The 144179-nt window shown below is 41.1% G+C and overlaps 1 protein-coding gene and 1 non-coding gene across 2 annotated transcripts; one reads left to right on the top strand and one right to left on the bottom strand.

Annotated features, from left to right (window-relative positions):
- The first annotated feature begins 15578 nt into the window (after positions 1–15578).
- Positions 15579–15766, top strand: LOC132762208 (U2 spliceosomal RNA). Its single transcript, XR_009630125.2, has one exon. It is a non-coding gene; the product is annotated as a U2 spliceosomal RNA (small nuclear RNA).
- A 14348-nt stretch (positions 15767–30114) lies between these two features.
- FSHR (follicle stimulating hormone receptor) lies at positions 30115–139113 on the bottom strand. Its single transcript, XM_067463236.1, has 10 exons — positions 138939–139113; positions 96885–96956; positions 77783–77857; positions 76929–77000; positions 62192–62263; positions 61268–61345; positions 55445–55513; positions 52101–52175; positions 43452–43637; positions 30115–31541 (listed from the first exon to the last, which is right to left on the bottom strand). Exons 1-10 carry the CDS (start codon positions 139100–139102, stop codon positions 30374–30376), a joined length of 2031 nt encoding a protein of 676 aa, XP_067319337.1. The 5' UTR covers positions 139103–139113; the 3' UTR covers positions 30115–30373.
- Between the last annotated feature and the right edge of the window lie 5066 nt (positions 139114–144179).

The following is a 144179-nucleotide window of genomic DNA, read 5'->3' as shown; positions in this document are numbered from 1 at the left end:
CTGTGTGCCCTTTTTGTGTGGGATATAACACTAATAAATACAAAAATAAAGCACCTTCTTTGGCTGGGTTCACCACCATTTAAAACACCTGGGAAGCTGTCTGCTGCCAGAGAACAGTTTGTCTATCTAATTTTTGTCTATATCACGGGGGAAGATTATGGTTTTTCTTCCTGTCAGACCTTTCTTAGTCACCCAGAAGTCACTAGAAATATTGGATTCATCTTAGTCTTCTTTTGAGATCCCCCACAATGAAAGGTGCAATTTCTCAGGTCGCGCCAGGAGAATTCAAGTTTTTTGGAATCCCATTTGAGAGAGCACAGCATAGCTTTGGGGACGTATTGTTGTAACTGCTGTCACCCATGATATCCTAAAACGGAAGGAGAAAAGTGTCCTAGAGATCATGACTTCTGCTGGCTTCACGTGAGGGGCTTTGCGCTGCAAATGTTCTAGGGTAGAAAAGACTTTCTATGAGTGTATTCATGATGTTGATTGTTCGTGATACTTAGTAACTCTTGTAGACTTGTCTATTTTAGCATAACACTATGACAAAATGACCCTAATGCTTAACTAGTATCATGTTGCTAAAGCACTTTAGCACTTTGACCAACTCTTGAATAAAAATTAAAACGGATTCAGTGGTAATTTGTGGACATCAATTTCTGCAATATTGCATGAGACTGGATGTGCAAGATGATTAGTGGGAGGAGAGAAGAAAAGACACGGGAAAGAGCATGCTTCAAGGGAGGACTGGATGCAAACCTATAGATAGATCAGCACAATCAAAACAAAAAGCATTGGAAACTCAATATTTTGAGGCAATCTGTCTGGCTGCCTAATAGGTCTTTTGATCCTGCCTTTCTCCCAGCATGAAATCCAAAACAGTACACAACATAAAAAACCTTAAACTCTTTGTACAAAAGTTAAAACACAATTAAACTACATTTGATTAAAAAGAACAAGTTAAAATAACATTTCCATCCCAATAAAATGCAAATGCTATATCACCAACCACATTTAAAGCTCTTTCAGCCTCAATATACCAAAAAACCAAATGCTTCTTCAAAGAAAAGGTTATTACCTGCTGATGGGAAAGACCAGAGGGCAATGGAAAGGAAAGGGAGTTCCACAACTTGGGAGCAGCAATGGAAAAGGCTGTCTTTTGTGTCCTCACTAGATGTGCCTGAGATGATAGTGTGGCTGAGAGAAAGCCTTAACCCGTAGATCTTAGAACAGCGTTTCTCAACTTGGGGGACAGGACCCTTGGGTGGGTCGTGAGGAGGGTGTCAGAGGGATCACCGAAGACCATCAGAAAACATAGTATTTTCTGTGTGGGAAGTTTGGCCCACTTCTATCCTTGGTGGGGTTCAGAATGCTCTTTGATTGTAGGTGAATGATAAATTCCAGCAACTACAACTCCCAAATATCAAGGTCTATTTTCCTCAAACTCCACCAGTGTTCACATTTGGGCATATTGAGTATTCATGCCAAGTTTGGTCCAGATCTATCATTGTTTGACTCCACAGTTCTCTCTGTATGTAGGTTGACTACAACTCCAAAACTCAAGATCAATGCCCAGCAAACCCTTCCAATATTTCCTGTTGGTCATGGGAGTACTGTGTGCCAAGTTTGGTTCAATTTTGGGTGTATTGGGTATTTTTTGCCAAATTTCATCTAGTGAATGAAAATACATCTCGCATATCTGATATTTACATTACGATTCATAAAAGTAGCAAAATTATAGTTATGAAGTAGCATTTTTTTAATAGTTGGGGGTCATCACAACACGAGGCTCTGTATTAAGGGGATGTGGCATTAGGAAGGTTGAGAACAACTGTCTTAGAACATATAGAGAGATATGGTTTTCACATAGTCTGGAGCGAAGTCTTGCTTGATTATAAAGGTCATATCAAGTACTATGAATTCTGCTCGGACATGCATCAACAGCAGAAATTGATCAAATAGTAATAGAATTGTAACCGTTTTGACAAATGTTCTAGGGCAGGGGTCCTCAAACTTTTCAAACAGAGGGCTAGGTCACAGTCCCTCAAACTGTTGGAGGGCCGGATTATAATATAAAAAAATGAATGAATTCCTATGCACTCTGCACATATCTTATTTGTTGTGCAAAAAACATTTTAAACAGTACAATAATTAAAATGTAGAACAATTTCAATGGGAAGTGTGGTCCTGCTTTTGGCTGATGAGATAAGATTGTTGTTGTTGTGTGCTTTCAAGCCATTTCAGACTTAGGTTGACCCTGAGCGAGGGCCGGGAAAATGACCTCGGAGGGCCATATCTGGCCCCTGGGCCTTAGTTTGAGGACCCCTGTTCTAGGGTATCTTAGACTTGATGATTTGGGGCAGAATTGGCAACTTTAGGAGGTCCAAGGTGTCCTCTGAGAATTAAAATAGAACTGCATTGGAGGACTGAGAGTTTCCTAGAGAGGTGATGGGACTAGGGCCAAGTTTCCAGGTGCCCCAAACAGAGGTGTTCTCTGTCTTCTTATTCTTCTTAGACGATCCCTCGTTGGACGAGTAAGATGGTCTTCCATTATGCGTTTCCCTGTGGGTCTGTAGGTGGCTGTGGAGCCCTATTCTTGACCCGCATCTTCTCCCACAGTGAGGGCATTGGTTTCCAGGTTTCTCTGTAGGAATGTCTAGGTCCTCAAGCTTGAGTCTGTGATCAACATGTGTTGCATTGGAGGACCTAGATATTACAATAGATAACATTTTGATAAAATGTGGAAATTCTCAAATCCACAGAAATCAAATCTGCAAATGTAGAGAGCTGACGGTAGATGATAGATGAGATGAGATGAGATGAGATTAGATAGATAGATAGATAGATAGATAGATAGATAGATAGATACTTGGCTGACCCTTCATGTAGGGCCTCAGCATATGTCAAGCCTTGCTGCAATTACATTGGTCCTCCTCCCTCCAAATCATAGTTATTTCTTCTAGAGTAAGAAAAAGATCAATCTCTCTCATAAACTGCAGCTCATGAAAGCAGTACTATTTTAAAAACCTTATCCACTCCAGATTGATGAGCATTTTGAATGCAAGATCTTTTCCCTCACCAGTTCAGCTGGAAATAAGTTATGCACCTTAAACCAGCTAAACAGGTCCCAGTAGGAAAAGATGTCAGCTGAAAAGAAGAGATCATTTCTTGTTCCAGTGAGCACTTTACACCTAATCACAAAGATAATGCTTGGAGTATATGCATGCTTCTCTCCCTCTCCGTCTGTGTGTATATATGTGCTCACACAAAATTTCCCCTCCAACACAGCAGGTATGTAAAAAGACATTATCACTGAAGCAGGACAGAAGCTGCATGGGAAATATTTCGAGGAGCAATTTCCTCTCACAAGTTTTTAAACTTCTGCCATTTAAAAAAGAAAACTCTCACTGGAAGTCTGCCAAAAAAGTCTGTCTAGAGAACGAAGGAGCCAGTTTGAAATAAGGGTTTCATACTGAGAGGAATGTAGCTGGAAGCAGTTAAGTGTCATGCGCTTGTCTTTAGCTGCTTTCTAAAAACCCGCTTTGGGTTTGCCAAACATTTTTTTTGCCATGCAATTCTAAAAAAATAGCTCTCCAATTAGAGCTCTCACAGAGCTTGGTAAAGTTACTTTTTGAACTACATGGATTTGGACTTCGGAACGGAGACTTTATTTTCTAGAGTTGTTGTTGTTATTGTTGCTATTATTTTACTTAGGTGATCCTTCATAGCCCAAGGATGTTGGTTCTCCAAGTGTAGTGTCTTGGCAGTGGGTCCATAGGTAGCTGTGGAAATCTATACTTGATCCACGTGTTCTCCTGCAGTGAGGACATTGGTTTCCAGGTGGAAGGTGGTCCCGGTCAGGGTTGGCTTGACACGTCTTCCTCTTGGCACATTTCTCCCTTTCGCCCTCCATTTGTGTCAAGATGTGTCCGTACCAGCTAAACCAAAAAGCTGCTTCATTCACTCCATGCCAGTTTGGTTGGGAGTTGAGCTCTATCTTCTAATAAGAGCCATCTGGACTGGGGACGGAGGGGGGGGGGGGGCTGGGAAATGTTACATGTTTTGTGGGAATGGAATGTAGCCATTAGAAATAGATAGTAGGAGGAGTCATGGCTCTGCGAGTGCAGCATTTTTCCGAATGAAGCAGAGAGTGTTTGAAGACCGGGACATCCATAAGGATACGAAGGTGCTTGTTTATAAAGCTATTGTCCTCCCAACCCTGCTATACGGCTGCGAGATGTGGACAGTCTTCAGCCGTCACATGCAACTCCTGGAATGATTCCACCAGCGCTGCCTCCGAAAAATTCTTCAAATCTCTTGGGAAGACAAGCGGATAAATGTCAGCGTGCTGGAAGAAGCAAAGACCACCAGCATTGAAGCAATGGTCCTCCGCCATCAACTCCGCTGGTTCCGGCCATGTTGTCTGGATGCCCGACCACCGTCTCACAAAGCAGTTGCTCTATTCCGAACTCAAGAATGGAAAACATAATGTTGGAGGACAGGAAAAGAGATTTAAAGGCGGGCTCAAAGCCAACCTTAAAAACTCTGGCATAGACATGGAGAACTGGGAAGCCCTGGCCCTTGAGCACTCCAGTTGGAGGTCAGCTGTGACCAGCAGTGCTGCAGAATTTGAAGAGGCACGAATGCAGGGCGAAAGAGAGAAACGTGCCTCAAGGAAGGTGCAAGCAAACACCGACCGGGACCACCTTCCACCTGGAAACGGATGCCCTCACTTTGGGAGAAGATGCAGATCAAGAATAGGGCTCCACAGTCACCTACGGACCCATCACCAGGACACTACACTTGGAGGACCATCATCCTCGCACTACGAGGGATTGCCTAAGTAAAGTAGTAGGAGTCACTAGATGATGTACTACTAGTTTGGTGGGAAATAGTCAGAACTAGTTTTTGATTCTCCTTGGCAAGAAGGAATAATATAGCTGTTTCCTTTGTGAGCGTGCTTTTGTTCTAAAACCTGCCAATTTGTGCCTCTTCAAATTCAGCAGCACTGCTGGTCACAGCTGAACTCCAGTTAGAGCACTCAAGGGCCAGGGCTTCCCAGTTCTCGATGTCTATGCCACAGTTTTTAAGGTTGGCTTTAAGTCCATCTTTAAAACTCTTTTCCTGTCCACCAACATAACATTTCCCGTTCTTGAGTTGGGAGTATAGTAAACTGCTTTGGGGGACGGTGATTGGGCATTCGGACAATGTGGGCAGTCCAGTGAAGTTGATGGCGTAGGAGTATCGCTTCAGTGCTAGTGGTCTTTGCTTCGTCCAGCGCACTGACATTTTTCCACCTGTCTTCCCAAGAGATTTGCAGGATTTTACCGAGGCAACACTGGTGGAATTGTTCCAGGAGTTGTGTGTGATGTCTGTAGACTCAAAGCATCTTAACATAAAAGCCTCAGCATACAATTTTAAATATACACATATGCAAACATTCAAACAGGATTAAATATAAACAGTATTAAAAATTCCCACTTGGTACATAAGGAGGGAAGGAGATGTCACCCCAAGCGGCTTCACTGTACACATTTTCTAGAAAAAAACTCCTTGAAGTTCTGAAAAAAAGATGAATATGACCAACAGTTGTCAGTTGGAAAGTGATTGAGCAATTCGCTGGGCTCCCAATTTACCACACTATTCATTCATAGTACCTTTATTCAGTTAACAAATAGCTTTTGGTTTAACATCTAAATGCCACTGTTGGGTTAATAAAACTGTTCAGGTTTGACACGTTGCTTTAAGGGCTTTGCATATTCACTCCGGCTCACAACTCAAGCTGGGAAATTGCAGTTCTTAAGAGTCATATAATAGGCATGTCATTCAGGAAATATGAATGTGATATAGGATCCTAGAGTGTGGTGAACAGCAGCAGTGGTGCTATTTGGGAGCTATGGAAGGATGTGAAAATCTCTCTGGCTTGATTTTGCTAAACTTGTCTGAAGTTCACCTCCACTTTTCTCCCATCCTTGTCTCATATCTGGGTGCAAGGCTTTCTATTTACTTCCTATAGTAACATTTTTACAATTTTAAAAACACATTTTTGGGTAAACTGTGCATTTATGTGCACAAATTTTTGTTGTGCATCCTATAAATGACATAGGTTAGCATAAGTTATGCTAAAATGATCAAGGTTCTGGAGAACCAGCCCCATGAGGAGCGGCTTAAAGAGCTGAGCATGTTTAACCTGCAGAAGAGAAGGCTGAGAGGAGACATGATGAGTGCCATGTATAAATATGTGAGGGGAAGTCATAGGGAGGAGGAAGCAAGCTTGTTTTCTGTTTCCCTGGAGACTAGGATGTTGAACAATGGCTTCCAAGTACGGGAAAGGAGATTCCATTTGGACATTAGGAAGAACTTCCTAACTGTGAGAGCTGTTCAGCAGTGGAACTCTCTGCCCCAAAGTGTGGTGGAGGCTCCTTCTTTGGAGGCTTTTCAACTATTTAACTATTTTAATATATATGGATGTATTTATTATGTGGGTTTAGTACTGTGTTTGGCATTAAATTGTTGCTTGTTTGGAAGCCGTTCTGAGTCCCTCCTCAGAGGTTGAGAAGAACGGGGTATAAATGTTTTAAATAAATAAATAAATAAATAAGTATAAACAGAGGTTGAATGGCCATCTGTTGGAGTGCTTTGAATGTAATTTTCCTGCTTCTTGGCAGGGGGTTGGACTGGATGGCCCACAAGGTCTCTTTCAACTCTATGCTTCTACTTAGGTATAGGCATTTTTGGGACAATGCATAATGGTCATATACTGCTGAGAGTTGTGCACAGTGCATTGAAGTATGCAGAATGGTGTGGAAATATCATTGCCACATTTGTACATTATGGATTGCAGTTGCACAATGCATTGGCAGTTGTGTGTATTCTTGATTGATTTATTATTTTATTTTATTTCCCACATTTCTAACCTGCCCTTCTCAACCCCTGAGGAGGGACTCCGAGTGGCTTACACCGGCAACAATTCGATGCCACAAGATAATACAAATATTATCTTGTGGACTGAGAGCAGGGCCTCCCCGGACGATCTTAAACTGTGAGGCAGGATGTAGAGGGAGATGTGTTCTGACATTGAACCATTGAACCACATATGTTGTCATTATTTAATACAATGTGGCTTCCATTATCTGTGGGGGATATGTTCCATGATCCTCTGTAGCTAACCGAAACTATGGGTAATAGCAAAATGGTCTAGAGGCATTCTCTCCTGACGTTTCGCCTGCATCTATGGCATGCATCCTCAGAGGTATTATGTTTCCATTCCAGGAATCCAATACTAGGAATTGTAGTTTCAAGAAGCACTTAGAGCTGTTTCATAGAGAGCCCTAATTCACTTATCTAGATTCCAGTACTAGCCTAGTCTAGTATATGCAAGTCAGAATTCGAGATAAAAGAACAGTATTGACTGAATTTTGGGGAATAGTTTAATGATTTTACTGCAAGAGCTACAGAAATCTTCATCCATTCATTTGCATTCCTCTCTTCACTCTCCGTTGGCTTTGTCTGCCCTCACGCACTTCATGAGTTTGCAGATTTGATTAACTAAATCATGTCATAATATTGCTTGCTCAGTTGGCCCAGATTGCCCATGTGATCAACTCTGAAACAACTGGCCTTATGTTCAGTTAACATTGCTTGTTCCCATTTTCATTCTCTCATAGTCAAATCAGATTGGTGGTCACACAGTGTCGTGTGACACAATTCAGGTCCTTATGTGATTCCTGACTGTTTGAGATCACAAATGCAAGTAGTCCTGTAAAAAGAAGAAGAAGAAAACCAGATTAAGCATTCCTTATCCAAAATGTTTGGATAAGTGTCATATTTGGGATTCCCCTCAATTTTGGAATGCCTGAAAATGCGTCCTGAGATTTATGTATTTATTATTTAGTTACTGTATTTATATACTGCTTTTCTCACCCCGGGGGGGGGGGGGGGCTCAAAGTGGTTTGCAACATACTAATGGCAAAATTCAATGCCATGTAAAAATTCATAATATCTAAACAATAACATATAACTATGAGTAAAAATAAATTAAGACCATTAAACATAAGACATAAGGAACATTTAAACTTTAAAACATAGCATTAAAACACCCTAGTATAAACATTAAAATCACATGATCCAAAATCGTAAACAGTAGCTATTCCAAATTGTCAGTTGCACATATTGCCTAATTATTTCTTACAGTGCATTCATTTACTGGCCAAAGGCTTGGTCCCATGACCATGTCTTTGTTTTCTTTCTGAATGCTAAGAGGGAGGGCACTGATCTACTCTCAGTAGGGAGAGAGTTCCAGAGCCGAGGAGCCACCACTGAGAATGCCCTGTCTCATCCCTACTAACCACACTTGTGAAGGAGGTGGGATTGAGAGCAGGGTCTCTGCAGAAGATCTTAACCTCCATGATGGTTCACAGAGGGTGATATGTTCAGACAGGTAAGCTGGGCTGGAACCGTTTAGGGCAGTGGTTCTCAACCTGGGGTCCCCAGATGTTTTTGGCCTTCAACTGCCAGAAATCCCAACAGCTGGTAAACTGGCTGGGATTTCTAGGAGTTGTAGGCCAAAAACATCTGGGGACCCCAGGTTGAGAACCACTGGTTTAGGGCTTTATAGGCTAAAGCCAGTACTTTGAATTGTGCTGGGTGAGATAACTTGGAGATAGAGCCCCAATCTAAACACAAAATTCATTGATATTTCATATACCTCAGGATAATTTTATGCACAATAAATGTAATGATTTTATGTATGAAATGAAGTTGAGTCCACTGGGCCATCAGAAAGCAAAGGTGCAACTACCTCAGTCACCCATGTGAAATATTTCAGATTTTGGAATCCTGGATAAGTATGTTCAACATGTATCTAGAAGAAAAATACAAGTGGGGTTGCCATTGCAGCGGGAGCAATCGTGAAAAACAGAAACAGAAAACTGAATTTGAAAATGAATATACAAATATATTTTCACAATTAATCTCCCTCTCCCCATTTTTCCTTCCTCCTTGAAGGCAGCTCAGAAATCAAAGCAGAAGAATATCCAGGGCAGTGCAAGCTGGTATCTTGACTGTGAGAATAATATACTGCAAGGATCTCGGCCGTTTATCAGTGTCTGTTTCCCAAACATGGCATGCTCTGCCTCTGCTTTGTCTGTGGTTATGTCTTTTTATAAATAGGTTCGTAAGTGTTGAGGGCACAGCAGGAGATACAGCACAGCATGCCGTATGACTCAGTGGGGGTCCTTCTCCTTCTTCCTGGCTCCAATTTCCAATGGAGAGGGTTCGCTGTCATGGTGACAACTCCACTCATCATCTGAGTTGTTAATTCTCGTATTCTATCCCCCAAGAGAATATTAGCAAAGTATAACAATAACATATCTCCAGAGTGAGGGACTGGAAAGAACCTGCACCAGATAAGCTCATGCTTTGCCGCAAGCCATAGGTCTTCTGTCAGCAAAACAACTGGTGTTATTTTATGCCTGCTGGAGACTCATTGCAAGGGCAGAGTCTTCTGCACACCAGGAGGCCTTCTGAAAACAGCAGGGCATCCCCTTTTAAAAGAGGAGATACTGAGCGGAGACATGTTAGAGCTGCGTCTTGGGTGTTTTGTGGCTCTTTTACTCAAAGGAAAGGGAATCCTGAGAACTTTCCATAAAACATGATGTGAAGGAGAGACTAAGGAGCCTTTCAACACAACACAGTTATGGTACTGTGATTTCACTTTATGGCAAAATCTCATGGAATCCTGAGTTCTTAAAAAACTTGTTTTGTTCCTTCACCACATTAAGAAGTGGTTTGGTTCCCATATGCACGCCTTTTGACTTTTCTCAGTTCTTGTGGGTTTTTTCGGGCTATATGGCCATGTTCTAGAGGCATTTCTCCTGACGTTTCGCCTGCATCTATGGCAGGCTTCCTCAGAGGTCTGCTGGAGCTGGGAAAAAAGGGGGTTTATATATCTGTGGACTGACCAGGGTGAGACAAAAGGCTTTTGTAAGTTGGGCTAGGTGTGAATCTTTTCAACTGACCACCTTGATTAGCATACAATGGGCTGATTGTGCCTGGAGCAAACTCTTAATGAAAGGTGCTTAGAAGTCCCTGCCTGTTTTTCTCTCTGCTGTTTTAATTTTAGAATTTTTTAATACTGGTAGCCAGATTTTGTTCATTTTCATGGTTTCTTCCTTTCTGTTGAAATTGTCCACATGCTTGTGGATTTCAATGGCTTCTCTGTGTAGTCTGACATGGTGGTTGTGAGAGTGGTCCAGCATTTTTGTGTTCTCAAATAAAATGCTGTGTCCAGGTTGGTTCATCAGGTGCTCTGCTATGGCTGATTTCTCTGGTTGGAGTAGTCTGCAGTGCCTTTCATGTTCCTGGATTCTTGTTTGGGCGCTGCGTTTGGTGGTCCCTATGTAGACTTGTCCACAGCTGCATGGTATACGGTAGACTCCTGCAGAGGTGAGAGGATCCCTCTTGTCCTTTGCTGAACATAGCATTTGTTGGATTTTCTTGGTGGGTTTGTAGATTGTTTGTATGTTGTGTTTCCTCATCAGCTTTCCTATGCGATCAGTGGTTTCCTTGATGTATGGCAGGAACACTTTTCCTCTGGGTGGATCTTCATCTTTACTCTTGTGGCTTGTTCTTGGTCTTTCAGCTCTTCTGATGTCTGAGGTGGAATATCCATTGGCCTGTAGAGCCCAGTTGAGGTGGTTCAGTTCATCTTGGAGGAGATGGGGTTCACAGATTCTTTTTGCACGGTCTGCCAAGGCTTTAATGGTGCTTCTTTTTTGACTTGGGTGATGGTTGGAGTTTTTATGTAGATATCTATCTGTGTGTGTGGGTTTTCTGTAAACGGTGTGACCCAATTGTTGATCTGGTTTACGGATGACTAGGACATCTAGAAAAGGCAATCTTCCTTCCTTTTCTTTTTCCATAGTGAACTGGATGTTAGGGTGGATGCTGTTAAGATGTTCCAGGAACCTGTTGAGTTCTTCTTCTCCATGGCTCCAAATGGTGAAAGTGTCATCCACATATCTGAACCATATAGTGGGCTTTTTGGTTGCTGTTTCAAGAGCTTGTTTTTCAAATTGTTCCATGTAGAAGTTAGCTATGACTGGGCTGAGAGGGCTCCCCATAGCTACTCCATCTTTTGACTTTTGTCTTTCAAATTAAGCCCCCCCCCCCCTTCCTGGATCACACAGAATTCAGCATAAAGCCAACATTTCCAAGCTGCTTGTTTGCAATCAACCTTTATGTTCCACCCACAAAGAAAATATTTCCCAGTGAATCCGTGTATAGAAATACATTGTCTTGAAAAGCATTGTTCCTTTTTATCAAATTCAGCCCAAGAATCTGTGCTTGGCAGGTTCATTGCTGCCCTATTTAAGAAAAGCCAAAACAAATCATATACTGAAATGGATTGTAGAGCTTGGAAAGGAGACTGTATTTGGACTATATCATCCAGAGTCCATCCAGACAGGTCCAAAATGCAGGACCTGCCTTGGTTTTTACCAGAGGCATCCAAACTGATAAAAACAAATTAATTTGGAATAAACCAGGGTTTTCTTGGGTTGTTGTAGGTTTTTTAAAGCTGTATGGCCATGTTCTGGAGGCATTCTCTCCTGACGTTTCGTCTGCATCTATGGCAAGCATCCTCAGAGGTAGTGAGGTCTGTTGGAACTAGGAAAATGGGTTTATATATCTGTGGAAAGACCAGGGTGGGCCAAGGAACTTTTGTCTGCTGGGGCTAGGTGTGAATGTTTCCTTCATTTATTCTGAATTAATAAAATGCCTCATTAGACCTGGGACTTCTTGAAAGGCCCAGGTCTAATAAAGTGTTGGGCCTGTGGGGACTCACTATCGGGAATGCTTCTCTAGTCCTGGGGTGAGTTCCCACAGCCGTCCTGCACCTTTACAGCTCCTGGAACCCAAAGGTGCAGGAGAGTACCCGCCCCTCCCTGCAGCCCCCAATTTCCCCCTAAAACTTACTAAAAAAAAAAAAGATCCCTTGCTGTCATAAAGCCTCTCCTTGCATCCTTCTGGTACGAGAAAATGATGCCTGAGGAGATGGGGGTGAGGTGAGGTGAGGTGAGATTTTCCTCCTTACCCTTCCTATCTATTCAGTCATCATTTTCTTGCACCAGGAGGATGTGAGCTTGTTTGTAAAAACTGCAGTACAATAAGTTGTAAGACCTACATTCAATGTCTTGGTTTTTACAAGGGCAAAGTCTTGCATTGTATGGGACCTCTGCAAATCTGCCTCAAAGCACTTCAGATTGGAACACATTGCACCTTGCCTTGGACGATAGGCAGTGATATTTGGCCACAGTCAAGTTCTTAAGATAATTTGCTTCATGAAAAGGCCCAGCATAATGTATGGTCAGGACACTTGGGGAACAGGAAACATATAGGTGGAAATGCAGCTCACAGAAGGCAGTGCCCCACAGTCTTTGCTTGATAGATTTAATTGTAATGTCATAACCAAGATGAGACAGGAGAAAGGAAGAGAGGGCAATAGAAGAGGCTTTTTAGAGTTAAGCTTGAACTAGTTGCTACTGTAATCATCCTGGGCTAGATGGTAAATCAGAATCGAGCCCAGTCTGAAAACACTAACTTAAATCCAATATTTAAGGGCAGTGTGCATAATAATTTGTTCATGTTCCTTTCAAACAATAGTCTCTCTCCACCCCCCCCCCCCAAAAAGCCTGAGTCCTCTGTTTAAAAGTTTGATGACCCCCACCATAAAATCACCTGGTGGACCTAGAAAATGCCTAAAGAGGGCAAATTTTGTCAAACACAGGTAAATGCAACTGCAGGTATTGGTCCCATGGATATGGGTATTGCAGTCTATTGTCGAAGGCTTTCATGGCTGGAATCACTGGGTTGTTGTAGGTTTTTTGGGCTGTATGGCCATGTTCTAGAAGCATTCTCTCCTGATGTTTTGCCTGCATCTATGGCAGGCATCCTCAGAGGTTGTGAGGTCACATATCCTTGTATCATGTCGCTCCCTTTCTGCCTCCACTCTGGTATGTGTTTCACTTTCCTATTTCCCAGAGTACTATAGTCTGCTGTATTTTGTGGAGTGCTTGTTGTCACATTTCTTCAGTCACTCCCTACTTGCTCCCTTCACCACCTTTTCCCACTCACCAAGTCCTGACTCCGAAAAGAAGAGAACAGCACGATGGCGAGCCAGTTGGGAGCAAATTATTATTTTTGGCTTAGTGGCCCCCATCCATGCTAGTCCAATGTAGTTCCATCCGTACTCGATCTGCTTTCAACCCAATCCATCAACATGTCCCTATTTTTGTGTGCATGTTTCTAATCTTTGTTACAAATTTTGCTGCGGAGGAAGCAAAAAGAGCAACATTCCCTTTCAACAATGAATCGAAATAAGGACATGAGAAATACAATTTCCATTAGAAGAACATTCCCCCTTGTCCGGGGCGATTGCTTGTCCCTTACGACAGGTTGAAAGCGGAAAAGCATTAAGGAAGATATATCTGTCCCATTAAGGTTGGGCCTTTATTGTGCAATGTTTGTATCGCAACCCGTACTGGGAATTCCTCTGCATGCTGTTTATACAGTGTTGCCTAGCTGTGTGTTTCCCCCTTGCGAATGCGATAATAATAAAGAGTGCGCTCCTTGAATAATGCATGTTGTCAAAGTGCTCTCGGATACTTTAAAATTATCCACTTTTGGCAGATATGTAGCTGTTAAATTTTCATCAGAGGCTCTTTTTTTTATTGGCGTGTCTCATAAACCTGCCTATTACTCACAAATGAATGTTTCTTTGCTCTACTCTTGTCCAGAATGTATGTTTGTGCTTTTGGGGATAAATAAATAGCAGATGGGAGAATGATGAACAAACTGAAAATGAGACATACTGAAATGATACACCTGACGTACAGCTCATTTCTTCAATTCATAGTATGGCTCTTCTTGGTTTCCCTTCATCTTGAAATTTCTGCCCAAACTAGCTATTATACAAACAAACAGGCATTTGAAATATTGCAGGCAATTTAGACAGCATAGGGCCATGTTGGCTTAGGATAATGGGAGCTGGAGTCTAACACCTTTGGCGAGCACAAGATTGAGGCAGAGTATTTTAATAGGCAGAGAAGAGCAAATGATACTCATTTTTTAAAAAAAGATCTTAAGGTGGCATTTAATAAAGCCAATATAACTAATTTAAAAGGATGTAAACTAAGAGAGCAGTCTACCCACTTGTTTAAGGAACTCCATTGGTTTCTGTTCATGTTCCGGTCCCAATTCAAGGTGCAAAGGTGCAGGTTATCACCTACAAAGCCCTGAATGGTTTGGGACCCGCCTATCTTCGTGACCACATTTCTTTTTATAATCCTGCACGATCTCTTTGATCTTCGGGGGAGGCCCTCCTCTCGCTCCCACCTCAATCACAAGTGCGACTTGTGGGAATGAGGGAGAGAGCCTTCTCCGTTGTGGCCCCTTGGCTTTGGAACTCACACTACCTAGTGAGAGTAGGCAAGCCCCCACCCTGGCAGCCTTTAAGAAAAACCTAAAAACCTGGCTCTTCTGGCGTGCCTTTGATGAGTGAACACATATGCCCATATCATGTCTGTCCCAACTATAGTTCTGTCCTCATGACACTCTTTTCCTTGTCTTTAATGCAGGCTCAATCCCATTGTTCTCCCCTTTTGAGCTCCCCCACAGAGACATACTTCTCCATTTACTTATCTCACCCAGGGTTTTATCAATCTTGTTCTGTGCATTTGGCTCGCCCACCGTGCTTTTATTTTTTTTCTTTATCACGTTACATTGCATCTGTTTATTTCATTTTCTGTTATTTGATGTATTTTATTTTTGTGTTATTATTTGCTGTTTGTATTCTATTTTATAATTTTGTACTGTAATTCTGGGCTTGGCCTCATGTTAGCCACCCTGAGTCCCCTTTGGGGAGATGGTGGTGGGGTATAAATAAAGATTATTATTTTACTGGCACAAAAGCATGGTATGTCACAGAAAACAGGATCTATATGCTGGATTTTGAAAAAAAAAATCACAAGTCAAACACTTCCCAAGCGTCTAGGACTGTGTGATGTATTTTCGAATGATGTGCGCAGATCCAAGTAAGGTGGCCTTTTGCAGTTGACAGATCATGATTTTGTCAGCGTTTATTGTTTCCAAATGTAGACTGAGATCTTTTGGCATGGCACCCAGTGTGCCAATGATCACTGGGACTACCTGTACTGGTTTATGCCAGAGACTTTGCAGTTTGATTTTGCGGTCTTGATAGCTGCGTTTTTCCTGTTGTTTTTCCTCAATGCGACTGTCACCCAGTATGGCGACATCAATAATCCAGACTTTTTTCTTTTTCACAATTGTGATATCTGGTGTATTGTGTTCCAAAACTTTGTAAGTCTGGATTCGAAAGTCCCACAGTATTTTTACATGTTCATTTCCCACGACCTTTGCGGGTTTATGATCCCACCAATTCTTTACTGCTGGCAGGTGGTACTTGTGACATAAGTTCCAGTGAATTATCTGGGCCACAGAGTTATGCCTTTGTTTGTAGTCCATCTGTGAGATTTTCTTGCAACAGCTGAGGATATGATATCACTTCTCTGCCTTTTGGCTAAGATCAAGTATAGTATCTGTTCTTATCAGTTTAATATCTGATATATCCTCTATTTGAGGAATATATATTAAATGGATTTTTGGGCCTGGGAGATGGAATAGGAGCTTGCTCCATCCACTCCACGCATCGACCTGGTATTGCAGTGCCTAAAACAATTCATATAATAAGATTATTATTATTATTATTATTATTATTATTATTATTATTAGAGCGACAAGAAACCTTTATAGCAGCACTCGTAGCATTCTTTGCACATTTTTTCTTCTAGTCTGTTTTTATTTTGATGTGCGACTTCAAGTTACCTGCCAACCTATAGCTACCTCATGAATTTCATAGTTTTCTTAGGCAAAGAATACTCAAGGTTTAGCTGGTTTTTGTTGGAGCATGTAAGACATCGGTTAGTGTGTGTCAACTGTAAAATAAGATGCACAAAACTAATTGGTCAGGCTATGCCCGGGGAGCCGGCTGAGCCTGGGTCTTTTGGATACTGTTACATTTTTCAGGCTTGAGCTATGCAGCTGCTTGCAGAGAAGCAGAGAGAGATATTTTGGAGTGTGCTCGTATTTCATCAGCTGCTGGAAGGAGTTTCTCCACATGGGTAAAGAAAGACAATTTAAAATCTCTCAAAAAGACATTATGTGAGTCGATGCAACTGATCACATGCTTGTAAATATGTTGTTCTGATTTACAAAGAGTAAACTACTTTTTAAAAATAGAATCATAAAATCATTGAGTTGGAAAAGACCTTGTGGGCCATCCAGTCCAATCCCCTTGAATACTTGTTCTTTATTGATCACCTGCATGGCATATTTTGTTTCTCTGGCAAGATAGTGTGTGTGGACTGATCAAATGTGAACTACACATGGTTTATTTTACATTATGTCACAGTTTCTTCCTCTGAAATATAGTGTACATTGACAGGCTCCCATCCAGATGCTAACCAGGGTTGACTCTACTTAACTTCCAAGATCAGACATGACTTGGTATCTTTAGAGTAGGTTTGGAGCAGTGGTTTATTTTCAAAAGTATATTTTTTTCTTAGCTGGAATAAGTAGAAACAACACTTTTCCAAAATAGAAGCTAGAGATGTTTGCAATTTGAACAATGGTTTGCAGGCTGCATACAAATGACTCAGTAAGATGTGTATGATCATTGTGAGGGTGTGATATTTGTGTGTGTCCCCCATTCTTGCTTTAAAGGTTAGCCTATCTCCCATATTTCAAGAAGCCGGCAATCTGGGGGCTATATCATAGAAATCTTGTGTTTCTCCTTCTATTGCCTCCTTTGTCTCTTGGAAACAATTACAAGGCAGAGGAGATGCAATGATATTTAACACTTGTAATATATATTTGAAGCCCTAGTGCGAAAGAAAGGAAAAGGAAGGGTGGGGGAACCTTCCCTAATTCTTATATAACCTTCAGAATTCAGCACACGCCCCCTGTGACTGCTCGACATCAAAGCCAATGCAGAACTTCATGTCCTAAGAAAAACAACATTCTTTGGTGTGCTAATACATCATTAATGCCTTTTTCCTCTGCTAGTCCTCCGGCAGGACTTTTCTCTCCAAGAGCAGTAAAGAGGAGGTTGTGCTGGCTAGATCTGGAGAGCACATGATGGATGTGATTGTATTTGTTAGGCAAAGGTGGAATAGGCAGAAGTTTCCACTAGAGGAGTTCAGCTATGGGGAGGGGGCCAGATGAGGGCATTGCCTCTCCAAATAAAGAATTCTGCCCCCAGTGTAATTTTCCATCAGTCTCAAAATTTCTAGCATTGCACACACTGAAAATTATCCACACCCAGAAAGCTTATATTTGTTGTGTTCTTGGGAGATTTGCCTGCTCCCATTCTTTGGATGTTGAAAGTGTATTTCTAATTGCTCAGATGAATTTGAGGACTGGGGAAAAATTTCATACTGTGTGTGTGTGTGTGTGTGGGGTGGGGGTGAATTTTGTCACCCTCCTCACACCTATTTCTGTGTTCTTCCCTAGTCTGACTTCCCACTGCAGCACAAGGCATCTGGGCTATAACTTTGGGGAATTTGATCATGTAACTGTTGGATCATAAAGTTGGAAGAGACCAGAAAAGCATCCAGTTCAATCCCTTGCTATCTTGGAACACAAAATCAAAGCATTCCTGATGGATGGCATCCAGTCTTTGTTCATAAACCTTCAGAGAAGAAGAGCCCACTACACTCCGAGGAGCCAGCATATCCCACTGCCAAAGAGCTCTTGTTGCCATGAAGTTATTCCTAATGTGGATTCTCTTTTCCCACAAATTTAATCCATTGGTCTGTGCCTCATTCTCCAGAGCAGCAGAAAATGAGCTGAATATGACATCTTTTCATATATATTTAAACATGACTATTATGTCAGCCCTGTTGGAGCATGTAAAAATCAGTTGGTTTAGTGTCTTAACTGAAAAATGCAAAGCACGAAGCTGACTGGTTGGTCTATGCCCAGGATGCTAGCTGAGCCTGGGAGTTTTGGCAAAAGTTACATGTTTAGGTTTTCTGAGCAGGAGCTTGCTAAGACAAGTTAGTATAATTTCTGCTTCTCAGCTGCTGGAAGGAGATCTTTTACATGGACACCCAAGGACCATTTGAATCTCTCTCAAAGGACATTGTGTGAGTCAATGCAACTGTTCGCATGACCGTAGATACAAAAAGTAAAGACCTTATTCTTTACTGACCATCTGCGTCACATATTTTTTTCTCTAGCAAGACAGAGTGTGGATTGGTAAAGACATGAACTACACGTGATTTCCATTCCGCAACAACCTCTTAACCTTCTCTTCTCCAAGGTAAATGTATTCACTCCTGAACCCATTCCTCATAAGGCACGTTTTTCAGACCTTTAACCATGTTGGTCATCCTCATCTGGACACCTTCCAGCTTCTCAATATCTTTCCTGAACTGTGGTGCCCAGAACTGGACACACTATTCCGGGTGAGATCTATCCAAAGCAGAATAAAGTAGTATTATTATTTCTCTTGATCTATACATGGGCAAACTTTGGTCCTCCAGGTGTTCTTGACTCCAACTCCCACAATTCCTAACAGCCAGTTAGATGGCTGGGATTTCTGGGAGTTGAAGTCCAAAACACCTGGAGAATCAAAGTTTGCCCATGCATAATCTAGACAATATAGTCCCCTTGATGCAGCTTAGAAGTGCATTGGCTTTCAAAACTGTGGTCATATGTTCAGCTAGTGGTCATGGATTTGTGAAACCATCAATCTAACTTGTAGTTAGCATGCGATTGTCATGATAAGGCATTACATATTCATTTGCATCCTTGTACAATGCAAACACCCATGTTCAATGGAAATGTGCATCCACGCAGAACTTTATTGGTTCCACTTTAGTTCAGGCTAACCAATCTAGACCAGACATCCTCAAACTGTGGCCCTCCAGCTGTTTGGACTTCCAACTCCCAGAAGCCCTAACGGTTGTTCAATTGTCAAAAATTCTGGGACTTGAAGGCCCAAACAGCTGGAGGGCCACAGTTTGAGGATGCCTGATCTAGACCAAATGATTATAAATATCTGAGCCTGCACACTCCCAGACCTTGGAAAAGTAATTTTTGGGGAGTAGCATTTGCATAATCCTTCAGTCAACATGGCACTACTGCCTTCCAAAATGTTCTGATTAATCCTCTATCAATCCACTTTTGAGATGCTTTTAAATTGTCCTCAGCATACGCCAATTGCTACAAACCGAGTTCAGAGTATGGGACTGCTACACAATGTTCAGTTCTCTATGGAGTGGTGACACCTGTATAATGACAGAACCAGATTTTGGATGCCTTTTAAAAATGGGTTGAAGAAATTGCCTTTTCTTTTGCTTCCACTTCTAAGCACTTCATTGATATAAAAGAGAGAAGCAAAAGCACTTCATGTTTCACAGATGAAGCCTGGGACATGTGTGACCAAGGAACATCAGAGTCTGGTTAAGATTGCAAAATTGACCATAGAACTTAAAGTTCTGACAGAGTTGCATTGGAGGACCTAGAGATTCCCAGAAAGACCACATTAATCAAATTTGTGAATAATCAAATCTACAAAAATCAAATCTGCAAATGTGGAAAGCTGACTGTATTTTGCTTTTTCTTTCTCTCTTTGTATGTCTTTGAATGAGAAGCTATGAACAACTATTTGTGGCCCTTAATACATGGTGCCTATTGCAATCACCAGGGATTATCCTTTGTTTTGGTCCAGAATCCACAGGGCTTGAGATAATTTTGAACTGGCAACCCTATGTTTGAGGGATTTTTTCTCTTGTTCGAACCACCCAGCTAGCTTTGGGTATGAAGCCCCTTGACTTCATAAATGAGAGCCGTTCAGGAGTGGAACTCTCTGCCCCGGAGTGTGGTGGAGGCTCCTTCTTTGGAAGCTTTTAAACAGAAGCTGGATGGCCATCTGTCAGGGGTGATTTGAATGCAATATTCCTGCTTCTTGGCAGAGGGTTGGACTGGATGGCCCATGAGGTCTCTTCCAACTCTTTGATTCTATGATTCTATGAAATGTGAAGAGGGGTGCCATTCTTTGCTCACTCCACGCAGCAAAATGTCTTGGGATCGCATTGGGAAGTGGGGCCTCAATCAGGGCTCAATCCTTCTTCCATTGTATCTCTTTTGCAGTTATCCCTTCCTCCAAGCTTTTTTTCTTCTTCATGGGGGTAAGGAATATACAATCATCAAATGTTGGAGTTTTTACTATAGACAGGACAGTGGGCCATTCTAAATAATGCAAAATATTACCTGGAAACTGTTGCTTATGCAGGTTTTGTGGGGAAAGAGCAGCACTATATCAAAGGCTACCTTTTCCAGCTGTCAAAAATCCACTGGTATTTTATTGAGGTGCTCATGATTACCCTGAGCCAACTGCATATTTTATGACCGGCAGTGCATTTTTTCTCTTGCTGAATGTCCAGTTATTCACAATCAAAGCGAGCCTGACTCCCTTCTGATTAGTGCTGAGCAGCACGTTTCCCCTCCCCTACTCCTTTCCCAAGATTTCCCATAAAATATGCCAGAGAAACAGATAACCATAATGTTATTAGTTCCAAGAACACTGAGATATCTTCCAGGTCTTTGTTTGTAAGCTACAATGTTTTCTACACCTTCAATGCCAGACTCTGTCTAGATTTTTCCACTTTTAGTTATTTTGTTAGGCTGTTTGCAGAAAGCAGACCAATTTGTTCCAGAGGAGGAGAGTTGAGAGTTTTAGTAGTTGGACATGATGCAGGGACACTGGTGTCCAGCCAACAAACATGAGTTGTAGTTGGGCTAAAAAGTTTACTTGGTCCACTGAAACCTCTGATCAATTCACCATGGAGCGGGTTTCTCCTAAAAGACTGAATTACAAGGTTTTCCCAGATATTTATTTGGATTGCATCTTCCTGAATGTCCCAGGCACCAGCCTAAACTGACTGTTGGCTGATGAATTCTGGGAGTTGTGCTCCAAATAGTATTTCTCCCTCAACTATTAGGCTCGATTGGCAGAAGAAGTTTTCTCAACCTTACCCATCAGAACTCCTCTAGACCCTTGAAAATGTAGAGGTCAGATCAGGGGATCTGCTGAATGAGTGAGCTAAGGGTGGAAGCAGGGATAGAAGCATGAGGCCCTTCCATCCATAGAAGGCAGATGCTGTATCCAAGCTTCTGTATTTACTGTATTTTGAATACATCTAATACCAGCCACATGGTTTATTTTGAAGGTAATGCAGGGTACTTTGGATAGTAGATGTGCCATGGAATCAATGAACAATATTTTTATTTCCCACTTTGTGCTCCTTTTGTAGATGAACATGATATGACTGATTCTGCAGCTGTGTGTGGGAGAGAGAGCAGCCTGGCATTCCTTCTTTGAATGTCTATGAGCCAGTTCATACTGCTCAGAAAATTTCATCTGGGAAGGAGATTGTTTGTTCTAAGATTGTGTATACCTGCATAGCAAAGGGGTTGGACTGGAAGCCCTTGTGCTCTCTTCCAGCTCACATTCTTTAAGGTGGCCTTTTCAACCTAAGCTACAAGATGAGTTGAGCTTCCAATATCCCCATGCAAAAAATTACATTATAGGCAGTGTAGTACATGTAAAGAAAAAGCCCAAGACAATAAAACGAGCATTTCTGAAGGCGCCAATAACAAAATATCTCTTAGAGTCAACAGTGACAACTGCTATGGCATTCTCTGTAAATCCCGTCGACTGAGCCCTTTGTATCTACTGGGATTTAATTCTAGGACTCTTTTGATGCTTTCTTTATTGATTTCATGTCAAAAGCCTTGCATAAATAAGTACAAAACTGACAAAATAGAGGGAGCATAAGTGGCTAAATAATTTTTGACCAAAAATGAGCAATAGCAACCACATTGTCTGTAGATTTAAATAATTCTTCCTCTGTGCATGAGGCAGGGCATTGTGGGCAAGTATACAGATGCTGAGTTTTTTCTTCTGCTCCACATACACACAAGGTAGAGGATTCTTCTAGGTAGTGACATTTTGCCAGGTTATCTTTTGATCTGCCTATTCAACTTCTGAGTCTGTTCAGGAACTTCCAAGTTCTTGGTTTCCCCTGGAGGAAGACCCTTGTTGGGGGGCCATCCAATTGCGATTTCCTGCTTTAGCTGCCCAGAAGGATACTCTGAGGAATGGTGGTTCTCATGAACCTTTCCCTTGATTTGAGTCTACTGGGAGAAAGCTGATAACGATTCAGTGGATGGCTTTCACTTTTGATGTTAAAATCTGTGGATGCTCAAGTCAATCAATAGATCAATCAATCAATCAATCAATCAATCAGTCAGTCAATAGCAGGTGAAGATCACATTATTTTAATTATTCCTGATAGTGACAAGGAATCACTTCCCCAGTTCTTAAAGTTTAATGTTATTGAATTGCACTATGTAATAAAATTTGAAAAAAATATGTTCCTGGTTTGAATGTGTTATTTCTGTTTAATTGCGTGGTACTTACCTTGATAGTAGTTGTTATACTCCAAAAACTTCATTTTTTGGCCGCCACAAACTATGTTGAATTGGTTGAGACTCAATGAGATCTTCATTGAAAAACTATAGCAAAAGGGGCTGCAGATGTCCCACAAAAACAAAGTTTTTGCAGTTTAAGAAACTTCCTCCCATGTTTTAATTATAAAACTGATTAGGAAATGACATTTATAACCCAGGAACAAAAATTGTGTTACATAGTGTTATTTTTCAAAATGAATACTTCAAGATTTGGGTCTACCTTGATTTAAAACATGGGTGAAAGTTTGCTCTTATGACTGATAGTGTTAACCAACTCTTTTTTGTTTGTCGGGAGCATCTTGAGAAAGTGCAAGTTGCTTCTGGTGTGAGATAATTGGCTGTCTTCAAGGACGTTGCCTAGGGAACACCCAGATGTTTTGATGTTTTATCATCCTTGTGGGAGTTTTCTCTCATGTCCCTGCATGGGGAGCTGGAGCTGACAGAGGGAGCTCATCCATGCTGTCCCTGGATTCGAACCTCCAACCTGTCAGTCCTCAGTCCTGCCGGCACAATCCAATGGGCCACCTGATTTAAACTCTGATTTAAAGGGAGAACAGAAACAGAGGTGGAAAGCAACAGAGAGAAGGAGTGAAAGATAGAGAGCTGGAGAGAAAGTAAACAGAAAGAAGACTAAAAAAGCTGTAGTGCAATGTAGTTTCTAACCATGGGTATTTGAAAAAGCTGACCCTGAAAACGTCCTGATTTCAAATGAAATGTAAGACCTTCTACATCAAGTGCAATCACAACTCTGTGACGCAAATAGGCAAATCCAACGCTGCGTATGTATTCACTAAATAGTTTTCTCCACCAGACACTGTTATTGTGTTCTGTGGGCGTCAATGTTTCCTAGGCCAGTTCTTCCCAAAGGTCATTTTGACCTTAGCTCCAGAGGATGTACCAGATAAATGGAATGACAGATAAGTGATAACCGCTTATTGCAGTCTTCATCAAGAAACTCCCTCCTCAGCCATAGACCTGTCCTTGGAGGCTGTTTATTATTTCTCCGATATTAGTTTGGGCAAAAAGAGATCCGGGAAGTATGAGTGAAACCTAATTGAAAGGCAGTCTGCATTAATGTGCCAAGCTGTTACAGAGACAGCAAAGACAGCTGATGCCATTAGCCAACAACGTCCATGGCTTTCAAGCAGACGCATGGCAGCATTTTTACTTATCTGTGGGCAAAGGCTTTGCTTTCACTTTTCCAATTTTAGTGCCAGCATTCCACCCAGATCAAGATCATTTCTGAACTCTCCCCCAAAGTTCAGGTGATTTGAAGGAAAACAAATTGCTTTGTTGACCTAGCAAAGGATGAAGAGTACCACTTACAGCATATCTCAGTTTGTTTTAATGGAAAGGAATCAACCCCCAGTGGATACCAAAATGCCTCTATAGTAAAGGTTTTCACTTGACATTAAGTCCAGTCATGTCCAACTCTAGGGGTTGGTGCTCATCTCCATTTCTAAGCCGAAGAGCCGGCATTGTCCGTAGACACCTCCAAAGTCATGTGGCTGGAATGAGTGCATGGAGCGCCATTACTTTCCCACCGGAACAGTACCTACTGACTTTTTTTCTATACGGAAAAACCCAAAACATTGGTAGGAAAGTGACATTAATCAATACACCTTTAAATGCCTTTAAATCAATACACCTTTAAATGCCTTTAAAACCTAACTGGAAATTTTAATGCTTCAAAAATATAGTAACTTAATTCCCACTCATAACTTTGAAAAAATGTAAATTTTCACATTCTTGTTACTTAAAAAGTAACTCATTATATATAGCTTTATTACCTCCATGCTCTTGTTTGGAATGACAGGCCAATGGACCTTGGCGTCAATATTTTTTAAAGTTACAATGGTGTTGCTGGAAAAAAAGGTAAAGTTAAAGGTTACCCGTTGACATTAAGTCTAGTCATGTCAGACTCTGGGGAGTAGTGCTCATTTCCATTTCTAAGTTGAAGAGCCAGCGTTGTCCACAGACACCTCCAAGGTCATGTGGCTAGCATGACTACATTGAGCACAGTTACCTTCCCAATGAGATGGTACCTATTTATCTACTCACATTTGCTATTTTTTGAAATGTTACGTTGGCAGAAGTTGGGCCTAACAGTGGGAGCTCACCCTGCTCCCTGGATTTGAACCACCAACCTTTCGGTCAGCAAGTTCAGCAGTTCAGCGGTTTAACCTGCTGCACCACCAGGGAAATAGAGGGAATAAAAGCATAGCTTCTCAATGAAATGTTGGCTCCTCATGAAATTCTCTATTATTCCGTAAATCTTTAGCATTGCAGAAAAGTGACACACTGACAACTGTTCATAGCTAGAATGTTAAGAGATTATCATACGAGGCAGACAGAATGCAATTACACCATGATAGCAGTGTCTTTGGCTGGGATTCATCATATGATGTTGTTCCTCTTCTGCTGATCTTCTGGTAATGACCTCCTTTTGTAAAAGAAACACCAATCACCAAGAAAAACAACAGAAGAGGAATGATATGCCCCTGGAGTGTGGTGGAGGCTCCTTCTTTGGAAGCTTTTAAACAGAGGCTGGATGGCCATCTGTCAGGGGTGATTTGAATGCAATATTCCTGCTTCTTGGCAGGGGTTTGGACTGGATGGCCCATGAGGTCTCTTCCAACTCTTTGATTCTATGATGTGTACCACGTGATAAGTCCTGCTACTTTCCTACTGTAATTGCGATCCACTTACTTGGTGTGTTAAAGTCCTTATATTTCCTGTGTTCACATTATCTTGAACAGGTTTCCTATCCATTTTCTTTGAATGTCTACATTCTATTTCTTAAATGTCAAATGAAGTTTTAATTTATTGTAATGATAGGAATTAGGGGACTGAAAGGGGGAGGAATCTTTTTTTTTGGAGGGGGGGGGAGAATTAAATTTTTTTACTCCTATCCCAATATATCCTACTGCCTTTGGAGGCTTCTGAACCAAAACAGCCACTAACAGATATAGAATATTGAGCCGCCATAGAGATGATTTCCTTTTGTGTCAGGAGGGACTTGAGAAACTGCAAGTTGCATCTGGTTTGAGAAAATTGGCTGTCTGCAAGGATGCTGCCCAGATTTTTTTGTTTTACCATCCTTGTGGGAGGCTTCTCTCTGATCCCCACATGGGAAGCTGGAGCTGACAGAGGGAGCTCAACCCACTCTCCTTGGATTTGAACCTGTTGGATGGCCCACAAGGGTTTGGACCCATTGCACCACCATGGGTGCCATAGAGCCAGGCCCCTAGCCAGGATTTTGATTGGGGGGGTTTGATTCGGGGGAGGGGGGCTGAGTCTGAGTGAAAGAGGGTCTACCCTAGCAAACCTTTTGTATCGTTACCCCAATACCCCCATGCATATGCGATATATTGAGTATGATGATCAGATCATGATATGAATAAACATAACAGTTTAAATAATGCACCAGTAAGGCCTTCTCGTGGACCACCATGAGAATTTCGGGGGAAGGGGCTGAAGCCCCTCAAGCCCCCCCCCCCCCCCCCCCCAGCTACATGCCTGCATAGAGCTGATATATGTAGTGGATAAAACTGAATGGTGTTATTGAACTCAGTGAGGCTCCTTCCTTGGAAGCTTTTAAACAGAGGCTGGATGGCCATCTGTCTAGGGTGCTTTGAATGCAATTTTCCTGCTTCTTGGCAGCGGGTTGGACTGGATGGCCCATGAGGTCTCTTCCAACTCTATGATTCTATGAGGGACTAAATCCCAACCTTCCTCAGGCATGAGAATGAGAAACCAACAGTGTCAGAGCATTTGCACAGGACTGCAATATGAGCAGATGCCTTGTTGCCTGAACTTTTAAAAACTAGAATCATCAGATGGGCCATGTTTTCTTTATCCATCAGCCTGTGCCTTCTGGGCTTGCTATATGTGTTTCATTTTGCACACGTTGGGAAAAGCTCAACAAAAGGAAAAGTGTTGCTTGCTTCGTTCTTGGGTTGGACCGAGAAATCTCGCAGGGGTCACTGACTTTTTGACAGGTTGTCTGAAGAATGAGCAATTCTGCAATAATTCTTCACATCTTTAGGACTGCAGGGTAGTCAGAGCCCAGGAGTTCTTGTATGAGTTGTTTTTCCCTTCATCTCATATCTGCTGGTACAGCCCAGCTGAAAAGCCAGGCATTTGGGACTGACGGGCTCTGAAGGCCTGAATACTGACAGACTCTCTGCTAAAGCATTGGCATAGCAGCAAAGAGCTGGACTAGTTCACTACTGCTTTCCAGGGTCCAATGCTGGATGGCGATAATTGCAGACACTAGTGCCGGATTTACCATTGTGCTTAGTAGTGCTTCCTGCCAATTTTTTTATGATGGATTTTGCTTATGTGGTGCAATACTAAATTTGGAGACATTCTGTTTCGGAGTGATTCCAGACATAATGGTAGAGTTGAGAGTCTATGGGAGAATGCCACAAAGCAGGCAGTGTAGGTCTATCAGGCCTACCTCCTTTAGGACACAAGTAAGGGGCCTCATAACTTAACTAGCACAGGGCCTCATTTGTCCTAAATCTGGCACTGGGTGCATCTATCCTGTAGAGTGAATGCAGTTTGCCACCACTTTAACTGCCTGGCTCAATACAGGGGAATCACGGGAGCTGTAATTTTACAAGGTGTTTAGCTTTCCCTGATAAAGGACAAACCACAGCTCCTACGATTCTATAGCATTGAGCCATGGCAGTTAAACTTGTGTCAAACCACCTCCATTCTACAGTACAGATGCATCAATCTGAATTCTAAAGAAGCTATCCATAGTGCTGAATGTGTTTGGGACATTGGGTTTACTACCATGGATGGCTCCTTTAAAATGTAGCCTGCAACCTATAACAGATTCACTGCTCCATGGAACACCCTGCCAACACCACTGAAAAGAGCCTGTCCCTCCAATTTCTGGCTATGACATTTTCTGAAGCCAAAACACAGTCGGTATCTTCCCAAAAACAGTGCCAGTGGTGTGGACGTAAGTCAGACACGGGCGAACTTAGGCTCTCCAGGTGTTTTGGACTTTAACTCTCACAATTCCTAACAGCCTCAAGCCCTTTCCTTTTCCCCCTCAGCCGCTTAAGCGGCTGAGGGGGAAAAGGAAGGGGCTTGAGGCTGTTAGGAATGCTGGGAGTTGAAGTCCAAAATACCTGGAGGACCAAAAGTTTGCCCATGCCTGACGTAAGTGCTCAATTACTCCTTTTAATCCATTGTCGAAAGTAGGTGCCTCAAACTGTCCAATGACCTGTCATTTCTCCCCAAACAACCTTTCTTTGAAGATTCAGCTCATTCTCATTTAACTTTTGATATACCATCATTGCAACACAATAAGGGTCACTTATGAAAATAATAAAAATACTAAAAGACCCAGAAGAAAACAAGAGCCTTCTCAATCCCTTTGATAAAAATCACAGATTTAGTACAGCAAATTTGTAAATTCAAAACTGAAAACAAACCTTGGTTCCATATTTGGCCTGACATTACATAACTGCTTGAAAAGGTTTTCTTAATGAATTACTGAAGAGAAGAAAGCACATGAGAGGAGACATGATAGCCATGTATAAATATGTGACAGGAAGTTATAGGGAGGAGGGAGCAGGCTTGTTTTCTGTTGCCCTGGAAACTAGGATGCGAAGCAATGGCTTCTAACTACAGGAAAGGAGATTTCGTCTGAACATCAGGAAGAACTTCCTAACTGTGAGAACTATTCAACAGTGGAACTCTCTGCCCCGGAATGTGGTGGCCTTTATCCCTGTAGAAAAACCTCATCCACCCCTTTGGTTGTTCCAGAAGGAAAACATAAACTATCTGGCTGTCACCCAGTATAGGCAAACAGTACCTGAGACAGGATTTAAATTAGGAATATGTCACAAGGAGATAAGGGTCAGGCCATATGGCCTGTGCTCAGCTCCCTAACCACAGAACAGTCCTATCTACTGTTTTCAACTTTTGGAAAATAAATTTAATTAAATCCTCAAATTTGATGAAGATGATACAGTACTGATATATATTTTTAAACAACTGCGACCATACCTTGTGAAGTCTGACTTGACCATGGTGGTCCATGCCTCTAGACTGGACTACTGCAATGCTCTCTACGTGGGGCTACCCTTGAAGACAGATTGGCCCCATGTAAGCCGCCCTGAATCCCCATTAGGGAGATGGTGGCGGGGTATAAATAAAGATGATGATGATTATTATCATCTCCAGTCTATTTGCTAACTGACAAAAGGAGGAACATCTGAGACAAAATTTAGGCCTTGACTCTAACATCGTTACTTTTCTTCTCCTATATATTTTTAAACAACTTGCCTAATGAAGAAGCCAGGTTGCATGATATATTTTGAAAACCCACATGTTGACCTTGTAGAAAAATACAAAACATATAGAAAACAACACATGTTGACCTTTTGAAAACCCACGTGTTGACCTTGTAGAAAAATACAAAACATATAGAAAACAGCAAACCAACTAAAAAGTACAAAATATACATGATGTATTTTGTACTTTTTAGTTGGTTTGCTGTTTTCTATATGTTTTGTATTTTTCTACAAGGTCAACATGGCTACAACAGAATGTGTTAGCAGAAACAGATAATATTTCTGTTATTAAATTATCTTGGTCCAATACTGGTCATACTTCAGCAGTGGGAGACGCAGACCCCAGAGTAAGCACAACTACAGACGTGTCTCTTTAACATTGTTCAGCACAGAACAACATGAATATATGCTTATAGGCAGGCATTCTCTTTCCTTCTTTCTCAGCTTGTGCAGGGACAAAGTAAATGATACCAAGAACCCAAAACAGTTGGTGAGAGTCTAGAAGGCTTGATTAAGAGATACAAAAGTCTGAATTTGGGTTATGGAGTGGTGGTGATGGATTCTTGCTTCTGAGTTACACAGACTGATCTACAAAGGAAAACACACTTCTTTCCTTTCTTTTGGAAATGGCATATGGAAGAACAAGGAGAAGTCAGGACATATGATCCCTAAAGTGTAAGCAAGCATGTAAGATCAGACCAAGCTTCTGTCAAAGTCCAATATACTATTTCTATAGCAGTACAGTGAAAAATATGCTTATGAGAAGCACAGAACTTAGAAATTTTTCCACCTCATATTCCACAGCTGTTGGCACACAAAGGCATGGTATTTATAATATCCAAGACAATGTAATCATCAGTAGTCGTTAGTGATGGCCTTATCCTCAATGAGTATGAAATTGGTGCCTTGTGTACTGAGGGTCTGGATTGAAGTCCATTATTTCTCACATTTCCCACCAAGCCAGCTATGAAGAGAAACCTCAGTGCACTGGCAGAGCACACATTTTGCCCAAGGAAGTTTCTGGATTCAACCTTTGTCATCTCCATCATTTGTGAGTTTATTTTAAAAAAGGATCTCACATAACCAGACTATTGGTAAAGGATGCCTGGGATTTTGGAGAACTGCTGGCAATTGAAACTTGTGAGAAAGCTGGAAGAGTGGTCCAAGATCGCAGAAAGTAGCTTCACCTGCATTCACGAGAGAAGCCTGCAGTCACAAAGATGGAGACCAAGTAAAAACCGAAGTACAATACAGATTCTCTAGAATATGTAACACAAAGAGAGACATAATCAACCCAATTGGTTGAAGATTGTTGAGCTCTGAGTGTAGTGTGTTTAGAAGGGTAGCAATGAGATGAAATTGTGGAGAAATTTCTGTCATCATTGCCTGTGGCTCTCAAGGGAAGCAACTCCTTGTTATAAATCTATGGAGATTCTGCTTCAGTTTGCATGGTTCACAGGCACTAATGAATAAATGGTCCCATCGCTTGTTTTAGGAGCAGGTGTATAATGTCCATTTCTCAAATGAGATGTAGGAACGGAGGAGGAAGTTTCTGTTCTGTAGATTTGAGCATGCATTTCACAGCAGCCAAACTTGCTCAGCAAAATGAAGAAATCCCTGCGGAACGTCTTGGTGAAGATCGCATAGAGGAATGGGTTGGCACAGGAGTTGATGGGATAGAACAAAACAAGGAGGATCTTTGAGTTGGAGACTGTGATGAGAGGAACCTTGAGAGATGCCGATATGGCAAAAAAAGAGATGGGCGCCATGCAGAGGAAGTCTGTGAAGATCAGGATAGCCATACGTTTGGCAATCTTGGTGTCATTGTTGGATGAGAACACATTAGGGTTCCTCACAGTGAAGTAGATGCTGATGTAGCAGGTACAGATGACAATGAAAGCCAAGATGTTTAATACCAACAGAAACATGATGTATGCCTGAGCAAGGGGAGTTTCAATATCCATGGGCAGGCATATACTCACTTTCATGTAGCTGCTGACTTCAAATATGGGAAGGAGAGCTATGGTGAAGGCGAAAACCCATCCCACAAGCATAATGACCACTGCATGCCGGAAGCGGACTTTGCGGTCCAGTTCCATGGCATAGGTGATGGTGTGCCAACGCTCCAATGTGATGACAGTCAGAGTATATATAGACAGTTCACTGGCAAAGACGGTAAAGAAGCCGGCTGTATTGCAGCCAGCCCCTGTTTGCCAGTCTATGGCATAGTTGTAATACTGACTTCGGGACTGCACATCTTTGATCGCGATGAGCAATAAATAGATGCCCGTGCAGAGGTCCGCAAAGGCGAGATTGCACATGAGGAATCGAGGGACTGTGAGCTTATACTGGCTGCTGACTAAGATGATGAAAACAACGAGGTTGCCCATGATCGCCAGGATGTTGATGAACCAGATAAGGACTCGGAGAACATTGTAGCCCATGATGTCTTCGCATGGATTGAAGGCATCAGGCTCAGGGAAGCAAGTCACTTGAACCTCTTCTTTACACAGGGTTTGGTAGTAATCATCTTCATCCAACTCAAAATACAGCCCATCAGGATATTGTTTGATGGAGGATTTGTTGCATAGGGGGTGCAATATTGAACTAGAAAGGATAAGAAATAACATGGTTAGGAAAACATAATAAGAAAAAAGAAAGTTGGTTCTGCAACAAAAAGAAGGGAGGAGGAAGAAGGTGTTTGCATTATCAACTGATTATATCACTCCTTTTTAAGGCAAGGCTCTGCCTCTAAGCAGTTGGGCCCAAATCGAGATCCTGAAACCTAACCTTAGAACTCTAAAGGGCCTGTGCTTCGAATTCTTCAAAAAGTGCATATGCATATATCAACCTCTCTTTTCTTTAAAATGTAAAGAAAATGTAAAAGAGCAACAAAAAGGAGAGGGCTTTCTCAGTAGTGAAGTTCTGGAATGTCCTCTCCAAAGCAATAGCTCTTGCTTTAAACAGCTCCACTGGCTGCCGATAAGTTTCCAGTCCCAATTCAAGGTGCAGGTCATTACCTATAAAGCTCTAAATGGTTTGGGACCTGCGTATCTTCGTGACCACATCCTCTCTTAAGAACCTACATACTCTTCAAGATCCTCTGGAGAGGTTCTTCTCTTGCTTCCACATCCGTCCAACACGGTTGGTGGGGACGAGGGAAAGAGCCTTCTCAGTTGTGGCCCCCCAGCTCTGGAACTCTCTCCCCAGGGAGAGAAGGGGTAGCACCCTCCCTGCCCGCCTTCCACAAGGACTTAAAGACGGGTATGTTCTGCTGTGCTTTTGATGAGGCCAATACCTGGACAGCTGGTCCCAGTTAGGACCTAACAAACTTTACGATTGTTATATCCAAATCCTTAATGGTAAAATCATTCTTATTCTCATTGTTGCTATATGATATTTGCAGTTTGCTCATTAGCTGTATCCTTTAATGTTGTGGCACCAGTCTGCCCACCCACAACAAGACATTGAACTTTGCTATTGGTTTTTGGTTTGATGTTCATTTTATATACTGTTAAATGTTGTTGTTTTATTTTGTTATATTGTTTTTTGTTATCATTTTGTTGATATGCATTTTGATGTATTAGGTTTGAACTGTTCTGTTGGGTTTGGCCCCATGTAAGCCGCCCTGAATCTCTTTGGGGAGATGGAGGCAGGGCATAAAAATAAAATTATTATTATTATTATTATTATTATTGCAGATAATTCTAAATAGGTATGACTTCTCACAATACAGCTCTTTGGTTTTTGCTTGCTTTTGCTATCTTTACCTCCACTTGTTTGCTCTTTTTAAAGAGCTTTTGTAGTGTTTCTTGGCATGCTGGGGTTCTTTTAAAAAAACTTTAGAATAATTTTCTGAGGTGGTCCTAGAGCTAAAAGGGCAGATATTATCCTCTCTCATTTGTTATTTAAAAATTAATGTAGTGTTCTAGAATAAACATGGAGTTGCACTAATTATTTATTTATTTATTATTTATTTTTTGCATTTATTGACCGCCCCTCTCAGCCCGAGGGCGACTAATGAACGGATGCACCAAAACTCTAAATTGTGTTAGAGAGTTTTCGAAGGATATAAGTGCACCTGAAAATATGTAGAAGATCATGCTAAAATAAATCTGTTCACTCCAAATGTACTGCTTGAAACTCCCATTGCTCCCTTTCCTCTCGGTTAAAAGAAGGGCATGTAAACATATCAATTTATAGATCTGTTTCCTGGGATGCGAAGTTAACTAACTTCTGGAAAACAAGAGAGAACATATAATACCTGTACTGAAGGAAATGCAAAGTCTTCCAATTAAGTTACTGAGTGTAATTAATGGCTCTAATTTTGAGCATTGCCAAGAATGGTCTTCGAAGATGTTGTTGGACTACAACCCCCACTGTCCATGATCATTGGCCATGACTGCTGGAATTGATGGGAATGGGAGTACAACATTATTTGGAAGTTCATAGGTTTCCCATCTCTATTGTAAAGTGTTTGGGTCAATGATATTTTGAAAAATGTGTGCACCAATACATTTCTCTCCCCCCCCCCCCCACCCAGTTATGTATACTTCTCAACTAAGTTAGGCAAGTAATTGCGGACAATATGGCCTTCTCAGTGGTGACAGGTTTGTTTTGGTACTGTTTCCTTAAAAGAGAATATAGATTTTTAAGGTAAAGGTAAAGGTTTTCCCTTGACATGAAGTCTAGTTGAGTCCAACTTTGCGGGGTGGTGCTCATCTCCATTTTTAAACCAAAGAGCCAGCGTTGTCCGTAAATGCCTCCAAGGTCACGTGGCCAGCATGACTACATGGAGTGCCTTTTCCTTCCTGCCAAAGCAGTACCTATTGATCTACTCACATTTGTATGGTTTGGAACTGCTAGGTTGGCAGAAGCTGGGGCTAACAGTGGGAGCTCACCCTGTTCCTTGGATTCAAATTGCCAACCTTTCAGTCAGCAAGTTCAGCAGCTCAGCAGTTTAACTCGCTGCACCACCAGGGGCTCCTGTGGTTTATCAGTAAACTGGTTAACACATTTCAATTAAGTCAGTTGTTTTGGCTATGACATTTTTATGGGTAATATCTTTACATTTTCTCATTTTTACACATTGTGTTTTTCACATCATGGTACAGGATCCCTGTGGCCAGGCTACAAAATGGGCTATATCTAAAATTAAATAAACATAGAAAAAGCAATTGAGGGAGTCTCTAAAAATGCCAAGCTTGAAATCTCCCGAGATGAATGCCCACTGCTGCTACTTCAATATTTGCCGAATGTATTTCAATAAGTGACAACTCTTCAAAGGGGAAAAAAAGAAAACGAAATGATAGACGTTGGCGGGGAGTCAGAGCAACACGATTCTCTAAGATATGAATTTATCTTTACATCAGACAGGACAAAAAAAGGCTGGCCGGATATCCTAATGGGCTCTGTCAGTTTCAGAAAGTTAACAATCCCGACTGCAATGTGCAGGCAGTTAAGAAGAAGGACAAAAGATAAGCGATTGCCGACTCTATGACATATAAAGCAGAAACTATTCAGAAAGGCATCAACTAACAATACTTTTTGAAATATGTATTATTATGTAATAATATTTTTCCAACCTCTGAAATTTCTTACACATTGCATTTTAAGTCTTGTACTGCAATGGACTCGTGCCATCATGAGGTAGTGGTTTGAATGCTGGGCTACAACTCTGGGACTAGGGTTCAAAACCCTGCTTAGCCACGGAAATCCACTTAGTGACCTTTCACAAGTCACACGCTTTTAGCATCAGATGAAAGTGCTAGCAAAAAAACACTTCTGAACAAATCTTGCCAATAAAATCCCCTAAAAAGTCACTATAAATTGGTAATGGCTTGAAGGCACATAACATACTTGCCATTGTAGTGCAGTGATTTGAGTGGGATTCAGGAAGACCAGGTTTTGAACCCTGTTCAGCCATAGAATCTTACTATGTGATCTTGAGCTAGTAATTCTCTTGTTTTTAGAACAATGGTTCCTTATGTTGTAGTGACCCACAACCATAACATTATTTTCATTGCTACTTCAGAACTGTAATTTTGCTACTGTTATGAATCGTAATGTAAATATCTGATATGCAGGATGTATTTTCATTCACTGGATCAAATTTGGCACAAATACCCAATACGTCCAAATTTGAATCCTGTTGGAGTGAGGGCGGGGGTTGATTTAGTCATTTGGGAGTTGTAGTTGCTGGAATTTATAGTTAACTCACAATCAAAGAGCATTCTGAACTCCACCAACAATGAAATTGAACCATACTTGGCACACAGAACTCCCATGACCAACAGAAAATACTGGAAGGGTTTGGTGGGCAATTACTTTGAGTTTGGAAGTTGTAGTTCACCTACATCCAGAGAACACTGTGGATTCAAGCAATAGTAGATCTGGGCCAATCTTGGCACAAATATTCAATATACCCAAATGTGAACACTGGTGGGGAAAATAGACCTTAACATTTGGGAGTTGTAGTTGCTGAGATTTATAATTCACCTACAATCAAAGAGCATTTTGAACACCACCAATGATGGAATTGGACCAGACTTCCCACACAGAACCCCAATGAGCAACAGGAAATACTGTATTTTTTGATGATCTTTGGCGACCCCTCTGACACCCCCTCAGACTCCCCCCCAGGGGTCCCAACCCCCAGGTTGGGAAACACTGCTTTAGAGGAAGTCAACAACAAACCTCTACTGAATGAAGCTTGCCAAGAAATCTCTGTGCCAGGGCCACCATAAATAAGAATTGATTTAAAGGTACATGACAGCATCAAAGCTTACAGTTCAGAAAAGCTAATGGACAGGCATTTACAGCTGATTTTACTTGCATATGCTCAGAAATAGCTCCCACTTTGTTCAAGAAAGCCTTGCTTTAGGACAGCAGTCATAAGCTCTTCCCTTTGTGAATACAGAAACAGCTGTTTGGCCAAGCGAAGAATGAGAGAGAATGACTCCTCTAAATTGACTTCCCCATTTGTAGGTCAGGGGACATTTTGCAGATGTATGAGGCTGAGAGAGGGGTGTTCTTCTAGAAACTCTGGGAGAGTTTTGGTTAAGCTGGATCTAAACTGCTCAATATCCTAGGATCTGATCCTAGATTACCTGGCAGTGTAGACTCCCATAATCCAATTCAAAGCAGTTAATCTGGGATCAGATCCTGGGATATAGGTCAGCACAAATCTATCTTAGTGGCAAAGAAACATCCATTTTCCTCTTTTAGAGGAAAGGAGAAACAGATCTTTAAGGTCACTCTCTCCGTGACATATTCTGTTTCTAAAAGCTTTTTTTAGTCACTCCAGACCGGCTAACAGGATAAACATGAATTTACTATTGTTATTAAAGCAAAACAAAACAACAACCCACATGAGTTCAGCTCTACTTTTCCGAGAAAATGAGAAGAGGATTGCTCTGAAAGTTTCAGTGTTGACAAAGAATGCATTTGATGCTGCTGAACCATCTGGGCTGGCTCCTAGAGATGTCTGAACCAGCCACCATGACACATGCCTTGGTAATACCCCATTTGGATTACTGCAATGTGCTTTACCTGGGGCTGCTTTCGGAGAGTGGTCAGAACCTGCAATTGTCCTGAGGAACGGAAGCCATATTGTACTCTATGGCTGGTTATAGGGGGCATTTAATTCCATTTTTGCAACAGCTCCATTGGTTGCATTACCAGTCCATTTTTGGATACAATTCAAAGTGCTGATTATTGCTGATAGAGTCCTATGCCTTGGTTCCAAGATATCAGAAGGGCCACAGTTCTCTATATCAGTGGTTCTCAACCTGTGGGTCCCCAGATGTTTTGGCCTACAACTCCCAGAAATCCCAGCCGGTTTACCAGAATTTTTGGAAGTTGAAGGCCAAAACACCTGGGTACCCATAAGTTGAGAACCACTGCTCTCTATGATTTCACCCAAGCTCTATGATCTTTGTAGGGTCATTCTCAATGCCTTCCCAAGCATGTTTCATGGATATAAAGGAGAGGGCCTTTTTGGTGTCTGCTTCCAGCTTTTGGAAATCCCATCATGAGAAAACTAACTTTTTGTTAACTTAGTGCTTGTAAGTGAAATTGTCCTATTCCAACAGGTTTTTAGGCATTAATAATAATAATAATAATAATAATAATAATACTTTATTTATATTCTGCCCTATCTCCCCAAGGGAACTCAGGGTGGATCACAGTACACATACACGGCAAACATTTAATGCCGTTTTTGATAGACATTACAGAGACAGACAGAGCAGAAGGAGGTAAGTTGTGTTGACATCAACATCCAGCTTTTTGACTCCTTGGAAGTTGTGCTTGAATTCAGCCACAAGGGGGTGCTGTCGCTCCGTCCTCTATGACAAAGAGCCATCAGGACTTCCTTCTTCCTTTTTGTCACCCAGCATTTTCTTATTTTTTTTCTTTATGGTGTTGTAAAATGCCTCTCTCACTTGTTATAGCAGTACCTAATTTCTCTAATTACAGCACAAGCTGTTTTCAAACTGCTTAGGTCAACAGTAAGCTAGACTTGACAGTTGGCTGCTCACGCTTACCCGGGGCTTCGAACTGGCAACCTTTTGGTTGGTAGATCTCATCATTGCTGGTGATTTACCAGCTGTGCTAATCCCCCGGTGAGTTTTTAATGCAGGCATGGGCAAACTTTGGCTCTCCAGCTGTGTTGGACTTCAGCCTGGAGAGTCGAAATTTGCCCATGCCTATTTTAATGGCATATACTTTTGTTATTTTATATCCTTTTAATGCATTTTAATGGTTTTGATTCTGTTGATGTTTAATTGCTTTTAAAGTAACACTTATATTTTTTTATTGAAGCTTTTGTCTGTTTGTAGACTGTTGTGGTTTTAGCATTCTGTAAGTTGTCTTGAATCCCAGTATTGGGGGAAAAGGCAAGATATAAATGAATACAGCATGAATAATACGGATAATAACAACAACTGCAGCTCTCTAGTTGAATGCTTCAGAGCATGGACTAAACATGAATTTGGTTGCTAAGAGGATACACCAAAACCACAAGTCCTTTCTTTGGGAAAAGCAGTCAAGAAGGGAGTATTGAAAAAAAATACTTTTTTATACTGCTAAGGACATGTTTATTTCACAGCTTTTGCATAGGAGACAGTAGTTTAAAGAGCTTCCATGTAACTCTTTCTTCTGCCTGATTGTCTCTTTTCTGCACACTCTCATTTATTTCATCTTTGTTGCATTTGAAAGAGAATGTGGTTCATCATGAAATATTCAAGGTTAAAGTGGTCTCTAAATAAAGACAGAACGACTGCACTGGTTTACCGAGCTTTTAAGTAAGAAGCAATTGAGTGAGTATGTGTCTGCCTCCGATGCAGCTCCACAACAGTGAAAATATGATTCCTGAAATGGTATGTATATTAAGGGGACCCAAGGATGTGGATCTCAGGGTTATTTGCATTTAAAATTGATTGATTGATAGATTGATTAATTAATTAAATTTTCTTGTAGTAGCAAAGAACACCACACGGAGTCACCAGGTGACCTTGAGTGCCTGAAGGATTAACGGCAGACAACAAACTCCATAGGATCAGAAGATGAATTTTGGTCCAAATGTTTGCAAATTCACTCCTCTTTATCCAGAGACTCTGAATCTATGGATTCAACTATCCATGGCTTAATTTGTTTTTTTTAAAAATCCCAAAACCAAACCTTGCTTTTAGCATTTTATGAAAGAGACAATCTCTCTTATGGCATTATATGTAATGGAACTTGAACATCCACTGATTTTATTATCTACAGTGTGTGTATATGTATCCAGGAACCAATTTCCAGTGGATATCAAGACACCACTATAGCTTGTTTGAACTTATATTCTTTCTCGTTGCTGCCTTTTTCATTGGTGGAGGTTTCCTTTCTATGCAATGTAGCTGGATGATGAACTTTGCCTCTTTGAAACTCCAAGCATGCTGTGTATATATACATTGGCATATACAGATGCATTTGAAGGACAAGATGAAAATTTATGTACCCTGATATGTGAAGGGCGGGTACAATTTGTGTGTGCATTTGTGTAAAAAAGTGAAAAGGAAAGAGTAGAAAGTATAGCATATCACTCTGTATCGCTCTGAGATGAAAGAGGTGGTCAAACCCCCATTTAAACAGCTTCACTGGCTGCCAAGAAGTTTCCGGTCCCAATTCAAGGTGCAGCTTATCACCCATAAAGCTCTAAACAGTTTGGGACCTGCCTATGTTCGTGACTGCATCTTCCCTTATGAACATACACGATCTTCTGGGGAGGCTCTTCTCTTGCTTCCACCTCTGTCTCAGGCACGGTTGGTGGGGAAAAGAGAAAGGGCCTTCTTGGTGGTGCCCCCCCCCCCCAGCTCTGGGTATCCCTCCCTAGGGAGATTAGGCTAGCACCCTCCCTGTCGACTTTCCACAAAGACCTAAAGATGTGGGTGTTCCGCTGTGCGTTTGACTAGACAGGTCCCTGGATAACTGGCCCCAGCTAGGACCCAAAATCTTGTCCTTGCACTATGCTATTATTGTAGGAAGGCGCGTCAAGCCAACCCCGACCGGGACCGCCTTCCACCTGGAAACCAATGCCCTCACTGCGGAAGAAGATGCAGAGCAAGAATAGGGCTCCACAGCCACCTACGGACCCACAAGGAAACCCATGATGGAAGACCATCTTACTCGTCCAACGAGGGATCGCCTAAGTAAGTAAGTAAGTATTATTGTATCCAAAGCTATCATTTTACATTGCTCTTATCCTTACTGCTGCTATATGACCTATGCACTTTACTCACTAGCCCTATCGTATAAATTGTTGTTGCACCAGTCTGCCCATCCATGATGAGACTTGAATTATGCTATTGGTTGTTGGTTATGGTGCTTGTTTTATATATTGTTATAATGCTGCTGTTTCTATTTTGGTTTCTATTGATGTCATACATTTTAATGTGTTATGTTTTAACTATGTTGATTGGGCTTGGCTCCATGTAAGCTGCCTCGAGTCCCTTCGGGGAGATGGAGGAAGGGTACAAAGTGAAGTTGTTGTTGTTATTATTATTATTATTATTATTATTATTATTATTATGCTGACACAAAAACACAATATGACACAGCAAACAAGATATATATGCTAGATTTTACATCACAAAATCACAAGTCAAACACTTCCCAAGCATTTAGGACTGCATGGTGTATTTTCCAATGGTGCACTCAGATCCAAGTAAGGTGGCCTTTTGCAGTTGACAGATCATGATTTTGTCAATATTTATAGTTTTCAAATGCCAGCTGAGATCTTTTGGCATGGCATCCAGTGTGCGGATTACAACTGGGACCACCTGTACTGGTTTACGCCAGAGCCTTTGCAGTTCAATTTTGAGGTCCTGACAGTTATTATTTATTATTATTATTAATAATAATAATTTATTATTATTATTATTATTGTTATTGTTATTATTATTATTATAATTACTGAAATGAGCATCCTAGGATGCTTCCACACCATCTTCAGGACAGAGCCCCATGTTGGCCATTGCATGATGTTGTGTGGTTCAGGTGGAGCCTCCGTCTCCAACTGTGGGAGAAGCATCGTTGGATGCTTTGCCCAGAACATGGGAGGATGATGATTTGCCTATGTGATGGGGAAAGCCTCGCTGAGAGGGAGCTGTGCTCAGGGTGACAAATTCACCCTACTTTTGTTGTGAAGGCCAGGCAAAGTGAGACACTTCAACTGGTCTTTCTGATGAGGCCCTTAGGATTGTGAAACCTCAAGTGATGGAAAGTCCCTCTTGGTTGAAAAGAAATTCACTCTTGCCATGTTTTGTTCACCCTTATTTTACACACACAGCTTGCCAGGAACTGCATTGGTCAACCTCTTGTAGTCTGTTCCCTGCTGGGCACCGAATGCCTTTGAAACAATACTTTAAAAGCAGGAACATGTGCTCAGGTTACTCAAAACAGTTTAACGGTTAAGGATGCCCGAGGATGCACTCTGGGTTGACAAATCTGACATGCAGTGGTGAGCCATGGGGTTTCAAAGAAAATAAGGAAGCAGCATGATCCTGCCAGAGTGAAGACAGTCCATCTCTGCTGTGAAACATTCAGCGGTAAGGCCGCTTAAAGCATTATCAGCAACACCAGCCGCCAGAGCCAAAGGGTTAATTAAATCAATCAATGAGCAAACCTGAAAGACTACTTGAAACAAAAATGAAGCTAAATGAGGAGGACCCTTGACGCTGGAAGCCCTTGCATTATCCCATTGATGGCAAATCAAGTTGCAAGGAAGCCTGATTTAAGAGGCTGAGAAGACCCCATGATTAACACTGCGGAAACTCTCTACGGGGGTCGTGCTAATGAATCTTTTTGAAAATCAGGGACAGAAGTATACACAGTGGATGTTTCCATCTCTTTGGGCCCACTTCTCTCCTGTCCCAGAGCAGCCAAAATGCATAAGCCTATTTTATTTTCCCCACTTTATTGGAGTATTGGAAAGTTTCATGGAACTTCCCATTCTGTTCTTTGGGGAGTAGAGGATCAAAGACTTATAGATGCTGGTGATATCTTTACATTATTGCACAAAGGAAAATCAGCTGAATGATCAAAGCCAGTACAAGAAGGAAGGGTCTCATAACAGGCATAACCATAAAAATAAAAATAAACTTGTCTCAAAGTAATGTTATAAAGAGTATATAATATCAAAAATGAGGTTAATGCTCCTTTTGCTGCTTCTGCTTCAGATGAATTCTGACTTATGGTAATCTTATCATGGGTTTGTCTGGGGTTGAGAGTGTCAGTCAGAGGGTTTCCATTGTTAAGTGGGGAATGAAGCTTAAGCTCCATAGTCATAGTCCAGCATTCAAATCACTAACCCATACCTGCCAACATTTTACAAATGAAACGGGGATACGTATGACCAAAAGACATCAGAGTGTGGTCACAATGGCAAAAGCTATTCCTGAATAAACACAAACCAGATAGGAGAGTCTGCAGTGGCTCGGTTTTGCTAGATCCTATTGGGAAGGGCAAGCTTTCTCTCACTCTGCTGAGTGAACTGAATGCAAACTACTTTAGTCATTTGAACTCCCTTTTCAGCAAGTAATTTATACTAAAGACAAAAAGAGAAAGTGGGAGAAAGAGAGAAACTGGGACATTGTGAAAGGAATTGAAAAGGTGAAACTGACAGAGGATTGATTGGGACTGTTTCTGACAAATTGGGACAGTTGGAGACTATGGTGCAGATGCTTTTCAGCCTTTAGAATGGCAGATTGTGTAGAAAATCTTGGAAATTGTTTACTAATGGTGTCATGGGGATGTGATCATCTCAGAAGGCCAGATGTATCCCCTAAAATCTAAAGTTAGAGCTTATGTTTGTCTGCCCAAAACATGCTGGCAGACCTGTATTTTTCTTAATGGTATGAGGGACCTAAAGGTGCTTAAATACATTGTTTGACTACCTCATTCTCTTTTGACTGCTAAGCAAAAAAATTGGACATGAGCCATATTATCTACCACAGTCAAGGGCTTGTTTACACCACCAAAATAACCCAGGTGTGATTCACATTATTTAGCCCCAGAGTTACGTCAGATTCACCCTGTTAGTGAATGTGACATAGTGCAGGCATGGACAAACTTGGGTCCTCCAGATGTTAGAAATTGTGAGAATTGAAGTCCAAAACACCAGGAGAGCCAAAGTTTGCCTGTGCCTGACATAGTGCCACCCTATCTGTGTTGAAATTGTATTGCTGCTCATATGTCAAATTAGAATCAGCACCATTTTTATTTCTTCTCCTCCTTGGAAGTGATTTTCTTGCTGCTGTCTTCTGGGCCAAAGAGCTTCCCAGCAAAGTCCCACTGGGAACGTCACTTGCTTGGATGTCAGAACCTAGCCATGAGAACAACGATGAGCCTGATCAACCCTGGGCATCATGTTCTGAGTAAGCAATTTCCCAGTAGGGTTGTGCTGAGAAGCCAGTGGTCAGGAATCTGAGCAGATGAGCAGAAAGCAAATCAGGGACCCCCCCCCCCCCCCCAGATTCCCAACAGAAAAAACGGAGAAAGGAAGGCAATTCCGCTTGGGTCTGCTGGTTCCACTTCAAGGAAGTAGATTGCCATTGCCTCCTTCTCTCATCTCTGTCCCTTTTCTGCACAGAAATAAAAAGGATTTTTCATAGTAAACATCACACACCTCAGCAAGTAGCAGAAGACATGTAAACAAAAACAGTGGCACCCGCCATCCAGCGACCTGTCCTGTTCCTCTCCCCTGAAGCCACCTTGATCTAGACTGGACAATGTAGCAAAACACTGCACTAGACCAGATTTTCCTGGAAACTGTGGAGCATGAACTGAGTTTGCTGTATTGCAATAAAACCTTTAAAAGACTTTCATTGCTAAAGGGGTTGTATGTTGTGTTTCAGGAACAAGGCAGCTACAAGGTTAGTACGGTTTTTTTTTGCCCATGTAGACAGGCTCCTAGAGAGACTTTGACATTCACAAATAAATGGAAACTCAAAAAGCAGAGCAAATGATCTGACTCACTTTTGTTTGGTCCAGTTTGCAAAGGCACAGCAATGGCTCGGATAGGTGAGGTTGGCCTCAATCAAAGCACGAAACTTGTCCAAGGGAGGTAGCTTTTTTAGATTGTACGCAGATCTTGCTCTCAGTTTGCTAATGCTCTCTAGTCCAATGGTAGGGAGCCGACTGATCCTTGTCTCTGAAATATCCCTTTAAGAAAAAAAAAGCGATTGTTTCATATTGTTTCTAAACAATCCAATAAATGGCATATCAGGAATTAGTTTTCAAATTAATTTATAATTCATGTTTTCCAAACACTAGGATCAAAGGCAAGTTGCAGGAAGATTAACTGGAAAAAAAGTACAGATCAAAACTCTAAAATATTATATTAAAGCACAAGGAAACAAACCAGGAGGAATGGAAAATTCAATTTCTGTCTGAAGTTACATAATGTATCTTGATCAGTATTTCCTGGACAGTTCATAGAGCAGCAATGTATGGAAAAGCAATGTGTGAATCAACAATAATCCACTTTGCATGTTTTTGCAGGTCAAGCACTTGATTTTTTTTTCATACTGGTGAATTTGAGATAGAAATTTTTTTACACATTTTCCCTACAAGTTGCACAAATAGAAAGCCACTTGCATGCATTATTTATGCAAAATGTTCTGCTTCTTCTCCCTTCTTGGTTAATTTGCATCTCTTTCATGATCATCCACCACTTTCAAAAGTAACGCTAGGCCTGGAAGTCATATGTTTATCTCTTGTGCTAACATTGCTTTGGGTATTTTATGTCTTTTTCTCCTGTATTATTATCTTCAAGTTTTTGTAGTCCCCCCCCCCCCCATGTGTTGTTTTCCATACAGTATAAAACATTTTCTCTGTTAAATAGAGACATATTTCAAAGTAACACCAAGGATACAATCTTGTATGGCTCAGCATAGTTTATTAAGTCTGCCTGTGGGCATATGCTAAATTAAGCCATATACCACCACCCCTGATTTACTGAACGGTCTCTGAAATCCCCATCTCATGGAATTCCCTGTTTCATGGGTAGCAAGCAGAAGTGTTTGGCAATGTTCCCATTGACAGATGCCAAATGATCAAAGCAGTGCGGAGACCTTTGATGAACCTTAGAGTTGATGTAATCATTCTGTAATGGGCTAAAGGCACACTCCTGACTGATCCCTATAAAGCAAGGAAGGTTTTTCAGTATGTTGTGGAGGGAGCTTTGGGTCCCGCAAAGGGAGGAAGGGAATATCAACCCATGCAGTCTCCCCAAAAGGACACTGCATGTTGTTGTTGTTGTTGTTGTTGTTGTGTGCCTTCAAGTAGTTTTTCTGTGTCCCAGTGAAGACATCTGCCCTTGTGCTTTGCTACTCTGCCGCTGAATATGCATGCGCAGTGTGGAATACATCTCACCATGCTAAAACAGTGGATGTGGCTCTTAATGAGATATGCTGCATTATCACAGGATGTCTACACCCCACACCACTGTTTAGCCAGTATTGCACTAACTGACATCCATTGGGAAGTAACAGCCAAAATTAAAGGACCAGGGCAGTGACATCTCCAGCCCATCTTCTGTTCGGATATCAGCCAGCATGCCAATGCTTTAAATCAAGAAACAGTTTCCTAAGAGCCCTTCCACACATCCCTATATCCCAGAATATCAAGACAGAAAATCCCACAATATCTACTTTGAACTGGGTTATCTGAGTCCACACTCAGATTATGTGGGATTTCCTGCCTTGATGTTCTGGGATATAGGGCTGTGTGGAAGGGCCCCAAGATATACGCACAGGAACACCTCAGCAAGCAAGAGTTCAAAAGTGGCAGGTTAAAACTAAGAACCTCAATCAATGGCTGAAACTAGATGACAGAATCCCCCCTGGGCACACAGAAGGCTGGGTGACTTGGAAGGCGCTGAACAGACTGTGCTCTAGCACCACGTGGTGCAGAGCCAATCTTAAGAAATAGGACTACAAAGTGGAGTCCACGACAAGCGAGTGTGGGGAAGAGCAAATCACAGACCACCTACTACAATGCAACCTGAGCCCTGCCACATGCACAACGGAGGACCTGCTTACAGTGGCACCAGAGGCAATCCAAGTGGCCAGCTTCTGGTCAAATGACATTTAGGATAATGCCAAGTTTTTAACTTTTGTTTTTTTAAACTTTTGTTTGTGTTTTTAAATACATTATAACTGTACCCTCAATTAGCTTCTGACACAATAAATAAATAAGTAGTTCCCAACTTATGGTGACCCTAAGGCAAATCTATCCCAAGAATTTCTTGACAAGCTTTGTTTAGAGGAGGAACTGCCTTTACCTCCCAATGAGCCTGAGAATCACCCATTGAGTTTCTATGGTTGAACAGGAATTTGAACTCTGATCTCAATGCTCAAACCACTACACTATATCTGTCAACATGCTGGCTTATCTAGGGGAATCTTACAAATTCATGTATTCCTAACTGTCTGGCTTTGACATATACCATCACAACTTATTATTTTGTTTATTATAGCTGATGGAATTCACAATGGTCAAAATTTCATGCTAACCTTTAAAAGTCTGTAGCACCCCCAAATTCCATAGTTTCCTGGCCTGGTGGAGGGCTAGAGAAGCAGCAGACAAAGGTCTAGCTATTTCCTATATCAACAACATCATCTGCAGACAGCTGTCACTGTGTGTTCAGCTACAGGAAAAAATCTGAATGCTTTGTGGGTCTCTAATTCGCTTGTATGTTGTGCTTCTTCATCAGCTTTCCTATATGGTTAGTGGCTCCCTTGATGTACAGTATATCATATATCGTTGTCATTATATCATAATTTAAATGATAAAATAGTATTCACAAACCATCTTAGAGTGGGTTGTTGTAGGTTTTTTTCGGGCTGTATGGCCATGGTCTAGAGGCATTCTCTCCTGATGTTTCGCCTGCATCTATGGCAAGCATCCTCAGAGGTAGTGACCTCACCTCACTACCACTGAGGATGCTTGCCATAGATGCAGGCGAAATGTCAGGAGAGAATGCCTCTAGACCAGTGGTTCTCAACCTTCCGAATGTCGCGACCCCTTAATAGAGTTCCTCAGGTTGTGTTGACCCCCAACCATAACATTATTTTCATTGCTACTTCATAACTGTGATTTTGCGACTGTTCTGAATCGTAATGTCAGTATCTGATATGCAGGATGGATTATCATTCACTGGACAAAATTGGGCACAAATACCCAATACATCCAAATTTGGGAGTTGTAGTTGCTGGGATTTATAGTTCACCTACAATCAAAGCGCATTCGGTACTCCAACAATGATGGAATTGAACCAATCTTGGCACACATGACTCCCATGACCAAGAGAAAATACTGGAAAGGTTTGGTGGGCATTGACCTTGAGTTTTGGAGTTGTAGTTCACCTACATCCAGAGAGCACTGTGGACTCAAACAATGATGGATCTGGAACAAACTTGGCACAAATAATATACCCAAATGTGGAGTTTGTGGAAATAGACCTTGACATTTGGGAGTTGTAGTTGCTGGGATTTATAGTTCACCTATAATCAATGATTATTCTGAACCGTACCAACAATAGAATTGGGCCAAACTTCCCACACAGAATCCCCATGACCAACAGAAAATACTGTATTTTCCGATGGTCTTTGGTGACCCCTCTGACACCCCCTCACAACCCCCCCAGGGGTCCCAACCCCCAAGTTGAGAAACACTGCTCTAGACCATGGCCATACAGCCCGAGAAAACCTACCACAACCCAGCGATTCTGGCCATGAAAGCCTTTGACAGTACATCTTAGAGTGCATCTGCACAATAGAATTAATGCAGTTTGACACCAATTTAACTACCATGATTCAAGGCTATGGAATCCTGGTAGCTGTATTTTTTACAAGGTCTTTAGCTTTCTTTGCCAAAGAGTGCTGGTGCTGCTCACCAAACTATAGATCCAAGTACCATATAGCAGTTAAGACTGGGCCAAGACCTGCTGGTTATTTCAAGGCAGGTGCAAAGTTGAGCATGGTTCCTTAACCTTCAATAGTAAAAAGCCCCAGCAGGTGCAACTTTTTTCCTTTGTAAATGGAATAGATACTGCAAAATCTTGTGCTTGCCATAATTTCTATCTCAGCACATTCACCATTGTTTTTTTCCCCTTCCTGTCTCCCACAATATCCACCTAGAAAAGACAGTTTCCTATTTGAGTCCTTCCCAATGGAAGAACCCAGCTTATTTTGGTTCACAATCATGCCTGAAATTTCTGTCCTTGCCTGGTTCACTCTTTAGTAAATCAGACTGCTGGCCAAAGATCTACTGTGCTGACACATTTGTTTTGAGAAGAGTTATAATGTTTTTCAACATTTGATGCCACCATAGATCTATTGATGGTTCGGTGGCTTGCAAGCTATAAAGAACTGCAAGCTTTTAAGCGTGGCTTGTATAATGATAATGACTTCAAGACAGCTAAAGAGACCAGCTTTCCAAGAGAAAACCCATGCCAAACAGATAGGGTCTTGTCTGTGAGGAAACAGCAATGAGAACTGACAAAGACGAGATGGAGGTGTAAGCAATTTATCTGGATTTTGTATAAAGAAAAGAAAGGAATTTCTTGCAGTGTTAGCAACCAAGAATGACACTGAGTTTTTCTTTCTCTCCGTGAATGAATCACTATGGTTGAAAGGCAGAAATAAATGGATACAAATCAGTGTGCAGGGAGGAAAATGTCATGGAGAGAATTCTAGTGGACTGGCATTTGGTTCAGCATTTGCTTTCAGTTACCTCAGCAATTTCAAGGGGAGGAGAAACCAGAGAGAGTGAATGTTGACACAAAACTGATCAAATGTCGAAGGTTGAGTGGGCCAAAGGCTACAGATAAAAAAAAAACTGTAGAGATGACAAAAACTCCAGAGATGGTAACAAATTGAAAATTAGGAGAAAATGATTCTGAAAGAGACAATAAAAATACAATTGTAGACCACTTCAGCGGTGTGAAGGCAACAATTCCACCTGTGAATCAGAGTATAGCTGCTTTGAGAGGTTTGGTCAAGAATATATACTGAGTCACATCATGCCGTTACGTTCTTAGAATAGTAGAGATGGAAGAGGCCACAAGGACCATCCAGCTCAACCCCCTGCCATGCAAGAAATTCCAATCAAAGCACTCCAAAAGATGGCCATCCAACCCCTGTTTAAAAACTTCCAGAGAAGGAGACTTTTTTACCCTCCAAGGCAACAGCATATTTTAATGTCAAACAACTCTTAGCATCAAGAAGTTCTTCCTAATGTTTAGGTAGAATATCTTTTCCTGCAGTTTGAAACTGTTGGTCCATGTCCTAGTTTCTAGAGCAGCAGGAAACAAGCTTGTTTCTTGTTCAATATGGCATTCTCACAAATCCTTAAATATGGTTATCATGTCCCTTCTCAACCATTTATTCTCCCAATTAAAAACACGCATCTCCCTAAGCTGTTCTTCACAGAGCTTGGCTTTGAGACCTTTGATAATTTTGGTTGCTCTTCTTTGAATGTGTTCCAGCTTTAATTGTAGGATGCTCCTGTGCTAGTGGAATCGCATGCTCCTGCGACGCAAGAGATTGTGTTCAGGATAGCAATGCCGCTGGTAGGGTCTCCCATCTCAGACAGACTGAATGTACCAAACAATGTCTGGACAGTAGGCTTGTGCACAAATTTGGGTTGATAGATTCCCTTCGGCCAATCTGGGTGGTTTGGATGGCCATAATGGCAAGGGCTCAGCCACTATGTTTTTTTCAACTGAAACGTCCCATGTGGCTGCCGAGCGCAGTTTCTTCCCTTCTATTTGAGAGTATGCGGTGCATGTTTCCTTAACCCCATTACTCAAACCCAGATTCCCATAAAGGCAAGAAAGGAAAGGCTCCCAGGAAGAGTGCTTCCTTAACCTCGTTCCTCAAACCGAGGCTCCCTTGAAGGCAAGAAAGGAAAGATCCAAGGAAAGGTGCTTCCTTAACCTTAAGTACAGTACAATAAAACTGGGAAGACAAGATTTTATCAGACTGTTTTGGATGATGATTTTAATATGGTGAAATTAATCTGGTGAACTAGTTCTAATGTATATATTTTTAACCATTTTAATATATATGGATGCATTTATTATGTGTTTTATATCATGTTTGGCATTGAATTGTTGCCTGTTTGGAAATTGTTCGGAGTTCCTCCTCAGAGGTTGAGAAGGATGGGTTATAAATGCTCAAAATAAATAAATAACAAACCTTGTTCCTCAAACCCAGGCTCCCTTGAAGGCAAGAAAAGAAAGAGTCCCAGGAAGGGTGCTTCCTTAAAATTGTTCCTCAAATCCAGGCTCCCTTGAAGTCAAGAAAGGAAAGGGTCCCAGGAAGGGTGCCTCATTAACCTCATTCCCCAAACCCAGGCTCCCTTAAAAGGAATAATGGGAAGTCCTAGGAAGGGTGCATCCTTAACATTGTTCCTCAAACCTAGGCTCCCTTGAAGGCAAGAAAGGAAGGGGTCCCAGGAATAGAAAGAGGAGCCTTATAAGTTCCCCATTACCGCCAATTGGTTGGATCTTCTCAGATCTTTTGGTTGCCTAGCTGAAAACAGATATTTTCATTAGCTGATTTTCAGGAGGCTCCCAAAAATGGATCTGGGTGCCCAACGAAATTTGGATACCCCAAATGGGTCACTCTCCAGCTGAATTGTGTAAGCCTATGAGCAGCAGCAGCAGCAGTGTGGCAGTGACAAGAATAGTGGTTTGTTTCACCTTCACAAAAGAAGATACCTCTTGTTATTTTCTTTGGAAGGGCTCAAGGAGCAGGGTTTGTAAACCTCAATCAGAACCAACACAACAAGAATGTTGGGAGACAACAATATTAGGAGGACCATAGCTTTCCTATGCCTGTTTATGGAATGAAATGTTTTATTTTGATTTACCATCAAATTATTCAGATATTTTACCTTACAATTTGCTGTCAGATGTGGTATTGTTTGTCAAGATAGGTGCCGTATTACTTAGCTAATCCTGTTGACTTAGTTTTTATTTATCATGTTTAGTAGTGTTTATTGCATTCCATTTCTACATAGGAAAGGGGGATTCTCTGGCTGTCTTGGCATTCCTAATTTCCCACAAATCTTGTAGTTTGGCTCTGTTTTTGACAATGCTCATTCAGCCTTGTCTAGAATATCAAGCTTGCTTTATCCAAGATTTTCACATTTGGATGAGGCTGTTACTGAAACTTCTTTGTAGCCGGCAAGCAATAATAATATTTTTTTGGAAAGGGAGGTGGATGGGTGGCTGAACCAACCAACCATTATTTCCTGTAGTGAAAAGTTAACGCGACACCTCTGTAAGCAGGAGCCAAATACAATTACATTCTGATGGGTTATCAAATTGATTTCCTTGCAGTTCAGATTCATCCGATCGTTCAAATTCAAACACTGAGTTATTTTTATGAGAAAATATTTTGTCCTATTGCAGCGTTCTGTGGATGGTAAATTGCCTTTCTTTTATCCTAGCCAAGATCATGAAAGAGAGTTGTTCAAGTCATCTGTTACTGGAGTGTACACTCAAATGCACTTTTGCTTACAGGAATGATTGACCCACAATATACCATCTTTGCTTGTTAAAAGCAGAAATGCTTAAAACAATTCTTTTTTGCTTCCAGCTTTCTCTTTTCTTCTTCTTTCTGCCCAAGCAGAGTGAGTTTTATGTTAATTAAATATCACAAAAGGCTGTCTTAAGATAATATTCAGGTGATAATTAGTAATGCAAATATTCATAAACAATGATATAGTATCAACATTTGCACAGATTGTGCAGCAACACACCAAGTGACAGGGTTATCTACATAGGATGCATAACACAAGCGCACAATGTAGCTTGAAAAAGTGACCTGACAGAAACACAAAGCAGGGACTAAAGACTATTAATTTCATTCTTAAAGAAAGCAAGAAGTCATTTAGCAATTTTATTCCTGCTGTTAGAAGGTCTTTGAACAATGCATATTTTAAAATAAAACGATTCAGAGTTTCAGACATATGCTACCCAAATGTTGTACTTTGTTGTGTAAACCCCTCCAAAAAACACAGAATTTTCAGTACAAAAATATCTGTGCAGAAGTATTATTGTCTGCTTAGAAACCACTGTATTTGGGAACTTATTTTGACTATTTTAAATATATATATATTTCCCTTCTTATTACAGACTAGTCGGTTCATATATCTTTTCCCCATTTATGGTCAAGATTGGGAGCTCCAGAAAATAAAGATACTAAATTTATATCTGAGAGTGCCTTGGATCGCAAGAAAAGCAAACCAGTCCATATACTATGAAATAAAGCCCACGCGTTCACTGGAGAGAAGGATATCAGAGGCAAAGATGAAGTACTTTGGAAACATAATGAGAAGACAGGAAAGCTGGGAGAAGATAATGAAAAAGGAAGGAAAAAGGAAGAGGGGCCGACCAAGGGCAAGATGGATGGATGGTATCCTTGAAGAGATTGGCTTGACCTTGAAGGAGCTGGAGGTGACCACAGCCAACAGGAAGTTTGTGTGGGCTGGTCCATGAGGTCATGAAGAGTAGGAAGCGACTGAATGAATAAACAGCAACAAATTATATCTGTATCCTTGTCCGATCCAGGAGGGTAAGACAGCTATAAGTAGATGAGAATAATTACTTACAAAAAACTTGGTCCATTGGCTCCTTGGAAAACTTCATTTGGTAGCTTATCGAGGTGGTAATTACCACTCAGATTTCTGTAAGGGATAAAAATATAACTTGTAATCATTTTTGGGGTGGGGAGGATAACCAGCTGAGTTGTTTAAACAGCTATCATTTAATTGATCTGTGATTTGAAATGAATGTTAGCTATTGATTGTGGATCTTGGCTGAAAAATTCCCTCTCAAGGAAGGTACAGTTGTTCCCTCTCTCCTTTCTTTCCACTGGCAAGTAAAGATCTTTTTGTTCAGACAGGCCTTTGGCTTATCTCTCATGTGCCAGTTTGGTTTTTTAAATAGGATTGTGTTATGTTTTAATTATGTTTTATATGAGTTAAACTTGCAGTTTAAACCAAACTGTTGTTTAAGGTTTTTCTAAAATGAATACATTAAAAATGGTCAGAAATGATATTTGGAACATAAACTAAATGCACTGAACAATGTTAATAACTATTCAGCTTTGGAAGTCCTGGAGAAGTCCACAAGGCACACCTCCACTCTGCAACACTTATAATAATTTCTGGAGGCCTTTTGTGTGTAGAATATGTTTCTAAATTTAATTGTACTTGCATTGGGTTGTTGTAGGCTTTTTTGGGGCTATATGGCCATGTTCTAGAGGCATTCTCTCCTGATTAGATGTCACCTCTCAACAAAAGATTGCCCCAGGCACTGCCAGGCCATCAAATGCTAATCAAGGTGGTCAGTTGAAGCATTCACACCTAGCTCCAACAGACAAGAGTCCTTTGTCCCACCCTGGTCATTCCACAGATATATAAACCCTTTTTCCTAGTTCCAACAGACCTCACTATCTCTGAGGATGCTTGCCATAGATGCAAGCGAAACATCAGGAGAGAACGCCTCTAGAACATGGTCATATAGCCCCAAAAAACCTACAACAACCCAGTGATTCTGGCCATGAAGCCTTCGACAATACATTGTACTTGCATTGTTTTTATTTTTTGTGAGTCTCTTTAGAGCAGTGGTTCTCAAACTGTGTTCCTCCAGGTGTTTTGGACTTCAGCTCCGAGAAATCCCAGCCAGCTTACCAGCTTTTAGGAATTGTGGAAGCTGAAGTTCAAAACATCTGGAGGAGCACAATTTGAGAACCACTAGTTTAGAGAATTTTTTAAAGAAGTGATCAAAATAAAACAAGAATATTATATTTTTAACAGGAACCTTTGGTTTAAAGTCAAATATGATAGTTGAGGCTACTATGCCTCCAGCAAGGAAATTTAGACTGCAAATCACTTCCAATGCCACAATTGAAACTGTGGGCAATGAATATCTTAAAGTCTACCCAAATGAATTGCCTAAACACCCAAAAGCTACTAGATCCATCTGATTTTGGAATCTAAGTAGGTTCAGCTCAGGTTAATTTTTAGATAGGAGATCACTAACAAATATCAGGTATCACAGGCTATGTTTATTGAACAGAACTGACAAAATCACCTCTGAGTATTGCTTGCCTAAGAACCCTATAGAATCCATAGGGTCACCATAAGTTAGCAGGGGACTTGAAGGTGTATCCATCACACTTCTGAACAGCACAGCCTAATCCCTTTTGCAGCTCCACTCACTACATAATCCACCTTCATCTCTTCATGCAAACCATCCTTCAAACAAAAAGTTCAGGAAGGTCAATGAAGTCTGTGCTAACTATTGAACTACCCCATTTGTAAACACTGCACTCTGGAATAGGTTTGCCAAGTTTTTAAAATAGCAATAAGGGACATGTGAAGCACAACATGCAAGGGTAAGCTCCGTCTTGCAAAAAGAGGGCTTCTGTACTCTCCTGAGATCTCACATCCCTAACTTCTGGAAAATTCATGCATTTGATTAAAATCTTCTCTCCATGAATTTCTAGTTCCTGCTGTGCAACTCTATGGTCAGCTTCCACCAGAAATTGATCATGGCGTTGTGCTGGAAGAACTTGAGATTCCTCATGTAAAAAAAAATAATTCACAGTTTTGCCACATTGATGGGAGCCTTGTGCCCCAACCCCTGCAAAAGTGAAGGGTGTACTGCAGTCAATAGGTACATAACAAGAAGCACATTGTCCAAATCAGCTTCTTTCAAACTTGTTAGCTGAGGAATCCACACTCAATCACAAAGGGGAAGATGTTGTTATTGCCAATTAACCTTGTCTCTTGAAGAGGTAAGGTTTGCATACTCCAAGATATATGACTCCTGATAAAGCTTTTGTGTGCTGCTCTGAGTTTTCCCCAGGAACATTATGCTTAGATCAGAATTGACCAAAACTAGTTCCACTTTGGTGTGTGTGTTACTCAGTAGTTACCACTGTGTGCTGAAAGCTTGGGTAAAGAAAATAAGTAAAGCTATTAAGCTTCCAGGACAAATAGGTTGAGTCCCAGCATCAATGTATAATAACAGTAAATAAAAGGTAGCAAAGGGATTGTGGAGAAAAGAACCCATCATTCTTTCTCATATAGAAATCTAAATCAAGAAATAGTTTTCTTAGATCTACAGAGACACTCGCTGGAACACCTCAGCAAGCGAGAGTTCAAAAGTGGCAGGCTCAAACCCAGCACCTCAATCTGTGGATGATACCAGATGAGAGACTCCCACCTGGGCACACAGAAGACTGGGTGACTTGGAAGGCGCTGAACAGACTGTGCCCTGGCACCACAAGATGCAGAGCCAACCTTCAGAAATGGGGCTACATAGTGGAATCCTCGACATGCGAGTATAGAGAGGAGCAAATCACTGACCACCTGCTGCAGTGCAACCTGAGCCCTGCCACATGCACAATGGAGGACCTTCTTGCGGCAACACCAGAGGCACTCCAAGTGGCCAGATACTGGTCAAAGGACATTTAATCAGCTACCAAGTTTGCAAAATTTGTGTTTCTTGTTTTTTGTTTTTTATCTGTTTTGTTTGTTTTGTTCTGTTAGAAATGTAATACAATGTTTTGGTTGCAGATGACATGATAAATAAATCAACCATGATTATATTTGGCTATTTTATTAAGAGACACCTACAGAATTTGATAGCTCCAAGGGTCTATGGCAAATTAATGGATCAGGACCATATATTGCATGAAAAATAGCCACATTTCTCCCAACACGAACATAGGATTTGACTGGCATTAGAAGAACATACAAATTTTATTATTTATTATTTCCCGTATTTGTATCCCGTCACTTCTCAACCCCTGAAGGGGAACTCAATATTAAATACTGGAGTGAATGTCTTTGCTGCAGTAAATATTTCCCATGAAATACCCTCCACATTTTTAAGGAAAGTAGGAAGGAAGCAAGGGAGGGAGGGAGAGAGAATAAGTACGCACAGTTCAGACAAGATGGTTCCATTGAAGGCATGATTTTCAATCTCTCGAATTCCATTTTTATTCAGCCTTCTGCAATAAATAGACAAGAATGGCATAAAACATTCAAACATTATTTAATACAAATGCACCTGCCATTATGATATCAATTTAAGACAGTGCATTTTTCTATAGTACATCATGTTAGGAAATATTGCCTGTAGAAAGAGTTTGTCACATGCTCCATTTGGCAATAGGAGAAGTATCTGGGATGAAGCAATTCATTTTGTTTATACCCTACCTTTTGAGGAACTCAGTGTGACCTATTCAGAGATAGCAACTAGCCTGTGAGCTTTTTAAGTGAGCTTCTCAGCCAACTGGGAATTTGAATGAGGGTCTCAATGTAAACAGAATGAGAATGATGCAGTAATTTGAGTCTTTAGCTAGGACTCTGGGAGACCAAGGTTCAACTCCTTGCTCACCCATAGAAACCCACTAAGTAACCTACTAAATAGAATAATTAAATGCCAATAAGATCAGGGAGTCTGAATCTGTAATCTCAAAGGTTGCCGAGATCCTTCCTTCCCCTCTTCATTCCTCCTTTATTATCATTTGTTATATTCATCATAAGACCACCGCAGAACTAGTCACTTTCTCTGCTCTTATTGTGTCCTGGCAAGGCTCATTCACTTTTAACCCAAAGTGGCAGCCCTGAATGATGGGTTGACAATGAATCATTTAATTAAACTGTCAGAATGCCTCCACTAGTCTCTAATCCAGAGTGAAAGCTGCCCATTCAAGCGATAGGCTTATCTAAGGTCCAAGAGGGTGAGCTGAAGCTGACATGGAAATCAATTATGGTCATAGTTGGAGAGATTACCCTTTTGACTGTGAAAGGCACGTGCCCGTGGTGTCACATCTTCAATAGATGTCAGAGCTGATCATGGCTTACTAAGAAACCTTCCGTAATGCCTTTGGAGGTGACATACAGGAGAAAAAAGGCTGCACAGTCAGGATTTTAGACATGAGGCCTTGTTGGAAGGCCACTGGAGTGTGCCAAAGACAGAACCAATCAAGATGCGAAATCCCCCAAAGCCTAGCCTCCAGTCTTTGTGGAAAAATTCAAATGGGGAAGTAATGTAAAATCAACTACTTGAGATGAGACCAGAGTAATGTCATCACCAGTTTCCCATCAACCTGAAGAAGAAGAGACAAGCATGTCCTGGGGTCAATACCTTGGATGAAGGAATAAGGGTATTCAAATGCTATTAGTTTGTTTTTTAATTGATATAGTTACATCTTGCCTTATATCAAGGGATCTTAGATAACCCAATATAATGGCTGGAATTTGAAAGAAGATGGAATCAGGAACCAACATGGACAAGATGGAGAACTAAGTCCAAAGTAACAAAACTTATTTTAATAAAAATAAAAATAAAGACACCTGATTTGAATGCAGTATATGTGAAAAGGATCTAGGGGTCTTACTAGACCATAGTCCAGTCCCTCCCCTTACAAGTGTTCAAGGGAGGAGAATAAAATCTCAAGGTGGAGGACAAGAGATGAACCTCTGAGGATGCCTGCCATAGATGCAGGTGAAACTTAAGGAGAATGCTTCTAGAACATGGCCATATGGCCTGAAATACCTACAACAACCCAGTGATTCCAACCACGAAAGCCTTTGACAATACAAAAGAGGAATAGCTTTGGAGGAGCTGCAGCCCAATAGCAAACCAGGTCCTTCTTTGGGTCAACAGGTTGGGTTCCCTTTGTAGTAGGAAGAGAAGCTGGAATAGAGGCCTCCCAGATGGTGAAAAGGGCAGATGTTCCAGTGTTTTGCTCAAACCATCTCCCACGTTGGAGAAAAAGACTCCAATCAAGGTATTAGGAGGAGCACAACTATGGGATGCCTTCCTTTACTAGTGGCTAGGATTAGGGGACTGTCTGACTAGCCTGCCGTATATTAGAAGGCTACTTTCTCCAGCTAAGTTGCTGCATGCAACCCTTTTGTCAACTTGGCTCTTTCAATGCGCTTAAGGAATTTATGACTCTTGGGTTATTTATTTACTTGGTTACCACAATGCCCTAGAACTTTGTCTCTGATTTATTGCTTTTTGACTTGGAATAGTTTGACAAAAAAGATTTCCTGTTTCTATGGCTTCTGAATCTGGCATTTTGAATTCTTGATGAAGATTTAGAGGAGAACATTTTACTTGGAGAAGAGAAGACTGAGAGGTGACATGATAGTAATCTTCAAATATTTGAGTTGATGTCATGTAGAAGATGGAACAAGCTTGTTTTCTAGTGTTCCAGAGCCTAGAACATGAACCTATGGATTTAAATTACAGGAAAGTGGATTATATCTAAACATTAGGGAGATAAGAACTGTTCATCAGACTGTCTCAGGAAAAGTGGGCTCTTCTTCTTGGCAGTTCGCTAAAAAGTAATTAGAAACCCTGTTAAGTTCAATATCTTGAATAGCTCCTTTAAAGTTTGACTTAAAAACTGTGATGAAATTTCCATCCCATTGCAAAGATCATTAGTTGATATTGCAGTTTACATATCTCTTCTCATTTAATAATCTTGGGATTCATCTATGAAGGGTGTTAGCTTTACCACATAGGTCAGATATAACATAGTGATAAGAGTGCATGATCCTCTGGCAGGACAAGGCAGTTGGGGCAGATTGAAATGGTGAAAAGCTGCATCCATGGACATGTTCCCTGAGAATGGAACTAATTGGTCTACTATTTTTATTGTATTTTCTTTAAAAACAAGACAAACCCCTACTTTTTAAAATCAATTTAAATTGCAGGTTGAGTAACCTTTATCCAAAATGCTTGGAACCAGAAATGATTTGGATCTTTCATGATTTTGGAATATTTATTTATTATATTTCTATTGTGCCTTTCTCAAACCTGAAGGTGACTCAAGATGGCTTACATCCGGGTAACCATTCAATGCCTTAACAATATACACTTAAAAACATGTGAAATGCGAATAAATTCCTCCTGTCATTTCAGATTCTTGAGTCCATTTCCAGCCTTGGGTCTCCCTCCAGCTTTGCATCTTGTTTGTTCACACCTGAACTGTCTTACGAGGTTGGAAAGAGAATCTACAAAACTGAGGTTATAAGGGACCTGTCCAGGAGATATCTGGGTAGCAGATGAATAAACAACCAAGAAGGCTGCAATTGCCACCTTGTAGGAAGAAGCAGATGGTTGAAAGCAACACGTTTTGAATTTTTGAGCAATTTGGATTTCTGGATCAAATATGCTCAGCCTGTATATGCTTTACATTGTTTGACTATTGTTAGTAGTTTAATTCTGTTTTAATGTGGTTCTTTTGTGTGTTTTTAAAATGTACCTTGTACTCATTTTAATGTATTACCTACCTTGAGTTCCAATTTTGGGGAACAGCAAGTTATAAAGAAAGATGATGACGATGATGACAACAGTGACAGTGGGAACGTCTACCATGAACTAACAAAAGATAGACCTCAGCATGATAAGAACAATAGGGACCAAGCATTTGTGTGGCACATGTTTTTAGATATGGCTATTCTCCCTCACACACACACACACACACACACACACACACACACACAAAGGGGGAGAAGAATAAAAGGACAAGTAAGTTCACTAATAAATGTGGTCACACAAAATGAGAAGGCTTCTAAGCACACTGTATGACACTGCCTTGCAAAGTAGCCTGTAACAATATATTAGCATTATGCACAAGTGTATCGGATTATCAACCTCTCTCCCTGTTGTTTTCTCTGAGTAATGGGACGTCGGCAGCCAACTGGAAAGATGAAGCAGCCCTGCTGTCTTTTAGAGCAGCTCTTGAATGATGTGAGAATGTTTTGGCAAATGTAAGGAAAGACTATCCCGGGCATCATTAATTTTTAAATTTTCTGCATGTTGTGATGCTGGAGAAAGAGAATGGGAGGGAGAGCAGGAAAAGTTGCTGAAAGTAATCAGACAGAAGCTATTCGGTGTATTTGGAACCAAGGCGTGTTTTCATGTCCGTGAAACCTAATCAGCCTGAAAGTTGTTATGGATCAGGCTTCCACGAAAGAAAATATTTTTTTCCTGAAAACATAAATGCAGGATAAACAATGTAGCTTGTGGAGAAGGGGGGTTTCTAAATTTGAACCAACATTACCAGTGTGTTGTTGAAGGCTTTCATGGCCGGAATCACAGGGTTGCTGTGAGTTTTCTGGGCTATATGGCTATGTTCCAGAAGCATTCTCTCCTGAAGTTTTGCCACATCTATGGAAGGCATCCTCAGAGGTTGTGAGGTCAGTGTAAGCAATCAAAGGCTCCCACAACTTCTGAAGATATTTGCCATAGATGTGGGTAAAACATTAGGAGAGAATGCTTCTGGAATATGCACTCAGAAAACCTACAGCAACTCAAAGTTAGCAATGTTGAAAACAAATAATGACCACTCATGTCAGAATCATGTCAGAAGTGACTTGAGAAACTGCAGAAAGGTGTGAGATAATAATTAGCCATCTGCAGAGACACTGCCCAGGGGACGCCCAGGTGTGTTACTCCCGTGGGAGGCTTCTCTCATGTCCTTGCATGGGAAGCTGGAGCTGACAGATGGGAGCTCACCCCATCTTGTGGATTCAAACCACCGACCTTCAGGTCAGCAGTTCAGCTAGCACAAGGGTTTAACCCATTGCGCCACCACAGCTCTCGCATGAGTGGGTGAGATAGTGATACCTTGCCTTAGCTTTCCAATAGTTCAATGTATACAAACTTTGTTTTATGTATACAATTATTTAAAAGATTGTATAAAATTAGCTCCAGGCTATGTGCATAAGGTGTATGTGAAACATAACTGAATTTCGCATTGAGACTTGAGTTCCATAAGATATCTCCTTATGTACATAATTCAAAATGTTTCTGGTCCCTGTCATTTCAGATGATGGATACTCAACCTGTACCTGGTTTTGGCAAATGCTCCTCTTAGACACTTCATAAATACTACTACTTCTGCTACTAATTTTATTTCTTACTCACTTCTCCTCCTATATAATAATATCAGTGATATAAATTTATTTGAATTGTAGAGCAGCTCTAGTCTAGATTTAGCTGTCAGCTCCACCTTCGGTAGAATCATTGAATCAAAGGGAATTTTTCATTGGTTCAATGGGTTTACTTTGATTGCTGCAAAGGTCTGCAATTAATGACACAGCACTGCACCTTCATCCCATGCCCTTGTTCATTAGCTACCACTTACAGTATCCCATTCCTTTGTTCTTGTTTATAGTTGGCCATGTTTTACAACAGTTGTCACCATAGGTTATTGGGTGCTGTTTTGAGTCTAAATTATTGTTTTATACACTATTTGTTTTCTTTTGTATTGTACTGTTGTTTATTTTATGTGTTGTTTTAGGCACATTGTGGCATATGTAAGTCGCCCCGAGTTCCTTCAGAGAGATGGAGGTGGGGTACAAAAATAAAGTTTGTTGTTGTTGTTGTTGTTGTTGTTGTTGTTGTGTATTTGTTCAGTCACTTCTGACTCTTCGGGACCTCATGGACCAGCCCATGTCAGAGCTCCCTGTCAGCCGTCACCACCCCCAGCTCCTTCAAGGTCAAGCCAATCATTGTCTTAATAGAAGCTTTCTATTAATGAGAAGCTTTCCTGTCTTCTCATTATGTGGTCAAAGTACTTCATCTTTGCCTCTAATACCCTTCCCTCCAATGAGCAGTCGGGCTTTATTTCCTGAAGTATGGACTGGTTGGAGTTTGGCCTGCATTTAAAGTTACAACTAGACTATTGTGTATTTTCATGTACATACAGAAAACCCAAACATTATCAGATGCTACTTACATATCAACGCGATCAGAAGTTAGGCCCAGGAAAGAATTTCTTTCAATTTTCCGTACATTTATGTTGTCTTGGATATCTCTGAGATTTAAAATATATATATATTTCAAAATTTTCTTTTTGAAGTGCATTTTGGCATGCAAGATATTAAAACAATATCAAATTATAACACAGTACCAGTGTAATCAATCAAAGAAGTAGCCATACATGGCATTCAGAAATTGAAAAAAAAAAACCATGTTAGCTACTGGAGGCCAAGAAGAAACAATATTTCATCAACTTCATAAATCTATCAAAATTCAGATGTCTGCTTCTATAACCAGGAGACACCACAGAGAAACCTTCATTAACAGTGATTGATTTATGTTGAAAGTCCATAAAGTTTGGTTTTTGCTCTAATGCTTTCTGAGCTAATGGATCTGAGCAGTATTGAAATATTTATTTGAAAATTTGCTCAATCTTGTTCCTGATCATAAACTTTATTTGTTTCTAAGGAATTGTCCAAGCCCCAAATTCCAAAGATGTGCCTTCTTGTAAAATCATTTTGCTGACTTTAACTCAAGAGTACTTTACAACTTCAGAAGGAATTCTAAAAGCCCATTTCTTAAAATCAATTTGCCTTTTGCTTTTGAAGTTGAAATATTCTTCAGATTTCATGATTATTCCCACACTTCCAATTCTAAAACCCCATTGACGATACATTTATCATGCCAATGTTTAAAAGTACATTTTAGATTGGAGAATTTAGGGCGCTATTCTGTTCCCATCACAAAAACCCTACATTTTTTACGGTTCCAGCATGAATGAGTTTGGTTTTTAATATTTTTTTCCTCTTTCTCTTTTGCTTTCTCTTCCTCACAGACATCCCCTCCATAAAGAAAATGTGTTCACTCCCCATAATATCAGAAGAATCCAATAATAACTTACAGCACAACTTTCTGTAAAGAGTGTACCTGGTTAACAGCAGGCAAAAACCTGATGGCAGTGTTGGAGATCAGCCTTGAAAAAGAGAAAGGAAATAAATATAATGATGGTTTAGAGAAACACAAAGGAACATAAAATACCAGAACAGAAGGAGTCCGGAAATTTTGTAAGAATGCAGTATATTATCATTGTTGTTGTTGGCATCATGGATTAATCGCTGAACCTGGAACCCCAGGTCTCGGTGGTGGCCAGGGGAGCTTTTGCACAATTAAAACTTGTGTGCCAGTTTGTTTATTTACTGTATTTGTACCCTGCCTTTCTCTACCCTGAAGGGGACTGAAGGAGGCTTTATATATAGCAACTATTTGATAATTTGGACAACAAACAATTAGAATACAGTTGTGCCTGTACCCTGGGAAGTCAGACTTGGCCGCAGTAGTCCACGCTCTTGTTACATCCTGAATAAATTACTACAATATGCTCTATGTGGGGTTGCCTTTGAAGACTGTTTGGAAGCTTCAAGTAGTCCAATGGGTGGCAGCCAGATTTCTCACCGAAGCAACGTACAGGGAGCACACAATTCCCCTGTTACATCAGCTCCACTGGCTGCCGGTCTGCAACCGAGGACAATTCAAAGTGCTGACTTTAGCCTATAAAGCCCTAAATGATTCTGGTCCAGCTTACCTGTCCGAAAGTATCTCCCTTTATGATCTGGTACGATTGTTAAGATCTGGAGAGGCTCTGTTCTCTGTCCCATTTCCTTCATAGGTGCAGTTGGTGGGGACAAGAGACAGGGCCTTCTCAGTGGTGGCCCCTCGGCTGTGGAACTCCCCTTCTAGTGAAATGAGATTAGCCCTCTCCCTCCTGACCTTTAGGAAAAAAACTAAAAATGTGGATGTGGGACTAAGCTTTCAGATAGTAATCTTTCAGTCCAATAAGTGAATGTGGAATGGTGCAATGACAACTGGAACCGCCTCAGACTATGATATTGGTTTATGTGATTTTAATAATTTTAATGTTTGAGATGTTTTTAGCGGTTCGTTTTAATGTATATGTTTATTGGTTGGATGTATGTTTGTGTGGCATCAAATTGTGCCTTTATGTGGGCCGCTCTGAGTCCCCTCCAGGGTGAGAAGGGTGAGGTATAAATATGGTACCTAAATAAATAAATCATAATCAGAACTAAAAGAGGCATAAACTTAATACAACAAGAAGCACATGATACTTCATTGATACCCAGATTCATTACAGTAATTTAGTATAGAAATATTTCCATAAATCTGAAAACAGGAGGGTAATAATGGCTGCTATTATAGTTAGAAAAATTGATAAACAGAGGCCACATTACAAAGAATAAATTATGTGGTCAGTCCTTGTTTTTTCATGCCCATACATGATCAACTTCTCCATGACAGCCAGAAACCAATTTCTTTCACACTAGAAAGAGACAAGTTCATTGCATCTGAAACAAAATGAATTCTGAAATCAATTTGATGATAAAAAAAAATTGAACGCAAATTTCGGCATGACCTTGGGGAATTCTAATTTATCTTATCTGATTAGGATAATTAAACCTCTGCATCCCCGTTCTTGAGATAGAGGTGGGAAGAAGATAGTAGGCTATGTGTGTGTGCATATGCACTTGTATGTTTCTGACTCACCATCTAAAACTAATGTAGACCTCAGTGCCAAAATTGGGTGGGCAATCCTTCTTTAAAAAGTCAGACCCAATAGTTTTTTAGACTGTGTATCCTGTATCTTGATTAAAAATAGTTTTTCAGTATTGTTGCAGAAGGTCTGCTTACAGGAGTATGGAAGGAACAAACTACCATACATGATAAGGAGAATGGATATTTCTTTATAACCAATTATTTTTCCCTCCTCTAAAATATGTGGCTCAATAATCGGATTTGCAAAATAAACTTATGTTTATTTTCCAATGACCAATCATAAAAACAAAGCATGATAAATGCAAGATGTATAGAAGAGAAAAAACCATGGCATTAGAAGGAAATGGCTTTCATCATCTTCAAAAACATGCTATACATACTTGTCTAGTAGTTTGATTCTAATAATATTGCAATTCAAATGGTTAAACCAGTTTAGAACCAGAGGAAGAAATTGGCTATATAGCACTTACTTTGACGTTTGAATTGGTTTAATAATGATTGTGTGCAGCTATGTGCGCCTGGATAGGCATAACAAAATGAGAACTTGGTGGAAAAATCTTTGGACAATAATTGTTCAATCAGCATGAACTATGGCCAACGGTCCATTTTTTGAAGGACTGAGAAAAAGTGGGACTAATGAAAAGAAATATCAAAAAATATTGTGGTTACGCCTTTACACACACAAAAGAATGAGATCTGTCTTAAACATTTACATTAACTTATCTATGGATCATTCTGTGCCAATAAATGCCACCTCCCATTTCTCTGTGAGTTCCCATTACCAATCCTATTCACTAGGGATGTACCATGGATACAATTCCAAAGGACTTCTTTTGACAGGACATGGAAGAAGCATCAGGTATTCATGTTTAAATTATTACATCGAAGCAATCCATCAGCCATTCATGTGGGCATTGTGACTGACATTCGGATAAATGGAACAGCCATTTCTATTCCAAACAGAGCTCTCAAATAAGGCCTCTAAAATATAAGTATCAAAATGTTCTGCACAGTTTCAGTTTTGCCGTTCAGATTCTAATAAGGGTTCATTATCTGTCTCATTTTTGTAGCCTCTGAGCATTTGCTTTACAGCAAAAAGAGCCTGTGAAGGAGGGTTTTAAAATTGTCATGCCAGCAAGATATGAAAGTTGATGAGTTTCTGCAATTATTATGTCACAAAAGAAAGAGTGATAACACTCCCATTTCATTTGGGATGGTGGAATCTGGTTTATTGTACAGATTGTTGGAGGGCAGCCTTCTCCTGATACAGGAGGAGATGCCAGTTTCAGGTGGGAAAGCTTCTTGTATTTTCTAGAAAATATTTTTTAGCATATGGTCACAAGGAGCCCTCGGTGGCACAGTGGGTTAAAGTGCTGAGCTGCTGAACTTGCTGACCAAAAGGTCACAGATTCAAATCCAGGGAGTGGCATGAGCTCCCACTGTTAGCCCCAGCTTGTCAACTTAGCAGTTTGAAAACACACAAATATGAGTAGATCACTCTACTCTACTCCACTCTGGCGGAAAGGTAACAGCACTCCATGCAGTCGTGCTGGCCACATGACCTTGGAGAAGTCTAAGGACAATGCCGGCTCTTCAGCTTAGAAATGGAGATGAGCACCAACCCCCAGAGTCCCACATGACTGGACTTAATGTCTGGGGAAAATCTTTACCTATATGGTCACAAGGTACTCTGTTCTGCTTGCAGTGCCAAAGATTGGGGTAGTTCCCTCATATATCCGAAGAACTTTTGTGAAATCTGAGAGATAGTGTTGGGTCACTCAAGCAGAGCAATCAAATTAGTAAGGCAGAAGCTGAAAATGAACTGTCTTATTGCCACAGTCGCAGGATCCAGCACACAAAAATAAATAAAATGAGTATTCTTTGTAAAACATATAAAAGTAATTGTGCTTTTAACATGGTTTAGATCAGATGGTACTTGTGGAGTCTTCAAACTCTATGATTCTACACAGTTACATTCTGATATTGTTTTAGTTGCACATTCTTGCATGGCAGGGTATTTGACAAGGGAGAGGTGGGCAATAAAAAAATAAAAAAATAATTAATTGGCTTTTTCACTGGAATGCCAAGGCTTGACAAGATGGTTCCTGCAGTTCGTTCCAACTCTGATTGTGTTATTTTATTTGATATCGCAAATATTTAATTGTGTACATTGAGCCACTAGTTTTGTTTGACTTGGAATAATGAGCCTCAGTATTACAGTGAAAAAGCACAACCACACAACCTAAGAAATAATAATAATAATAATAATAATAATAATAATTACTTGCTTCTGCACAAGGCTTGTATTGACTTCCTTCTTAACATAAGGAATGTTGCAAACATTTCCTTAACTTGAAAGAACCATTGTCACAGTCTTTATCAGAGTTTACTTTTCAGCTCTTATTAATCACAGGTAGTTAGTCATTGCAGGCTTTAATATTATACTGGTGTCTCCAAAATTATTAGCTCCATCCATACGTTCACCTTCCATTCATTCCCACACACCATATTAAATTCACATTTCTCAAATCTGCAATAATATTTTCATGACAACCACCCCCAGATTAGGACCTTTGATGGCAAGCACCTCTATTTTGTCTGAATTCAGTTTCTATTTATTTTTCCTCATCCAGCTCACTACTTCCTCCGAAAGCTGTTTATGAAGGCAAGGAGAAATATATTTGCATGTTATCAGTATATTGATAGCACCCCACCCCATGCCTCTGGATGATCTCTCCCAGCAATTTCATGTAAAGATTAAAAAGCATTATATTCCTCTAACCCTTAAAACTAGAATGGGGGCTATTTTAGATGAGTTGCGTGCCTCATTATACTCTCTGTGGGTTTTACATTATGTTTGTGGACTTCTGAAAGACTGTGATACTAGAATTTCACAGCAGAACATGGAAAAGTTACTTTTTTTTAATGTCAGGAGCGACTTGAGAAACTGAAAGTTGCTTCTGGTGTGAGAGAATTGGCTGTCTGCAAGGACGTTGCACAGAGGATGCCTGGATGTTTTGCTGTTTTACAATCCTTGTGTACCTGCATAGGGAGCTGGAGCTGACAGAGGGAGCTCACCTGCACTCTCCCTGGATTCGAACCTCCAACCTGTCGGTCTTCAGTCCTGCTGACACAAGGGTTAAATCCACTGAGCCACTGGGGGCTCTTTTATGGACTAAAATTCTGGGAATTCCCTAGCCAAAGAGTCCAGTCGTTTGCTCTCAAAAAGAGGCAAAGCTATAAAGCCAACCAGAAAATGCTGCTGTTTACTTTCTCCCTCTAATGAGGCTTGTATCTGCTGAAAAGGGCAAACAAGTTACCAGATTGTCCTTTTGGCTGGCACTGAAGAGCTGCAATTAACAATTTTGTCTTCGGTTTGAAAAATCTTTGGATGCAAGCCGAGGGTGTACTTTCATTTTTTTAAAAAGAAACTCTAGCAAACTTAATCAGACTCTAATCATGTTTATTTATTTTTATAACTCAGCAAAGGATACACAAAGTAGTCACTGGCCAGCTTTGAATGCTTAATTAATCAACACAGAAGCTATATTAATTAGGCCTTTAAAGTTAAGTGAACGGTTTGAAAATTAACATGTGTAGCAATTCCTTCTCTGCTCCTGAGTTTAAACAGATGTTAACAGAAGAACAACCAGGCTCAAAGCCAGATCCTGTTTTCTCTGCAGTAAATCCATGAAATTCAATGGGATTAATTCTCAATGTAATATTTCTGCAGTAGGTATAAATACCACTAAATTCCATGGAAATAGTTTCAATTTCCTATGTAATATTGGCAGTGACAAAATACTGTAAAGGCAACAAAGGCACATACGTACACACACACACACAATAGGTCAGTGGTTCTCAACCTTCCTAATGCCACAATCCCTTAATACAGTTGTGGGGTCCCGCAAGCATAAAATTATTTTAATTGCTACTTCCTAACTGTAATTATGATACTGTTATGAATCATAATGTAAATATTTGATATGCAGGATGTATTTTCATTCACGGGACCAAATTTGGCACAAATACCCGATACACCCAAATTTGAATACTGGTGGGGTTGTGGGGGTGGGTTGATTTTGTCATTTGGAAGTTGTACTTGCTGGAATTTATAGTTAAATCTAGAGTCAAAGAGCATTCTGAACTCCACCAATGATGGAACTGAACCAAACTTGGCACACGAAATTCCCATGACCAACAGAAGATACTGGAAGGGTTTGGTGGTCACTCACCTTGAGTTTTGGAGTTGTAGTTCACCTACATTCAGAGAGGACTTTGGACTCAAACAATGATGGATCTGGACCAAACTTGGCACGAATACTCAATATGCCCAAATGTGAAGACTGGTGGAGGTTGGGGAAAATAGACTTTATATTTGGTAGTTGCTGGGATTGATAGTTTACCTACATTCAAAGTGCATTCTGAACTCCACCAATAATAGAATTGGGCCAAACTTCCCACACAGAACCCCCACGACCAACAGAAACTACTGTGTTTTCTGATGGTCTTTGGTGATCCCTCTGACACCCTCTCATGACCCCCCAGGCATCCCAACCCCCAGGTTGAGAAATGCTGCAATAAGCACATCTACATGGGCCAGTTATCACAGAGTCAGTCCAGAGTGGCACACTCTGCCTATCTCTGTCCTGCTGCAATGGCAGGATGGAGTTCATACCATCCAGTGATTTGCTGAGAGCGGGGAAAGAAGATGGCCATGGTGAACAGCAGGGATTGTTCTGAATCAGAACTACCCAGAGTATTCCCCAACTATCCCTAATATGGGGCAAAACCATTTTAAGTGGCTGTTCCCCACATTGGGTCAAGATGGATTCCTTTGTCACTCTGGGGTATAATGCCCACACAGATGTGCCCTCAGTCTATAGTGAGAAAGGCTGGAGCAGGCCTGCTCTGTAGTGCTTCAGGTGTTTTGGGCTTCAGCTCCCAGAAGTCCTAGCCAGCTTGTCCAATGGCCTGGAATTCTGGGAACTGAAGCCCAAAACACCTGGAAATCCACATGCTGCCGAGACCTGGGCTAGATGCCTATTAGTTATACCATTAGGCAAAACACCTAGGTTCTCCAATTTTGTGGATGCATGTGTGCATTTGGCAGCTGGTTGGACATAACAATAAATGAAACAAAAGCTTTTTGCACTGGTTTAGAGTCACTCTGTTCTAATTTCACATTCTGGTAGCTAATTGGCATCCAAGATATGCTCCAGAGTGAGCCCCGATAACTTGGTTTCAATTAAACCTGAAACAGTACTGCTGTAGAGTTGCAATCTGAACTGTTCTTTCTGAATCTTCAGACTGATTCATGGATATGCAGACATCCTATAATAATGGCCCCAATGATTGTAGCTCACACTTGTGCTGATTAAATACCATGGACAGAATTTTCATTTCATGTCATCATAAACCTGGGAAAAATATTTTTTTGGACCACATCTCCCAGGAATCTCTAACCAGCATGCCGAAAAGCAAGAGAAGTCTTGTCTACACTAATAAGAAAATCTGTACTCCAAATCCAATGTTGGCAGTTGCCACAATGCACTGTGACCTCTGGTAAGTTTCTAGATTTTTGGTTCCTTAACATGACTTTGCTCCACACTAGGTAAAGTTTGGGGATACTTATCACTCATTAGGCTTGGATCATGTCCATTTTGGCCAGATCCATTGTCTACATGCATACCACCATCACTAATGGCAGTATGCATGTGGACAATGGACATGGAGAAGAGAACGGGATAACTCTGTGTTGCTGACACTGTTACTAACCAGCCATGGAGCTTCCTGAGAGCCCTTGGTGATTGGGGTCATGTCTGCAGAGGCCAAAATAGGTCAACAAGAAGGAGGAGGTTGCTTTACCCCTTCCATTCTAATAGCACGGGCACACTGTTATGACCTTAGCAGTTGGTTAGAGCTTACCACCACCTCCACTGCTGCCCTACACTATTTTATATGCAGATATGTGTACTTTATTCCAAAATACCCCCTTCCCTCATATATGGAACACTTCTAGCCTCGGGCATTTTAGATAATGAATACTCAGCCTGTATTAGGAACAGATGTTCAGGGTATGGACCCAAGACCTTCAGGTCACTTGATAGATCAGGGAGGTCATGCCATATGGCATGCTAACTTTAGCTGAATCAAAGAGCCATAGAGCTGGAAGAGACCTTGAAGGCCATCTAGTTAGATCCCTGCCATACAGCAACACACAATCAAAGCACTCTTGCCTGACACCCATCCAGCCTCTGTTTAAAAACCTCTAGTCCCAACTATACTTCAAGGTAGTATATTCCACTGTTGAACAGCTTTTAAATAGAAATTAAAATATGAAAAATCCCATTTGTGGTATTGCAACTTACAGGAAGTGAGAATTGCTATAAAGAATAGAAAAAGGTGGCTTTTTTTTTTTGTCGTGTCAGGAGTGACTTGAGAAACTACAAGTCGCTTCTGGTGTGAGAGAATTGGCCATCTGCAAGGACGTTGCCCAGGGGACTCCCGGATGATTTGATGATTTTATCATCCTTGTGGGAGGCTTCTCTCATGTCCCCGCATGAGGAGCTGGAGCTGATAGAGGGAGCTCATCCACTTCTCTCTGGATTCGAACCTGCGACCTGTTGGTCTTCAGTCCTGCTGGCACAGGGGTTTAACCCACTATGCCACCGGGGCTCCATAAAAGGTAGCTGCAAGTGTAGTTTATAGAAGAAATAGGGAAAATCCACCTGATTTACAATTATTAGAACTCATCTAATAGCGGAGGCTATAGCAGCTTATTATTGAAAAACGTAGTGGATACGCTTTCCTCTCTACTTGTACAGTGGGAAGAGGTCAGATGTGAAGGTAAAGTGCATGATAACAATGTGGCTATCTGGAAACAGAACAATAAAAAAAAACTAGATTGTCAAATTTACACTTGGTTTTGCATGCTTAAGTACTTTGTCTTTATTCATGAATTTTAAAAAGCCACTCAAGTTTTCTCAGCGGAGTGTGCCATTCTGTGATGAAATGCACAGGTTTCTTTCTCTAGTAATTTAATCCCATCAGCTGATCAGCGTGAAATAAAATGGGGGCCAGAGCTGGCCTGGCTCAACATTTGTAAATACATTACCATGCCAAAATGAAAAATAACATGAAACCACACAGCAGAATTGGCACCAGGTGTAGATCCCAGCGTATGGGACTTTAGATGATGAATGGATGCTTGGCCTTTGAATTTATCACAGCTCCCAAAAACTCAGACTGAGCCTTCAAGGCCATTCCAATGCTTGTGTTTGCAGAAAAAAATATATAACACAGGTGAAGGATGTTCCTTTGTAGAGCTTGGAAAACATCCTTTGTTGGGCTGTAGCACCTACAATCCTCCAGCCATGGTTCACTAAGTTAGTAATGGAAAAGACTTTTTAAAAGCCTTCTTTGGTTTCTTATCAGGTGAAAGCCTGCTTTAGAAATTGAACTTTGAGGGATATTTATCATATTTATTGTATCAGAAGCAAACCAAGGGTACAGTTGGAATGTATTTAAAAAACACAAAGTTTTTTTTAACTTGGCATTATACTAAATGCCCTTTGCCCAGTAGCTGGCCACTTGGAGTGCCTCTGGTGTTGCTATAAGAAGGTCCTCCATGGTGCATGTGGCAGGGCTCAGGCTGCATTGTAATAGGTGGTATGAGGGGATGCCAATCATTGGGGATGACAACTTTGGGGATGCCAATAATTAATTGATGTATTATTAAACTTCTGGAATGATTGTTTAGCTATCTTATTTATTGATTCATATTACCAGCCAATGTCTTCTATTTTGTTTTAACTATAGGTATAAATATATTAATGTTGATTTGATGGCATTGAATGTTTGCCAATATTATGTTTTATGTTTGGAAGCTGTCCCGAGACCCTTTGAGGACAGAGGCTGGATTAAAAATAAATTATTATCATTATTACTACTATTACATGAAAGTCTCACTTATCTAACCTTTGCTTATCCAATGTTTTGTATTATCCAACGCAGTCTGTAACTTGCCAGGATCCACAGCTGTTTCAATACATTGCTATGTTTTAGTGCTAAATTTGTAAATACAGTAATTACTACATAACGTTACCATGTATTGAACTGCTTTTTCTGTTGATTTGTTGTAAAACATGATGTTTTGGTGCTTAATTTGTAAAATTGTAACATAATTTGATGTTTAATAGGCTTTTCCTGAATCCCTCCTTATTATCCATTTTTTTTTGCTTATCCAACGGTCTGCCAATCTGTCAGCTCACGACAGCTGGGCTCAATGATGACACGAGACTTCCATCGTAATCAAACAAAGAACTTTACTATCAGATACTCAGACACAGAAAAGCCGGGATTGCCTGGTCGCAGCAGGCAATCCCTTATATACACTCCCACCAGTTCGAAACGTGAACTCCCGCCAAACCCAAAACCCCGCGCAAAAGCTTCCCGCCACCAGACAACTGCTTCCCTCCAAGGCCACCAGCTGCAGAATCCTTATCGGGGTGAAACGTCAGGAGTCTAGTTTTCGGCGCCAAAGTCTGGGCTCCGGAAACTGGATCCTGACACCAATCCATTTATGTTGGATAAGTGAGACTCTAATGTATTATTATCTGATTTATTTTGAACCCTTCTACTAAAACTGGGATTCACAGTAGTCCACAGGAAAAGAAACTAAAATAAAGATGCAAAATGTTTTCTTAGAGCTCATCCTGTCTGGTCAAACATATAGTTGGTCATGGTAATTTTCACTTTTGTTTCCAAGATCCAGACAACACATTGATAATTCCAGGATGTTTCAGGCTCCCCCTCTAAATCTTTCTCCAAGTCTTTTTGTTCCTACCATCAAGGGTAGGCTTTTTGAAAGTAGTACTTTCTAGTCTGCCAGGCTTCTTCTTTATTCTCCCTTTAACCATTTTCTGCATGTCTTAAGTTAGTTCTGCAGTGCTTTTGTGCGTGAGCCAAGGTGATAGGAAAAGAAGATATAGGAAAAATGGTTTCTGCTACTCTAGAGATTAGGACATGGATTTCTGATTTCAAAACCCCATTTCAGCCAAAAATGTGCATATTTGCATGGCTGTATATCCCTGCAGTCAAGGAAAACTCATGATTTCACTCAAATACCCTGGTGTGGACTGTTCCGGTGCATGTATGCATTTTAAAATCCTGAAACAGCTGATCTGGGCTGTAAACAAATGGAATCATGGACAAACAATTGCCTAAATGAGAGCACAGATGGAAAACAGTTACAATGAGAACTCTCTGCAACCATTCCTTTGTTCTGATCTTTACGAAATTAAACAGAGCTTGAATATACAATAGAGTGAGAAGAGATGATAAGAAAGCTGCCTGTGTGTTCATTTAGATGTCTGCATGAGCACATATGAGGTCCAACACATCTCAGATAATCAATACAAAAAAAGTAAACTTCCACCGGATGTCCCCCGTCCATCCTGTGGATTTTTAAAATCCATTATAAACAAAGGTGTCAGGACAGATCTAGGGAAGTAATGCTACCCCTCTATTCTGCTTTGGTTAGACCACACCTGGAATATTGTGTCCAATTCTGGGCACCACAATTCAAGAGAGATATTGACAAGCTGGAATGTGTCCAGAGGAGAGCGACTAAAATGATAAAGGGTCTGGAGAAGAAGCCCTATGAGGAGCGGCTTAAGGAGCTGGGCATGTTTAGCCTGAAGAAGAGAAGGCTGAGAGGGGATATGATAGCCATGTACAAATATGTAAGAGGAAGCCACAGGGAGGAGGGAGCAAGCTTGTTTTCTGCTTCCCTGGAGACTAGGACGCGGAACAATGGCTTCAAACTACAAGAAAGGAGATTCCATCTGAACATGAGGAAGAACTTCCTGACTGTGAGAGCCATTCAGCAGTGGAACTTTCTGCCCCGGAGTGTGGTGGAGGCTCCTTCTTTGGAAGCTTTTAAACAGAGGCTGGATGGCCCATGAGGTCTCTTCCAACTCTTTGATTCTATGATTCTATGACAGCAAGGGACCATTTACCTAAACTAACAGGTCTGTGTTTGAATTTGCTGTCAGGTACCATGATTTTTTGTTCCACTTATTTGTCCCACATTTTTGACACTGCCTGGAAGTTCCCTTAAATGAATCAATCCATCTGCAATGTGGTCTTCTTCTTTACTTACTGCCTTCCTCTTTTCATAGCGCAGCTATCTTTTCCAATGAGGTATGCTATAACAAGTCCGATTGGAGTTGACTGTAAGTATTCTTTTTAAAAAAGAAACGTAACAGTAATAGTGACTAAGCTTTTGTTCTCCACCATGCCGCTAATTATTACTTTTTAAATGTAACATTCACAAATTCTGGAAAGGCTTTCAAAGGCCCCACTTCTGATTTAAAAGAGTCCACTGGATTGTATAAATTTTCTTTCTTTAATCACAACTGAAGAGATATTATCAGTGAGATTTAGGTCAGATGCTAACAGCAGCTTGACTATTTTTGGATAATACTTTATTCAAATGATGGGTTTAATTATCCATGAATTATGATGAAAGCCCCATGGGAACTGATCTGGCAAGCATGTCATGAGACCTGCAGCCCTTGTGAAGAATACTTTTCATATGGATGTGGAACTGAGTATTCTCATGAAAAAGTATCTCACCCCCATCCCAAACTACATATAAATTGAAGCCACAGTCAATGGCTTCACATTATCAAGTTGGTATGTTTTGATATTAGTGGGATGAGATATTAGTTCCTTCGAATATTTAGGTATTTATTTTTTGAAGAAATGTTTCCATTGCCTCCCAGCCCACATTAACACATTTGTTGTTATTTATTCATTCAGTTGCTTCATAGACCAGCCCATGCCAGAGATCCCTGTCGGCTGTCGCCACGCACAGGTCCTTCAAGGTGAAGCCAGTCACTTCAAGGATACCATCTATCCATTTTGCCCTTGGTTGGCCCCTCTTCCTTTTTCCTTCCATTTCCCCCAGTATCATTGTCTTCTCCAAGCTTTCCTATCTTCTAATTATGTGATCAAAGTACTTCATCTTTGCCTCTAATATCTTTCCCTCATGTGAACAGTCAGGCATTATTTCCTGGAGTATGGACTGGTTTGATCTTCTCGTGGTCCACGGCACTCTCAGAATTTTCCTCCAACACCACAGTTCAAAAGCCTAGTGAAAAGATTCTCTGCAATTATCCTTTTTCCTTTTCCCCCAAGTCCAGAATCAAAGATAGTATAATATTCAAACCAAATACTATATATCCACAGGGTGATTCAATCTAATATCATGTAGCACTAGAATTGCACCTAAGTGGACTCTACTGAATTACTTATGTGACTTCTGGAGTCCATGGATTGCACTGGGTCCTATTAAGGTTCAGCCTTTCACAGGAAAGGATGAACATTTATATAAGCCTTAAATCCTAGTTTGTTTTTGCTTACTTAAATTAGATGCTCTGTTACTGAGTGCTTTCTTGCAATAGCATAATTCTGCAACAGACCTTAGATTTTGGGCAGCAGAGAAGGAGGACATCTGCTGAAAAATGAGGCTGAGTGGATTTTATAATTACAATTTTTGGCCCCCGAGGACCTGAAGGAGGATCTCAATCTCTTGTAAAAATCTTTCAGCATGTTCTGATGCTTCCTTTCGCTTTAATCCTGATATATCTCAGTGCCCTTGAATGTTATCTATTTTTAATACCATCTGCTTTCAAGATAAAAATCTTCAGCCTTGCTCTCATGCCTCTCTTGTCCAGCAACTGGTTTGAGAGTTTCTGGTCCATAATTTCTGAACTTTGATTCTAAGTAGATATTTACAGGCCACAGACAATGGACAAATGTAATTAGGATTTTATGCAATGTGATATTGTTGTTGCCCTTTTGTAATTTTATATATATCCCCCCAAAGAAGGCGTTGAGAGTACACACAGACGAAAACACCTTAGGCTTTTTGATAAATAAAACAACCATCTTTTGAGAATCGTGAGATGTTTCTCTAGTGTACTTGACTGTCTCAATAAAACTTTTTTTTTACTCTCACAGTGTTGAATATCTTGTGTACATCAAGTTGTAACAATGCCCATTTTGCCCAGTTAAATTTAAAGTTGTAGCACAAAAACTGTGAAAAAAACAAAAGGGGGATTTTAAATACTTTACCAAGTGTTGAAAGCACTCAGCCAAATGACCTATTCCGAAATGGTGAAATTGTTTATTTCACTTCTGCCCTGTTCATTCATTCTTCATGAAGGTGTTCATGAAGAATGTTGTAAACATTGGGAAATAATTATTAAAATAAGCAATCCAGAGAAATAACACAACTCTTCTCATTTTTTTAAAAAATAAATGCATTTTTGCCTAGCACAAAGACAGTATCTAGGATGGGCAGACGTCAATGGAGCTTTCCAAGGTACTGAAACCTATGCTCCCTATAGGTTCAGCATTTTGGATAGCTTGTTTACACTTCAAACTCACTTCCACTCCTAGCAAATTCCCCATTCCCTTAGTATGGAAGGTTCTAGTCTCTTCTGGGCAGTACATAATCTTCGAGGAATTCAACAGAGGACATTTCAAAGGCTAAACAAGAATCTCAATAACCGCTAAAACAAAACAGAATGTTTCTTAAATAGTAGGTCATTGCTGTAGCAGACAGAAGGATATAGCCATACTTGTTCACTTAATAAATAAATAAAATCAGAGCTAGTGTCAGTTAAAATAGAGACAGGATACTTTTAATATCATAACATATGGCATGTATGGGGAAGGGGTTGACATTATGTCATACTTTACAAATGAGGTGTTAGGCAAGATGTAAGCAAGGAACCCGTGACCTTCATGCAACCAAATTCAAGAGAACAAGCAGTTACTGATGGATTAGCTACAGATCTTTTTGAAAGTCATTTTTTCAGCAATAAAAGATTACTTCATGAGCTCTAGAAACAAGAATAATCTCAGTAAATTTGGAGCTATGTTGAAAAAATGCATTTTACGTAGGAAATGAATTATACAGTTGTGTAAATAATATATACACACAGCATGAAATTAACATTTCAATTGAAATAGTTATACTTCTCCAAATTACTTACAGGTATCTAAGACCAGGAAGATTCTGGAAGGCATATCTATCAATATACACAAGATTGTTGGCTTTCTCAATTCTTCTGTGGGAAAAGGAAGAAGAAATATTCATTTGGAATTGGAATCATAAGGATTAGGAGCTTATTTGCCTATTAGTATGCTATCAGGTTATGTGAATGAGGCAATAAATAGTCTCTGTGATAATGCGTGTGCATACTATTGGAGTTCCCCTTCCACTTAAGAAGAGCTAACCATTCACATATGCAAGGAATAATTTAACCCGTCTCATCACATCTTTTTTTTTTATAAATGATCTTTATTCACATTTTCAGTATAAAAGCATTGAAAGTACAGGAGGTTGGGGGGGGGGGTGGGAGGGGGGAGGGGGGTGAGAAAAGAGGGGTGGATAGGGCAGGAAGGGGCGGGTAGATGAGGCTTCGGGGATGGGGTGAGGGGGGGGGAAGGGGTACAGCGTATATATATATGTGTCTATATATGTATACACATTTTTAAAAGTCTCATCACATCTTGACCACTCCTGCAAATAATTTCCATTGAACCCCAACATATATTGTACAAGTTCTATGGAAGGTACTGATCTAAAAAAAGACCATGCCCAAATGGGACAAAATATAAAGCCATGCTATGCAAAGATAGGGCTACAACTGCTCTTCAAATATCGGTCTGTCTTCTTGTGAGAAAACTAAACAATGGCTAAAGGTCAAGACAGAAGGAAACAAACACTATTCCAAGATCCATTTTGAAAGGCTCATCCCAGTAAATCTCCATGCAATGTTGAAGTTTGATTTGTCCTGGTTTTATTATACCCCTACTTTCCAATTCCATTTATTTATTTACTCACATTTCATAGAGTTTGGGAAGGTGGGAGAATGAGTCCGATTCTATAGTTTCCAAGGCATCATTCTGAGAGATTTCTCTGTTAAGAAAATGGAAACATGGGTCAACATAGCTGACGAATCCATGAAAGCACATGGAGTACAAATATAAATGAAAGGCAAAGGAAACCGGTAGAATTGGGCGAACTGCAAAGATCTACTGGAAGGGAACGCACACCATTGGGGAAAACACACTGGTAGGAGATTATGGGAGAGGGCCTTCTCTACTGTGGCAGACCCTCTCTTTAGAGACCCTTTTGGAGCTAACACTGGCGTTATTCCAGCTCCAAGTTAAAGTAGAGCTGTTCACTAAAGTTTTGGGGTCTGGCTGATTTCCATTTACGGTTACACATGTGTTTCAGTCTAGTTTAACTGATTTTAAATTGTCTTCTTTCAACCTATCAAAATGGTTTAATATGTGTCGGTCTGCTTAATTTATTTTTTACAGTTTTACATTTTTAATTTGATTTTACTGTATGTCACCCTGAAATGTTTTTAGACCTAGCTCAGGCTAAATATAAATAATCCTATTGATAGTCCCAGCTAAGAAGATTCATTCACTCAAGTGCAGATATACAGAATCTTATTGTTTATTATTACTCTAACAATGGGATTCATACCCAAACTGTTTAAAAATAAAATTATACTTGTGAAAGCTAGTTGAATAGATGAGAGATGGGAGAGACTTCATCAGCTTTGGCTCTAATGAAGGGATGGTTACCTTGTGTTTCTTCAGGTGATTTTGGACTTCAGCCCCTACCATCTCTTAAGAATTCTTCAGCATTGGTTAAATTGGGGTGGGACTCCCAGTCTAACACTTGGAAAGGTACAAGCAGCCTACCCTAGGACGCTTCTTGGCAGGGGGTTGGACTGGATGGCCCATGAGGTCTCTTCCAACTCTTTGATTCTATGATTCAACCCTTGTTCTAATGCTGGAGGTAGACATACAACAGCACATGAATGTAAAATGCACTAAACCAGTTCAGACCATGAAGGGAATGGAATAGGAGAAACACATTTTTGAGTGCTCACCTGTGTGGCATATTGGTTTGCTGTTTGACTATTTATGTATAGTATTTATATTTCACCATTCTCACCCCAAAGGGGACTCAGGGTGGATTACAGAACACACATACAGCAAACATTCAATGCCAATTATACGCTGACAAGACAAACAACAAATAGAGGTACATATATGTAGGTTTTCCCCATTTTTCAGCATTTTTGGAGGCTATGCTTGGTTCTGGCCACGGGGGTGGGGGGTGGTGGTGGTGGGGGGTGGGTGGGGTGGTGGTGCTGTTGCTCCATCTCCTTGTCAAAAAGCTTTCTTTGTTCATACACTTTTCCTCCTTTTTCTGATTGAAATGCCATGCCTAAAACACCTCCCCTCTTTAATGTGGTTCCTATTTATCTACTCACATTGCTATTTTCGATCTGCTAGGTGGGTGGTGAGCAGGGCTGGAGATCAGGAGCTCACCCTGAACCAGCTTTGAACTGTCAACCTTGTCAGGAGAAAATGCCTTTAGACCATGGCCATATAGCCCGAAAAAACCTACTACAACCCTGTCAACCTTTCGATTGGCAAGATTTACTGCAGCTGCAGCTGGTGATTCACCTTCTGTGCTAAAGACTATGATTTTGAAGACCAGGGTTTTAATTCCCACTTGGCCACAGAGACCTACTGGCTGAATTTGGGCAACTTACACTCTCTTAGCCACAGAAGAAGGCAATCTTGGAATCGTCCTAAGTCAGAAATGATTTGAAAGCACACAGTAACAGAGCCCTCAGGGATATGAATTGCTATACTTGCATGGGAATTATGAGAACTCAGATTTAATGTGTTAAAATTAATTTGTTACCCTGTTCATTAATATTTTGCAATGCCAAATCTAACATTAGTAAATTTAATTATTAAATGCCAGCAATGTTAATTTTTTTGATGTAATGATGAGTGCTTCATGTTATTTTAATTTATCATTTTTGGGGTGAGTTTAATATCTTTTAAAATTTTGAATGTGTTAAAAATGAACAGCTTTATTAACAGTTAGTGTAACAAATTAATTTTATAATTTCTCCCAATATTTTAACATTAGCAAATGATTGTTAAATATGATTTAACATTAATACAATTGCATTCATGCTAACAATTCCAAGCTGTGAGACTAATGACAGCATATGCCATGTGCAGAATATCTTAATAACACACTTCTGTTAAGTACATGGCCCTTAAGTGCTGAATTTTTCCCTTAGCACAACACAATGGCCAGACTCCTCTTAGTATCATGATTGTACCCTCTCAATTGCTGTGCAGCACAGATATTCAGTTTATGGCTGCACTAGCAATGTTCTGCAAGCGTAACTCTTCCACATGTATTTGTGCATTCTTGAATGGTACAAGAGTATTTACCAGTGTCTTCAAGATTTTATATAATTCACTAGGATTTCTCCATTGGGAGAAATGCATTGAAACAGTGTGAGAAACAGTGATGGAAATCATGTCAGAGGAGGCAAAAAAGGGAAGGCAATTCTCTCTTAGGGGAAAGGAGCTTGTTTATCTTCCTGAAAGCACCATATCCCATTCCTGAGTCCGGATATTCCAGCAGAGGTGCTGCTTCCATGAGCACTGTGCATGTAACTCCAAATTCTTGCTTTATAGGACTTTCTAGTGAGCTAATACACTCTACTGGGCTAAATGCATATTCCAGCACACATTGAAGGCATGTGTACAACCCCCTTTTTATCCCACTTCCTTCCAGAATTTCAAGTCTGTGTAGATGGGGGCTAGGATTTCAGAATATTTCCCATTGAACCACAGGCTTGTAAGGAGGTATAATGAAAAATGTGGAGTAAATTACATAATTGCACAATGACAGTATTAAATAAAAAGATGGTCTAGTCCAACCAATATGTAATTACTTAAATGTAGATTTATACCCAACAAGCACAATGTAGGAACTTAGTCATTCTTATCTTATCCCTTCTCTTTTGGAAGGGTTCCAGAAAACATTCATTAGTTGTTTCCCCTGAGAGAAGGACAAAACCTCTTGAGCTCCATAGCCCAAAAACAGAAGAAGAATTTTATGTGTTCGATTGCCCTACTACTAGGCCAAAGCATGTGCTAGACTTTGCCTTTGATTGAACACACAAAACCATTTCCCAAAAGACATCCAAACAGAAAATAACAGCTGATAAGGTTTGTTTCTAGCAAGGTCTGTGAGGGAGCAAGAAATGGGAAATGCCTGTTAAAGTGGTGGAAGACACTCGACAAACTCAGGACTTCTCATCTTCCCTGCTTATTCCCCTGCCATCGAGTATCAGGCAAAATGTTGCGGCATTTCTCTCCCCTCCAAATTTCTGGTTATATAATCACAGAATGAGGTTCCTCTGCTTCAGCCCAGCATAGCAGTTAAAATAATTTTAAACCACCAGGACTATGAAGACCAGTTATTTAGTCAAATAGATAATTAACAAGAACTTTTTACCCAGTGTTTCAAGCAATCCAAAAAGAGATTATTTGAAATATTTTGCCCTCTTAGTCTCTTGCAAATTAAAAAGAAGGGAAGGGAGGTGGAGGGGAAAAAAAGAACATGGCGGCACATTTAAGACTAACTGGTTTTAATTTCAGCAGGAGCTTCCTTGGATATAAACCTTCAGATGCAATACAGACTGGTATTTAAAGCCTCAGGTTATGGAGCAAATTGAAAAAGTTTTGGAGTAGGGTGGGGGTGGGGTGGGGATTTTACTTGATGAAATCCAGAAATATGCAACTCTGTTGCTCTCCCGAAATGGTTGAGAGGGATGGTATTTGAGATCTTTGCCATGGTCAGTTTGTGCTGACGTATAAAAGCAATAAATCTAGTTACCAAAAGTTTATCTGGGTTCAAAACTGTAATAAGAGCAGTAGTGAACATGTATTGTCGAAGGCTTTCATGGCCGGAATCACTGGGTTGTTGTAGGTTTTTTCAGGCTATATGGCCATGTTCTGGAGGCAATTTTTCTCCTGACGTTTCGCCTGCATCTATGGCAAGCATCCTCATTTTTCCTACTTCCAACAGACCTCACTACTTCTGAGGATGCTTGCCATAGATGTGGGCGAAATGTCAGGAGAAAAATTGCCTCCAGAACATGGCCATATAGCCCGAAAAAACCTACAACAACCCAGTAGTGAACATTCTTGTATTAATATAGATCAGGCATGGGCAAACCTTTTTGCCTTGGGGTCACATTGTGGGCCCGATCAAGAGGGCTGGGCTAGGAGGGAGAGCACCAGGGATGCGCTGGGTGAGATGGGCCTGGGAGGAACAGGGCCTGTGAGAGGGTGGACCTCGGAGGGGGCAGGGCAGGACCTGGGTCATCCTCAGGTTGTCCTCCTGGCTTAAGGATAGGGCTGCTCGACCCATCCTTATGCTGGGAGGACAATTAGACATGCAGCAACTGCTCCTTGATCCTCCCCCCCCCCCGATCTTTGGGCTCTCATCTCAGCAGTATGCTGGGAGGAGGGCAAGACAGGTGACACCTGAGAAAACTCTAGAGGGCTCTCAGTCACTGTGTTCTTTCCTTGGGCCATCCTCTCAGCATAAGGACAGGGCCGCTCACATTGTCTTTAAACCAGGAGAAGAACAAGACATGAGGTGGCTGAGAGTGCTCCCAGCTGCTGTATGCCTTCCTCCCCATCCTTTCTGCATAAGGACATGGATAGGGAAAATGAGGAGGGCCTGAGGTAGGTGCCCATGGGGCCGCATTCGGCCCCTGGGCCTTAGTTGGCCCATGCCTGATATAGATGTAGTGTGCCATGACGTTATTATAGAATCATAGAGTTGGAAGAGCAATCCAGTCCAACCCCCTGCCAAGAAGCAGGGAAATCGCATTCAAAGCACCCCCAACAGATGGCCATCCATCCTCTGTTTAAAAGCTTCCAAAGAAGGAGCCTCCATCACACTCCGAGGCAGAGAGTTCCACTGCTGTACAGCTCTCACAGTTAGGAAATTCTTCCTAATGTTCAGATGGAATCTCCTTTCTTGTAGTTTGAAGCCATTGTTCTGCGTCCTAGTCTCCAGAGCAGCAGAAAACAAGCTTGCCCCCTCCTCCTTATGACTTCCTCTCACATATTTGTACATAGCCCTCATCATGTCTCCTCTCAGTCTTCTCTTCTTCAAGCTAAACATGCCCAGCTCTTTAAGCCGTTCTCCAGACCCTTGATCATTTTAGTTGCCCTCCTCTGGACACATTCCAGCTTGTCTACATCTCTCTTCAATTGTGGTGCCCAGAATTGGACACAATATTCCTGGTGTGGTCTAACCAAGGCAGAATAGAGGGGTAGCATGACTTCCCTGGATCTATGCTCCTGTTGATGCAGGCCAAAATCCCATTGGGTTTTTCTGCCGCCGTATCACATTGTTGGCTCATGTTTAACTTGTTGTCCATGAGGACCCCAAGATCTTTTTCACATGTACTCAAGCCACGCATCCCCCATTCTGTATCTTTGCATTTTCATTTTTGCCTTTGTTCATTATGGATTGGAATTTGGGAATATCTGTTTCTCTTTATAGTTTTCATTTGTAAATTCCTTGTCCATGATGGTGAACTTTTAAAGGTTGCTTAATAGCCTGTCTCAGTGGGCTCAGCAAAACATTCCATAGGACAGAATTCCAGAAAATTTCACCACCAAAATAATAATAATAATGATATGATTGCCTGTCAGTCTGATATATTTGAAAGGGGAGTTCAGTCAGGTTTTATGTGCATTATCTATTGGTTCATTGGCTTGATTTCAGAGTTTGCCCAGAACACGGGCTTGTAAGTGATTCTGCTTCTATGTATATTTAATGAACGTAGGTCTGTCATATGTGGGTATACAAATGGGCTTTCAAAATATGCTGGTAAACATTTTTCTTGGTGAAGGATACACAGGAGAAGGGACACACTTTAATTAAGCTTATAAACAACTCAGAGGATGAGAGAAAATGCAGAAAAAGAAAGAGAAGAGAAAGAAAAAGTAACACAACTCCCTCATATATAAATTATCCACTCACACCAAGATATACCATTAAGTGGAAACTCTATTGCTAATTCCACTACATTACACATGATGATGATGCTGGGAACAGCAGGTGCTTTATAGCGACACAGTATATTTCAAGGTTTTTATAAATAATCCTCCCCTTCAAACACTAAATTAAACAAATGTGTGGGTTTTTTTTAAAAAAAAGAATAAAAACAAAAAAACACAACCCATTCTCTTATGGGGGAAATATGCATCTTCTTTTAACATTATGAGCTGCCTCGGCTGCAGTTCACCCAAGCCGAACAAGTAGATGCAGCTCCTACCTCCCCAAATTCAACCCACCATTCTCAAAAGGACTATTTCCATTTCAAAATGCAGCAGGTTTCAAGTAATTACTATCTTTATTGTGTAATTTATCTAACAAAAGAAAGGGAGTGGAGCTGGGGGTGGGATAGGATCCTGTTTTGATGAGCCTTGCATTTCAACAGAGAAGCATGAAGGAATCAGAAAAAAATATCTGCATAATTTGTGGACAGAGAAATCATGGGGCAAGAGACCTTTTAAATCACAGGCTGGGAAAAATGTGGTTCTTTGAACATTTAGGGCAAAGGCTTTAAAATGCAGTCCCAGAAGCACCTCAAAGCCCACAGACCCTAAACATTTCTAAAGTATGTTTTGCACCCATCTTCAGGCAGTTCCCCCCTCAAAAACCAGCCTGAAGTATCTGAAAAAAAGAAGAATAAAAGAATTGCCCTAAATTGGCCAACGTGATAGCCAGATGTTACTTCACTTCACAAAGTTCAGGGGATATATTGTTGTCATGAGTTCGAAGCCAGCCCGGGCTGGAGTGGGTGTCCAGCCATTGTGTAGCCCATTGTCGACCTTTGCAACCCGAAAGACAGTTGCATCTGTCAAGTAGGAAAATAAGGCACCACCTTGTGTGGGAGGCTAAATTTAACTAATTTATGAGGCCATAAAGAAAGAAGACTCCGGGGAATGTGGAATGCGGAAGAACTTCATCGGTGTCGTTGATGGACGATGAAAAGCAGCAGCTCCCCTGGCGGCCAGAAAAAAAGTTAAATAGCCTTTGTCTGTTAAATGTTGTTTGTCAAACTGGCATTGAATGTTTGCCATATATGTGTTTACTGTAATCCGCCCTGAGTCCCCTGCGGGGTGAGAAGGGCGGAATATAAGAACTGTAAATAAATAAAATAAATAAATAAATTGTTGTCATTGTTGTCGTTATTATTATTATTTGATACACAGCAAGATTAGTTCACAGCAAACACGATCACTATGCTGGCTGTTGTATTGGATCACACGTTGGACACTTCCCAAGTGTCTAGGACTATGTGATGTATCGGCAAATAATGCGTGCAGATCCCAGTAGGGTGCCCTTGTAATGGTAATTTTGTCAGCACCGATTGTGTTTAAGTGCAGGCCAAGGTCTTTAGGCACTGCACCCAATGTGCCAATTGGCACATTCAAGATTATGAAGAGGGAAGAAAAACATGATATTTCTCTTTCTATTAAAAATCTCTTTTGGATTTTGAAATACTTTTTTGCTTTTAAAGTTTTATATAGTTTAGAAAAAATAATAAAAAGGGAGAAATATTTTGCCATTGTGTACCACCTTCCTGTGGTAAGCCAGAATTAATTTGAATGAATTATCTCTTAATATTGAAAGCCTCCACAGAACACCAGCACTTCTCCATAAACAGTTTAAAAAATACCTCGTATTGTCTCTTTTCGTGCATGACCCAAGAATTACCATAGCAACTTGTCTCCCAATTAGCCTTCCTTTGCTCACAATCTATATAATTAGACAAGGTCAGCCTCAGAATGAATACTATGGATTGTGTTAAAGGGCGCCAGCAAATCAAGACGAGTAAGAAAAATAAGTGGGCAATTGGATCATTTCCATTCTGGGAAGGAAAAAGCTTTTTGAAAAAGAAGATGCACAAAATAAGATCATAACAACAAAATAGTAGCATGCAGATAACTATATGCATGCAAAAAGATTCCTGAACATTTAAATGAGGGGAAAGTATTGTAATTCCATCACTACATCCAATTGTGCATTTACACAGGTGGTTCTTAACCTGTGGGCCATGGATCACCAATGGGCCATGAGGTCAAAAATCTGGTCCACAAACCTCCTTCCTCTTTATTTATTTTATTTATTTTATTTCCGCTCCTTTCATGCCACCTGCCACTCCTTCCCTGTTGCTGACCACGGCATATGTTATGTATCAGAAACTAGAGCTGATGTGGTCTATCCAATCCAATTTTCTGAATCAGCACCCCAAACAGAATCTAAAGTTGACCAAAATTGATTCATAGGCCTTTTGGAACTAATGTTGGGGAGCGGTCCCTGGTCGAGTGGTCCCTGGTCAAAAAAAGGCTGGGAACCACTGATCTACACTGTAGAATGAATACAGTTTGAGGCCACTTGAATTGCCATGTCTCAATGCTATGGAATCATGAGAGTTGTAGTTTCACAAGATCTTTAGCTTTCTCTGCTAAAGAGTGGTAATGGCTCTCCAATCTCCAAATTCCAGGAATCCATAGTATTAAGCCATGGCAAGCAGGTGGTCTCAAACTGCATTAATTCTACAGTGTAGATACACTCCAAGTGCAAATAAGTATTGTTGACGTCAATGACATTTATTTATAGTCAAGCCATTTCCCAGCTTTCAGTGATTTGAGTGTGGCAATTGTACAGCTAAAAATCAAGCTCTATCTAAACAGTCAATAGGCTGCAATTTGGGATCTATTTGGATATAAAGTAGTCTTGTTTCTTTCCCTCAAATTAATGATGGGCATAGGCAACCACTGCAGGTTATGTAGCTGTGCTAGCATCCTTAGGGACCTTGGAAGTCAGAGATTCCACTGCATCACTTCCATGATTTCACCATGTTTGGAGCTTTCTCAGGAAAGGCCTTTTCCCAAAGTGACTTCAGATCACTTTTGATTCAATACCTTTTCTAAATATAAAAGAGTACAGGAGTCTCTGAAACATGACAACATTTATCTGCCCCTCCACTAAGGAAACTTGAGTGCATTTGCAGGCAACCTACCCCCTTATTTTCCAAAATAATTGAGCCATGTAGCCAGAGTAAACATCCTAGAGAACAACATGTAGCTTATAGCCTGCATTTTTTACTATCTTATCTAAGCCCCTTTCCACACAGCTGTATAAAATCCACATTGAACTGGATTATATGATAGTATGGATTATCTTCCTTGATATTCTGGGTTATATGGCCATGCGGAAGGGCCTCAAGAGTACAACTGTACTGTAGAATTCATGCAATTTGACCCCATTTTAACTGCCATGGCTCACTGCTATTGGATCATGCACCTGCACTGTTTAGCAGATCAAGCTAAAGACCTCTGGGGTGTGTGTGGATGGGCCCCCAGGAACATTCACGTTTTTTTAACACAAATGTTCCCACGACAAATGCCTGTCTGGAAGTGCCCTGAGTCCATGCTGCCATATAAGCCAGTTCAATTTGGATTTTATACAGCGGCGTGGAAGTGGTCAGAGAAAGCTAAAGGCCTTGTAGAACTACAACTCCCATAATTCCATAGCATTGAACCATCATAGTTAAAGTGGTGACAAGCTGCAGTAATTCTACAATGTAAATTCAGTCGTAATGAAACAATGGGATCTGAAGCATGAGGCACATCTACACTGCCTAGCTTGCCCAGCAGTGCCAAACTGTGTTTGGTGGTTGGGCCATGGAGATATCTCTTAGATGGCTGAGTTCTTATTGGGCTATCGTACAGAACCAATCTGGCATCCAGAATGCCAGATCAGGCCCACATTTCCGGTACATGCAGAAAGGCCCATTGCCTACTTAGCATTTGGCCACTGATTCCATGGGTCTTCATAGCTGTTGTATTTACACCTCTGGCTTTGAAACATTGGCCACCCTAGCTAAGTTCACAGCCTCCAGTTTTGCACAGCTGTCCTCTTGTTCTATTTGTTTTAAAGGTTTTGTAACAAATAAAACAGCTGTGGGTTACTGGCAGGGATAACAAAAATGACCACCCCATTTTTCTTAGATCTTACAGAAACTGTAAGAGGTATATCACTGTCAAGGTCTCTCCCACTGATAAGCCTTGGAGATAAAACAGCAAATTGCCAGGTGTTCCTAACTGGAAGAAGCAAAACAAGCTAGTTCAAAAGTGTTGTTGAGCCATGGTTGATCCCTTCTGCTTGCACATGGAGCCAGAACGATGTACTCTATATTTATCTGGGCAAACTTTGCTCTGTTCTTCCACTGCCATTTTTGAGGGCAAGATGGGGGCAAGATGGAGAGTATTTGGGCTAAGAAGGAGAATTCTTGGCATGGATTCATACCCCTCAAATTTCCTAGATAGCAGGTGGGTCTATATATATATATCTCCATAATCAAAATAAAATGTGCACAGTATGTATGCCATCAAAAGCCCGGTTAGTGAGCACCATTCCTGGTTAGTGAGCACCATGAACATGTAGTCCAGCCCCTGCCAATGTCCTCCCCAAACACCATACTGCCCACCATCCAAGGAATGCTTTCATTCAGGGCAATCTCATCCTAGATTTTACATGTTTTCTCCACCACAGACATCCCATTGTTTCTTAGTATCTCCATTGGTGTGGAATTTGCATGATCACACTCACTGCCGCTCCCTTAACCTTTTTTTACTTTTTTCGCCTCTGCACATCAAAGAGAGTAGAGCTAATCAGCTGGAGGAGTTTGGAGGGTTGGCTCCACATGATGGAAGTTATAGTTCATCCTGTGTCAAGTCAGAGCACTGTGACCCCCCACTGACAATGGACGTGGACCACATTTGGCACACAGAACTCCCATGACCTAAGAAAAATACTGGAGAGATTTGGAGGGAATTCACCTTGATTTATAACCGTTGTAGGTACTAGGATTTATACTTCACCTGCAATCAAAGAGCAGTCTTGATCCCAGCAAGAATGGCCCTTGACCTCACTTAGCACACAGAAACCCCATGACCAAGAAAAAATACAGAAGGGCTTTGGGGAAAATTCACCTTGATTTATAAGAATTATAGTTCACCTACAATCAGAGAGCACTGTGAACACAAACAACGGTGGATCTGCACCAACTTTGGTATACATACCCAATATGTCAAAATTTAATATTGGTGTGTTTTGGGGTGGCGGATTGGCCTTGACTGTTGTTAGTTGTAGGAACTGGGATTTATAGTTCACCTGCAATCAAAGAGCACTCTGGACCTCACCAATGAGGGACCTGGACCTAACTTGGCACACAGAACCCACATGACCAACTGAATGTACTGGTGGGATTTGACAGGACCGACCCACCATGGTGAGAGTTGTAATTCATCCTGCAGTCAGAAACCACACTGAACCCCACCAATGATGTATCTAGCGCAAACTTGCCCAAGATGACAAACTTTAAGTACTGATGGAGTTTCTTGGGGTTAACCTAGCATGATGTGAGTTGTAGTACACCCACAACCTTATGCATTTTGTAAAATAAAAATGACTTCTAATAACTCAGGCAATGCTGGGTACCCAAGCTAGCAAATAAATAAATAAATAAATAAATAAATAAATAAATAAGCAAACATCATAAATCATTTTTGCAATGTTCTGCCAATTTGTGAAAAAGATGCATCGCTGACTGGGCCAAAGTTCTGCTGCATTCTTAGTGATACTAAAAGCCTACTGCTGATGAAAATGCACCTGAAGAACTCTGGTTTGATTGGCACATCCTAGAAAGGTTGGAGTGCTTTTTCTGGCATGGTCTAAAAGCATATATAGATGTCTATCTGCAGTCAAATAATGATCTTTTCTCAGGACCACCAATGACAATTTGCTGCCTATAGTAGAGTAGGAAATTGGCCTTACACCCCACCCTCACTATCAAGGCCTCAAATCTCAAGCAAGTTAGTTTTGTAAGAATATCCATATCTTCCAGCATTTTTGGGATGGACAACTCCAGTTTCATTCGGTCTTCTCACTTTTTCAGTTTTTTTAATTGTTTAAATTTCTTTATTTTTATCCTGCTTTTATCCCATGGGTGGGATTCAAAACAGCGAATAATGGTTAAAACAACAGAAATTACATGACAAAACAAACAAACAAATCCTCCCAAACAAACAAATAACACATTACATAAACCATATAAGACATGCTTAATAAATACAAATCCAAGATAGCCTTACCCATAGCTACCTGGTCATTCCCTATTATGGGTTATCAGGAAAGGCCTGCTTCCATAGAAAGGTTTTGGCCTGTGCCTGAAAGACCAGTTGAGATTGGTCAATCACATCTCTTTGAGGAGGGAGTTCCAGAGGCGTGGGACCACCACCCAGAAGGCCCTCCTTCTCGTTCCCACCAACCATACTTGTGACAGTGATGGGACTGAGAGAAGGACCTCTCCTGATGATTTCAGGGCTGGTGTGGGCTGGTAGGAGGAGATCCAGTCCCTCAAGAAGGTTGGCCCGAACCATTTAGCACTTTATAGGCTAAAGCCAGCACCTTGAATTGTTGTTCTGGTTTCTCTATCCCATTTCTCCCTTTGCTCTCAATTTACTTCAATTGCTGAAAACTGAGTTCAATGTGCACAATTATTTGCATTCATTTAATTCCTCAGAGGGGAGAGGAGGGGCAGGATCTCACCTTTCTCTATAGGCTCAGGCAAAAGCAACTGTTTCAGACTCTCCTAGCTTTTGCTTTCTTCCTCATTAATAAATATTGTCATTTTAACCAGACTCTGATATTGCTTAACCACATGTATCTGGGCTTTCACACTCTCCAACATTTCACTGATGAAAAATCCAAATCTCCCACCTAGTATTCCCATTGTCAGAAAGGATCTTTCCAGGCTCGGAAAATGACTCTTTAAATGAGTTTAAAAGGTTGAGGATGAGGTTAAGGGTGAGTATAAAACAATCCCATCTCTTACTGTTTGCATATAGTTTCTTGGTATAAACAGGTAAAGTTAACAGATAGACTGAGATATTTCTGCTGTTGGGTTTGTTATGCAGTGAATGGATGAGAGAACCAATTATTTTTATATGTTTTTTTCTATTCAAATTAGTCTATAGTTCTATTCAAATTATGGACCTTTGGTGGCCATCCAGATACTGGTGACATAATTTCTGGCCTTCATACCAACACTTATAGTTTTTTCTTGGTTCAAAAATATTTGTTAGATGGAGGGGAAAAACATGAAAAGGTCATTTTCTACTGCTTGAGAGAAAATGCTTATATCAGGTCATGAAAATTCAGCAGTGTGCTCGTTGGCCTCAGGATAAGAGAAGGAATTCTGCATAATCTCTAGTAATGTAAATTAAGAGTGTACCACACAAATTGTTGCTCCTTCAGAGCATGCCCTTGAGAATTTGAGACTACAGTACCTACAGGAGCTTCGCTCTGCATTTCAATATTGGGGTCATGTCGATGGTATTCAAGAAGAGGAAGTGTATTAATTCCAGTCTAGTTAAAAGATACATGTAGCCCAGCTGCAAGGCATAGAGAGTGCACTTAGTTGTCTATACCCTCTCTCCCATTTACTAGTTGTGATTATTTGTGGTTACTTTTTAATCCTGCTTCTCCTACTTTTTAAAAAAGCCACAGTTTTATGGAAGATAACAGACATTATTACAAATAAATTCAACATTAATATCACTGAAAACATCAGATTCCTCAATAATCACTAGATGAAAAGAGTATGTCTTCACACCCTAAAAACACCAAAAAGGAAGATTAATCTGAAGTGAGTGTATTCCTTGGGATGGGAAGAATAGCTGAAAATATTCTTTAAAACGGTTAAAATATTTTGGGAAAATCTGGACAAAAGTGTCCTGGTAGATTACTGTTTTGACTGCTTAAGTTTTATTCCACACAAAAATATGCACACGATTTTTGCAAAGAAATTGAATTTTCTGTGCAGAACATATTTCAGCACACAATGCAATTTCCTGCACAAAACTGTATTTTCTCTGCAGAATGTTACATTTCTGTGCTGGAAATGCTATACTTAGTGGGAAGCTTCTTTTCTGTGTGGAAAGTTGTCATTTCATACAAAAAACCCTACATACATTTTATTTCTACAGGGCCTCAACCAGAAGCTAAACAACAACAACAGCAAACCCCACACAGGATAACACACAGCATAAAATCCCTCCTTGCCTCCCCGTTTCCTGGTGCATCAGTTCCTCATGCCAGGAGGATGAAAGGAGGACGTTAATGGTGGCCAGGTAAGTTTTGTTATTGGGATGACATGCAGCCACCCCAAAGCTCCCCAAACAAGACTTAAAAGTAAAAAAAACCCCTTACCTGGCTACCACTAAGGTCCTCCTTTCAGCTTTGTTGTTATTGGGATGGCATGTAACCACCCTCTCTGGGAAAGCTGGGGTTTTGGGTGGTTTGTGGAGACTAAAACCCATGCTGAAACAGATTTTACCCCTGTGTGGAATTGCGCTGAGAAGCTACCTGATATACATGTTTAAATATTTGAAAGGATGAGACATTGAGGAAGGGATCAAGCTTGTTTTCTGCAGCTTTGGAGATCAGAACACAAAGCAATGGATTCAAATTGCAGGAAAAAAATGATTCAACCTAAACACTAGGAAGAACTTCCTGATGGTAAGAGCTGTTTGACAGTGGGAAAAGCTGCTGCCTTGGAGTGTGGTGGAGACCCCGTCTCTGGAGGTTTTTAAACAGAGGCTGGATGGCCATCTGTCAGGGGTGATTTGATAATTGTGTCTTTTTGCATGGCAAAATGGTGTTAGGCTAAATGGTCCTTGGGCTCTCCTCTAATCATGGAATCATAGAATCAAAGAGTTGGAAGAGACCTCATGGGCCATCCAGTCCAACCCCCTGCCAAGAAGCAGGAATATTGCATTCAAAGCACCCCTGACAGATGGCCATCCAACCTCTGTTTAAAAGCTTCCAAAGAAGGAGCCTCCACCACACTCTGGGGCAGAGAGTTCCACTGCTGAACGGCTCTCACACTCTCATGTTCAGGTGGAATCTCCTCTCTTGTAGTTTGAAGCAATTGTTCCGCGTCCTAGTCTCCAAGGAAGCAGAAACCAAGCTTGCTCCCTCCTCCCTGTGGCTTCCTCTCACATATTTATACATGGCTATCATATCTCCTCTCCGTCTTCTCTTCTTCAGGCTAAACATGCCCAGCTCCTTAAGCCGCTCCTCATAGGGCTTGTTCTCCAGACTCTTAATCATTTTAGTCGCCCTCCTCTGGACACATTCCAGCTTGTCAATATCTCTCTTGAATTGTGGTGCCCAGAATTGGACACAATATTCCAGGTGTGGTCTAACCAAAGTGGAATAGAGGTGTAGCATGACTTCCCTAGATCTATAATGATTCTATGACTTCAACTTTTGGGTGGGAGGACACCAATAGATAGCAGGTTCTGCAGCCTCTATTTCAACAAAAACATGTTAAAGGTATTGCTGCATTTTCCTCCCCCTCCTTTTCCTTCTTCACACCTGCAACTGTTTATATAGATTTTCCTTGCCTTGCAGCCTTTCAGACCACATAATTATAGCACTGTTGTTCAATTTTAACTGCTATGGGTCTATCGTGTAGAATTCTAGAAGGAGCAGTTTAGGAAGGGACATTTACCTCCCATGTGCAGTGTAGAATTATCACAGTTTAGCACCACTTTAACAGCCATACCTCTATCCTATGGAATTTTGAGAGATTTAGTTTCTTGTAGCACCAGAACTGTTTGACAGAGAAGGTTAAATATCTTTTTAAAAAACTCTACAGATCTCAGAATGCCATCTCATTGAGCCATGACAGTTAATGTGGGGTTAAATTGCTTAATTCTGCAGGGTAGATACAACCTTAGACTTCTCAACTTAGGAGCTCTTGTGTCCCACTAAAGTACAAAACCTAAATTTCCTAGGATGTTGGTACATAAATACATTGGTATATACATGGAGTACAGCACTGCAGATAGTATGAAAGGGCCCCAGAAGCCATTTGTCCCCCTCGCCTAAAGTCTGGGAAACGAGGCAATTATCTGGGGAGCAAGACTATGTGATGAAAGTGGCAAATACCAATAAACAAAAGACAACGAACCAAGCAAAACCCTAAACAGGGGAAGTAACTTTCATCTAAGAACTAAGCCCTGCGCAGTGGCATCTCTGTAGGGAGAAGATTTCCAGCACAGCGGCAATGAAAATGGAAGGGCGAGTGATGAATATGCAAATGAGACCAATCAGCATCAATGGCATCTGCAGAGGAGAAGTAGCAATGAAATGTGAAATAGCTCACAAATCAAAAATATCACCCATAAAACATTCATCGGGAAGTATTCATGGTAATGTAGGGACACAAACTATCTAATCAAGTGATATATTTGCATATAAAACAGGGGACCCCTTGGGTGCGCTTCGTGCTTCTGCCCCGTAAGATCATGAACACAAAGACATGGGCGCAAAATGAGATTAAACTCGACGGTAGGCTATTTAAAGGGAATGGCTATTAATAATATGATGCCTCCATGTGGTAAAAGACATTTTGCCTAGAGTATACAAATTAGATACTTCAATACACATAACAGAACACTTGCATTAGCCCGTAGCTGAAATGCTTTTTTTTTCTTAAAAAAAAAAGTCCCACAATGGATGCATTTGCAGCAGAGGTTGAGTGAATTAAAAAATTCATGTCTATGAGATGCAAGGATAGCTTCAAATAGGCTCTCAAGAACCCAGCTGCGGCGCTATCCACAAAAGAAGAGCCGGAGAGAAAACACCATTGTGCTGAATTCTGCAAGGGAGAATGAAGGTTTTTTTCCCCCACTGAGAGAAATGTTTTTTACATTGGAAAAACATAAAAGACAGTTCTACTGCAGGATCGAACATCAAATTATGAGGGAATGGAGAAACTTGCATACTGTAAGGTCAGGTCTCCTGAGCAGAGCTGGGGAATTTTGCTGCCGCAGGCAAAGAAGTGTATTATTTATTTATTTGTGCCATTTGTTTACTGTCTCTCAATACACCGGGGCCCCTGAAGTGATGAATCGCCAGTAATCACATGTAAAAAAATATTATATATTGCTAAAAGTAATTGCAAACAAACTAGGCTCCTTCTTTGGAAGCTTTTAAGCAGAGGCTGGATGGCCATCTGTCAAGGGTGATTTGAATGCAATATTCCTGCTTCTTGGCAGGGGGCTGGACTGGATGGCCCATGAGGTCTCTTCCAACTCTTTGATTCTATGATTCTATGATTCTATGATTCTAAAGCCCCTCTTTAAAAATAATTCTAAATCCACTGAAAGCAAATTAAAGACCTCTAAGAACAACCTGAATGAACACCCTTGTTTTTAAGAACCAAGGACCAAGGGTGCACCTACACTGTGGAATTAATGCAGTGTTGACACTATTTTACCTGTCATGGTTCAATGCTGTGGAAACATGGGAATTGTAGTTTTTTTTAAGCCTACAAACTCTACTTTGCCAAATAATGCTGGTGCTTCACCAAACTACACATCCCAGAATTCCATAGCATTGAGTCATGGCAGTTAAAATAGTGTCAAACTGCATTCATTCTATAGTGTAGACACACCCAAAGTGAAATAGCAGTATTTCCCTGCTCTTGGGAAAACTCTGAAGGGATGGCATTAGCCTGGGAAGGAGATCCATAGCTACTATTCTGTTAGATGAGCTGTTAGGCCTATGGGATAGTCCTAAATATGAACATCCACCCAGTGAAGTCCATGTGCAAAAGATACACACAGACACATACACAAAGAATGTAAGTAAAATCTGTTGGTCTGCTAAAAACTTTGTCTCCTGGCAATATGGATAAGTCCTTTTGCTGAGTTATGCTATATACTTGTATATAAATTGACCTCCACTCGTGTGTATGGATTTTGATCTGATTTGTGGATAGATTGATGATCATTCCGCAATGAGGAGAAAGCGCCTACACCACCTCATGAGTCCAACTGAATTTGGCTGCTGCCTCTGTCATTTTCCTGCTTGAGAAAGACCAGAAGTGGTAGAGAGTAGAAGAGATTGGTGGTTCTTTTGGGTTGTCCTGTGTTGAACTAACCTCTCGTCTTTGCCACTATACTCAGAGAAGGCATGGAATCAGAGAGTTGGAAAAGCCCCTAAAGGCCATGCAATCCAACCCCCTTTTGCCTTCTACCCCTTGAAATTCACTCCTGGAAGAGTTATCATGAGGAAAAGGTATCTCCACTGAAGCTTTCTCACCAATCCTAGCTTCCACAACAAACCATATTTGTCAAAATCAAATAATCACAGAGACAGAAAATGAGGTGAAATCTTCTGAACAGGGGCACAGACAGCAAAACAAACATCAAAGGGGTGTTAACTCTTCCCTATGTGATCCAAAGCTAATATATAGCTGGAGTTACACTTACCAATTTACCTATTTCAACTTACAAACAAATTCACACTCAAGAACAAACCTACAAAACCTATCTTGCTCATAACTTGGGGACTGCCTATGCAAAATTGCTTTTGCAGGCACTCTAAAAACAGTGTGAGTGGGCAAGTGTAGAGCAACACAATTGGTCCCGCCTGTATCCAGACCTGAATGAAGAAAAATATTGTGTCTTCCCTTCCATTCTCAACTACTTTGTTAAAAGGGTGGAGTGTGATCTGATGCTGGGGAACCATATGGGATGTTGGCTTTTTACGGGCCCTTATATAAGTGGGGTCTGCTCTTCCCTTCCTGTCATCATGGCTCTTTGAGGAAAGACGCAGTGGGTGCTGGATGTGTGACTAGCTTCCTTTCTTCATCCCTTATTCACTACATATATGCCAATACAGACATTCCAAAAGCTGAATTAAAAATGGTCCCAAGCATTTTGGATAAGGAAGATTCATCCTGTATCATTTTTGTTTTCCTGTTACAAAGTCTGTGGTTAGATGAAGAACCTACTCCCAAGGGTCAGATGGGGAGATAACATCATTAAAAGCAGAATGAGAGAATAACTGTGGACCAAGACAAATGCCTTATAAAACATTGCATAAAATAAGATGTATTGAGTGAATAGAGATGGTTACATACATTTTTTCGACTTCGTCAAATCCTGAGAAGGCTCCTCTGGGGACGTTTCTTATTTTGGTGAGGAAAAATATCCTGAAAGCACAACACAATGCATATTTTATGTATTAAAGCATATAGTATAATAAATAATTAGTTTGGTTCACTTTGGACTGAAAGACAATGTAATTACGTGCCAAGAGGAGCGGGGGAAGAAATGCTCTGCTCAAAATAAATTCATTGTATTTGGATGACATTCTGTGAGTTTGGAAGAAGTCTGTTTCAGTTGGAGGTTTTATTCTGAATCTGATAGCTGGAATTTTGAAGAAGGTGAATATATAAAAAATCTTTTGGAAAGAGACATTCCAAAATAAATGAGATGGGGATCACATGGTCCCAATGGCACTTTACTATAGAGAAGGAGTGGGAAACACCAAGTCTTAGTGCTAAATCTCACAGTGTTTACATCCAGTCCTACCTAGTTTTACAGGAGACCATGCAACCTGTTCTGACATCATCATTTGGTCATTCCCCAGTCTTGCTGAAGGAGGTGGTTTCTTCTCATTCTGAAAGGTTGAGTTCCTTTGTCCAAGGCTTGCTCACTAGCTATAATATGAGGTTTGGTTCTAGGGCCACCCATGGATTGCACAATCCAAGGATTTTTGCTCAAGTTCCATTAAATACAACGGTATACTAAAATTGCATTCCTGATATAAAATGGTGAACAACTCACATCAGTATCGGAGAGAGCCTTGAGGATCTGTCAATTAATGGGAGGCTATAGTAGGATATTCTACATATCAGTGAAGTGTTCGATGTGCAACAAATCAAAGTTTAGTTTTGATCCCACTCCACAAACATTTTATAACCATGATTGATTCAATCCATGGAAGCAAAACTCACAAATATGGATGGTCCGGTTTCTTTTTGACTTCATCCTTTTAACCTTTGGAAGTTTGGTTCCAGAGATTTAAATTGGACTCACAATCAGAAATATGTTTGCCTTCCTTTTGACAGAATAAGGTTAAGAAAATCTGTAGCGGGAGCCACATATTATCTAGAAGACTTTTGTGCAGCCAGAAGGCCCCCAAGTCCTTCTGAACAGTGGATTTTGAAATATTGGTAATTAAAAAAGATTTACTACTTCAGAGAACTATGAGAGATGTTGTTGACTCAACTATACATCTCCAAAGCCCAAAATACACTATGATCCTAATTTCTGAAGATCTAGTATATGCAGTTTCATTAATTCACATGCCCACTTATTCATTAAGGGCCTCCTGTACAGGCCATACCTGTTTCTCTCTATTTCTTGTCATTTGCCCCATTGAAAATAATAGGGTTTGCTTTTACAGGCTTTTTTTTTTTTTGGTGTCAGGAGCAACTTGAGAAACTGCGAGTTGCTTCTGGTGTGAGAGAATTGGCCGTCTGCAAGGACGTTGCCCAGGGGACGCCTGTATGATTTGATGTTTTTATCATCCTTGTGGGAGGCTTATCTCATGTCCCCGCATGAGGAGCTGGAGCTGATAGAGGGAGCTCATCCGCCTCTCCCCGGATTCGAACCTGCGACCTGTCGGTCTTCAGTCCTACCAGCACAGGGGCTTAACCCACTGCGCCACCGGAGGCTCCCTTTTACAGGCTGAGAGCCCTGAAATCTAAAATGTTTTTAAAATCCAAAATTATCTACACGAGTGACTGAAATAGTAACACCTTTGCTTTCCGATGGTTTATTTATTTATCGTGTCAGGAGCGAACCAAAACAGTTGCATTGCATTAAAACAAACAAACAAATAAATAAACAAAACACAAAGTTTGCAGACTTAGTATTCTATTAAATGTCCTTTGACCAGTAGCTGGCCACTTGGAGTGCCTCTGGTGTTGCTGCAAGAAAGTCCTCCATTGTGCAGGTGGCAGGGCCAGGTTGCATTGCAGCAGGTGGTCTGTGGTTTGCTCCTTTCCGCACTTGCATGTTGTGGATTCCACTTTGTAGCCCCATTTCTTAAGGTTGGCTCTGCATCTCGTGTTGCCAGACCGCAGTCTGTTAAGCGCCTTCCAAGTCGCCCAGTTTTCTGTGTGTCCGATGGTCCAGTGTACACATTGTTTCATGCACAAAATTATTACTGCTATTGCATGGAATTACCTTCAGGCTATATAGACAAAGTATGAATTGAATTTCATGTTTAGACCGGGTCCCATTTCCAAGATATCTCATGATGTATGTTTTTTCAAAACTGATATCCAATGTAAGTTGGTCTGAAAGATTTTGTATACAGGATACTCCACCTGTATCTATGGTTTCATGTACCACGGGAAGTTCTGAAATGTGTCCTCCAGGAATATGGGGGTTGTATGATAGCGAAAAAACATATCACTGTAAAATGTGAATTTTTATGAGAATGGTGGTGGTGTGTCCCTTTATGATTTGCCATCTGCTATAAATCTAACTAAAGTATGGTTTAGGTTTTTGTTTGAAGGCAGCTACCATGACCTTAAGGAGGTTCAGAAGGGCATTGAATAGCAATCCATCACACAGTTTGAATTAAAAACAACACAGGGTTCATTTTGACAACTGGAAAGAGCCATTTGATTGGGCCCTTAGGGAGGACGGACTCTCAATTCTTTTACTCTCAGAACTGAGATTTTTTTCCTCAAACTGCTCATAATACAAAGATTATATCACCATCTAACTACTTTTCACAGCCTGCTTCCCCTCAGGAGTGACAGCTAATTGTTTCTTGAATTACTGCAGTTCTTGCCTCAGCGGTCTGGCCTGATAGATGGATCTTCGGTATCACAGATTTCTTTTCTAATAGCAATTGTGAATCAACTTCTCCCTCAATTTTGTTTTTAAAAATCCTTTTCTCCATCCTCTTTCTAGTCCATCCATTTCACATTTAAATGTATGTGAGGTGACTGTCTGAGGGTTTTGATTTATCTAATGCATAACATTGTGGATCAGGTTGACAATCTAATCCTAAGCTGTAGCCACACTGGTAAGAGTTTGATACCACATTAATTGTTATGGCTCAATGCTATGAAATTCTTGGGTTTTGGATAAGAGATTCTCAACTTGCATTGGAATCTTTATTCCTGTTAAGAGTAGTTCTTTTTGAAGAAACGAAATGCAAAATAAATAAATAAACGATCCAGCGGTTAAGGGACGTCTTGTATTTTGATGCCTACAGTTTGCAGGACCAAACTAGCCATCATATATGATGCTGCATCTGTCAGAAGCAAATTGTAGAAGTAGTAAATTTCATTGCTCTGCCTATTAGGGAAGGGACTGCTATTCTTCTGAAAAACCTGCAAGCCAGTCAGGTTCCAAATGTATGGCTGTAAGAATACATAGAGCAAGGCACTGAGAGCCTGTACAGGCACAGGGAATTTTCTTGGATACCCTGATCATAAAGCTTGTGTCTGAAGAAATACTCAGCTCCATGGAAGACATGACCAACCTTGTTCTATATAGGTTTTGGGGTCCATCAAGCCAATAGACCAGTGGTTCTTAACCTGTGGGGCGCAGACCACCAGTGGGTTGGGAAGATGAAAATCTGGTCCCCGAGCTCCTTCCTCTTTATTTTATTTTATTTTGGCTCCTTTCACACTGCCTGCCACTCCTTTCCGCTCATTGACCATGGCATATGTTCTGTATCAGAAACTAGAGCTGATGTGGTTTATCCAATGCAATTTTCTGAATCAGCACCCCAAACCAAATCTAAAGTTGACCAAAAACCAATTCGTAACCCTCTTGGTACTAATGTTGGAGAGTGGTCCCTGGTCAAAAAAAACAAAAAGGTTGGGAACCATTGCAATGGACCTTCAGACTCTATTTCATTATCAGAGGTTGGGCAGCAATAGTGGTGAAAATGAAGGGAGTGCCAAGCTGTCAACAATGGGGTGAAAGTGGAAACAATTTGTGTGGTGGTGGCGGCGGAGGCAGCAGCTGTATTTCTCCACTCTCAGGGAACATGAAAGCTTGGGGCTGCCATTGGCAATTTGTATACCAGCAAATCATAAGTCTCAAGATGGAGGGTCACAGTACATTGACAAAATATAATTCCAAGTGAAATATGTTCTCTTCATGTTCAATGTCCCATAGCATCAACATTGCCAGGAGTCTGTCTTCTCAGAAATTGAATTATCACATAGTGAACATGTTGTCATGTTGAAACATTACCATCTGATCTGAATTCCATGGTGTTCAATTTCACTCTTTAGTTAATAATTCTACGTAGATCCAATGTTATGTAACACTCACATGAAAGAGAGCATAGACCAAAGGGCGTGGGATATTTCTAAGGAGCAGTAGGAGGATGTTGTGTCCACCCCCCCCTTTTTTTTGCTGCTCTCACCTAATGTTTTCCTCCTGCAACATGACAAATTCTTGCCTACCATGTCAACCAAGAAAAAGCAGTAGCTTTGATAATGGTATGGAAACAAGGATTGCAAGAGGGAAAATCCAAAGGTCAGATTTAGGCATAGTGGTAGCTTGTTGCTCCCATGTTAGTAAAGTATAGGTAAAGGTAAATGTTTTCCCCTGACATTAAGTCCACTTGTGTCCAACTCTGGGGGTTGGTGCTCATCTCCATTTCCAAGCCAAAGAGCTGGCATTGTCTGTAGACACCTCCAAGGTAATGTGGCTGGCATGACTGCATGGAGCTTCGTTACCTTCACACTGGAGCAGTATCTATTGATCTACTCATATTTGCATGTTTACGAACTGTTAGGTTGGCAGAAGCTGGGGCTAACAGCGGGAGCTCATGCTGCTCCCAGATTTGAACCTGCGACCTTTTGGTCAGCAAGTTCATCAGCTCAGCACTTTAACCAGTAAAGTATAGGATTGCTCTATTACTGGATTGGCCAGATTTTATCTGGGTTCTAGGGAAACCACCCAGATAAAATGGTAATCTGGTATATGTGGTGAAGTACAAAAAACTGAACTATGGTTTGAGCTATGAGGCTTGGCAAAGGAGGAAAAAGAGAAATGGACAAATGAAGGATTGGACTGGCACAAGCAGTGGAATATAAGAAATAAGGGAAAGGTGCCTTGCAAGGGCACGAGATTCAGTGAGAAAGAGGGGGAGCAAGAAAGTCAAGAGAAGGAATGGCTGTACTAGTAAAAGCTGTGGTGTGCAAGAAACAAGGGAGAGGTGTCCTTGCGAGGTCATGAGACTTGCTGGGGGAGCTAGCAAGAAAGAAAGATGAGAGTGTCTTGTGAGTGAAAGAAACAAGACAGGGATGCTTTATGAGGGCATGAAGCTGAGAAAGGGAGGGAGTACGAGAGATGGGAGAGGGAATGGCCAGAATGGGGTAAAAGGCACACTACAAGAAGCAGGAGAACTAGTCTGCATGGGCATTTAGTAAGGCAAGTGCAAGTAAAGTGGTAGGAGAGATGGGAGAGGGAGTGGTGATAGTAGTGGGAGAAGTGGACTGAAATGAAGACATATACTTTGAAGCTGGAAGAGAAGGAATAGGAAATATAGGAGCAGAAGGAAGCTGCATATACAGCAGATTTCAAGATTAAAGGGAGGACAGCATACAAGTCCATGAGATGGAAAGGAGCATGTGGGAAAGGAGAGCAAGTGGTACAAGACACAAATGAGGGATATACTGTGTGGGTTAAATGCAAGGTGTGAGAGGGAGTAGGGGGGAAAGGGTAATGAGAGGAGAGAAAGAACATATGGGAGGTAAGTGGCAGTGAGTTGATGCAAAGAGCAGTGCAAGACAGGAGGGCATGGCAGAGCCCAGTGAGGGGAAATAACTGGTGCCAGCAAGTTAGGAGCAAGGGATTGTTGGAGGTTGTAAATGTAAATAAACAGATGCTTTACCACTGCTTCTGAACCAAAATATACCCTGCAGTATAATAATGTGTCACTCAAATTTGTATAACAAGTAACAGTAACTTTACTTCAGTTCAAAAGGCCAAACAGAGCAGCAATACATACAACAGTCTCTCTGAAATCTTATAGAGAACAGAGGGAATAAACAGTCCTTTTAAACAGTCTTTAAAATGTGCTTCATGCTTTAGAAATGATCAGGCTTCAGAGACTTGGCAAGCATTTCCTTCCTGGCTGTTTCCAGTCAGCGCTCTCTTCACTCTCTGAGGTGAAAATGGCAGTTAAAAACATTTCTCCCAACAGCAAGCTAGAGACAGCAGCCAATCAGAACTCTGGCTCCTGGCATGCTCAGCCAATCAGCTGCCAACACATGCCCCTCCAGTCAACCCATCACATCATGGTGCTTTTTTACAAATCCCCACAGGGAGGCATTGCAGAAACAAGCGCAGTTCGATTCATTGTCCTTGTGTTCTGCACCCTGAGGTGACCACGCCATGCATCTCCTCTTGTTCTTTGCATTGTGCAGCTGCTCTCCTACCTTTTTCATCCTTTTCTTATTAACCTATAATGATTACAGTTTTATTGACTGGCAAAAAATATAGAACATCTGTGATGTCTGTCTTTCCCCTTTTGTTCTGGCAACACTTATCTAGGATTATTACATGATAAATTAATCTTGAGTCTAACTGTTCTCACTCACCAAATTCAATCTGAGGATTTACAGACTGAAAAATAGCATTGCCTCAGTTAAAATATATGCTGATACATACTCATGGCTCTTTTCCTTTATTAATCTCCAGCCCTTTCAAAGCAGCATTTTTATGCAGTCTTCTGAATGAATATCAGATCTTCTTGGTACTTTTTGTTATGTGACTTTGGTTAAAGAGTTGACAGGGGATGACAGCTGATGACTTTCTCAGGACCACCCATTTGGCTTTCATGGCTAACTGAGATGCTAAGCTCTTGTTTTCTGACTCGTAGTCCAATACTCATGCCACTCCACTATGCTACTGGATGGCCATATAGTCATTGTCAAATAAGGGAGGGGAAAGAAGAAAGAAGAATTCTAATGCTGATGATAGCCATGTATAAATATGTGAGCGGAAGCCACAGGGAGGAGGGAGCAAGCTTGTTTTCTGATTCCTTGGAGACTAGGACGCGGAACAATGGCTTCAAACTTCAGGAGAAGAGATTCCATCTGAACATGAGGAAGAATTTCCTGACTGTGAGAGCCGTTCAGCAGTGGAACTCTCTGCCCTGGAGTGTGGTGCAGGCTCCTTCTTTGGAAGCTTTTAAACAGAGGCTGGATGGCCATCTGTCAGGGGTGATTTGAATGCAATATTCCTGCTTCTTGGCAGGGGGTTGGACTGGATGGCCCATGAGGTCTCTTCCAACTCTTTGATTCTATGATTCTATGCTGGTTCAACAGCTGGGCATGGGCTGGTTACCACCCTCTCTGTGCTCGATTTCCCCCCGGAGAAGACCAAAAAGCACCTACCACCTTTTTTATCCTCATTATTCACACAAATATACATATGTTCTGGTATGCTGGGATGTGCTAATTCAGATATAATGATATTAAAGTATTTGTACACATGTATCATCTTTAAAAAGTATTAAAATTCAAGCCAGAAAAGAATGACTTCCTGGTGGGAAGGATCAACTCCCACCAATTAATTCAGACCCATCAATGATTCCTCCTACTAACATAGTGAAGTGATTCCACCTGGAATGACAGCCCCCCCCCCCAATTTTCTATAAAACTATGGCATAAAAGTCAAGATTTTTTTGACCACAATGAAAGCCAGAAGAACCACATTACAAGTGAGGGTGCTTCCAGACAGCACTCAATCCATGCCAAAGTGGGTTTTAAAAACCTGCTTTGGCATGGATTTGAGTCCTTCCCCCAGAAACATGGACTTTTTCTGCAATGACTGGGATGGCATGGAACTACACCCCTCCCCCCACACACAAAGAAGCCCTTAAAATGTAAAACAATTTACCTGGCTGCCATTAAGGGACTTAAGGAGCCTTCCTGGCATATAGTAATGACACACCAGACGGGAGGGGGGGAGGCAAGGACGAAAATCACTCACCCCCCCCCCACCTTTTGACATGACATTTCTATGTGCCAGAAGGACTCCAGCAGTACCTTAATGATGGTTGGATAATGTGCAAGATGACAATGAGGACTCATCACTGGGTAGTCCCAGGACTACCAATGGGTGAATCCCCACATGCCCAATACCCATTAGACCCAGATCAAATGAGGTATCTAATTACTTTGGTTCAAAGCAGGGTTTACCTCCTTTGTCCTGAATTAATTTACTTTTACTGGAGGTGTCGTTTGGGTGGCTCCAGTAAAAGTACGACAGGCCCCGCATTTTTGGGCCTGTTTGGAAGAGCCCTGAATTGTCAAGAATGTTGTGTACCAGGATTGCAGTACGATAATGTTTGATTTTTTAAATTCCATATAGACAAACTGCTAGTTGCTGAGAAGTTCAAATAAATCCCTAAAAAGGAGTTTGTTTTCACAGTGGTGACTTGAAAAGAGGAATTAAAAATATCAAACTTATTTTGGAGAATGGGTTCTGTAATTTGGATAGCTCTTTAAAGTTGATGACTAAAGTTCAAAAGTAATGTCATTTCAGCATTCCACTGACATGGGAATCATCACCCTCCATTTAAGCATAGAATTTGGGATTTTTCATGTTGCTGTTGTTGTTCATTCGTTCAGTCGTCTCCGACTCTTCGTGACCTCATGGACCAGTCCACGCCAGAGCTCCCTGTCGGCCGTCACCACCCCCAGCTCCTTCAAGGTCAGTCCAGTCACTTCAAGGATGCCATCCATCCATCTTGCCCTTTTTCCTTCCACTTTCCCCAGCATAATTGTCTTCTCTAGGCTTTCCTGTCTCCTCATGATGTGGCCAAAGTACTTCAACTTTGCCTCTAGTATCCTTCCCTCCAGTGAGCAGTCGGGCTTTATTTCCTGGAGGATGGACTGGTTGGATCTTCTCGCAGTCCAAGGCACTCTCAGAACTTTCCTCCAGGTCATGTACAGGTCAATAAAAGTCCTAAATAAAATATGAGTGGTGCTGCCTCTGAGGAACAGAGAATGGGTGCAACTTTATCCTATCTTGAAGAGTCAGAAGTGCAGACATGCCAGGTTTATCATGAATAGCTATGCTATTTAACAATGTTCCAAAGAGTAGAGTTCACTAAGATCTTAAAATCTCTACTAGATAATTTGTAGAGGTTGTAGAGGTTTCCCCCACAAAACATGGGGAATTACTTCAAGCAAACTGTGGAGTTCTCATAGTTTACATCATGAAAGACTCTTAAAATACCCAGTAGACTTCTTGTTAAAAAGCTGAGCCAATTAGAAAAAGCTTTAACTGTGTTCTGTACTGATTTTTGGCACCAACTAACGCTTAAATTAGGTGCCCAAGGGAAGTCGATGTGGACTGAGGTGGAATGAGAGAACAGCTGGAGTAAAGTATTTTGCATTGATTTAATGCATTAAAACAACTGAGCAAGACCAAACTCCTTGTTTTGAAAGTGTTTACAGCATTTTAACTGTTGCATCCAAATACCTGAATATTCAGTCCACTGCATCCTCCTATCTTTATGCTTCTACGTTTCCCTATGACTCCAGGTTCCTGGTGGGGTGGTTTATATCACCATGATTCCTCAATTACTTTTCAAATGAAACCAAGGCTCACCACAGGTTGCACCAGCCTCAAAAATGCAAAAAATAAAAAAAAATGCTTAACAGCTGAAACAAGAAGCAATTAGCCACCCACTTCTAGTTTTGCAGCTTGCAGTGACCGGAGAAAGGACTGATAACAAAATTACTACTTCTCAAGGCTTGCAGGATTGAAAAATTATCTTTTTGGTTCTATTTTTAGCTGGGGGATCTTCAAGGATCCTGGGCACATGAAGAAGCCTTTGGAATACTAAAGGGAACTGGGAAGCTGCATCTTAACCTCTTCCTCCCTATTTAAAACCAAAAATAATTTGAGCCAATGTGTTCAAAACTCAGCATCTGGGTAGAACATAAGATTTGTTTTTCAGGTTCAGAAGATACCAAAGACAGTCTGTTTGGTCATTTAGTTTTGGTACAAAATCAATGAATGGGTTGTTGTAGGTTTCTCAGGCTGTATGGCCATGCTCTAGAAGCATTGTTTCTTGATGTTTCGCCTGCATCTGTGTCAAGCATCCTCAGAGGTTGTGAGCATCCTCACAACCTCTGAGGATGTTTGCCACAAATGCAGGCAAGAGGTCAGGAAATAATGCTTCTAGAACATGGCCATATAGCCTGAAAAACCTACAACAACCCAGTGATTTAGACCATGAAAGTCTTCGACAATACAATAAATGAATGGTTTTGTGTATCAGGTTTGTATCACTCAGTAGCCCATGAGTCTTCCCATGCTTATTAAAGTGTGAAAAATACAACACATTCACATTCTCTCACATTTAAATGGTTTAAATCTCATATTCTTTTCATCCATTGAAGACGTGCACAGTCTGATATATTCAAAAAAGAACTAAAATGTCATTCTCTACATGTAGAAAAGCTGAATTCAATAGACCAGTGCTTCTCAACCTGTGGTCCCCTAGATGTTTTGGCCTTCAACTCCCATCTGGTAAACTGGTTGGGATTTCTGGGAGTTGTAGGTCAAAACATCTGGGGACCCACTGGTTGGGAACCACTGCAATAGACACTGCTATGGTTCTCAACCTGTGGGTCCCTGGGTGTTTTGGCCTACAATTCCCAGAAATCCCAGCCAGTTTACCAGCTGTCAGGATTTCTGGGAGTTGAAGGCCAAAACATCTGGGGACCCACAGGTTGAGAACCACTGTTAAACGTGAAGAACCTCCAGAAGAAAAAAGCTGGTAACCTAAATTAGCACTGATATGGGGCAAGTCTACACAGACATGAAAACTGAGGGCAAGTCACTTTCATGGTTATATTCATAACATTTCTGTACTTCTGATGAATATTGTGGTCTATACACAAAATGACATTGTCACACCTTAGTCAAAATTGGGGGATTCCCAGGTTTTTTTAAAAAAACAACAATAACTTCAGAGTATCTCAGAGGTTTGGAGAAGTATAGACAACTGGATTGGGTCCGACTTGGTGCAGTCAGCTGTCCAGACAGGACACTACCACTATCTTCTTTTCCTTGTGCCCTTTTGTGACTTTCACAGTCTTCGTTTTGATTATTTTCAGCTTTGAAATGCTGTAGCTTCCCAAAGTTGGGCTGCCATGTGAACATTTACATGGTAGCACCATCCTCAGGAGGTGAGTGACAAAGCTATTTGGGAGGCATGGATGCTGTGAGTCTCTGTTCTACTCAGCATACCTCTCCCTTTTCTGGGAAAAAACAGAGATTTGTGGCATGCAGGTAAGAGAAGAAGCTGGATCCATGCCACTTCAAGTACCCCACAGATCTGGCTCCTCTTCCTGTGTTCTATGAATGTCTGTACCTCCCTGAAATTGGTGTGGAATGGGAACACATAGCACACAAGAAGAGGAAGATGAATTAGATCAGTTGGGGCTGATTCACCTACATCTTTCTGGTCCTTTCTGTATCTTCCTGCCCTTGCCTGGGAGAAGGAGAGACCCACACCACACAGGAAAGGAACAAGGAGACAGGGAAGGTTAAAAGGTCTTATAAAAAGACTACTCCCACAATTCTATAACATTAAACCATGGAGATTAAAGTAGTGTCAAACTGTATTAATTTTGTATTGTTGAAGGCTTTCATGGCCGGAATCACTGGGTTGTTGTAGGTTTTTCCGGGCTATATGGCCGTGTTCTAGAGCAATGGTTCTCAACCTGTGGGTCCCCAGATGTTTTAGCCTACAACTCCCAGAAATCCTAAGAGCTGGTAAACTGTCTGGAATTTCTGAGAGTTGTAGGCCAAAACACCTGGGAACCCATAGGTTGAGAACTACTATTCTAGAGGCATTCTCTCCTGACATTTCACCTGCATCTATGGCAAGCATCCTCAGAGGTTGTGAGGTATTGATTTTGCAGTATAGAAAGTTAATTTCATTGTTACAGAGTATATATAGCCTCATGGTTCAGTTGCATTTTGAACTGTTGTCCTGTATAAAAGTACTAAAAAATGAATTAGTTATTTAGTACTAAAAATAATTTAGTTATTTTTTTAAACAACAAAATTCATTGAAATTTATAATGAGTAATATCTTGAGATTGTGATTGTAATTAATTCCTTTTTCAAAGTAAATGTCTACACACTGCATGATTTGTACACCTGAGAGTAGGGCCATTAGTGGTATTAGAAAGGCAAGTTGAGTCCATGATTCATAATGCCAAATTCAGTTTATGCTTTTGCAAAACACTTTTCCGAAAACATTCGTCTCAGCCATTTGAAAGTTCCATATCGTTAATCAGAAAGCAAACACTGTCAAGTTATTCGCTTTTGCTCATCCTAGAAATGCAAAGTCATGATATTTAGTCTGATTGTATCACATCTTCTAAGCATTATAACTTATGTAAAATACCACAATAAAACATTTTCTTTTAAAAAATTAAAGCCCCAGCGAGATACTGCAACCATAATCCTAAGTCACTAGTCTCAGTTCTGAAGCAAAAGCTATGAAAGGATTTTGAAGAACATTTTGCTTTCATCTTGGAAGTAATAGTGTGATGTTATCACTTTCTAAACCTCAGAAGCAATGTGTATTTTGTCAGAAGGAGAGGAGTTTAATTTTCTAATGCTGACTTCCCCAACTTGCAGTTTTCCAAGATAGGCAGGCTTACATCCCTCAGCATTTCTGTGCTGGCTGTGCGTGATGGGAAGGAACTGCAAATCTAAGTGAATTTTGTACTGGGGAAAAAGACTTCTGGCACACTGGAAAAGCCTGGGCTGACATTGGTCAGCATCCAGCTAGCTGGAGTTTCCCCATTGATCTAACCCTAACTCCTCCCCTGTGGAGTAAGGGAAAAACTTGCTGTATCTTATCAGAAATAAGAATTTTTAAGAAAACATGATTCTCCAGTCTGGGATCAGAGAAGAAGAGATTTCTTGTCCCATTGTTAGCTGGGGCTTGCAGGCATTGGCTGAATCCCAGTCTAGGATTTATATGTCTTCTGTAAACTCTAGTATAGAGTTATAAGTGTAGTCAGCCCGCTCCACACTTATAGGTTGGACTTCATAGAATCATAGAATCAAAGAGTTGGAAGAGACCTCATGGGCCATCCAGTCCAACCCCATTCTGCCAAGAAGCAGGAATATTGCATTCAAATCACCCCTGACAGATGGCCATTCAGCCTCTGTTTAAAAGCTTCCAAAGAAGGAAATTTCCACAGATATATAAACCCCTTTTTTCCCAGCTCCAGCAGACTTCACCTCTGAGGATGCTTGCCATAGATGCAGGCGAAACGTCAGGAGAAATGCCTCTAGAACATGGCCATATAGCCCGAAAAAACCCATAAGAACTGAACAATCCTACTGTTTCCTTGCTGATATTCTGAAGGACTTATTGGTTGTAGTACTTCATCCTTCTGCTTTTTGTGCAGAGGAAATAAGAGGAGCAGGACCTTGTTTCTAGGGGAAATTCCAAGTTGAAAAATTACACCTGTAGTTTCAGATGGAAATTCAGGTACATGGAGCTTGTAGAGGGGTCAGGATGGGAAAATCAAGCCCATGAGCCCATTCCAGCTCCCCACTTTTGTCATAAAAATATAAGATTCTTGGGAGGGGACTTTCTCTTGGACTCATCAGGATCTCAGAAAAAAGAGAACCTTCTTGGTGGCACCTTCCAGTTGCACTGTTTCCTCTCTTGTGAGTCTATGTTGTCCCCCTCTCTATTCTCTTTTGACCTGCAAGTCAATACCCTTTTCTCATTGTTTTGTGCCTTCATGCTCTTTGTGACTTATTCCTCATTGATAATTTTTGCCAACTTAACATCACACTGATGTTACTTGACTACATGCATCCTGATCTTGATCTGTGAAATATTGGAGGGCACAGAAAACACATTTACAGCAATAGTATTGATCAAGAGGCCACTAGGGGCTGATGCATTCCACTTCTATGTGTGCAACATCTGAACACAACCCTGCACATTTCCTGCATTTGCTTGACATATACCAAATCTGCTTTCATAGACATTTCACTCATCACCTTGATAGGCAAGCTGGCCACATGTAGTAATTGAAAAAAAAAAAAGAGAGAGAGGGAAATAGGAGCCTAAGACTGTAGTTAGGCACAAAACATTTCATGCCCTTCAGCATTGTGAATTGTCCATCAAAACAAGTTGCTCTCAGTCTCAACACTGATACTTTTAAAAGAAAAAAAGGAGAAAAAGTTGCAGAGACAAAGAATCCACTGTCTTTTTTATCTCTCCCTGCACAAAACCATTCCACTTGAGCTATCCTGTGTTCAAGGCCACAAATGCAGGCAATTAAAATAAAAGCGGCAGATTGTTTTTCAAGCACCACCAATCTAGATTTAACTCATGCAATGCAGAGAGTTTTCAAAAATGTATTTTTCCTTGAGGAAAAAAAAAAGGTTAGTGGAAGAATGTAAGGGTTTTGCACATAGATGCTTTAAAGAATTGTCAGTGCTACTACAGGTTAACTATGGAATGTGTCCAGGGGAGGGTGACTAAAATGATTAAGGGTCTGGAGAACAAGTCCTATGAGGAGAGGCTTAAAAAGCTGGGCATGTTTAGCCTGAAGAAGAGAAGGCTGAGAGGAGACATGATGAGAGCCATGGATAGATATGTGAGGGGAAGTCATAGGGAGGAGGGAGCAAGCTTGTTTTCTACTGCCCTGGAGACTAGGAGGCGAAACAATAGCTTCAAACTACAGGAAAGAACATTCAACCTGAACATGAGGAAGAACAAGTGAGAGCTGAGGAGCAGTGGAACTCTCTGCCCTGGAGTATGGTGGAGGCTCCTTCTTTGGAGGCTTTTAAGCAAAGGCTGGATGGCCATCTGTCGGGGGTGCTTTGAATGTGATTTTCTTGCTTCTTGGCAGGGGGTTGAACTGGATGGCTCACGAGGTCTCTTCCAAGTCTATTATTTTATGATTCTATCCCTTCCAAAATCTGAAATGCTCAAGGAATATGAAATTTTCCACATGGGTGGCTACAATAATTTAAACCTTTGGTTTCTTTACACAAACTATATTTCACACACCCCATTACTAACAATATTGTATAAAATTATCTCCAATATCACTCATGATGTATGTATATTCAAATACAGTTGAATAATCTGTCCTTGTTTATCTCGTGTTTATCTCGCCTGAGTTTTTAAATCTGTTTCTACCCAATTTTCTTTTATCCATTACATGTAGCTCGCCCATGTTACCGTGATTGTGTTTATTGTGTTTATTGTAATTTAATATTGCTATAGAGCCCCCGGTGGTGCAGTGGGTTAAAGCACTGAGCTGCTGAGCTTGTTGATCGAAAGGTCGCAGGTTCGATCCCGGGGAGCGGCGTGAGCTTCCGCTGTCAGCCCTAGCTTCTGCCAACATGCGGGAAGGTAACAGCGCTCCATGCAGTCATGCTGGCCACATGACCTTGGAGGTGTCTACGGACAACGCTGGCTCTTCGGCTTAGAAATGGAGATGAGCACCACACCCCAGAGTCAGACATGACTGGACTTAACGTCAGGGGACTACCTTTACCTTTACCTATGTTGTTTTTTTGTTTTATGTAATTGTGTTATTATTGTTTATTATCTGCATTTTCGGTTTTGTTTTATTTCATGTAATTGTTGTTTTGGGCTTGGCCTCATGTAAGCCGCACCGAGTCCCCATCGGGGAGATGGAGCGGGGTACAAATAAAGTTTATTATTTTTATTATTATGATTGGTAGATGATGCATAAATGTAATTTCTGGTTGCTTGAGAGTTACTGTTAAAAATAGACCTAGGTCTATAGTGGAAGATGCAATTCATCAAGTAGCCTTGACCCATTTAGGGCTTTAAAAGTAATGATCAGCATTTTGCATTTATTTGATGACAGTGAAAGCAATAGTGCCATAACTGTGTTGTGTGATGTAATGATGTCCGTGGACATCATTACATCACCGGTGATCCCTGCTTTAAAAGATGCATCATGTTTGCTATAGGAGCAGAGCCAGACATTCGTGGGTTCAGTCTGATGAATGGTGTAAACGCCATAAAATATGCAACAGTGAACCTTGCTTAACTTTTCTGATGTTCAGAGCATCCGAAGCTAGAACATTTTCCTTGACCATTGACCTCTAGCAGATATATCTGCTGGCATTATGATACAACATTCTTATCTGGAGAGGGTATGTTCCTGGATTTGGTGTGGAGATACATAAAATTGCAGATAATGGCAAACCTTATTAAAATGAATGATGTTGTTTATTCGCTCAGTCGTTTACGATTCTTTGTGACCTCATGGATCAGCCTATGCCAGAGCTCCCTTCAGCCGTGGCCACCCTTCGCTCCTTCAAGATCAAGCCACTCACTTCAAGGATAGCATCCATCCATCTTGCACTTGGTTGGTCCCTCTTCTTTTTTCCTTCCATTTTCCCTAGTATCACTATCTTCTCCAAGCTTTCTCATTGAATGATGATCATCATGAATGATGCCTGCCCCCCAAATACCATACAGATGTGCTGTGCTTGAAGACTTAGAAAATGCCTAGAGAAGGCACATTCTGTCGGATGGGAACAGATGAAGCAGCAGATATGGGTCCTGTGGATCCAAATCACATGGATACCATACAGCTCTTTGTGATAATTGGGATAAAAAAAAAACTTCAATGCTGAGAAAAAAAGGTTTCTGAAAATCTTTCCACTTTTCTCGTTGTATTTCAAGGGGGTGTTTTGAAGTTCTTTTGCAAGCAGCCACACTATTCCCTTCAATCCTAATGGGTTTAGGGAAAATATTATTTTCCATTCTTCTTGAAGGTAGCAAGGCTTCCTTCAGAACCTTTCATTTTTTCTCAAATTTGTGGTAGAAATAGATGATAGTGTAAAATCTCTTGATCCTTTCTCATGTTGATGCTCCTTGATCCTTTTCTGTTGCCCTGAGAACATGATGGAAAGATTTGTGTATTTTTTCCACTTTATTAAAGACCCAGAAGAGCCAATTAGCTATTCTGGATATTGCAGAAAAGCAGAAAGAAATGGATAGTGTTTTGTGGATGGAACAGTTCCAGCTGTTCAGCTTCACTTGGACAAGGCAACACTGGAGACTTCAGGAGACTTTTCATCTAATATTTGAGTTGAGTTTTCTTAAATCAAAATGGATAAAAGAAAGGAAGGAGAAATCAAGCAAGAAAAAAATTGAGCACAGGAAAGACAGCTCTACCAATCTTTTGTTCCTAACACATTTTAAGATGTGTCATCTTATTAAAAAAATCTTGCTTCTTTCCAGCTTATTCAAAGCAGACTCTTGAGTGTATCTATACTTTAGAATTAATGAAATGTGCCTCCGCATTAACTGCTGTGGTTAAATGCTATGAAATCCTGGGATTTCTAGTTTGGTGAGGCACCAACACACTTTGGCAGAGAAAGTTAGACCTTGTAAAACTAAAACTCCTGTGATTCCATTGCACTGAGCCAGGGCAGTTAAAATTGGTGTCAAAATGCTTGATTCTACAGTGCCTATTATTATTATTATTATTATTATTATTATTATTTAAGGAAGGCCACCTTACTTGGATCTGTGCATCATTTGAAAATACATCACACAGTCCTAAATACTTGGGAAGTGTTCAACTTGTGATTTTGTAATACGAATTCCAGCATATATATCTTGTTTGCTGTGTCATGCTGTGTTTTGTGTCAATAATAATAATAATAATAATAATAATAATAATAATAATAATAACCTTACTTGGATCTGTGCACATCATTTGAAAATACATCACACAGTCCTAGATGCTTGGGAAGTGTTCGACTGGTAATTTATGATACGAAATCGAGCATATAGATCTCGTTTGCTTTGACATACTGTGGTTTTGTATCAGTAAAATAATAATAATAATAATAATAATAATAATAATAATAATATAGCCTGCCCTTTCTCCCTGAAGGGACTCAGGGTATTTTTTTAAAACAGCTCCATTGGCTGCCAATAAGATTCTGGTCCCAGTTCAAGGTGGAGGTTATTACCTATAAAGCCCTAAACAGTTCGAGTCAAGCCTATTTTCATGATCATATCTTCCCCTATGAACCCGTTCAGGCCCTAAGATCTTCTGGGGAGGCCCTTCTCTTGCTCCCACCTCTGTCACAAGCATGGTTAGTGAGGATGAGGGAGAGGGCCTTTTTGGTGGTGGCCCTCCAGCTCTGGAACCCTCTCCCCAGGGAGAGTAGATTAGTGCCCACCCTGTGCATTTTCCATAAAGGCCTAAAAATGTGGATGTTCCAATGTGCTTTTGACTAATCAGTCCACTAGGTAACTTTGGCTCCTTCAGCCATAACATAATATCTGGTTCCTGCACTTTACCATTGTCCCAATCCTATAGTTGTATTGCACTAATTAACTGGGCCCTTCTAACCCATACTTATCATCTTGCTCCTGCACTTTTTCATCAGCCCTGTCCTTGCAACTGTTTTGCACAAGCCCGTGCCTCGTCCCTTAGTTTAGTATGTGACCACAGGAGGATACATAGGCTATTGGTTGTTGCGATTCTTATGTTTTTAAGATTTTTTTATTTGTAATGTCCAGGATGTGTGTAAGATATGCTAAACCTCCTCCTTTCCATAAGCTAGGTTACACAGATGGGTCTTTAAAAGCTTTTTTTTTCAAGGAGAAGATGTCATTTTTAGCTCTTTAGGGAGGGATTTCCAGAGTAGGGGAGCAGCCACTGAGAAGTCTCTCATTCCTACCAGCTGCGCATGAGATGGGGGTGGGACTGAGAACAGGACCTCCTCTGTGGACCGCAGTGCTTGTGTTGGTTTGTATGCAGAGATGTGGTTTTTCAAATAGTCTGGGCTCGAACTGCTTAGGGCTTTATAGGTAGTAACCAGCACTTTGTGTTTAGCCTGGAAGCAGATTGGCAGCCAGTGGAGCTGCCAAAACAAGGGAGTTGTCCTCTCACGATACAGCGCTCCCGTTAGTAATCTGGACTCCGATCTCTGAACTAGCTGCAGTTTCTGAACTATCTTCAAAGCCAGCCCCATGTAGAGAGCATTGCAGTAGTCCAGATGGGAAGTAACCAAGGCATGTAGTACCATGACCAGATCCAGCATCTCAAGGTATGGGCGTAGCTGGAGCACAATTTTTAGTTGTGCACTCTCTGAGCCTTCTTTGAGTGACTAAGCAGTTTGGGGGGTTTGCTAGAAAACCATAGAAGGAATTGTACTAGTTGCTTCAGGTCTGAATACAATGTGTTGGTGATAATATTTGAACCTTAAATGGCTTGGGACCACAACTTTTCATGATCACTCCAGCAGTGGTGGAGAGAATGGTGGAAATTGGGCATCTTTCAGGTTTTCCCAACTTCTTCAAATCTCTCTGTTTTGGTCCACTGTTGCAATGAGGATAGTTGGGGAACTTGGGAATTCTTTCAGGTCTTTCCAACCCCTCTTAGGCTTTATCTACACTGCCATATAATAAAGTTCAATGTAGTTTAACTGTATTGTAAAACTGCCTTCTATAGCAGCATAGATGGGGCCTTAATCTCCCCACTTTGGTGGAGAGGCATCAAAGAGCCTCCATGTTCTTTTTCTTCCTGTCTACAATCTGTATCTTTTGGAGAAATTGTTAAAAAACAGCCAAGCAAAACTCTCAGCCTTCTGTGTTCATGGATTAAATAGGTACAATGATTCCCAGTATTGAAAAGAAATATTCTATTTGCTTGCGATGCACCTAAGAAAAAAATATTGGGGAGAATAGAGTCAGTGACTGTAATTCAGCACCACAAGCACAATTGAATGCTTAGAGATACAAAGACTTCAGAGATCAAGGCACCTCATGTTCTCTCCTTATATATGAGCAAATCTGCCAATTCACCTTCGTCTGCATTCACCTACATGCACATCTCATGGTTACATTCATCAAAGTTATGAACAATTTTGGGAATCGGGTTCTCATCCATAGGAGGAAACTCTGACATTTACTGTGTTATCATTGTGCAGTGTCCTCGGGCAATGTTTTGGACCCACAGGAATCATTTTGTGCCATATTTCATGAATGATTTTCTCAGGGTAATGAGGGATTCTTTTTTTCCATCATGATTAAGAAATTACTGACCAACAAGCACAGAATGTCCTTATCAATGTTGTGACTGACGTACAGATAAGGAGACAAGGTAATGTAAGGAATGGCCTTCATTTCCCCTCAAGAAATCTTCTTTATCTTTCTGCTTCCCAAAGTATTTTCTCCATCATCCTCATTTTACTCTTAGTTTCTTTTTTTTATTTCCCGTCCTCAGGGCGCCTCTCCCACTCTTAGTTTCAAGTACATAACATTGAACCCTTGACTAACAATTAAAAATTTCTGACTCAGAATTAGTTTCTGCCCAATCCATCTGTTTGGCAATATCTTTCATAATATTATGTTGAACATATCTGGACCATATCTCCCAGAATCTACCTCCAATATTTCCAGTTGGGCAGAGAGATCATCCCTGTTGCAGAATTATAGCAGTTTGTTACCACTAACTTCCATGGCCATTCTCTCCCCTCTGTTATTTAACATCTATATGCAACCACTTGCTCAGCTGGTTCGAGGTTTTGGCCTTGAGTGTTATCAGTACACCGATGACACTCAGCTGGTGCTGAAGATGGAAGGCCGACCAGACTCTGTACCTGATTGTTTCCATCAGTGCCTCAAGGCCGTTACTGGATGGCTGCATGCCAGCAGGTTGAGGGTGAATCCAGCAAAGACGGAGATCCTATGGCTGGGTGGACCGGGCAGTGGGGACATCCATCTGCCCACCCTGGATGGCGAGGCGTTATGCCCGTCATCATTGGTAAAGAGTCTGGGAGTCCTTTTGGACCCTCTGCTGACGATGGAAGCCCAGGTCTCCGCCGTTAGCAGAACTGCCTTCTTTCATCTGCGGCAGGCTAGATGGCTGGCCCCCTACCTGTCCAGGGATGACTTAGCTACGGTGATCCAGGCTACGGTCATCTCAAGACTGGACTACTGTAACGCCCTCTACATTGGCCTTCCTCTGTCGGTGATCCGGAATCTCAAGTTGGTACAAAACGCAGCTGCTCGGCTTCTTGCGGGAATTCCGATGAGATGCCACATAACCCCAATCTTACTACAGCTGCATTGGTTACCAATTGAGCACCGGATCACTTTCAAAGTGATGGTACTCACCTTTAAGGCCTTGCATGGTCTGGGGCCTGAGGGACCGCCTCACCGCCTACCAACCCCAGAGATCCCTCCGTTCTGAGGACCAAGATCTATTGGAAGTCCCCAGTGTCAAGACCTTGCGTCTAAAAGCAACCAGACGCAGAGCCTTCACAGCAGTGGCACCATCACTCTGGAATATACTACCACCTGAAGTCCGTGCCTTGCGGGACTTACCAGCTTTCCGCAGGGCATGTAAGACATACCTGTTTCGACAGGCTTTTAATGTTTGATAGTGTTGTTTTTAAATTGTTTTAAATTGCTTTTAAATTTTGTTAGATTTTAGCTAGTCTTGTAAGCCGCTCCGAGCCCCAGGGGAGTGGCGGCATATAAGTTCAAATAATAAAATAAATAAATAAATAAATGGTTGCGCCCTATAGAATCCTTTGATTTGTAAAGTGTTTCAGCACCAGAGCTCTCTGCCAGAGAAGGATAAATAGCTCACAAAAACTACAAATTCCAGAATTCCATTGTATTGACCCAGGGCTGTTAATGTAGTGTCAGTGTTGCAATTCTGCAGTGTGGATACAGCAAGAAAGGGTTCTGAGTAATCATCCTTCCAATTTTTCAGCTTTTTTTTTAAACATCCCATTTTTTTTTCTTCTCCTCCCACTTTTTCCATTTGTCTCCAAACTGAATTCAAGCACAAGCATAATTTTCAGGCAATTAATTCAATATGAAGAGAGAGCAGAAATAGAAAGGGAAATATTGCTTTTTCCAGTAGGATAAAGCCAAACAAACTGCTTCAGCCTATTCTACCTTGTGTTTCCAACAAAGCATGGAAATGATTTTCTTTTCAGTCAGGAAGAGGTGATTTTCCTGGCAATGAGAGCTGCTCTGTAAGGATTATTGGACATAAAGAATTTTGCAGGATGAAAGGATGGAAAGGAAGGATGGAAGGAGAAGGAGGGAGAGAAGGAGGAAAGGAGGAAAGGAGGAAGGAAAGAGAGAAGGAAGGAAAGCCAAATGGAAGGAAGGATGAAATGGTGGAAGGGAACGATGGAAGGAAGGAAAGAAAGAAGGAAGGAAGGATAAAAGGGTGGAAAGGAATGGAGGTAGGGAGAAAGAGGGAGGGAGGGAATGAAGGGATGGAGGAAAGAGAGAAGGAAGAAAAGACAAAAGGGAAGGAAGGAAGGAGAAAGAGGGAAAGAAGGATGAAGGGTTGGAAGGGAAGGATGGAAGGAAGGGAAGGAAGATGGAAGGAAAAAGAGAAGGAAGAAAGAGAGGAAGAGAAGGATGGATGGAAGGAAGGAAGGAAGTGAAGGAGGAAGGAAAGTGAAGGAAGGAAGGACAAAGGGGTGGAAGAGAATTGAGGGAGAAAGGGGGAGAGAAGTAGGGAAGGAAGGAAGGAAGGAAAGAAAAGGAGGTAAAGAAAAGGTAAGATAGGATGGAAGGAAGGAAAGAAGGAGAAAGAGGGAAGGAGGGAGGGAAGAAAGGATGAAAAGGGTGGGAGGAAGGATGGAGGGAGAAACAGGAAGGTAAGGAAGTAAGACAGGGAGGGAAAGATAAAGGAAAGAAAAGGAAGGAAGGATAAGACGGAGGAAGAGAGGAGGGCCTGAGAAAAGAGCCCAAAAGACTGCATCCGGCCCTCGGGCCTGTGTTTGCCCATACCTGCTTTATCAGAAGAAAATATAGGGAATTATGGCAACCAGTAGACGTTGTCCAAAAAGGTTCTGTAGTAGTAGTAGTAGTAGTAGTAATAGTAGTAGTAGCAGCAACAGCAGTTTTAATACGTTTGGCATCAGAAGTAAAATGTAATGAAACCAAGGGGGCTTCTACACTGTAGAATTAATTCAGTTCAGCACCACTTTAAATGCATGGTGCAATGCTATAGAATCATGGAAGTTGTAGTTTTAAAAAGCCCCCTTTGCCAAACAGTGCTGATTCCTCACCCAACTACAAGCCCCACAGTTCCATAGTATTAAACCATGGCAGTTAAAGTGATGTCAAACTGCATGAATTCTATAATATTGGTGCATTCCTACATGATCTTTCTGATACATATTTCTTAACAATCAGCAATGGTGGTCCAAAAACACACATTTTAAATAGAATAATAGAATCATAGAACCGGAAGACAGCTTGTGGGCCATCTAGTCCAACCCGCTGCCAAGAAGCAGGAAAATTGCATTCAAAGCACCCTGAGAGATGGCCATCCAGCATCTACTTGAAATCCTCCAAAGAAGGAGCCTCTTCCACACTCCAGGGCAGAGAGTTCCACTGCTGCACACCTCTTACAGTTAACAAGTTCTTCCTAATGTTCAGGTGGCATCTCTTTTTCTGTAATTTGAAGCTATTGTTCAGCACCTTAGTCTCCAGGGCTAGGATTCACCCACCTCTTTATGACTTCCCCTCACACCTTAATACATGTCCCTCATCATGTCTCCTCTCAGCCTTCTCTTCTTCAGGCTAAACATGCCCAGCTCTCTAAGCCGCTCCTCATAGGGCTTGTTCTCCAGACCCTTGATTATTTTAGTAACTCTCTTCTGGACACATTCCAATAGGATAAAATAAGGATGAGAATTGGCAAACAATGACATGCACATTCAGTGAATCTGAATTCTGATATTTTAGTGCTTTTATATGCCCTGAGATACTTTTGTGGCGGAACAATGGGATACACATCAGTAACAAGCAAGCAAGCAAGCAAACTAACATTAACTTAAACTGAAACAACATAATATACATTTCTAAACCTGATAATAACCTGATAGAATTTGTAAATCTGTTCTTGCATTGAAAACAGCTGTCTATGGACAATGGATAATTCTCTGCTCAGCAAGACCCTAACCTTTAGACATTTTTCCATTTAGAAGGACTTGAGTGATATTCTGTAAATCACAAAGCAAGACCGCCAGCATTATCAATGTTGTCCTGGTGTCTCCTGTAGTAATACCTATCTTGGGATGCAAAGAAAATGCTTAATGTTTTTTGTCCTTGAAAAGGAGTATCTCAATATACTGGGACACTCTGCTGCAAAGATGGTTAACATTTAAAAGATTTTCCATAGTTTGGGAGTTTGTAAGGAAAAAAATATTACTGTCAAGCCATTCGGTGTCACTCTGCAGTCAACTTCTGGTGCGAGTTGACTATAAAGTAGTGCTGGAGTACCTAGGGATTTCTAGGTTGGGTCTACACCTGATATAATCCAATTTCAGAAAGCAGATTAGCTGCTTTGAACTGGATTATATGAGTCTACACTGCTATATAATACAGTTCAATGCAGTTAATCTGCATTCAGAAACTAGATTATATGGCAGTGTGAATGGAGCTCTCTCAGGTTTTGAAAAAGTGTTTTTTTAAAATGTGCTTTTCCACATCTGATACACATAACCTCAGCAAATACTGAAGATTGACTATGTGTGAAGATTTACTTCTCCTTCTATTGATAGACCAGCTGCATACTTTTGGGACTGATCCCTGTGGAAAGGGGAACTTGTTAGATTTGCGTCCAACCTATCTTCTAGACAGCATTTCCATCTATGAACCAGCACAGGCTTTAAGATCTACCGGAGATGCCCTCCTCTCGTTCCAACCTCCATCTCAAGTGTGGTTGGTGGGACCAAGAGTGAGAACCTTCTCGGTGGTGGCCCTTTGGCTTTGGAATGCCCTCTTGAGGGAGATCAGGCTAGCCCCCACCCTCCAAACCTTCTCCTCACAATTAACCAACAAGCCTTCGAACTTGTTTAGGCTCCCTAATAGCATATATGAGGACCTTTAGATTATTTATTAGCACCTTATACTTCTGAGATCAAATACTGTTGTTTTATTTACAGCAATTGCGATATTTTATTGTTTTTACCAGAGGGTACTGTGAATTTATGATGTTGTGTTGATTGTTTATAGTCTACTCATATGTTCTGTTTTGCACTTGTATTTTGCATGTCACACCTTGAGTGTTTTGTGAGCCTCCCCAAGCCTTTCTGGGAGATGGTGGCAAGATAGAAATAAAAGACTATTATTATTATTTTACTGACACAAAAACACAGTATGACACAGCCAACAAGATATTTATGCTGTATTTTGTATCCCAAAATCACAAGTCAAACACTTCCCAAGCATTTAGGATTAACAAAGTTTTAGAACACAATACACCAGACATTATGATTGTGATTGTTGAAAAGAAAAATATTATTATTATTATTTGAAACATAACAAGATGAGTCCACAGTAGACAAGATCACTGGAAGACAAATCAACCTTTCTTACCCCACTCTAACCCCTCCTCACCAACATTTTCTAGCTACCATCCACCCTTTGGCATATGACACAATCGGCAGCTGTTTCAGTGCCTACTTGTCACACTGGCACTGATCCTGAGCATGTTTAAGCCTGAAGCCTCAAGAATGGAATAAAACAGTGGTGGTGGGCATGGTTTTATGAAATTGCACCCCCCCCCCCCCCAAACAGCCAGGATAATTCCCAAATGGTTTGAGTTGGATCCCTGTATAACCCCAGCCTCTTCTCTTCGTTCAAGGTTTTGTTAGTTGTCTTCGCTCCACATCTTTCCATCTCCCATCCTCCAGTGATATGCTGCCAAATCACAGCCTTGGGTTTTGCAAAGAGATTTGGCTGCTTGATGTCCTTCCTGGCTGAAGGAACGCAGGAACAGCTTATCACTGAGAAGAAGGAACGAGGCCAATGTGTGGTTAGCTGCACCTGCAAAGATTTTTTTTCCTGAAAGACCTTTTGTTTATCCATTGGAGAGACCAGCTCCCTTTCTTCTATGGGAGAAAGCTTTCTTAGGGTGCATCTACACTCTACCATTAATGCAGTTCGACACGATTTTAACGGCCAGGGCTGAATATTATGGAATCCCAAGAGTTATCAATTGTTGAGGCACCAGCACTCTTTGGCAGAGAAAGCTAAAGATTTTGTAAAATTACAAACCCTATGATTCTGTAACAAACTAGGAGAAAGCCTTCTTAGGGTGCATCTGCACTCTACAATTAATGCAGTTTGACACCACTTTAATTGCCAGGGTGGAATATTATGGATTATTGGTCAGGCACCAGCACTCTTTGGCAGAGAAGGCCAAAGACTTTGCTACAGAATCATGGGGTTTGTATTTTTACGAACTCTTTAGCCTTCTCTGCCAAAGAGTGCTGGTGCCTCACCAAATGATAACTCTTGAGATTCCATAATATTGAGCCCTGGCAATTAGAATCATAGACTCATAGAGTTGGAAGAGACCTCATGGGCCATCTAGTCCAACCCCCTGCCAAGAAGCAGGAATATTGCATTCAAATCACCCCTGACAGATGGCCATCCAGCCTCTGTTTAAAAGCATCCAAAGAAGGAGCCTCCACCACACTCCGGGGCAGAGAGTTCCACTGCTGAATGGCTCCCACAGTCAGGAAGTTCTTCCTCATGTTCAGATGGAATCTCCTCTCTTATCGTTTGAAGCCATTGTTCCGCGTCCTAGTCTCCAAGGAAGCAGAAAACAAGCTTGCTTCCTCCTCCCTGTGGCTTCCTCTCACATATTTATACATGGCTATCATATCTCCTCTCAGCCTTCTCTTCTTCAGGCTAAACATGCCCAGCTCCTTAAGCTGCTCCTCATAGGGCTTGTTCTCCAGACCCTTGATCATTTTAGTCACCCTCCTCTGGACACATTCCAGCTTGTCAATATCTCTCTTGAATTGTGGTGCCTAGAATTGGACACAATATTCCAGGTGTGGTCTAACCAAAGCGGAATAGAGGGGTAGCATTACTTCCCTAGATCTAGACACTATGCTCCTATCGATGCAGGCCAAAATCCCATTGGCTTTTTTTGCTGCCACATCACATTATTGGCTCATGTTTAACTTGTTGTCCACAAGGACTCCAAGATCTTTTTCACACGTACTGCTCTCGAGCCAGGCATTGTCCCTCATTCTGTATCTTTGCATGTCGTTTTTTCTGCCTAAGTAGAGTATCTTGCATTTCTCACTGTTGAACTTCATTTTGTTAGTTTTGGCCCAACTCTCTAATCTGTCAATTAAAGTGGTGTCGAACTGCATTAATTGTAATGTGTAGTAGCACCCTAAGAAGACTTTCTCCCAGTTTGCTACAGAATCATGGGGTTTGTATTTTTGCAAACTGGATTAATTCTGCAACGTGAATTCACCCATAGTATATGTATCACACTTATTTGGACCCATGAAACCACCTTCTGCTGATTCATACCTAGTTGTCCTGATATTATCTACTTCAGGAGTTGGGTGGTATTGAAAGTGACCAGCATAGTCGTCTGTCCTTCAGTGGCATTCCTACCAGCATGTCACAGATAAAAACTGGGGCAAATTCCTAAAAAGGATACATCTCTAGAAATGTTCTCAATCCTCCAGTGTAGGTCGTGCATTTGCTGTTTAAGATTTGCTGTTAATGGTTCCATGGCAAGTTCTAGATCTGGGTGGGTGGGTGGGGTCATACAGTTTCGTTCTTTTTAAAATTTCCAGAGAAAGATGGGATGATAATGACAATGACAACAGCAACAAAACCAACAACTATTATCATTACAACCTACTTCCCTCCTAAAAAAAAATACCCTGGCAACACTCTTCACAATCAATAAGCCTGGACTGCATTCAGGCTTATTGATCCTATGAGACCCTATGCAGAATGTGGAAAAGTTACTTTTGGTACCACAAATCCCTGGGTGACCATTGTCATGCTTTCTGTGAATTGTTTTAAAAAAATCTTTTTCCCAAATCCAGAGTAAGATTCTGAGCTATAAAATATAAAATTTAAGAGGACCTATAGTATTATATAAAATTCAGTAATCCGTTGCATTTTTCATACTTTATTTTTCAGAGGCGGTACATAATTTATTTGATATGATTTATATCCTACCTTTCTTTCAAACTGGGGGACTCAAGATTGCTCGGAAGAAGATTTAAGAACAGATAAAGATTAAAACGCAAAAAGTAATGGGGCTCAATCCTGGTGTTAGATTTGTGTCAAGCTGAGTTACTACATCACATGGTGAATGGGGGAGTCGGTACATAGGTAAACCCCATTGATTCAAGGGGTCTGCTCTAGCTAGGAGTCAGGCGATCATAGCCTGCTTTCTATTGAGAAGTTATACTGAAAGTAATGTTGTAATTTCAATTTAATAAATAGGAGCCCCTGGTGGCACAATGGGTTAAACTCTCAAATCCAGGGAGAGTGCAGATGAGCTCTCTTTGTTAGCTCCAGCTACCTTTGTGTCCAATTCTGGGCACCACAATTCAAGAGAGATATTCTGGGCACCACAATTGACAAGTTAGAATGTATCCAGAGGAGGGCAACTAAAATGATCAAGCGTCTGGAGAACAAGCCCTATGAGGAGCGGCTTAAAGAGCTGGACATGTTTAGCCTACAGAAGGGAAGGCTGAGAGGAGACATGATGGCTATGTATAAATATGTGAGGGGAACTCATAGGGAGGAGGGAGCAGGCTCGTTTCCTGCTGCCCTGGAGACTAGGACATGGAACAATGACTTCAAACTACAGAAAAGGAGATTCCATCTGAACATTAGGAAGAACTTTCTAACCATGAGAGCTGTTCAGCAGTGGAACTCTCTGCCTTGGAGTGTGGTGGAAGCTCCTTCTTTGGTTTTAGAAGATCCCAGGAACAAATTCACAATGGCAAAGTTTGGATGGCCATCTGTCGGGGTGCTTTGAATTCAATTTTCCTGCTTCTTGGCAGGGAGTTGGACTGGATGACCCACAAGGTCTCTTCCAACTCTATGATTCTATGTTAACCAAGTAAGATGAGAGAGTAAGATGAGAGAGAGGTCAAGATGGCAAAAGTTATTAAAGAGGAAGAAAAGACAAACTAGAAGAACCTGCAGCATTTTGCTTTTATCTGAATCTACTGGGGAGAACAACATTCTACATCTCCCTCTCTTTTCCTCCCTGCAAACTACTTTTTACCTTTGAATTCAGTTTGCAGTAATTGATGTAAGCTGGGGAGAAAGGAGAAAGGAGAGCTGAAGAAGCTTGATGTTCGCAGCTTGGGTGTGACCCTGGACTCATCGTTGAGCCTGGATCCCCAGGTTTCAGCGGTGACCAGGTGAGCATTTGCACAGCTCAGGCTCGTGCGCCAGCTGCGCCCGTATCTCGGGAAGTCTGACTTGGCCACGGTGGTACACGCTCTGGTCACATCCCGCCTTGACTAGTGCAACGCTCTCTACGTGGGGCTGCCCTTGAAGACGGCCCGGAAGCTGCAGCTGGTTCAGGGCGCGGCAGCCATGTTACTAACTGGAGCGGGTAGCAGGGAGCACACAACGCCCTTGTTGTCCCAGCTCCACTGGCTGCCGATTTGCTACCGGACCCAATTCAAGGTGCTGGTTTTGGCCTACAAAGCCCTAAACGGTTCCGGCCCAAAATACCTTTCGGACCGCATCTTGGCCTACGAGCCCACGAGGACCTTGAGATCGTCTGGGGAGGCCCTTCTCTCGATCCCGCCTGCCTCACAGGCACGGCTGGCGGGGACGAGGGAGAGGGCCTTCTCGGTGGTGGCCCCCCGGCTATGGAACACTCTCCCTGCAGACATCAGACAGGCGCCCTCCCTCATGGCCTTCCGAAAAAGCCTTAAGACATGGCTGTTCGAGAGGGCATTTAATTAAGTGCAACTACAATGTGGTAAAGAAGATCGGAATGGAACAAGGAATATGAGACTGGTTGTGATTCTACTAAGAGACGAAGCGGATTTTTAGTGTTGTCTGTAATTGTTGTATAATCTATATGTTGTTGTAATTGGCTTCCTTTGTAAACTGTCTTCTATATGTGTTTGTACACCGCCATGAGTCGCCCTAATGGGCTGAGAATGGCAGTTAATAAGTGCATCAAATAAATAAATAAATAAATAAATAAATAAATAAATAAATAATGCATATGTGTGTATGGAGGTATCAAGGCATACCTAGGTGCTGCACTTTAATGTACAGGTTGTGCACTCTTGCTCTGGAAATAAATTTATACACAGTTTCCCTGCAAGAGATGTAGAGAATGAGTAGGAAAATCAGCATAGAAGCAAATTTCAAATTAGTATGCTAGTGTAGCCTGCAGGGATTATAAGTGATCCAACATTTATCTGTAATTGAAATGCAGAAATGTAAAAGAAGGGGAGAAAGGGGGGAAATAAGAGTCCAGCCTTAGCTGTCATTAAATTTACTGACTGTAACATGACTGTGAACTATTCTTTTCACCAACCCAATGAAAGGCGGAAAAAAATCCATGGAGATGGAGAATAGAAAATGAATGGTATCAGATGCTTTAGGTTCAAGGGTAGAAGGGGTAGAAATGGCGATAGCATCCAGGGGCGGCTCAACCCATTACGCAAAGTAAGCATTTGCAGTATAGTTGATTTTGCCCAGGGGTGCTCTTGAGGCGGCTCTTGGGGGAAAATAGACCTTGACATATGCGAGTTGTAGTTGCTGGGATTTATAGTTCACCTACAAGCAAAGAGCATACTGAACTCCACCAATGATGGAATGGAACCAAATATGGCACACAGAACTCCCACGACAAACAGAAAATATATATCAGTGATTGGTTTTTTTTTTTGGGGGGGGGGGGAGGGGAGCCGCCACCGTTTGCTTATCGTTGAAAATTACTTAGGGCCACCTCTGATAGCATCATACTGGTTAAAAAGGGGAATTATAATACCATAAAACTAGAAAGGATCACAAAGACAATCTAATCTAATTCATCCTCTCAAGGTGCATCTCCTCTGTAGATTTAATGCAGTTTGATGCTCTTTTAAATGCTATGGCCCAATGCTTTGAAATTATATGTGTAATAATTTGGTGTCACACTGGAAGGGAAGACTAAAGACTACCATGTATCCATAGCATTGAACCATAGCAGTTAAAGTGGTGTCAAATTGCATTCATTCTACACTGTAAATGCGCCAATAGTGCTGAATCTATAACAAAAGCATTCCTGCAAGATGGCCATTCAACTTCTGAAGGCAAACCTACTACCGCAATCTATAAAACTGTGTTGCTGTGAGTTTTCATGACGTTCCAACACACAGTTTTCCCGGCTGTATGGCCATGTTCCAGAAGCATTTTCTCCTGACATTTTGCCCACATCTAAGGCAGGATGCCTGCCATAGGTGTGGTTGAAACATCAGGAGAGAATGCTTCTGGAACATGGCCATACAGCCTGGTAAACTCACAGCAACACACAGCCACGAAAGCCTTCGACAATCTATAAAACTGTTTAGAAAATGTATAGCATGCAAGCTGAATCTTTGCAGAGAGTTCCACTGTTCAGCACTGTGTTGGAAGCTCCTTCCTTGGAGACTTTTAAACAGAGGCTAGATGGACATCTGTCAAGGGTACTTGGATTGTGCTTTTCCTATATGGCAGGGGGTTGAACTAGATGGCCCATGTGGTTTCTTCCAACTCTATAATTCTATTATTCTAATCCAGAGCAAACTGGGAAATCCAAGGCCCCTTTCACACAACTGAATAAAATCCCTATTATCTCCTTTGAACTGGAATACATGGTAGTGTGGACTCAGATAAACCAGTTCAAAGCAAATATTGTGGGGTTTTCTGCCTTGATAATCTGGGTTATATTGCTGTGTGGAAGGGCCCCCAGTTTTCTCCGCATTAATTCACTTTTACTTGAAGTGTCCTTTGGATGCCTCAGGTAAAAATGTCCCACGTTTTGGGCCTGCCTGGAATGGCCCACAAGCCACATGTCACCCATTCTTTATATATGCTACCTATTTTTCCTGCCTAAACCAAGTGATGAAAGATGTGTCCATTGATTCCCCCGCTCCCTTGGTAACAGAAATCAATGTAAATGCCAGTGTGTAATGCAGAAAGTTACTTAAAAAAATTAATGAGTAAAAGCAGCTTTGGGTCCCATATTAGTATAAAGGCAGGATATCAGGCAGCCAACTCATCAGTCCATCAGGCAATCAATCAATGTAACAAATTATGGCTTAAGCAGCACTGCACGGAGTAACAACTTTAAAAAGAAACTTCCAGTGATTTGCTTTCTTCTCTGCAAGTGAACTGCTAACATTCAAAACTTGTTGGCAGATATGCTCCACTTTATGATAATAATGTAGTGTGGGGCAGGCGTCCTCTCCTAAATGCAAGGATGCTGCTAAGAATGCTTAAGAGCTTCATTTCCTATTGGGATATTTAGTTGTTGGGTTTCCTATGCCTTCCAATAAAATTCAAAATGCCATATACACTACAAGAAGTGGAAACTGCTATGGTGAAAGTGTGAACTCCTCAAAAATAGTTCATTTATTGTCAAAATAATATCATATGAAAGCTGACTGGCACAACCTGGGGATCACAACCAGATACAGTGAAGACATCTGCCCTGGCACTTTTCTACTCTACTGCTGAGTATGCATGACCAGTGTGGAACACATCTCACCACGCTAAAACAGTAGGTGCAGCTCTTAATGAGACATGCCACATTATCACAGGCTCTCTGTGTCCTACACCACTGGAGAAATTACACTGTTTAGCCGGTATTGCATCACCTGACATCCACTGGGAAGTAGCAGCCAATAATGAATGGACCAAGACAGTGACATCCTTGGCCCATTCACAGGAACACCTCAGCAAGCAGGAACATCTCAGCAAGTGAGAGTCCAAGAGTGGCAGGCTAAAACTCTGAACCTCAATCCATGGCTGATACTAGATGACTTTTTCCTGGGCACATAGAAGACTGGGCAACTTGGAAGGTGGTGAACAGACTGCGCTCTGATACCATGAGATGCAGAGCCAACTTTAAGAAATGGGGCCACAAAGTGGAGTCCACAACATTCGAGTGTGGAGAAGAACAAACCACAGACCACCTGTTACAATGCAGCCTGAGCCCTGCCACATGCACAATGGAAGACCTTCTTATAGCAACACGAGAGGCACTCCAAGTAGCCAGCTACTGGTCAAAAGACATTTAATATAATGCCAAGTTTTTAAACTTTGTGTTTTCTCAAATGCATCACAACGATACCCTTGGTTCACCCCTAATACGATAAATAAATAAATAAATTGTCAAAACATTTTTCAGTCCACATTCCAGTATTTTAAGTATGTATAAGTACCTTGAAGGCACCAGATTTTATCTTATCTTATTTTGGAAACTAGGCAGGGTCAGATCTGGCTCGTCCTTGGAAGGCAGTTGTTGTTGCGTGCCTTCAAGTTGTTTCCAAGTTATGGCAACTCTAAAGTGAATCTATCACAGGTTTTTCTTGGAAATATTTGTTCAGCGCGGGTGCCTTTGCCTCTCTCTGAAGGTGAGAGTGTGTGATTTGCCCAGTGGGTTGCTGTGAGTTTTCTGGGCTGTATGGCCATATTCCAGAAGCATTTTTCCTGATGTTTTACCCACAACTATGGCAGGCATCCTCAAAGGTTGTGAGGTTTGTTGAAAACTAGGCAAGTGGGGTTCATATATCTGTGAAATGTCCAGGGTGGGAGAGTGAACTCTTGTCTGTTTGAAGCAGCCAAGTTTTGAAGCTGCAAGGCTATTCAATGCTAATTAAGGTGATCAATTGCAACATTCACACGCACCTCAAACAGACAAGAGTTTTCTCTCTCATCCTGGACATTCCACAGGCATATAAAGCCCACTTTTCTAGTTTCCAACAGCCCTCACAAACTCTGAGAACGCCTAACTAAGATGTGGGTGAAATGTCAGGAGAGAATGCTTCTGTAACATGGCAATACAGCCCAGAAAACTCACAGCAATCCAGTGAATCTGGCCATGAAAGCCTTTGACAACACATCACCCAGTGGGTTTCCATGGCTGATGGGGATTTGAACTCTAGCCTCCAGACTCAAGGTTCAGTGCTGAAGCCATACACTAATCTGGCTCTCTACTTGGAAGGAAGACTGCCAAGGAATACCAGGTGCTGTTGACTGTATTTAGAGGAAAACAATGGCAAAACACTTCCAAGAACTCCTTGCCTAAGAAACTCCTTGCCTCCTTGCCCATAGAATTTATTTATTTACTAGCCGTCCCTTACCCCATGTTGCTGTGGCCCAGTCTAGTGATCGAGAAAATAAAGTAATAAGAAAGCGTTTCTAATATATGTAATTTCTTGATGCTTGTGGGTAAACAGTATTTCTTGTAGTTTCTTTGTCAGTGTTGATGTAGAAATTGTCTAGTTTGCCTACTCTGGACGTGCAACATATAATTGTCCTTCTTTAGGGGTCCCTTTCAAATCTATGAATCTATATTTGTCATATACATGTGTGTGTGTGTGTGTGTGTGAATCTTATCTATCTATCTATCTAATCTATGGCTAGATGGTTTTTTGCCAGGAGGGCTTTGATTATGTTGAAGGGAGTTGGAAAGGATGGCCTTAAGGCAGTGTTTCTCAACCTGGGGTCAGGACCCCTGGGGAGGGTCACGAGGCGGTGTCAGAAGGGTAGCCAAAGACCACCAGAAAGCACAGTATTTTCTGTTGGTCATGGGGGTTCTGTGTGGGAAGTTTGGCCCAATTCTATCATTGGTGGGGTTCTGAATACTCTGTAGGTGAACTATAAATCTCAGTAACTACAACCCCCAAATGTCAAGATCTATTTCCCCCAAAACCTCATCTGTGTTCATATTTGGGCATAAGGAGTATTTGTGCCAAGTTTGGCCTAGATCCTTCATATTTATTTATTTACAGTATTTGTATACCGCTTTTCTCACCCCGAGGGGGACTCAAAGCGGTTCATTGTTTGAGTCCACAGTGCTCTCTGGATGTAGGTGAACTACAACTCCAAAACTCAAGGTCAATGCCCATCAAACCCTTCTAGTTTTTTTTCCCTGTTGGTCATGGGAGTCCTGTATGCCAAGTTTGGTTCAATTCCATCGGTGGTGGAGCTCAGAATGCTCTTTGATTGTAGGTGAACTATAAATCTCAGCAAATACAACTCCCAAATGACAAAATCAACTTGGATTAGTAGGTGTCTTGTGGTCAAATTTGGCAGCAATTCGTCCAATGGATTTTGAGTTATGATATCATTCAAAATGAACAGAGCATTTATATAGATAGATAGATAGATAGATAGATAGATAGACAGACTCTATTTGTATCCCACCTTTCTCTACCCCGAAGGGGACTCAAGGCAGCTTTACATATGGCAACTATTCAATGCCTTTGAAAAACAAACAGTTGAAATATATTAAGTTAAAAATTAAATGCATATTAAAAGCATATAAAACATTACAATCACGATTAAAAATCACACCATCCACAATCGTAATCCGGAGCCGTTCCAAAAGTCATTGCACATAATTCCGTAGCTATTATTCCATGGTAGTTCATCTCCAAAGGCTTGACCCCAGAGCCAGGTTTCCTTCTGAAGGCCAGGAAGGAGGGAGCTGCTCTAATATTACCTAGAGAGTCTAGAAAATTCCTAGAGAGACTATTTTCCTTCAGGTAGGGCTCACTAAAACTGCAGATATGGTTTCTCCAGTTATGGATTTAAGTCTGGTAGTTTACTTGTGGCCCCAAGACTGATTTTGTGTCCATAGACTGCCATAAAAACCTTGTCTTTGAATGAGGAAAAAAACCCCCAAGGTTGCTTTCTGCTCATAGGATCCTCCAAGAACTGCAGTTTTTGAACTGTGTGTATGGTGGTGGTGTTGGGGGTGGGTCACAGGACATGTAATTATTAAGTATGTCATTTTTTTCAGTGAATGTTTGTAATATTTTAGCAATGCTTTGCACAATAAGGAACTATGTGTTTGTGAATCGGAGCTGTTTGGGATTTAATTAAACAAACCTCGCCCTCCCTAGCTTCAACATTTAAAAGAAGAGGACTGAACAAAACTCCTTGTAAAAATGTCTAGATGATAAATTCAATTCTTTCAGGGCATAACTCACTATAAAGGATGTGCCGTCAAGGAGACAGTGAATTTTTAAGAGTTGTTTCTTGAAGGTAAAATGGGACAAGACAATCAGCGCTGGAGGTCATCGATTCAAACTTGTTGTTTAGGCTTCTCATCATCTCTGTCTAGACTCAATACTTACCAAACTGGAGGCGCTGACAATCTCCTGCAACCTATTTGTGACGTTCATAAGGATGTTTCAAATTAGCAAGGGCAAGACATTTCTATATGCATTGTCAATATCCTTTCCATGTTTCAGTGATATAAACACTGTCAATATCTTTTTCATACTCCAGGGGTGCATCTACACTGTAGAATTAGTGCAGATGGACACTACTTTAAAGCCTTGCTAAACTTTCCTTATTGTACAAAGCCTTGCTAAACTTTCCAGGTTAGGAGCTGCTGTGGCACAATGGGTTAAACCCTTGTGCTGGCTAAATTGCAGACCTGAAGGTCAGTGGTTCGAATTCATGAGATGTGGTGAGTTCCTGTCTGTCAGCTCCAACTTCTCATGCGAGGACATGAGAGAAGCGTCTCACAGGATGGCAACCTATCCGGGCATTCCCTGGGCAACGTCTCTGCAGATGGCCAATTCTCTCACACCAGAAACAACTTGCAGTTTCACAAGTCACTTCTGACACGATAAAAAAACCCTGCCATGGCTCAATGCTTTTGAATCATGGGAATTGTAGTCTGGTGAGGCACCAGCACCCTTTGGCAAAGAAGGCTAAAGACCTTGCTGGACTACATACCAAAGATTTCAATGCAATGAGTTATGGCAGTTCAGGTGTTGTTATGGCAGAACTGAAGACCGACAGGTCAGAGGTTCAAATCTGGGGAGAGTGCAGATGAGCTCCCTCTGTCAGCTCCAGCTCTCCATGCGGGGACATGAGAGAAGCCTCCCACAAGGATGGTAAAACATCAAAACATCTGGGTATTCCATGGGCAACATCCTTGCAGACGGCCTCTTCTCTCACACCAGAAGTGACTTGCAATTTCTCAAGTCGCTCCTGACACGAACAAAATGTGTTGTCAAGCTGCATTAATTCTACAGCACAAATGCAGTCCAAAACTCCATGAAAACTTTCTGTCCTGAGTCCATTCTCTCAATGTAAAAATCTGAACACATAATAGAGGGTCAAAATGTGCTCTTGTCCTGTTGCTGTTGCCAATTAAAAACCCAAGAGTGGAACAGGGTTGCAGGCAGAAGCCATAACAAATGAGTGTATGATGGGGTTGCTAGACCCTCGGCTACTGCCTGGAGTTTCGGTGGATTGTTCCCAGGCGGCAGGTGAAGATTTAAACTTTCCAGTTGTCATGGAGTCAGTCAAGAGATAAGGCTGCATGCAACCTTTTGCTCAGGTAGGGAGCCTTCTGACTGGCTGGGCAGCTTGCTGTGCTTTGCAAAGGTTAATTGTTTTAAAGCCAGTGTTTCAATTTGCAAAGACATTTAATTTCCAACCAGGAAAATAGGTTCCAACTCTGCATGTATATTTTATGTTTGCACAACAAGCTGTGTGTGTCAGAGAGATTCTTGCTTAATACATAATGTGTGATGACAGCATTGGGCTCCATCCTTGTGACATCATCAGAGCCCATACTGAAGATCGACAGGTCACAGGTTTGAATCCGGGCAGAGGCAGATGAGCTCCCTCTATCAACTCTAGCTCCTCACGCGGGGACATGAGAGAAGCCTCCCAGAAGGGTGATAAAAACATCAAATCATCCGGGCGTCCCCTGGGCAACGTCTTTGCAGACGGCCAATTCTCTCACACCAGAAGTGACTTGCAGTTTCCCAAGTTGCTCCTGACACAACAAAAACAAAATCAGAGCCCATTCCTTGGTCTCATATTTTGAGATCAATAGGATCGTCTTGCTTCCTGTCTAAAGAAAAGCTCATATAATTGTGATTGCCTAATTGAGATTAATGGTTGCTTCACATGAGAATTAGCTAACATGCAACCTATGGGCAGCAATCAATCCCACACCCCCCTGAAATCCTCCTGGCATTACTTCAGAGGAGAAATTCACTTAGTTTGATTCTTCTTTAAAACAAACTCTAATCTAGACCTAACTTAGGCATAAAGACTTCTACAGATGCGGACTGCAGCCAGGGAATCAGAAGATGTTTACTTCTTGGGAGGAGAGAAATGACCGATCTTGATAAAACGGTTAAGAGTACAGACATCACACAATAAAGGTCCGCATAGTTAAAGCAGTGTTATTCCCCATAGCAACCTATGGATGTGAGAGCTGGGCCACAAGGAAGGTTGAGTGAAGGAAGAGAGATGCTTTTGAACTGTGGTGTTGGAGGAAAATACTTGGACTGCAAGAAGATTCAACCAGTCTGTACTTCAGAAAATAAAGCCCAACAGCTCACTGGAGGAAAGGATATTAGAGGCAAAGATGACATACTTTGGCCACAGAATGAGAAGACAGGAAAGCATGGAGAAAATAATGTTGCTGGGGGAAACTGAAGGAAAAAGGGAGAGGGGTCGACCAAGGGCAAGATGGATGGATGATATCCTTGAAGTGATTGGCTTGACCTTGAAGGAACTGGGGGTGGCGATGGCCAACAGGGAGCTCTGGCGTGGTCTGGTCCATAACATCATGAAGAATCGGAAACAACTGAATGAATAAACACACACAGACCTAACTTTGATCCTCCATCCTTTTCAAATGTTTCTAGGAAATCTGAAATTGGCTTCCAGATAGTTTTGGTTTTGGAGGGAAATAGGGTAATGGTGAAGAAAAGCCCACCAAATAGGAGATATACACTCCTAAGTCAAATTTCTTGTTAAGAGACCACATTTATGAATCATTCATGGATTGTGAGTTAGAGGAGATTCAACATAGACAAAAAGAGGATTTTTTTTTACGTGGCACACAGTTAAACTATTGAATTTTCTTACACAAAATAAGACAAGGATGGGGAAGGCTCCTTCTTTGGAGGCTTTAAAGCAGAGGCTGGATGGCTATCTGTTAGGGTGTGCTTTGAATGCGATTTTCCTGCTTCTTGGCAGAATGGGATTGGACTGGATGGCCCACGAGGTCTCTTCCAACTTTATGATTCTATGATTTTAAAAGTATGGCCTACAAAGATCTAAACATGCAGCAAACTGACCAATTGCTTTTCTTGGAAATTTCTGGGGGGGATGGGGACAACTGATCAATGAAGTGTGGAGATTAGGTGCAGTTCTCCAAGCTCCCAGGAACACACTTTCAACCATTTCCTTCCCAGATATTGTTAATACTCTCCCCATCCATAAATGTATCATGTACTCCTAGGTATTATGAATATATGACTTTTCAAAATACTGTCAGCCACTCAAAAGAAAGCATTGTGGTGGCTATCACAAGTATTCTTTACTATATATTTTGATCCACAGGTTCTCCTCCTATTAGTGAGTTCAAATTGCCACTTTTTATCTCTCCTTGCTCTCATCCGGCTTTCTTCCAATTTTGGATTGTTGAATGATTACTTAAACAGGGGGACAGATGTGGGAAATGGATAAAAAGACCTAAGAGAAAGAGAAAAGAGCTGCCACTAAAATATATCCCCAGATTAAATCTGAAACAGATTTGGGGATGCTTCTTTAGGTTAATAGTCTAAGGAGGTTCAGAGAAAGGTAACAAAGTTTGTGTAAGACTTACTAAAATCTGCCTAAGGGGGTTGGGATGGTTCTATTTATTTAAGAATTTAATCAGATTTTGTGTTGTCGAGGGCTTTCATGGCTGGAATCACTGGGTTGCTGTGAGTTTTCCATGCTGTATGGCTATGTTCCAGAAGCATTCTCTCCTGATGTTTTGCCCACATCTATAGCAGGCATCCTCAGAGGTTGAGGGGCCTGTTGGAATGCCCCTCAAATGAGGTTTCTGTATCTGTGGATATATATCTTCTCCCATTCTGGACATTTCACAGATATATAAACCTCACTTGCCTAGTTTTCAAAAGACCTCACAACCTCTGAGGATGCCTGCCATAGATGTGGGCGAAAGGTCAGGAGAGAATTCTTCTGGAACATGGCCATACAGCCTAGAAAACTCACAGCAACCCAGGGACCAGATTTTGTCTGATACAAATGGCAACATCAATTTCTTCTTAGGCATTTGGTGTGGTCAATCCTGGTCATTGTGAATTCTGCATCCACAGATTCAACCATCCATGGCTTGAAAAGAAAAGAAATCCCCAAAGAATTTTTTTTCTATGCCATTGTATATAATGAGACTTTGATACTCATGGATATCCACAGGGGTCCTGGAACCAAACATGAGTAGATACTCAAAGCCCACTGAATAAAAAGATATATGAATACAATCAGGACATGCAATTAAACATCACAATGCAAATTGTTCCTGTTTAAGACTGCAACCAGCTAGTCATCCATTGTCCTCTTCAAGTATACTCCATTCCACACATCCTTCTCTCTTTAACTTCCTTCTCCTTTTCTTCTTTATCTTCCAAAATTCAGTCAGGCACTCTTTGGTCACTGAGCCTGCTCAGTCCCTATTATGCTTCCTGCTTCTATCCTTTAGGACCCCTGCCTCTTGTAATTCTGTAAATCTGTTAATTCCCTCAAGACTTAGGATATCTCCCTATTATGTTCAGGCTACATAGATCCATGCTCAAAGAATAAGATTGGTGCTAGCCAACAGTCCAAATACACCCTAATTATAAGTTGCTAAATGAAGAAGTCAACAAAAATGGTTATTTTTCCAACAAACAAAAATACCAGCACACTTGTGGCATAATTATTTTTTAAATTATTATTTTATGAAAATGTTGTGCCATAAAGTACCCTTTAAGGTGAATTGCATGGCATCTATCATGACTTCTTGCACTCTCCCATTAGTGGAACCATAACTGGTCTATAAGTAGGAGCCCCCGGTGGCACAGTCAGTTAAACCACTGAACTGCTGAACTTGCTGACTGAAAGGTCGCAGGTTTGAATCCGGGGAGTGGTGTGAGCTCCTGTTGTTAGCCCCAACTTCTGCCAACCTAGCAACTTGAAAACATGCAAACATGAGTAGATCAATAGGTACCACTCTGTCGGAAAGTAATGGCACTCCATGTAGCCATGCTGGCTACATGACCTTGTAGGTGTCTACGGACAATGCTGGGTCTTTGGTCTAGAAATGGAGATGAGCACCAACCCCCAGAGTTGGACATGACTGGACTTAATGTCAGGGGAAAATCTTTACTTTAACTGGTCCATATCTTTACTCAATGCATTTGTAGGCTAAACTAAAAATCGGTTGTAATTTGGCTAAATGTGATGAAACTCCATATTTTTTTTAGTGATGACCACACAGCTAAGTGCTGGTGGTATATTTTAGTGTTAGCAAACTGGAGCCACATCTGATAAAGAACATTGGCTGTTTCAGTCTGTGCTAAAATAAATAGGAACTTTAAGTAACTGTCTTGCCGTTGAGAAATCCAACACAAGGAGCTGCCTCCATTTATTCTCATTAGTTGTTCTAGGACTGTTTCACTCTGCAAGGACTATTTGGTCTTTTGTTTGGACTTTATCTAAGATTCCTTTCCCTAGCTCCTTTTTGAACACATCACAAAGTTCACAAAGTACTTTTTGTGATCCGAAGGCAAACAGCTAACTTCTCACTGAGAGAAATGAAAAAGAAAGAAAACAGTTCTCTATATGGAATCCCAATGAAAATGCCAGGTTCTAAAAAAGAACCAACAACCAACACCACCAACATTCTTTATCAGATGGAATATAGAAAACCTTCAATTAAGCCAACTATACTTTGGCACACAAACTCTGTAGTTTCAGTTGCGTTGAAGTAACTGTGTTTCAGAAAGAATGTTGAGCACTTTCATATAAATTACTGGAGACACATCCAGAAAAAAAAAGTTGGCCGAGCTAGTCTTTGCTCATTTCAAAATGCTTTCGGGGAAGGGGTGAGCAGGTCAAATATTGTTTCTGGAGGAGTTGAGCATCCCTTTTAGAAGGCCGTCATCACTGTCCAGATGTTTTAGGAGCTCTTTCCCCTGCAAACCAGAGCCTGCTATGTAACTTGGCAACATTTCTTTGCTTGCTTTTCCCTCCCTTTACTCACAGTTCGGTGGAATTCCTGGGGATGTCCTTTGGCACGGAGGTCACCTTGTTCTCCTGGCAGATGAAGGCCATCCTGTTTGAGCATTGGCAGAGCGGATGTTGGCAACCTGAACAAGTCCCCGAGGGAAGCAGCAGCAGCAGGAGGCAAAGGTAAACCAGAGCCATCCTTGCCTTCACATTGCCCTCTAGTCTGTCCACTGAATGGCAAACTCCTCCTTGCTTCACACTCACATTCTCTCACTTCTCTGAAGCCACGCCTCAGAGGCCTGTGGAGAGTTACGTGAAGTCCAAGGAAAAGATCCTCTGTTTCATTGCTTCTCACACACATGGGTGTGTGTGTGCGCGTGTGCGTGTGCGTGTGTGTGTGTAGCAACATTTTCCACTCCATTGTGCCAAGGAACAACACTATGTTTATACCCACTGGGTACAGATGTTTTCTTCTTTTCTTCAAACTTGCCAGTAACCAGTGGCTGACTTTGGAGACTTTTAAACAGAGGCTGGATGGCCATCTGTTAGGGGTGCTTGGAATGTGATTTTCCTGCTTCTTGGCAGGGGGTTGGATTGGATGGTCCATGAGGTCTCTTCCAACTCTATGATTCTATGACTAGCACCAGTCCAGAGTAGCATTGCTCCATATGGACTATACCAGGCATGGACAAACTTTGGCCCTCTGGGTATTTTGTACTTCAACTCCCAAATTCCTATCAGCCTACTGGCTGTTAGGAATTGTGAGGGTTGAAGTCCAAAACACCCAGATGGCCAAAGTTTTCCTATGCCTGAGCTATACTCTGCCAGGGTCACTCAGACTAAATGGAAACAAGGAGCAGGGGGAAAAATGAGGGCATTGCCTCTCCAAACTCAAAATTCTGCCTTTTGGTAAAAGTTCTCTTCAGTGCCAAAATTTCTATCATTACACTGAGACACTGAAAATCATCTTCACCTAGAATTCTTACACTTGCAATGTTTGCATATGCAATGTAACATAGCCTGCCCTTACCTTTGGATACTTAAACTGTAATATTTATGGCTCGAATATTAAATTATTGTAATGATTGCAATTTGGAGAGTGAAGGAAAACTTCACTGAGTTAGGAGGCAAACATCTTTTTGGGAGGGATAATACCCTAAGTGCACCTCCCAGTCCCAATTGCTACACTCTTGTGATGAAGTGATGATGCATTTGATGCCAATAAACATTTACATGCAACATAGGATGGAGTCAGTGAAAAGGGCTATGGATGATGCTTTAGGTGATGAAAACAGTGGTACTTTTAAGAGACTAAGGAGAGAAAGGCAAGGTGGAGCTTGCCATGAAACTGGTGCCTTGCTTGTCAGTGGAGCTGACCCCAACCTCAAAATAAATCCAGCACTTTGGATAGCTCCTTCAAAGTTCACACTGACATGTAGATAAATTCCAATCCTTGCTGACATGGAGCTCACCAGCAACTTCAGGAGTGTTTTGGGGAGTGTTGACTCCTTTTTATGTGAATGTATGAAACTGCCTTATACTAACTCAGTCAGTTGGTTATTTTAGACCAGTATTTCCCAACCTGCATCCTTCAGATGTGTTGGATTAGAACTCTCAATACCCACACCATCATGACCTTATCTAGACAGTACTAGACATTTCTTAACATTTCAAGCAGAAGATCTTATGCTCTTCACCCATTGCATGAAATCCTTTGAAATGCCACATGCCATGCTTTATCCATGTTCACTATCCACTGTATCATACAGGTTTAGTTCATAAAGTTTAATCAAACACAGTTAAACATCCACAACAAGTATACCATCATAAAATGAGAAACCAGTTAAAACAAATACATCAATAAAGATATATAGTGCATCTTGTACAAGGCCTGATTTCCCTGAGGCTCCATCTGCACTGTCATATAACCCAGTTTCTGAATCCAGATTGTCTGATTTGAACTGGATTATATGGCAGTGTAGACCTGCATAATCCAGTTCAAAAGTAATATTCAGGATTCAGAAACTGGATTATATGGCAGTATACATCCAGCCTGAAACATCAATTCTCAAAGGACTACTTGAATAAAAAGGTTTTTATCTGTTTGCATTAGTGTGAATGCGAGCCTGGCTTGAACTCTTCTTCTTGACATATTGATTTAATTCTGCAAGCAATATCTATGTGGTGTTTGGATTCACATTCAATTACATAACAATTGTATCTTGTCTCTTTATTTGCAGCCTTATCATATAGGGCAATTGAAGTGTCCTAGGATGCTTTTGACCCGGTTCACCCATGGAGCCCCATGCCGTTCCTCAAACAATGTAGGTTGACTTTCAGTGGAGCTCCATAGGAAAACTGGAATCTGCCCCATGTTCCATAAGGAACAATGGGGCTTTGGCAGAGCAGCAATGCTTCCCCACAAGGGATGGAGAAATGTCAGCTGGCAGCTATTGACCTGCTGCCACCATAATTCACCACGAAGGCTGGTGAATCATGACAATGGACCTCACCCATGTGATGAGGTCCTTAGGTATTTTGCTGCAGCTTTCATCCACTTACAAACAAACAGACAGACAGACAAACCAAAAGAACTCACAGCAGCTAACAACATACCTAAAATCAGAGTTAATAATAAGAGCATTAACTCCATCCTTTGAAACAAATCCAACTATAAACCATTAAAATCAATAATCAGTAACGATCAAAACAGTGAAAAGGGTCAGTTGAAAGAGGCATGCCCTCACACCTTTGGAGAGTGAAATATGACCACAATACAGAAAGGAGTCCATTTCACAATTTGTAATTGAGAGAGATTTTTGGTGGCCCATTGAACATTTCCAGAAAAGCCTCCATAAATATCCTTGGAAGGGATGCTGCCTGTCATTCATTTCAGAGCTTGCCAAGTCTTTCAGTAGTGTATATAAACAAACAACAAAACGCTGGACTGCCTGCCTTGTTTTCTCTGACCCGAAAGCAGTCTAATTGCAACAAGACAAAGAAAGATCACTTGCAGTGAATGCGCTTTTGGGGTTGCTAAGAATGGCTCTGTAGTTGAGGTTTGATCTGTAACAATGTTGGAATGAAGCCTCTGGTTGAGTGGAGAGAATGGGAAACTCCAGAGAGTTGTGATGTGATGGAAACAGACAGACATTAAATCAATATGTAATATTTCACCAAGACTGAAATGGCCATGGTCCTGAGAAGGTTATCTGATTTAGGAGAACATTTTCTCCCCGGTGTTTCTGCTCAAGAAGGGGCTGGCTGACATCTTATTTTGTTTTGCTTTGTTTAGCCATGTTAAGATAGATGCTTATCTTCAATGTTGCAAGCAAATGCACAATGACATAACCAAACATATGGGTAGTTGAACACACACAGACACACACACACACACTAGTATTGCTACTGAATGGTGGCAAGTAGCCTCCATGCAAAGGTTAAGGAAATAGTTCCTATGAATCAAAAATGCTCCATGGGGGGACTATCTGTTGTATATCTCCATGATACTTTTCCTTCCACTGTTATACCAGGCTGGCTTTGCATTAGGCAGAGTGAGGTAGTTGCCTCAGGCACGAATAGCCTGTCACCGGTTAGCAATGACTGCATACTGCAGATATGTTTATTGGGGTTTTTGAACTAGATATCAAAATAACTTGACCACACTTGCATATAACGACATTAGTAATGATTTGGGAGATTATGATGATTTAAACTTCTGTTTTAGGAATCAAGGAGGAGTTGTGGCTTCCATGTCATTGTGGTGATGGATACATTTTGGCTTTCATTTTGAACTTCAAAGAACTTCTGGGGATAGGATTCAGCACCTTAGATAGTTCCTTAGAGATGGAGTTAAAACCAGGAATGTATTTGCTTCACTACAGGTATGGACCTCATGAGCCTACTCTGCTATTCGTGCTAAATAACTTTCATATCCATTTTTTATTTTTTAAAAGACCACAGTCTTCTTTCCATCGTGGCATGATATAATTACTTCCTTTGATTTTGTACAGTATGCATTTCAAAATGGATTCAGAGCCATTTTCCTTTGATTAGTTATTATTTGAGGGGATGCCTAATACTGGGAACCTCAAAGGACTTCTTGTGGCTCTTGAGGGGCAGAGAATCATACAAGTAATTGGAGAGGGGACTCCTATGACCCATAGGTTACATATTGCCCAATTGTGCCATAGGTCTTCAACAGACAATGGATTGTTCTTCTTTGGGCAAGGTATAGAGAATGTTGCTATCGATTCTTGCTTGAGGAAATTCTTTTGTCTTGGTTTACACAACTTGGGGGCTACAAACAATCCATTGTGCAAGGGAGGAGGGGACAAGTCCTATGTGACATGATGCACCGCAAAGGTATCAACAGTACTTAGATGAAAGAAAGTTTCATATAAACACAAAGATTGATTTTTTTTATCCTGCTGATAACTAGCAGTGTAATTCTTTATTTTTCAAATGAAGCAACAAGCAATCATAGCATTTTTCCTCCCCGTAAGTCTTTGAAAATCATACAGTTTTTGAAGGGTTTTGGGGTTTTGCAATCTGGAATGCATTCTGCACTAAATTTACACATGGTTGTTTTGTACAGAAAACATTTCTGGCCAGAAACAAATATTTTATGAATAGAAAATTCTGTTTTCTTTACAGAAAGTGATTTTTTTCATGCAAACTATCTACACATTAATTTTCTTTAGGATAAGTCCCTGATCACAGTCTTCTCTTTGCATGAAACTGGTTTTTTTCTGTGCGAAAAAAGAAAATGCTGTTTTTAAAAGCAAAACAACAACTTGTGAATTTTGTGCAGAAAATTTTTCAAGCTGCAAAGATTGTTGTCAGTTTTAAATAGGATTTCATTGACACTAAAAAGGTTTTTTAATAATTAACAATATTTTCAAATATTCTTTCCCTCCCTAACCATGACCTCTCTGGATATTAGAAGTCTTCCTGTTGGGAATACACCTCTCCTCATCTATATGGTAGTCCCAATTCTGCTCTGGATTTTGCCTCCATAAAACCAGGATTTTATCTCAATTGGATTTCTGCACAAACTTAAGTATTAACCTCATCCCCTGCTTTATGTTATACGTTTCAAAGTACTCTGCAATGAGCAAGTCTTCCTACATTTTCTAATTTCTTGACCCCCTAACCCCAACAGTTTAGGAGATGGGAAACAGCACTGTATGAAATAAAGGAAAACCACAGCACTGATGGAAATTTGAAAGAGAAATGAGAATGTTAAATTGTCTGCCTACTCCCTCACCCAAAG

This window comes from Anolis sagrei, chromosome 1 (assembly GCF_037176765.1).
Source record: "Anolis sagrei isolate rAnoSag1 chromosome 1, rAnoSag1.mat, whole genome shotgun sequence".
Lineage (NCBI taxonomy): Eukaryota > Metazoa > Chordata > Lepidosauria > Squamata > Dactyloidae > Anolis > Anolis sagrei.
This window is presented reverse-complemented; position numbering and strand designations above follow the sequence as displayed.

Bases quoted from the DNA above. Each gene is read 5' to 3' on its own strand.
- FSHR (XM_067463236.1), bottom strand. From the start codon at position 139,102: ATGGCTCTGGTTTACCTTTGCCTCCTGCTGCTGCTGCTTCCCTCGGGG. The intron at 62,264-76,928 runs GTAAGTAATTTG...CTCTTTTTCAAG, and splicing joins CTTCCTGGTCTTAGATACCT to GCTGATCTCCAACACTGCCA. The intron at 52,176-55,444 runs GTGCGTACTTAT...TATCCCTTACAG, and splicing joins GGAACCATCTTGTCTGAACT to AAATCTGAGTGGTAATTACC.